Genomic DNA, 118,341 nt, shown 5'->3' on the forward strand with positions numbered 1-118,341 from the left:
TATAGAGTTAGGGGCTTGCTAGTGTTTGTTCAACTAAGAACTAATTATACTTAAAATAGGACAAAGCATTTTGATAAGTTACTGGAAGTTCCATCTACCTACCTGCTCTAGCCACTTATGGGTAAAACTGTTCTTTCTAGAGAGGCATCCCAATAAAAGCCATGCGCCACACACACTGCAGCCATAGTAATTTCAGTCCAGTGGTCATGGCTACATATTAGAAACATCTAAGGAGCTTTTAAAAATCCCTGGAGGCCGGGCACAGTGGCTCATGCCTGTAATCTCAGCACTTTGGGAGGCCAAGGCAGGTGGATCACGAAGTCAGGAGATCAAGACCAGCCTGCTAATATGGTGAAACCCCGTCTCTACTAAAAATACAAAAAATTAGCCAGGCATGGTGGCACACACCTGTAGTCCCAGCTACTCAGGAGGCCGAGGAAGGAGAATCACTTGAACCCGGGAGGTGGAGTTTGCAGTGAGCCGAGATCGTGCCACTGCACTCCAGCCTGGGTGACAGAGACTCCATCTCAAATAATAATAATAAATAAATAAAAAATCCCTGGAGACCCAGGCACATCCTAGAGTAATTAAGTCAGGATCTCTTCCCTGGCTTAAGTTGTTTTGTCTTATTTTGGTTTTGAACTTCTCAGGTAATTCCAATTTGCTACTAAATTTGAGAACAACTGCTCAAACTTTAATAAGCCCATGGTTCACCTGGGGATCTTGAATAAATATAAGCTCTATTTCTGTAAGGTCTTGAGTGGGTCCTAGGATGCTGCATTTCTAACAAGCTCCAAGGTGATGTAACAAAGATTTACTCTCATGCAAATGTCTATGGAGATTATGTATCAAAACATTCACTGCAGTGTGGTTTGCAATAAGAAAATATTGAAAACCACCTAAATGTCTATGGACAGAAGGATGAATTAATTGTGGCATATTCACACAATGGAACTCTGCATGGCATTTTAAATAAATTATGGCTTCCTGTATCATCATAAATAAATCTCATAAACAATGTACTGAGCAAGGTGTCATAGCCCCGGGAACAGAAAGTGGTTGACTTGTGGGTTGGTAAGAAGAATTTACCAATAACAGTGTATGTTTGAAAAGGAAAGTTTTATTAGATAGAAAGTACATTGCAGAAGAGCACAGCAGGGCACCTCAACAAGAAAAGACTGAGCGCACCACTGTGGATTTTTACTTAGTAGTATTTATGGACCTTAAAGCAGGAAATTAAGAAGGGTAATTCGGATCATATTACCCATGTAGCTCATGACAAATGATTACAATTTTGGGCATTTTGGTGCCTTAATGTCAGCAAGGGTTGCGAAATGACTTTCTTTATGCATGCATTCTGGAGACATATAGAAATTCTAGTTACTTATAAATTTTTGGAAAAGAAACCTGGAACCAGATGCCTGCTCTAGATAATAGGGAAGTCTAATTACTTCTGAGTTCCTGAGATCAGGAGTTTTGCCTCTGGCTGATCTGCTTCATGGCCACCAGGTGATCTTTGCTCTCTTCACAATGTTGAGTATAGAGATCCCATTTATATTAATTTTGAAAGCATAAGTAACAATACTGTGTATTGTTTATAGATACCTATGGTATTAATACCGATATGAACAGGAGACAGGAAATACCAGCGAGAAGATGGCAGTTCCCTGGCAAAGACCCCATCTTCAAGCCTGGATACTCATGGCCCTAAATGGGAATAGGCATTCCTGTTTTCACACCCAAAAAGTTGCCTTTTGGCCTCCCATGACCCTTATCCTGTACCCATAATAAACCCTGAACCCAAGGTTCCAGAAGATCAACAGATGAGCAGGCAAACAGCAGAACAGAGAAGGAGAGAAGAGAAGGATCATCTGAACACCAAAAGGAGTTTGGCTGGGGATGATCAGAGAGGGATCGGCCACTGGATGGCCAACCTCCAGGGGAAAATCATCTTCCCGCTTCACCCCTCTTCCAGTGCCCTATCCATCCCACTGACAGCCACCTCCACCACTCAATACAACTCCTACATTCTCTCTTCAAGTCCGTGTGTGACCCGATTCTTCCAGGATGCTGGACAAGAGCTCAGAATATGGAAAGCTGTCACATTGGCCCCCTGCCTTTGCAAAAAGGCAGAGGGCCCTCTGACCTGGTTAACACTTAAGCCATCTACAGACAGCAAGGCTAAAAGGGCACATTGTAACACATGCCCACTTGGGCTTTGGGAGTCGCCGACACCCACCCCTAGACGCTGCCATGAGGTTGGAACCCAAAAGCATTCACCCCAGTTCCTGCGCCTACCGTCTGTATGCTCCCCCTCCCGTAAGTGGTTTGAGCTCATGGTGGCAGAACAGAGGGCCATGCTTCTGTTGTACATCCTGTGAGGGGGCCCTCGGAACTCTCCCATTTCAATATAACAATATACATGGAAAAAATAAACAGAAACTCAAGATTAGGGGCTTATCTGGGAAGGTAGACAGGAGATTGATATTGGAGAGGGGTGTAAAATAGGCCTCAGCTAAATCTGTAATGTTTTGTTTATTTTAAAAATAGAATATGGTAAATGTAGAATAAAATATGACAGAATCTTAGATTTGATAGTGCTGGGGAGCTCAGTAGTGATATATGTATGTTGATTTGCTTATCCCCAATACTTTTAAAGAAAATCAAGAATATTTCACACCAAAATATACTTCTTTGACATATTTTGAGATGACTCTTCAGAGGCCCTACAAACCCAAGAATCAGCCTGCAAAGCTGTCTTTTGTGGAAGATATTTGCATCTGTAGAAGAAATAAAGTGAAGTAAACAATAGATTCAAACAGGATTTCTCTGAAGTCCCCATTGCCCAGATCTGGGAAAAATTAACTGAGAGCCAGATACCTCTAAAGGTTTTATAGAAACATCTACCACAGGCTCCCACCTCTTCTTCCTGAAGGCTGCTACCTGTGAGATCACCTGCATAACAAGACCACCTTTGCAGCACTCCTTGCCTCATCTCTCCTTCCCATAACCTCTCATGCCACCGTAGCCTGTCTTGACAAGCTTCAAGCCCCTATTCTTTCTGTACTCTCGAGATAGTATTAAAACCAACCATCTGGCCATTTGTTTGAGTTTCTCACACTTTGTATAACTTCCATCTGCTATGCACATAAATAAATTTGTATGCCCTTTTCTCCTGTTAATCTGTCCATTATCAGTTTGTTTTAGAGACTCAAATTAGTAAAATTTCACGGGAAAATTTTCAACTTCCCTACAGTCTTGGTGTTGTCAGCAGGATAACAAATCACTCTGTTCTGGAGCCTATGGATGAGATTTGGGAACAACTGATCACAGCCAGCAAAGAAAGGTAAGAAATTTTTTCCCAAGTCACTTTTATCAGATCTTTGCCTACAGCACTCAGATCAAATGAGGGAAGTAAGAATCTGTCTTGTTCCCTTTCCAGGTTGGATTAACAGGGGTAAAAAATGTATGGAAACTAGTTCACTTTTGGAATAAATAAATTGGCTATACTTAAAATAAACATTTTTAAAAACTTTTATCTTAAACAGCTATCTTATCAGTACCTATGAAAAGATACAAAAGGAATATAGCTTTAGAAACTCCCTTGGCAAGATGAAAAAAAAAAGGAAAGAAATCAGATTTAAACTTAAAATCTTTTCTATACTCAAACTGCCTGCTTTGGATCCCCTGTAAGATTTGCAAAGAAGGCCACTCCACCTAGTAGTCTGCTAGTTAAGATTCTGCACTTTCACCACTTCAGCCTAGGTCTGATCCCCATCAGGGAACCAGTGTCTTGGTAATGTAAGTCCTTTAACTCAGGAGGAAAAAAAAAAGAGAGAGAAACATGTATTAGGAAATTTAATTGGGTCAGGCACAGTGGCTCAAACCTGTAATCCCTGCCCCTTGTGAGGCCAACGGGGGAAGATTGCTTGAGGAGTTCAAGACCAGACTGGGCAACATAGCAAGATCGCCCCTCTACAAAAAAAAAAAAAAAAAAAAAAAAAATGCATGGTGGCTTGCACCTGTAGTCCTGTAGTCCTACAGCTACTCAGAAGGCTGAGGCAGGAGGATCCCCTGAGCCCACGAGTTCAAGGATACAGTGAGCTATGATTGTGCCACTGCACTAAACCTGGGCAATAGAGAAAGACTCTGTTTCTAAAAGTAAATAAATAAAAATTGGTGTAATATGTGTGTGATTCTTGACTTTTAGGGGTATCCATTTATTTTTTTATTTTTTTGAGATGGAATCTCACTCTGTTGCTCTCAGCATGGAGTGCAATGGCGCAATCTTGCCTCACTGCAACCTCTGCCTCCTGGGTTCAAGTGATTCTCCTGCCTCAGCCTCCTGAATAGCTGGGATTACAGGCACCTGCCACCACACCTGGCTAATTTTTGTATTTTTAGTAGAGACAGGGTTTCACCATGTTGGTCAGGCTGGACTCGATCTCCTGACCTCGTGATCTGCCCGCCTTGACCTCCCAGATCCTTTTCCCTTCCATGGACAGCTTCTGACCTTTCTTATTGACATTTTGTCTCTTTTAATCCTCCATCTATGGGGTATACAATTGTATGTACAATGTGTATGCTGATGGTCAGTTGAGAAGCTGACATCCTAGAGAATATTGCTGGACAGAAATGCAGATTGTATCCCATTTGTAGCTACTAAAACTTTCCTTTCTTTCACCTTTCTTGGGGGTGGTTTTGAGATGGTTGTGAGGATGCTTGCCTCTTAGAAGATGCCTCATGCGTCTTTAGTTAAGTCATAAAAGGCTTATTGGCTTTAGCTCTGAGTCACTTGGAAAATACCTTTGGTTTAAAATCTGATAGTAAAAGATTTGAAAATATTTTTAAGAGCTCTGTAGGCAAAAGTCAGCTTAATAAAAAGCTGATATTCTGGCTATATATATATATATATATATGTGTATATATATATATTTTTTAAAGGTCCATCTGCTTTTTTCTTTTGGATCTTGTTTCTGCCTAGAAGTTTTTCTGTTGAATGAAACCTTTTGCAAAAAAAGTTATATGTTCCATCCCTTTGTTCACTTTCTTTCTTGTTGGTATAATTTTTGCTGAGAAAACAATGTGAAACTTAATTGGTTTTTGGAAGGTTTAAAATCTTTCCAAATTGGTTGTTCTAAGACTTGTTTTCCCATTTACTTCTACTCCTTCCTTTATTGTGACATTCAATACCACATGAAGGGATCTAGAGGGGACTTCTCGTGGCCCTGAGACCACTTGAAGAACACAGAAAATGGCAGCGCATACCTCTTTATTAGTGAGAGTTTTCTGACCCCCTCGCAGACCATGTGACAGGGGTGTGGCTCATCCATCCAGTTGCCACTGCTGCCCAAACCCCTTATGGGATGGGGAGCATGTAGATGGACAGGCACAGAAGCTGAAGCACTGGGCTTCAGCCTCACAGCAGCATCCAGGAGTGGGAGTCTGTGACTCCCAGATCCCAAGTTGGCATGTGTTACAGTACACTCTTTTAGCCTTGCCATCCACAGACAGCTTAATTGTTAACCAGCTCAGTGGAACATCTGCCTTTTTGCAAGGGCAGAGGGCCAGTGTGACAGCTTTCTGTCTCCCGACAAAAGTCCAGCATCCCAGAAGAAGTGAGTGACACATGGGCTTGAGGGATGGTGAATGTGAGGTTTTATTGGGTGGTGGAGGTGGCTCTCAGCAGGATAGATGGGGAACTGGAAAGCGTATGGAGTGGGAAGTTGATCTTCCTCTAGAGTTATCCAGCCAATTCTCTGACCTTCCCCAGCTGAACTCCTCCTGACATTCCTTCTCTTCTCTCCTCTGCTGCTTTTCTGCTCTTGTTTGTCTGCTTATCTCCTGCTGGAGTCAGGGGTTTGGGGGTTATATGGGTACAGGGTAGGGGGTGTGGTGGGCCAAAAGGCAACTTTTGAGGCATGAAAACAGGAATGTCTGTTCCCATTTAGGACCACAGGTATCCAGGCTTGAGGGTGGGGTCTTTGCAGGGGAACTGCCCTCTTCTATCCAGTATTTTCTTGTCTCCTGTCCATATCATTAGGGTCTTCTGTATTCCTCATGGAACCCCAAGAGTCCTGGACAGGCTGCTGTCAGGTCTAGAGCCCTACTCCATTTTGCATTGAGTTTCCCAGTCTCCTTGGCTTTTAGGAATACCAGGGGTTACTTTTTACTTGAAAGAACACTTAACCTTTGGGGTGTTCAATGGTGATAGGTCCCTGCAGTTTTAGAGGTGGCTGACAGTTGTTCAGTGAATGGGTATTACTGAAGTGAGGCTAATTGTTTGAGTATTTAGATAAGAAAAGCACAGTTTGGACACTTGGAGGCTGTAGGAACACTTGCTACCAAGGTATAAAATTCCCGTGGAGGACAGGCTGATCAGGGAGTGGACTAATTGGCATTAGGTTTCCCAACAGCCTCAAAGAAAATGTCCTTGCAGTGAGGTGTACTGTAGAAGTGCTGCCCCGCCTAACCCCATGACATTTCCCTCTTGACCTTTTGCCTCAGCTCGTGGGCACCTGGGATTCAGTGTAAAAATGGGATCCTTGGTTTCTGGGGATCTAGGTGCTCCACCTTCCAGCTGCGCCTACTTTCCACATATAAAGTACTGGGCCCTGGAACCTACAAAAGCCTTGTCAGTCCTATTCACTGCCCTGAGCTCCATGGTCCGGTAAAAACACAGAAACTAAATTGGAAGTTACATATCCAACTAAAATTGGTCTCCTTATAAAGTATGTGATGAATTCCTATGATTTTGTGTTATCTTGATATCTATTTTTAAACTTCTTCTGTGTCTGTAACGCATACCCAAACTTTTTCTTGAAAAAGCTTAAATTCTCTCTGGTTTGACAGTAAATTTGCTACCCTGTTTCCTTTAAACTTAGTAGGGACTTAAACCATGTGGCACAGATAAATTTTAACTTGTTACATTTACAGAGGCACAGTTCAATCCAACAGTCCTTTTAAACTAGGGAGTTCTACCTGTCTCACGGCAAAATTTTAAAATCAAATCTATAAAATATGTGTTTGTCTGCATTTTTATGTATACATTTGTACATTTCTCTGTTTATATATTGTCTACATGGTACAAAATTGACATAAATGATCCCTCATAAATTCAGTAAATAAGCCCAAATGATTTTCAAGTTCACATGACTAGCAATCTTAGATAAATATAGCTAGTTTTTAAATTGTTGGTATAATAAAATAGAAATGTCTTCAGAATTTTAAGAATTTTTGCATGGGTCTACTGGTCAAACCAATTTATACTGTCTCTACTACATGTTTTAAAGTTATAAAACTTTTGCTTCTGTGATTTTTTTGACTTTTTTTTTTGTATTTGTACAAATTTACAGGGTACATGAGAAATTTTGTTATATGTACATATTAGCGATCAAGTCAGGGTATTTTGGGTATCTACTACCTGAGTATGATACCCTTTTGCTAATCATCATCCTACTCTGCTATCAAACATTATAGAATAGATTATACATATATATATCTCTTACTGTATGTTTGTATCCTTTAGCCCACTTCTCTCTATCCTCTCCAGTTTCCCTCACCCTACCATTCACCCTTCCCAGCCTCTGTTATATTTTTGTACTATACCTCCATGTATTCAAATTACTTAGCTCCCACATTTTGATACTTATTTGTCAGTGTGCTAAAGCTACGTGGGCTGGCTTCTGGGCTCCCCCAAACCCTTGCACACAACTTGCTGTGAGTTTATGTCCTTGATTTTGAGCCCTTAGATTCTAGAGTCTAGACAGGTGGCCATGGTGAGGCCTGGGGAAATATGAGTGTCCACAATGTCTGGGCTGCAGAACAGAGCTAAGCCCAATATGGCCCCATCTTCCCTGGCCCAGCTTGGTCTCCTGGGAAAGTTGGGAAATGTTGAATCCTTCAGGTGTTGTTATCACAGCTCTGTCTTCTGTCCTGGGCTTTCCATCTGGTACATAACAATTGAAATTTCTAACTTTCTTGGTATTTCACTGGAAATGAGGGTTACTCATTAGTAGTAGTTAAAATTATAGTTAATATATATACTTTAAAATACTAGATATGATAAAAACAATTCTGTATGGAAAATATACAAGATAGAATGTGTTTTTGGTAGGGAAGTTTATAAATAAGACATAAAGATGTGGATTTTGTTCATGGAAATGCAATTTTGTCTAGTTTAGAGGTTATTTAAAGGTTATTTCACATTGAAGGAATAAAAGAAGAATGACATAGATAAAACAGAATGAGGATTGGAGGCAGAGTAAGATGGCAAAATAGAAGGATTCACTGATCGTCCCCCCAACAGGAACACCAATTTAACAACTATCTACACACCAAAAGGCATCTTCATAAGAACCAAAAATCAGGTGAGCACTCAAAGTACCTGGTTTTAACTTCATATCACTGAAAGAGGCACCAAAGAGGTAGAAAAAGCAGCCTTGAGTTGCTGACACAAAACCCCTCCATCCTCCAGCAGTGGCGGCATAGTGCAGAGAGCATTTCTGTGTCCTAGGGAAAGGGAGAGCACAGCAATTGTGAGGCATTGAACTCAGTGCTACTTTTGTTACAGCAGAAAGGAAAACTGGACCAACCTCAACCAACACCCACCCACAGAGGGAGCATTTAAAACAGCCCTAGTCAGAGAGGTATCTGTGATCCCAGTGGTTGGAACTTGAGTTCCCACAAGCCTCACCACCATGGGCTAAAGTGCTCAGGAGATCTAAGTAAACTTGAAAGGCAGTCTAAGCCACAAGGACTGCAACTCATAGGAGAGTCCTACTGCTGAGCAGGGCCCAGAGACAGTGGACAATGGGAGTATGTGACCTACTGAAATGCCAACTGGGCCAGCTAAGGCAGTGCTGGCATCACCTCTCTCCTAAACCCAGGTTGAACAACTCATGGCTCCAAGAGAGATCCCTTCCTTCCACTTGAGGAGAGGTGAGGGAAGAGTGGGGAGGACTTTGTCTTGCATCTTGAATACTAGCTTAGCCACAGCAGAATAGGGCACCAGTCAAGGTCGTGAGATCCCCACTCCAGCCCTAGCTCCCAGATGACATTTCTAGGCACACCCCGGGCCACAGGGGAATCTGCTGTATTGAAGGAAAGGACCCAGACCTAGCGGCATACATCGCCTGCTAACTGAAGAGCCCTTGGGCCCTAAACAACCAGCAGTATCACTCACTTATTATGTTGAGGGCCGTGGGTGAGACTCTGAGACTTACTGGCTTCAGGTGAGACTCAGAACATTCCCACATCTGATGGCTACAGGTCAAAACTCCATCTGCTTGAGAAAGCAGAGGGAAAAGTAAAAGGGACTTTGTCTTACACCTCAGGTACCAGCTCAGCCACAGCTGGGTAGAGCACCAAATAGGCTCTTGGGATCCCGATTCCAGGACTTGGCTCTTGGATGGCATTTCTGGACCTGCCCTGGGCCAGAAGGGAGGTCACCACCCTGAAGGGTGAGTCCCAGGCCAGGAAGCATTCACCACAAGCCGACTAAAGAGCCACTGGGCCTTGAGGGAACATTGGCAGTAGTCTGGCAGAACCCCCCATGGGCCTGTGGTGGCAGTGGCCATACAGTGAGACTCCTCCACCTTTGAAAAGGGGAGGGAAGAGTGTTAAGGACTGTGTCTTGTAGTTTGAATGCCAGGTCAGCTGCAGTACAATAGAACAGCAGGTAGCCATCTAAGGTTTTTGACCTCTAATCCCTGGCACCTGGATGGCACCTCTGGACTCACCTGGGGACTGGGGAACTCACCACCATGAGAAGAAGACACAGGCCTGGCTGGCTTTGCCATTGGTTGATTGTAGAGCCCCAGGGCCTTAAGTGAACATAGGCAGTGGCCAGGGAGTGATTATAGCAGGCCTTGGGTGAGACCCAGTGCTGTGCTGGCTTCAGGTTTGACCCAGTGCGGTCATAGTGGTGGTAGCCATAACGGTGATTTTGTCACTCCACCACCAACTTTAGGTGGCTCAGAACAGACAGAAAGAGAGAGACTCCATTTGGCAGAAAGTAAGGGAAGAGTACAAGAGTCTCTGCTTGATAATACAGAGAATTCTCCCAGATCTTGTCCAAGACCATCAAGGCAGTACCTCTATGAGTCTGTAAGAATCACAGTGCTGCTGGGCTTGGAGTGCCCTCTCAATCAGGTACAGCTTAGATAATAACATCCAAGTCATTTCAAATACCTGAATGCCTTCACAAGAAGGATGGGTACAAACAAGCCCAGACTGAAAAGGCTATAATTAATACCTAAGTCTTCAATGCCCAGACACAGACAAACATCTGCAAGTATCAACACCATCCAGGAAAACATGACCTCACCAAATGAACTAAATAAGGCACCAAGGACCAACCTTGGAGAAACAGAGGTATGTGACCTTTCAGAAAGAGAATTCAGAATAGCTGTTTTGAGGAAACTCAACAAAATTCAAGATAACACAGAGAAGGAATTCAGAATTTTTTTTTTTTTGAGGCGGAGTCTTCACTCTGTCGCCCAGGCTGGAGTGCAGTGGCATTCAGATAAATTTAACAGAGATTGAAATAATTTTTAAAAATTAAGCAGAAACTTTAGAGTTGAAAAATGCAATTGGCATACCGAAGAATGCATCACAGTCTTTTAATAGCAGAATTAATCAATTAGAAGAAAGAACTGGTGAGCCTGAAGACAGGCCATTTGAATGTAACCCTTCAGAAGAGACTAAAGAATAAAACACAATGAATAATGCCTACAGGATATAGAAAATAGCTTCAAAACAGCAAATCTAAGAGTTGTTGGCCTTAAAGAAGAGGTAGAGAAATAAATGAGGTAGAAAGTTTATTCAAAGGAATAAAAACATAGAACTTCCCAAACCTAGAGAAAGATATCAATGTCACAGTACAAGAAGGTTATCAAACGCCAAGATTTAATCCAAAGAAGACTACTTCAAGGCATTTAATAATCAAACTTTCAAAGGTCAAGGATAAAAAAAAAGATCCTAAAAGCAGCAAAAGAAACAAATAACATGTGATGAAGCTCCAAAACATCTGGCAGCAGACTTTCCAGTGGAAAATTTACAGGTCATGAGAGTGTGGCATGACATATTTAAAGGGCTGAAGGACAAAAACACTTTATCCTGGAATAGTATATCCATGAAAATATTCTTCAAACATGAAGGAGAAATACTTTCACAGACAAACAAAAGCTGAGAGATTTCATCAACACCAGACCTGTTATGCAAGAAATGCTAAAGGGAGTACTTCAATCAAAAAGAAAAGGATGTTGATGAGGAGTAAGTGATCAACTGAAGGCATAAAACTAATTGGAAATAGTCAGTACACAGAAAAACAGAATATTCTAACACTGTATGGTAATGTAAACTACTCTTATCCTAAGAAGAAAGACTAAACAATGAACCAATCAAAAACAGTAACTACAACAACTTTTTAAGACATACACAGTACAATAAAATGTAAATATAAAAAACAAAGAGTTAAGAAGTGTGGAAACAAAGTTAAAGTGCAGAATTTTTATTAGTTTTCTTTTCGCTCATTGGTTTGTTTCTTTATGAAAAGAGTGTTAAATTTTTATCAGCTTAAAATAATGGGTTATAAGATGGTATTTGCAAGCCTCACTGTAACCTCAAACCAAAAAACATTAAAAATAGATACAGAAACTAAAAGCAAGAAACTAAGTAATATCACCAGAGAAAATCACCTTCAATAAAAGGAAGACAAGAAGGAAAGAAAGTTGGAAGAGAAGACCAGAAAACAAATAACAAACTGGCAGGTGTGAATCCTTACTTATCAATAATAACAGTAAATGTAAATGGACTAAACTCTCCAATCAAAACACACAGAGTGATTGAATGGATTTAAAAAAAAAAAAGAAAGAAAAATACCCATTGATCTGTCACCTACAAACACACATACACACACACACACACATTTACCTATAAAGATACACATAGACAGAAAAATAAAGGGATGAAAAAATCTATTCCATGCCATTAGAAACCAAAAATGAGCAGGAGTAGTCACACTTATTTCAGACAAAATAGATTTCAAGACAAAAACCATAAGAAGAGACAAAGTAGGTCATTATATAATAATGATAAAGGGGTCAATTCAGCAAGAGGACATAACAATAGTAAATATACATGCACCAAACACTGGAGCACCCAGATATATAAAGCAAATATTATTAGCGTTAAAGAGAGAGAGACTCCAATACAGTAATAGCCAGAGACATCAATGCCCCATTTTTAGCACTGGACAGAAAATCAACAAGGAAATATATTACTCAATCTGCCCCATAAAACAAATGGATCTAATAGATATTTATGGAATATGTCATCCAATGGCTGCAGAATACACATTCTTTTTCTCAGCACATGGATCATTCTAAAATATAGATCATACGTTAGGTCATAAAAAAAAGTCATAAAACATTCAAAAAAACTGAAATAATATCAAGGGTCTTCTCTAAAAACAATGGGATAAAACTACAAATCAGTGACAGGAGGAATTTTGGAAACTATACAAATGCATGGAAATTAAACAATATGATCTTGAATAACCAGTGGATCAATGAAGAAATTAAGAAGGGAATTGAAAAATTTCTTGAAACAAATGATAATGGAAACACAACATACTGAAAGTTTTGGGACACAGCAAAAGCGGTACAAAAAGGGAAATTTATAGCCAGAAACATCAAAAAAGTATAAAAATTCAAACAGACAACATAACAATGAATCTTAAAGAACTGGAAAAGCAAGAGCACACCAAACCCAAAATTAGTAGAAGAAATAATAAAGATCAGAGCAGAAATAAATGAAATTGAAATGAAGAAAACAAAAGATCTTTGAAGCAAAAAGTTGACTTTTTGAAAAGTTAAACAAAATTGACAAACCTTTAGCCTGACTAAGAAAAAAAGAGAGAAGATTCAAATAAATAAAATCAGAGATGAAAAAGGTGATATTAAAACTGATACCTCAGAAAGCAAAGGATAATTAGTGGCTAGTATGAGTAACTATATGGCAATTAATTGGAAAATATAGAAGAAATTGCCAAAATGCTAGACACATACAACCTACCAAAATTAAACCATGATGAAATCCAAAACCCAAACAGACCAAAAAAACAAAAAACAAAAAAAATCTCCCAATAAGGAAAGCTCAGGACCCAATGGCTTCACTGCTGAATTCTACCAAATGTTTAAAGGAGAACTGATACCAATTCTACTGAAACTATTATAGAGAACAGAATACTTCCAAATTCATTCTACAAAGCCAGTATTCCCTGATGTCAAAACCAGACAAAATTCATCAAAAAAAAAAAAAGAAAACTACAGGTCAATATCTCTGATAAATATTAATGCAAAAATATTCAACAAAATACTAGCAAACCGAATTCAATAATATATTAAAAAGATCATTCATTATAACCAAATGAGATTTATTCCAGGGATGCAAGAATGACTCAACATATAAAAAATCAATCAATGTGATACATCATATCATCAGAATGAAAGACAAAACTATATGATTATTTCAACTGAGGCTGAGCAAGCATTTGATAAAGTTCAACATTCCTTCATGATAAAAACTCACCAAAAAAAACTGGGAATAGGAGAAATATACCTCAACATAATAAAAGCCACATGTAACAGACCCACAGCTAGTATCATATGAATGGAAAAAAAATGAAATGAAAGCCTTTCCTCTAAGATCAGGAACACAAGAATGCCTACTTTCAGTACTATTCAACATAGTACTGAAAGTCTTAGCCAGAATGATCAGACAAGAGAAAAAAATAAAGGTTATCAAATTGAAATGGAAGAAGTGAAATTATCCTTGTTTGCAGATGATATGATCTTATATTTGGAAAAACCTAAAGACTCTACCAAAATACTATGAGAACTGATAAATAAATTCAGTAAAGTTGCAGGATATAAAATTAACATACAAAAATCAGTAACATTTCTTTATGCCAACAGTGAACAATCTGAAAAAGAAATTTAAAAAGTAATCCCATTTACAATAGCCAAACATAAAATTAAATACTTAGGAATTAACCAAAGAAGTGAAAGATCTGTATAATGAAAACTATAAAACATTGATGAAATGAATTGGACACCAAGAAATGGAAAGAAATCCCATGTTCATGGATTTGAAGAATCAATATTGTTCAAATGTCCACACTACCCAAAGCAATCTACAGATTTAATATAATCCCTATTCACATACCAATGACATTCTTCACAGAAATAGAAAAAACAATCCTAAAATTTTTATGAAACCACAAAAGACCCAGACGAGCCAAAGCTATCCTGAGCACAAGGAACAAAACTGTAGGAATCACACTAGCTAACTTCAAATTATACTACAGAGCTATGGTAACCACAACATGGTACTGGCATAAAAACAGACACATAGACCAATGGAACAGAATAGAAAACCCAGAAACAAATCCATACACCTACAGTGAATACATTTTCAACAAAGGTGCCAAAAGCATACATTACAGAAAAGACAGTCTCTTCAATAAATTGTGCTGGGAAAACTGGATAACCATATGCAGAAGAATGAATTGTATCTATATCTCTTGTGTTATATAAAAATCTAAGATTAAAGCTTAAATCTAAAACCTCAAACTATGAATGTACTACAGTAAAACACTGGGGAAATTCTCCAGGACGTTGTTCTGGGCAAAAATTTGAGTAATACCTCACAAGCACAGGCAATCAAAGCAAAAATGGATAAAGAGGATCACATCAAGTTTAAAAGTTTCTGTATATAGAAAAGGAAACAAGCAATAAAGTGAAGAGACAACCCACAGAATGAGAGGAAATATTTACAAACTACCCATCTGACAAGAGATTAATAACCAGAATATATAAGGAGCTCAAACAACTCTAGAGGAAAAAATTCTAATAATCTGATTAAAAATAGGCAAGAGATTTGAACAAACATTTCTCAAAAGACACAAATGGCAAACAGGCATATGAAAAGGTGTTCAATATCATTGATCATCAGAGAAATGCAAATCAAAACTTAACTAGGGTAAGATATCATCTTACCCCAGTTGGTGGGAATGTAAATTAGTAAAATCACTTTGGAAAACAGTTCTGAGATTCATCAAAAACCTGAAAATTGAGCTACCATGCAATCTCATTGCTAGGTACATATGCAAAAGAAAGGAAATCAGTCTATCAAGGAGATACCTGTATTCCCATATTTGTTGTAGCACTGTTCACCATAGCCAAAATGTGGAAGCAATCTAAGTGTCCATCAGTAGATGAATGCATAAAGAAAATGTGATACCTATACATAATGGAGCACTCTCCAGCCATAAAGAAAGAATGAGATTCTATTATTTGCAACAACATGGATGGAATTGGAGGTCAATATGTTAAGTGAAATAAGCCAGGCACAGAAAGATAAACATCACTTGTTCTCACTATTTGTGAAATCTAAAAATCAAAACAATTGAACTCATGGAGATAGAGAGTAGACTGGTGGTTACCAGAGGCTGGGAAGGGTAGTGAGGGGAGGGGAGGAAGTGGGGATGGTTAATGGGTACAAAAAAGTAGTTAGAATGAGTGAATAAGACCTAGTATTTGATAGCATACCAGGTTGACTATAGTCAATAATAATTTAACTGTACATTTTAAAATAACTGAAAGAGTATAATTGGATTGTTTGTAACACAAAGGATGAATGCTTGAGGTGATGGATAGCCAATTTTCTATGATGTGATTTTTACACATTGCATGGCTGTACCAAATATCTCATGTACCCCATGTATACACCTATGTACTCATAAAAACTAAAAAAAAAAAACAAAAACAAAACTACAACACAGGAAAATCTGCCAGATTGCCACTGCCTGTCTGTTTCAACTGAAGATGTTTCTAACCCAAATCTGGGCATCTTCTCAACTGACTGCCCTCCAGACTCTAAAGAAACTAATTTTTAGGCTGTTCCAAATGTTAACGTTATTTTTCCTCTGTTTTCATAGAAATGTCTCTTATCAAAGATGTTTGGCCTAACTTTGAGAGCCCAACTGCAATGCCACCTGTTGCAATGGGAAACAAGTTTAACTGATGTAGTATCACAACTAAGAGATGGATTCAAGAAGATATGCCATGACATACTTATATTTGTTCTTTTCTGCTTATCACAATTTGTTTTCCTCCCTCTTATCTCAAAACTTCTAACCCAAATCTCTCCATAGCTACTAATCCTACTTGAATAAGTGAAACTTTTTTTTTCCTGAGACAGGGTCTCTCTCTCTCTCTGTCACTCAGGATAGAGTGGCACAACCTCCGCTCACTGCAACCTCCCCTTCAAGGCTTAAGTGATCTTCCCACCTCAACCTCCTGAATAGCTGGGACTACAGGCACATGCCACCGTGCCTAGCTAATTATTATTATTTTTTCTGTAGAGATGGGCTTTTCCATATTTCCCAGGCTGATCTCAAACTCCTGGGCTCAAGTGATCCACCCGCCTCAGCCTCCTAAAGTGTTGGAATTACAGGCGTGAGCCACTGCACCCAAACATTAATAAGTGAAACTTTCTGAAGTTTCAAGTCGGGGACTAAAGGAAACCAAAAAATGTTTCACTCCAAAATATAATTCTTTGACATATTTTGAGATGACTACTCAGAGAGCCTGCAACACAAGAATCAGCCTGCAAAGCTGAGTCTTTTACGGGGATTTGCATATGTAGAGGAAATAAAGTGAAGTAAACAAAAGATGCAAACAGGCTTTTTCTGAAGCCCTACCTTGCCCAGAATAAGGAAAGATTGAGAGCCTGACACCTTCAAAGGTTTTATAGAAACATCTACCACAGGCTCCCATCTCTTTTTTTTTTTTTTGAGATAGAGTCTTGCTAGTCGCCCAGGCTAGAGTGCAGTGGCATGATCTCAGCTCACTGCAACCTCCGCCTCCCGGGTTCAAGCTATTCTGCTGCCTCAGCCTCCAAAGTAGCTGGGACTATGGGCACCCGCTACCACACCCAGCTAATTTTGTATTTTTAGTAGAGACGGGGTTTCACCATGTTGTCCAGGCTGGTCTCGAACTCCTGACCTCAGGTGATCCACTTGCCTTGGTCTCCCAAAGTGCTGGGACTACAGGTGTGAGCCGGCCTCCCATCTCTCCTTTCTGAGGGTTGCTACCTGTGAGATCGTCTGCATAACAAGACCACGTTTGCCGCACACCTTGCCTCTTCTCTCCCTCCCATAACCTCTCATGCCACCATAACCTGTCTTGACAAGCTTCAAGTCCCTATTCTTTCTGTAACATCAAGATAGTATGAAAAGAGTTGTGAATGGAAAATAAAATTTTGGGACCCCATATTCTCCATACCTAAGGGAAAAAGTCAAGCTTGAGAACTGAGTCACACAAAACTGCCTCCCATTTTGTTCCTCAACAGCTACAAAGATGAAAGACTACCTACATACCTCCCTCCCAATTTGCTCACAAGGAAATTTTTTGTGGGCCCCCAAGATCCTTACCCTAAAACAGTTCTGTTGAATTTCACCCTGACAATAACTAATAATTTATCTTCAGAGGAACGGGACAAAGGATAGAACCAGAAGTCATACCTCTGATCACTTAAGACAGATGCGTATTTGGCTGCTTCCTCTATTCTGTTTACTTATCTTATGTAAAAATGTAGATTCACTGAGCATGAGACAAATGCCTCTACCCTCTCCTTTCACATGTAAAGTTTGGATCCACTGAACGCTGATTAAACCTTGAGAAGATTGCAATTCCTTGCCTCTTTCATCTACCGTTCTTTTCTCTCCTGCCCATGTTTTCCCCTTTAAATACGGAAGCACTCAAAATCCTCTTTGGAAAAAGTGTGAGCCACAGATTCTATTGTGACTAGTGTCTTTTTTGCCTGGGTGTATCATCAACCTTGGTAAAATAACTCTAAATTGATTAAGACCTGTCTCAGATACTTTTTGGTTTACAGCATCAGCTGTCTGGACATTTCTTTGAGTTTTTCATATTTTGTATGACTCCCATACCCATATGCACAATATTAAATCTGTATGCCTTTTTTCCTGTTAATCTATGGTCAGTTTGTTTTACAGACTCAAATTATCAAAGCTTCAGTGAAAAATAATTAAACTTTTATACACTTTGCATATATAAAATAATTTATAATTTTCCAAGTCTTCAGCTATGTACACCTATGGTCACAGTAGCATTATTCACAATAGCTAAAGATGGAAGCAACGTAAGTGTCCATCAGCGGATGAACAAACAAAATGTCATCGATACGTGCAATGGGATATTATTCAGCCTTAACAAGGAAGGAAAGGTGATAAATGCTTGAGGCAATAAGATACCCAAATTACCCTGATTTGATCATTACACATTGAATGCTTGTATCAAAATATCACATGTACCCCATAAATATGTACAATATTATGTATCCATAATTAAAAATAATTTTTAAAAATGAAGGAAATTCTGATACATACAACAACATGGATGAACCTTGAGGACATTATGCCAAGTGAAATAAGCCAGGCACAAAAGGACAATTGTCGTATGATTCCACTTATATGAGGTACTTCAAATAGTCAAAATCATAGAAACGGAAAGTAGAATGGTGGTTGCCAGGGACTGGCGAGGAGAGAATGTGGAGTTATTGTTTAATGGGTCAAATTTCAGTTTGGGAAGATAAAAAATTTCTGGAGATGGAGAGTGATTATGATTGTACAACAAAGTGAATATACTTAATGCCACCGAACTGTACACTAAAAAATTGGTTAAAATGGTAAATTTTATATATTTTACAATTTTTAAGGGTTTAATTTTTTTAATTATTATTACATAAATGTCCATCAATAGCGGATCAATAACAGAAATTTTAGAACTCATACAACGAAACACCACAGAATGAAAAATAAGGAAATAGAAATCCACATGTGCTGGTATGGAATGCTTGCCAAGGTCACACACACACACACACACCCCACCCCAAGGTGATGAACAGAGGGGATGGAATGCCTCCATTCACGTTACATAGACTATATCTGGAAAAGACTCAAGGAACTGCTAACCGCGATCAATTGCCACTGGGCACGGGGACATGGAAGCATGGAGTTCAGCGGTGAGTTCGGGACTTATGCATTCCAAAAAAAAAAAAAATCAATTCTTTTTGAAAACATCAAGCTTCTAAATTATCCATAGTACTGAGAAAGGAATAAAGAAGAAATAACTAGATCCACCCCTAATGCCCCAATTATGGGGATCTGAATTTCAAGAGATCAAGTGACAAGCCAAGGAACACACTGGTGACAGAACTGAGACCAGTTACCCAGTATGTACTCTTTCTGAATGTTTGAAATATTTAATAAAAATACTTTTTTGAAAAAAAAGTCTCTTTCTTCATTGCTAGCTTATTAAAGCAGAAAATATTGTTTCCCCCCAAAATAAACTATGTTTGGGAAAACTTTAATATTTTATAGTTTAATTTTTATGTCAGCAAGATTTCCATGTTTGGTAACATCTGCTGCTGTATATAATTGTGTTTTAAACTTTTCAAGTCTTTGATGAAAGATTTTTCTAGTCCTTCACTTCCTGGTTGGGGCTTTCATTGACCATTATTTTAATTTCCATGTTTGCTGCTGTTCACATAACCAAATATGTAGAGAATAGATTTTTTTAAACAAAATAGACATTTTTAAATAATCACAAAAAATGAGACATTCACACATGCCAGTGCAAATGTATCTATACATACATATATATGGATCCTGATTTCCAATTCAACACTTTCCCACTCTGTCATCCTTTAGCAGCTTAAGCTGTAAAAACAGTCCTCAGTATCTCTTAAAGACATGACTTCTTTGTTTTATTTACAGATAAAAACTCATATCCTCCACAAGGTGGTTTTCAACCAAACATCCTGCTTTAAAGTTAGTTCACCAACCACAAACTGTTAACTGTAAAATCTAGAGAGTCCACAAGGTGGCACTAGATACCGTTGGTCAAAGTCCGTAACCTAGTAAGGTGTAAGGATTTCTAGAAAACAGGGTTAGAGAGGTGCCTCTGGCATCAGCAAAGATGAAAAATTGAAGCTAATATGAAAGACATCTTGTTCCTGTCTAGAGAGACAACTTCCAGCCAAAACACATTTGAAGTCCTAATTACATACTTTAAAGATTTATCCAAAATGCCAAGCCTAAGCTATAGACTGCCTGTGGTGGAGTGTATTTCTTCCAGTGGCAAATTTACATCTGTTCCTTTGGACACACTTCATTATTAGCATTTGATCATCTTAAAACGTATTTCCATTAACTCCCTCCTAGTATACATGCCCCCTAAATATACGTACACACATACACACACAGACTTGAAGATAAAAACAATGAAATGTATTTTTAGGGGATTTTTTTGGTAAGAACTCATAATCAGATCCCTTTAAAATAATATTCACATTACACAATAGCTATCTGTCTTCATCTTTTTGTAATTCTTAATTTTCAAGTTATGAAGATCCCACAATTAAGAATAAAACTTGGTGGTTTAAGCCTCAACTCAGATGATAAAAATCTTAAAACTCATCACAAAAAGATCTATTTCTGATCTTTATAATCTTCTATAAATTTATCATAGACTGGGAAACTTTATCACTAGCCTTTTAAGAAATTATAAAGGATAACACCCAGCATTTCATCTTGAATAGATTTTCAGCCAATGAATGAGCCTCAGAAATGCCTAAAAAGGCTGAAAATCTGAAATCATTTAAGACTTTTTTGGTGCATATTATCGTGGCTTTTTTTAAGCTAAGAATCTCCTGGAGATGATTTAATAAAATGAGCTGATGCCTTGAGTACTTTACAACACACGAATTCAATGTGATCTATTCACTTCATTCAGAAACATTATTTTTGTGCGCAGACCCAAGAATTTTTCCCACAACAGTAAGGGTATGTGTCTTGCATCCTGATGTATCAAAGCATAACAGCATCTTACAGCCTATAATCTACTTTTTTGAATGAGCATTGAAATTCAAAAGTACACTGTATACAGAAAACCAGGCTGTGTAAAGGACCACATCTCAATTATGTTGCATATATAAATTGATTATATTTGTAAGAGTATTTTATATGTGAAACACCCAAAACACTAATGGGTATATGCTTTTTAATAACGTGTTTATTTCCAGCAGTGTTTATGGTACTAAGGCCAACTTTCTTAAAATTTGAAGGGAAAATAAATATTAAAATCTATCAACAAAATTGAGAACTCACTCCAGTTCCAGGCTAACTCCAGTGATGGCGAGAACAGGCAGTGTGAGCAGCTAGGTTGATTCTACTGCCAACCTAAAAGCTTACTGTACTTTGCATGATTTCCAGAAGAACATGGCAGATCGTGAGGAGACTGATGAATGGGGAACCCGTAGTCATGGAGAATCGGCATCAAAATAGTGTCTCAGTGTCGACAATTTACCTTCTTCCCTTGATCTTCAACTCATAACCAAACAATTTTCAGACAAGACTCAGAAACCATTTTATTAAATTGGAACACAAAATGCCTGTTATAATAATGTCAAGCCTTTATCAGAAATCAGTACATAAGTCAGGATACACAGCCAAAATGAGCCATCAACAAAAGCAGTATAAATTTTAAATAAGTTTCAGATTTCTATACTCAATGTGCTAAAGAAAATAAAACCGAAAGAGCAATTTCAATTTCACAATTCACAGTTGATTGGTTTTAATCCCATGACACAGGTGTCATTCTGCAGCCCCAGAACACAGATTTCCAAAGCAGTGACTGGCATTCTGACCCAGCAGCACACACAGATCTTAAGTCCCTGGATGACATTTAGAGAAAATTTTAATCAACCACCCTAATTACACACAGTTTGGGCTGACATTTTTTAGCTATATCCTTTACCAAAGATAGTTCTAGTGAAATAGCAAAAGCAGTTTTAAAAGTTTGCCATGCCATTAAATGAAGGGTTCTAAAGTCTCCCTTGGTTTTACATTTTATTCTCTAATTTAAAACAATAAGTGCATTAAAATGCAACCTTAATGGAGAAAGCAAAATCAGTTTTGCTTCTGAATCTAGAGCACATATCCAAGGAGAGGCAACTTATTGTCCCAGCAGATAAATGGAATGCTTTAAAGCAGGATCTGACATACTCCAGTAAGGCATTTCAAAGCAGACACATCATACCCAAACTAAATCATTATGGTCAGTCAAGGATACCACAGGTGAACACCAAGTAACGCAGAGTTAACGTGAAATTCTTACAAATGACACACGATTTACAAAACCCCAGAAAGGTACTCAGGTACCAAAAGAGGGCAAAACAATGACCAGCCACTCCAAAAGAGTTTTGTTACTGTACATGCCATATTTGCAGAGTAGAAATAAACTGCTCTATATGCGCTCTGCCCTAGGATATCACTCATTCTGACATGTGGAATTACTTTTCCTTAAAAAAATATATCATGTAGAGAATACACCAATAATAAATGATATAGAACATTTATTATTTTCACTAGTGAGGGGGTCGCTTAAGCACTTACAAAGACTTATAAATGAATCATGAAGGTCATCAAAATGCAAAAACATCTGATAAATGCTGCATTATTAGTATTCAACAGTGCAGCAAGATTTTTAGTAACTGCATCAGGCTTAATTTGGAACTATAGCCATGAGAATATCTTTAAGTTCAAACAACTGCCAAATGTCCAAAAATAAAAGTGTAATTAGTAAAAATATGTATTTTCCCTCCAAGTGCCCAAAGGAAGTATTCAATTACTTTGGAAGCCATGAATTTTATCAAACACACACAAGAATATGAATCTGGAACACTTCAATTCTGATTCAATTCTACCCACTGAATCTTCATGACCTGAAGAAAGTCACTTAAATTCTTTAGATTTATTCACAAAAAGTGGGCATAAAAATAAAGGCATATGTAAAAAAAAATTTTCTAAACATGACTACAGTAAAGCTAAAGATGGTTACTAAGGCTTACAATTTCAACAACTCATTGTACAGTACAATCATTTTTAATTCTGCTAATTATAGTTGGAGGAAACATGGATAATTACAATTCTCAGAGAATTCAAACAGAATTCTTTAGAAAAATTAATAGCTTCAACTTACTAAGCTACTAAATCTGTTCTCCTAGAGTTGTTTAAAACAGCTAATTATATAGGGGTTTGACCCTTACTCCCCTCTACCTTCTGGTAGAGCAGCTCAAAGTAGTGAAAGGAGAAGTGACAAGAGGGAGAAAAGCAGCAACAGATTGAAATGAGGTATTCGCTGATTTCATAAACCCCAATCAGTAATTTACAGTTTTTTGAAGAAGCTGCATAGTTTGGCAAAAATACATCATCAGAAGTAGGGAAAAGAAAAATTATATTGAAATTTTAAAATTTATGACAAGCATTTAAAAATGACCAATTCTAAAATAAACTTGTATTTGAGAATTGTCCTCCCTCACCGTAAGCACACACAAGAAGAGAAACTGGAAGACAAAAGTCCACAGGAGGAAAAAAAAAGTGTATTAATTGGCTCAGGTTATCAACTTAATACATCGCTTTCAAAAAAAGATATTTAAATGAATGTTAAACCTTAATTAATGACACCCATGCTAAGAATTTAGGGCAGTGTATTGCCTAAAATTTACTTTGGAATGTTCTTTAAAAAAAAAAAAAAAAAAAAACCTGATGGATCAATGGATGAAAAGAGGGATGGAGATATGAACAGACAGGTGGCAATACAAGTATAGTCAAATGTTGATGGCAGAAACTAGCAGTGGTTATACTGAGAAGTTTTTCCAACTTTGATATACGTCTGAAAATTTTCTTGAGAAAATGTTGAGGAACATGTTAACATTTCTATAATAAAATTAGTCTAGCAATGTGTTTCAAAGATTCTAAGTACTCAGGCAATTTAGAATTTTAAATTAATTAAACTAGGGAAATTTTTGCTTTTAAGGCCTCAAACCTGATTCGTGAAGATACTTCATTTAATATAGAAATGAACTAACACAACTAATAATTATTGTGCCAGTCTCTTCATATGCTTTAGTTGCAAATACATAATTTTCCCCTCTCTACAGAAAAGACAAGTTTGAAAATGACCACTAGAATAAAGAATTTTTCCAAACATCAGTGTCAAGTTCTTCCAATCGACCACACTGCCATTCACCGAGTACAAATGCAACACAGATCAAGGTGAAAAATGATCTATGTCTGCTGCCAGCTTGGGACAACTGGATTCATTTTCAGAATGTATGGTTTCTGATAATAATGACAATAGTTTTACTTGATATCAAATTGAGATTGCATTAAGAAAGGGAAAAAAAAAGATATAGAACAGAATTCACACAGACCTTTGTTATTCCAAGCTCCTATTTATGAATGGTGATTAATAGCAATAATTCTGTCATCTCTTCTCTCGGTGAAATGCTAATACTTGCTAAAGGCACTCAGATTCTGGGCTTAACGGAGACAAGGTCACATGGGACCATTAGCCAGTACGTTTTTTGGTAGCTACCCAGAAAAGGAAGTTTACAAATGTTCCTCCCATTCGTAATGGGAAGAAAAAGTCAAACAGCTATCAGTAGAAATGGTTTATGAGAAGCTATTTACACAGCTATTTGTCCATTCAGCTAGAGTGACAGTAACAGCTCACAATGGTAGGGGTTCTCCCCTGCCAAGAAAGCAAAAACAACAACAAAACACTTTTTTATCATATATGAAACTCCTGTACAATGATTTGGCTAGAAGAAAAGAAATAGTTGGTAAGGTCAGATTTTTTTGAAACATCTGTTCAAAAACCTGCATTAAACTTTTATCTGTCCTGACAAAACATGTCTCAATTTCTTTCTAAAGCAGCTCTATTGGCCTAGAATATTCCTCACCAAGTTCTTTAGAGAGGATTTCCAACCTAAGTTCTGACAATGAGGACATAAAGTAGGTTAGGTTCCAAAACCACCCTTCCTAGTCCTCTCTGTAGAAAATACCATGTCACACAGTTACATGTGTCCCCTGACACAAACCAGACTCATTTTACGTAGGTCACTGAACCTCAAACTGTTGTTGCTTGCTGTCCCAGCCAATTTAGGAGTGAAGGAAGATGTAACCAGACATACATATCTCCCTTTCTCCCTGTCCTAACTGTCGATAGGTAGCTATAAGCAAGCATATAGTTCTGTAGAAAAGCTTTCTAAAAGGAGGCGGAAGATCTCATGCTTCTTGTTAGCTTTTTAAGTCAAGGGGACGTAAGGATAATGTCAAGTAGCCACTATTCTTCTTTTAAACTCAGAGCTTCAAAAATCCTAACTGGTTTTCTAAGTTTACCAACTAATTAAAAGGTGAATGGTGAGGAAGAGTTGGAGGAGGAACTTTTTCCAAATAAATGGTATAAAGAATTATTCACCTTGCAGAATTTAGTACAATAAGAGACAGGCAGACAAACATAAACAACATGCACATATTTACAAGTTGCAGGACATGATGTACAAAGTCAAGACCAACAAAGTATTTTCAAAGTATCTTCGGTGTACTCAAAAGGATTACAGGGCACACTCAGTTTGGTAACTGAACTTTTTTTACAAAAGCACTTCAAAGGTATATGCAATCCAATCTTTTAATTGAAACACTAATTCTCTTTCTTTACAACTTCTTACCCTCAATACCTAAGAAGAATTCTAATTGTCATCTTCTAACATCGATTTTTTATGACAACTTACACAAGATATTATTCACAGAGAAAAGAGACTGATGGTATGCGTTGCTATGGATGATTACTGAAATCTAAGTTTTCTGGGTTTTTTTTCCTAATTTTTTGTTGTTGTTGTTTAGGCCTCTGTCCATCCTTGAAGACAGCATAGATAAAGACACTAACATAATTCCTGGGGAGCACAAGGTGCAAATCCTAAAATATGTTACAGAGCCAGACTGAGCTTCACAAAATGAAACCAACAAAGATCACATATCACTGACTCAGAAGAAACAACAGTCTGCTTAGACAGAGAAAAAACACTGTCTAAGGAATACATGAATATGAGAAATTGTACCATGCAGAGATGTATCTATTTAGGCATTTCCTGTCTGATAACCTCTGTCACCCTTTGTTTTCACCTATGGAACAGAGAAGAATACTGCAAGGTAACAAGCTCAAAACACACACTACTGTCATAGAGATTTGTGATTTTTTTTCAGATGTGCATGTAACTTTTACAAGTGATCATGGAAGTTATTTATCAACTTCCCAGAGTTTGGAAATTAAGAAGCAAATTGAGTTATTGTAGGCAATACGGTACTAAAGTGTCATATAAAACAAATACATAGTTCTTTTATAGTGCAAAGAAATACAGCAAGTAAGAAATAACACTATAAATCTAACTTCTTTCTTTAAAAGAAAATGCGCTTATGCATTCATAATATCCATTAAGGGCACTGGGAAACTGGAAACCTGAATACACAAGGCCTGAAAAAACATCAAGCCCTTAAGTCCGCTGCTTTTTCTATGTATATAATGAAATTGTTAAGTGGAGAGAGCAAGGGGAACCCTTCTTTTAAAACTACTTCCAATGGAAAACAAAGTGGATGAATACTATTTTTACAAAATATAAATTCATGTTCGTATCTTCTACTGTTATTTGAAATAAGGGTTGAAATACCTCTCTATGGCAACATACATGTGCATGTGTGTGTGTGTGGGGGGGTGTGCATATACAATCTACCTACAGAGAAAAAAAACTAGATTTTTAGGTAATCATAGAACCAAGTGGCCAGCACTATAATGTTAAAATTAATCAAAAAATTACACTTAGCAGCAAAATGAATAACCCTACTGGCCAATAGGAAAAGCCCTAAATTGCTCAAAACTAAGCAACTCTACTTCATACATTACTGGAAAAAAATAAAAAATAAAAGGGTTGTTATACTAAGAGTCACAGGTCTAGATAGAATCCTAACAGAATAGTAGTTGATTCTTCTGTTTCTGGGAGAAAAAAATGTTACAAAATAATTCTACTTCTCAAAGAACCACCACTTCAATAGAAGACAGTAACTGGATACTATACAAGGGTTAATCATACAAAACTCATTTTTAAACATGGGTCTGATTTGTTTAAAAATTGTCCCAAAGTATTACAGAAAAAGAATGATTGTAATTTGCCTTCCCCATCTATTTGCCTACAGAATTCTCGAGAAAAAATAGAAGTTGTATCTCTAATTAGTAAAACAAGCAATCGTATGTGAACTGACCATTGTGCAAATATATTGCTTAAAATATAAACTTCCTGATCAAGAGGCCTTTCAAAAGAAATATGGATGACCACTAGTCTTACCCATATAAAATATAGTAAATAGATAAAATGTAGTTAATGAATATTCACAGAGCACTCCATTAGTTAATCTAGATACACATTATAGCTTTTTTTTTTTTTTTTTTTTTTTTTCTGATACGGAGTCTTGCTCTGTCGCCCAGGCTGGAGTGCAGTGGCATGATCTTGGCTCACTGCAACCTCCACCTCCTGGGTTCATACAGCTTCTTATTTTAAACACAAAAAAATGAAAATAATAATACTGATATAATTATCAGATGTCAAAGTGATCTATCATATACTTGTTAGTATCTTCAAGAAAGCTGAATTACAAAGAGTAAAACCATAGTTCGTATATATTTCTACTGGAAACGAAGACAGTGAAACTTTATTTGCTTTTTTAAAAATTCCTCTCTGTATATGAAACAGCAGGTGGTGATATTTTTCAGGATGGCCAACAGACTGGCAAGACAAAGGAAAATGTAAGTAAAGCGTAAGAGTCAGATTATCAAAAAAGAAAGTGGCAAAACAAAATGTCAAGCAATCTGAACTTATGGTTTAGATCATGATATAAGTGCATGTTACTATCAATGAAGAAGTAACTCTAAAATCGAAAAATCAAACATACCTTTGTTTCCTAAAATCCACTGGAAAATGTATTTTTTTTAAATCATATCCATCTTAAACTCATTGAATATTCAAATATGAGGTTTGGAAAACCCACAGCACAGCTGGGGCATGAAAATGAGCTTGTTAGACAAGCTGATTCAATGAGGGGGGAAAAAGAGGAGGGAAGAAGGCAGCAATTACATGTATGAAATCCACAACTGGAAATCAAGTTTAGCTGTTTGGAAGTATACAAGCTCAGTGGGAGTATTTGAATTCAACAAAACTTGCATTTCAATGATGGGGAGACATGATACAGAAAAAAAAAATGTCCTAGGAAAGACCCTAACAGTTTATAATAATGTATCCTACTGACAATGCATTGAGGTGGCGGTTCTGGTTAAGCCCTGGGAAACTGAAATCTCTGCTGACCTATTTTTACTTTGATCTAAAAAGAATTCAATACAATTCTTTAACAGTACATAAAACTACAACTGCAAAAGAAAATGGCAGAAAAAAAATGTCCCAGGAAAGACCTTAACAGTTTCTAATAATGTATTCTACTGACAATGCATTGAGGTGGTCGTTCTGGTTAAGCCCTGGGAAACTGAAATCTCTGCCAACCTATTTTTACTGTGATCTAAAAAGAATTCAATACTATTCTTTAACGGTACACAAAACTAAAATTGCAAAAGAAAATGAAACTTTTAAATAGTCAAATTCTAAGCAGTCAGGCTACCAGTTGATCAGAACTCGGGCAAGTTATTTCTGATGGGGTAGGTAGGTCACATGCTATGAGCAGCTCAACACAATTGACCCTGCAAAAGCGTTATGACCTAAGAGAAGCACGTTCTCCACACCCGCCTCCCCCTACCCCGCCCCTGGACCCCCAGGTTTTGACATCTTATGGTACCACCATGGGTTACATGTATTAACATTAAGCAGAGGAATGTACTCATATCAAAAGGACCACAAAGCAGGGCAAGTTGACAAAAGGCAAACAACAGGCAGAGCGAGCTGCTCTATCTTAATGTGATAATCACTATACATATCCCAGATTTTCCATCTCATTCCTGTACCGCTGTTCCGACACCTTGCTCTTATGTTGCTTGCTCTCTAAATGCTGCCGGAATTCCATCTCTTCGCCAGCCCCAACATTACACATTGAACAGTAAAACTGGCCACTTGGAGTAACACACATGGCCAGATCACGTGGAATTCTCTGCCGAGAGCGGGGATTGAAGTAAGGACCTGCTAAAGCAAGAGATAAAAATAATATATTCAAAATATTCATTAAGTGAATGACAACCTGACCAATTATCACTGTAATTTGTAATTCTAAGTTCAAATTACAAAATTCACAGATTCTTAGCCTTAAGTGAATGTGAAGTTAATGGATTTTTTAAATTACAATCTTACGCAGGTTTGATCTAAAAAGATAAAATGATTCCTCCAACTATTGTCAGAAAAATTGCTATAGAGTCAAACCCAAATTCCAAATGGCTGTGTCTCTAAAAAAGTGAATACACTTTTAAAAAATACTTTAATTTCCAAGCATTATATCAGAAGTCTTACGCTTATGTTACCCCATTAATCCAAAAATTCTACTTGTAAGAATTATCCTAAGAAAATATTAAGAATTTTCACACTGAGATTTAATAGCAATATGTTTACCTCAGCAATGATTATAAAAACAAAAATTTAGGGGGAAGGAGAGATTCAAAAATAGGATTAAAGAAAATATGATAATGAATGCAATGGAAAACTATGCAGTTGCTAAACATAATAATGCTATAGAAAACTCTTATGCTATTAAGTAAACTATGAATATCCCAAACTAGGATCCCATTTCTATTTTAAAGAAGTCATATATATGACGAGACTAGAATGAAATCTGCAAAAGCGTTGGTGACATTATTGATCATTTCATTTTCCTCTTTCTACATTACTGATCTCATACGCTGGACCCTTAGAGTTCATTAACTTTCTGCTTTTCACTTCCACTATAATAATATCTGTGTAATGCTTTTCTCGAAATACTGCTTTCACTGCATCCTACAAGTGTTAATATATGTTCATTGCTGTTTCATTGTAAGAATTTTTAATTTCCAGTATAACTGTTTCTTTGAACCATGAGTTATTTAGAAGTGTTTTTAAATTCCCAAACAAATGGAAATTGTGTTTGCTTTTCTATTTTTGTTGTTGACATCTCATTTCATTGTATTCATTGCACTGTCAGAGAACATAATCTATCCTAAAATTTATTTTTCTGATATTAATACAGCTATCCCAGCTTCTTTCATTTCAGATAGATTTCTTTCATCCAATTTAACATTTTTTGGACTTTGGTAATTTTACTTTTATTATAATTACTAATACATGTTTAGACTTTTATTAATCATAATGAATTGTGCTTTTCCTTTTTTTTTTTTTTTTTTTTTTTTTTTTGAGACAGAATCTTGCTCTGTCACCCAGACTGAGTGCAGTGGTGCAATCTCAGCTCACTGTAGCCTCCACCTCCCAGGTTCAAGCGATTCTCCTGCCTCAGCCTCCCAAATAACTGGGATTGCAGGCGCATGCCACCATGCCCAGCTAATTTTGTACTTTCAGTAGACACAGGGTTTCACCATGTTGGTCAGGCTGATCTCGAACTCTTGACCTCAGGTGATCTACCTACCTCAGCCTCCCAAAGTGCTGGGATTACAGGCATGAGCCACCGGCGCCTGGCCTGAATTGTGTTTGCTATATGTCCTTTTTATAGTAGGCCTCTCTGGTTTTTCAGTTAGCTCTGTTTTCTATTTCTTTCACTGTTCAAGTAAATGACCTCTGCGGGCATGTGCATGAATCAGACGCTGAAGTAGAGGGGAGGGTGAGGGACGACTCAGCCCACTCTCCCTACTGAAGACTATCAGAAAATGCAGAATTTATTCCTATAAATCAGTGTTTGTGAACTAAATGTGTATATCAGAAGCATCAAGTAAGCATTTTCAAAACACGCATATGTCTGGGTCCCACTCCAAATTTACTCGTTGAAAATCTCTAAGTCATGGTTCAGGCATTTTGTAAAGACTCCTCGGGTAATTCTGTTTCACTAGCCTGGTTAAAAACCACTGCTTTAGAATCTTTTTTTTTTTTTTTAACATGGTACAACTTTAAACCAAGTAGCCCATTTTTATCATGCCTTTTATATTTCTCAGCTGGCAAATATAAACAAACATAAAGGGACAATGTTAAGAGATCCTAAAACATAGACTATGGTGTAAAACCAAAATAAATAATATATTTAGTATTTATAAGAATAAATAAAATAAATGAGACCTGAAATACACACCAGCCTAGACTAATTCAATAAAACACAGACTTAACTCCAAATTCTCAGGGCTATCTATTATCATTAAAAGAAACAAAAACAAAGGAAACTATGTACAGAATGTCGCCAAGGCATGTGGAAACAGACAAGATACCTGAATTATTCTGTACTGTATACATATTTCTCCTGTTAGGCATCATCTTAAACTCATTCCCTTCTTTCCTGGCCCGCCGTTGACCCAGCTCTGAGGATTCCCTGGAGAAAAGAAGTTTAAAAAAGAGTGAGTCTTCTAAACAAGAATCCCTTTCTACTCTTTTTCTTTAAAGACAATCAATCTCACATAACACTTTGGCCTCAGAGAAAATGGCAATACCTACGAGAATGAGTTACTCTGAGCTTCTGCCAGCCGCAGCCTCTTGGCATGATTCTTCCCTTGATAGTGAGCCTGAGCCACAGCCGGGGAACTGAAGGAGGCGTCACAGAGCTTACAGTAATCATTCTCTGTGGCCAGGATCACTCGGCCTCCTGGCTTAAAGGAGCCCATCTGACATCAAAGACACAAAAAGAAACAAGGTTAAAAAAATATGGAGCTTCCTCCTTCTCCTCAAAGGTCTTTCTAAGAGCTGAAAAACAACCAAAGGATATGGCATGACCACAAGCATTAAGCTTCATCAGGAAAACAATTCATTCCAGGAAAACAAAAAGGCTGGGAGATACTTAATCATGGTTTTGCATTATAATCACACAGGTACCCAATTAGTGAATGGCTCATTGCTGTCGCCACTGAAGACATTTTTTAAAAGAGTTTTAAAACCTTAGATTTAGGACAGTAAGTCATGGGTAAATAGGTAAGGCCTAAAACCACATTTCGGGAAAGAGTAAAGTCTATGCAGAATCCATCAATAAGCATTTACTGACTTTTAACTATTTATTAGGATTGCTGTCTAGTCCAGAAGGGATATGTAGTCATATATTTTTTTGAAAAGAGCCCCTGTCCTCAAAGAGTCTACAAACAAGCTAGATATAATCAGGAAAAAACTAAAAATGAGTAGCAAATCCAGACAACTGTATTCAGGTTGAGGAATAACATGTTAAAGAGAGCCTAACAGAGGGCCCAGAAGGTAGTAGGCACTCAGTAAATATTAGGTTAACCAAAAAAAATGACACACTAGGTTTTGGCCAAAAGAGAATAATATACTACACGATAAAGATCTGGAAACCATATATATCAGGAACAGTTGCAGAAAATAGCATCATTTCACTTGGAAGGGAAGATTTTTCTGGGGTGTGCTATAAAGAAAGGCTTAGGCTGCCTGCCCAGGAGGGTGGAGCCCACTGAAAACAGCCCCCACTGCGGGGGGCAGCTATTCAATTCCAGAGCAGCCTTCAGAAACCAGTGACAGGAAAACTATGCAGCTTGAAGATCTCTCTGGGTATCTTCTTGTTCTCTGATTTGGTTTTTTATATATCTCGTTTTCCCCACAAATCCCGAACAGCCAGAATTGCTACCCACACTTTTAAGTACTAAAAACTAACACTCAGAAAAGTAAAATGATACAAGCTGGTTAGGAGTAAAGGTCTAAGATCAAAAGAAATTCTTGGGCCAGGTGCGGTAGCTCATGCCTGTAGTCCCAGCACCTTGGGAGGCCAAGGTAGGTGGATCACCTGGAGTCAGGAGTTCAAGACTAGCCTGGCCAACATGACGAAACCCTGCCTCTACTAAAAATAACAAAAATTAGCTGGGTGTGGTGGTGGGCACCTGGAATCCCAGCTACTCGGGAGGTTGAGGCAGGAGAATCCCTTGAATCCAGGAGATGGAGGTTGCAGTAAGCCAAGATCGCACCATTGCACTCCAGTCTGGGCAACAAGAGCAAAACTTCATCTCAAAAAAACAAAGAAAAAAAGAAAGAAATTCTTGTTCCACCACTTTAGAAAACATGTAACATCATGGAAAGTTACTTAGCTCATCTAAGCTTCTAATAAACTTCCAGTGAGGCTGATACTACCGGACCATGGACACCAATTTGAGTAATATGGCCAATACCTCTAAGTTGTTGAAAGCATTAAATGAGGTCAGGACCTGGGACTAAAATGAAGCAAGTGAGACACTTGTCTTGGGTTCAGAATTTAACAGAGCATCAAAAAAAACTCAGTAATTAAGACAAATAATACTTTAATGGAGTATTTTTTAAATTAAATTTTCTTTTTATTTTTTTGAGACAGTCTCGCTCTGTCGCCCAGACTGGAATGAAGTGGCACAATCTTGGCTCACTGCAACCTCCACCCCCCAGGTTCAAGTGATTCTTGTGCCTCAGCCTCCCAAGTAGCTGAGACTACCGGCATGCGCCACCACACCTGGCTTAAAAAATTAAATTTAATGCAAAAAAATTAATGATTAATAAAATACCAAAATTTTACATTCAGAATCAGTAACAGAGCCATGCCAAGTCATATTGCAGCCTGGGACAAAAGGAAAATCAGTAATACTTAAGTTTTTAATGTTTTGTTCACTACTATTTTACATCAGTTTTATATTTCTAAAATGTTACATTAAATATCTATCTTGATTACTGAGTTTTTTGGCTCCTTCTTAAATTGTATGCCCAAGTTTAGTGCATCCATCACCTCACTGAAGTCTCAGCCCTGAATGAAACAACGTATGAAACATTCTCAGCACAGTGTCTGGCACGATATGTACTCAGTTATAACTATTATTATTTATGACCACTGTATTGTTTTACAGATATATAACACTTCAAAGACAGATTAAGAAGTAGACTCTATGTTTCAGAGATAATTAAGGTACAGGAATATCTTGCCTAAATCACCTGTTCTATCTTCCAAAGAGCAAAAGAACTTGGTTTTCAAGTCTGTTTCATAATAGCAAGGTCCAAAACATGTTTATACAGGCTCTCTGCATAGAGGTAAGTAATAAGCAATCTCAAAAAACTAATTTTGCAACTGGAAGGCAAAATCTGAAATAAATGAGATGAACTGCAATAAAGGAACACATGTTTGAAAATCTCTTCATTTTGGGGTTAGCCTAGACATTCAGAATCATTTAGCCCAGAATTTTTTTTTTTTTTTTTTTTTTTTTTTTGAGATGGAGTCTTGCACCGTTGCCCAGGCTGGAGTGCAGTGGCGCGATCTTGGCTCACTGCAAGCTCCGCCTCCCAGGTTCACGCCATTCTCCTGCCTCAGCCTCCTGAGTAGCTGGGACTACAGGTGCCCGCCACCACGCCCGGCTAATTGTCTGTATTTTTAATAGAGACAGGGTTTCATCACGTTAGCCAGGATGGTCTTGATCTCTTGACCTTGTGATTCGCCCGTCTCGGCCTCCCAAAGTGCTGGGATTACAGGAATGAGCCACCGGGCTCGGCCCATTTAGCCCAGAATTTTAAGAAATGTATAAAGAATCATGTAACAATGGCCTGCATTAAATCCAGCACTGTAGTTCAAGGAGTTAAAAGTACCAAGCAGCATCTTTCAGGATTATTTTCCCAACTGTACCCTGATGGACACATGGACGACAAATGTCATCCATAATCATTTGTGCATACTACAGCTTCCACCCTAATGCTGCTTCACCCTGACATATGTGTCTCACCTGCGGAGGGACTGGAACAACTGGAGTAGCTGCAGGCTCGACCATATTGCTCATTCTAGCAGGAGGAGGACAGCTATTTGCTGCATAGTAATTTCGGAGTTTCTTACCATGATTTTTACCCTAGAAATAAAAATAAAATGAGTACAGCAGTCCCCCCTTATCTGCAGTTTCAGCAATTTCAGTTAGCTATGGTCAACTGCGGTCCAAAAATATTAAGATATTTTGAGAGAGAGACCACATTCACATAATTTCCATGACAGTATATTTTTATAATTGTTCTTTTTTCTAATTAGTTATTGTTGTTACTCTCTTACTGGCCCAATTTATAAATTAAACTTTATCATAGGTTATGTATGTACAGGAAAAAAAAATGCATATGGAAGGGTTCAGAAATATCACAGTTTTAGGCATCTACTAGGGGTCTTGATATCTCCTACGGAAAAAAAGAAAACTGTAATCACCATGAGAAAGGGTGTCAAACTGAGTTAATAAATGTATTTACTTAATCACTTAAAAAAAAAAGAAAAAAACACAAGTAATACTAACTACACTTTATTCCTTCATACATACACAATCCTGGGGGTAAAAAGACTACTAGCTAGATTTGATTGCTAGATCTCGAAGTAAAAGAGCCTACTCTTTGGCTCTAACAGAATGATTAAACTTATCTGGGAAAGATAAGAGAACAAAGGCAAAAGAAATTAATTTCCTATATGTTTCTTAAAAAGTATCACATTGGCTGGGTGCGGCGGCTCATGCCTGTAATCCCAGCACTCTGGGAGGCCGAGAAGGGTGGGTCACCTGAGATCAGGAGTTCAAGACCAGCCTGACCAACATGGTGAAATCCCGTCTCTACTAAAAATACAAAAATTAGCTGAGCGTGGTGGCACACGCCTGTAATCCCAGCTACTCGGGAGGCTGAGGCAGGAGAACCATTTGAACCTGGGAGGTGGAGGTTGCAGTGAGCTAAAATCACACCACTGCACTCCAGCCTAGGCGACAAAGTTAGACTCTGTCTCAAAAACAAACAAACAAAAAAAGTATCACATTTTCCAGTGACCTGCGTCCTCACCCAAGTTCTTGCAATTTATATGCCACAGTTAAATATGAATTTCATGACACTCTGATCTAATATACTTATAAGTTAGTAATGAAATGGATAATTCAATTATTCTTTAAAAATTGCACTTACAGAGTATCTTTTTACTTACAAAGGATGTTAATTGCATTTATTCATTTGCTGCTCACAAAAATCTTATAAGAGGAATTTGTTAATATTGTACATTTATGACAGCCAAGGAACTGCGATCCAGAGACTGTAAGGAACTTGCCCCCAGCTCCCTTCTCAGGGGCTAAATGGCACAGTCAAAGCCCGAGACAGGCCTTCCAAATCAAAGAATGGCCCTTTTCCACTACAGCATGATGGCTTCAAGTTGCACTAAAAAGCTCTGCTAACATGAATTTGCCTTTCTCATCACATTTTAAGTTATTAGTCACATGATTATATTCCTTGAACTGACACAAACTAGTGGCAAGGGCCAACACTAGGAAAGCATTCTACATAAGGGTAAAACAATAAATTATTCTTTAAACTGCATTGTAAAACTAAAACCTGCAGGCAAACATTTATTCACCATCTATTTATATGCTAAGCCTTAGAAATAAACTAAGGACTAGCACATAAAGGAGGAGACAGATACGTAAGCAGCTAAATAGAGTAATGAACTAAGATCCATCTTCTCCTCACTTGAATACCCTAAAGGTGCTTTTACCATGGTCACAGTGAACTCCAGAGTCAAATCCAGTGTTCACATATGTGCCTTCATCTTACTGGAACTCAAAGTAACATGATACAGTTCATTTCCTTCTTGAAATATTCCTCCTACTATCATCTATAGTCTTTCTTCCCGCCCCACCTCTCCTCCTCTATCAGACCTCTAAACTCTACAATGTCCAAGAACCCACCCTTGGCCCTCTTCTACTCTCTGACTCTAGGTTATTTTACCCAGACATATAGCTTTCAAATACCATGAGTAAGTTGGTGACTCCCCATATCAATCTCCATCCTTGACCTTTAGAACCATATATCCAACTTTCTCCTGGTCATCCACACTTTCATGTCTTAAGAGGCATATCCAACTTAAAATAACTTTTGATTCCTCCTCCATAGAACTTTCTCATCACCACCATTACCACCACCACTAGTCATCCACAGTAGGTAAATGGCACCACCATCCACAAAGTTACTCAAGAAAAGTCAAGGGGGCCTTTTCCTGATTCCATCCTTCCCTAAGCCCAACACATTCAACCCATCAGCAAGTCTTGTCATTCAAAATACATCCCACATCACTCCACTTCTCTCCATGGATACTACAAATACCACAGTAATCCAAGGTACCAACATTTTTCGTTTGCAGTAGGTAACAGTGGTAATCCAAGGTGCCAACAATTTTCATTTGCAGTAGATAACAACTCCTAATTGGTCTCTGCTGTTAATCTTGTCCTCCTAGAATTCTGCTCATTATAAACCAGGGTAATAATTCTTGACATGAATCAGTTCCATGTCACTCCCTCACATAAAACTCTTCCAATGGCTTCCTGCTATACTTAAAATTGACACATCTTACCTATAAGGCCCTACATGACCTGGCCCCGTCTACCTCTTGGGTCTTATGTCAGACAAAACTCCTTCCTTTCCCCTGCACATTATGCTCCTGGCTCACTAGGCTGCATCTGCTCCTTAAATATGCCAAGCTCACTCTAGCTCCAAGGTCTTTGTACTTAACTGTTCCTTTTGCCTAGAATGTACCTCTTGCAGATCTCTGTATGGCTGGCTCCTTCTAGAATCTTTCAAGTCTCAACTCAAACTGGACCTCACTCACTCTCAAGTGTCACAACCATTCCCCCTCCCCACACCACACACACACCATCATATTACCACACTGTCTGGTTTTATTTTATCTTAGTACCACTAATCACTGTCTAAAATAATAGTTGGTTTACTTGTTTTTTTTTTTTCCACTTTCCTCCGCTCTGTAATGTAGACTCCTTGAAAATAAGGACCTTATCTGTCTTGTTTACCATTCTAATCCCAATGCCTAGAATGGTTTCCAGAATATAGCAAGCAAGCAATAAATAACTGTTGGATAAATGAACCAAGTATTATAATGAAGCTAATAAACTGCTAGGAGAACACAGAGAAGGAATTGCTTACTCCAGCCTGAATGTATCAAGGAAGACTTCCCTGAAAAGGGGGCCACTGACTCATCTTTTTAAATGAGCAAATGTTTACAGGGGAGGTAAGAAGTAAGGGAAAAGAAAACTGTGCACCAAGAAAATAGCATGAGCAACAGCCCAGCCTTCTGTGTTGAGGGACCACAAGGAGAGATAACGGTCTTCTAGATCCTTTGGAGGAGAGGCACAAATGGAAACACACAGGGGGCTCATTCTTAATGCCTTTGCCCACGATAAAGAATTTGGACTTCAGAGGCAGCAGGGAGCCTCTGAGGAACTTTAAGCAAAGCAGTGCACGACTTGATTGCATTTGATAAAGATGAGCATCAGGGTAGCAGACCAAGCTGGAAGCTGGGAAGATACACAGAGGAGAGTAAAGGACAAAATCCTAGGACACTACAATATAGAGTCTAGTAGAGAATGAAGATCCAGAAAATAAGATTGAGAATGTGTAGTCAAAATGTAAGACAAAAATCAGATAGTGTGTTATCATAGAAGCCCACAACCAAACTGGAGTTCAAGAGTGTGGTCAGGATGAAGACAGACTCTCAGGAACGATCAGAATGTGGATGGTATTTAAAGCTATGGAGCCAAAAACCATTACCTAGACAGAGTGGAGACAGATAAGAGCTTGCAAAATAGGCCTGAAGCAAGAACATGGCTGGATAATGGAGAAAGACACAGGAACTATGAAGAAGGTAAGAACAAGTAATAACATATTGAATAAGAAGGCAGAAGGGAGGTGAACTGCAGGGTAGATGGAAATATTTATGAAAAATTTTTAAAGGTGTGGGGAAGAAAAAAGGCTTTGGGGAAGAAGATAGAGTCAACATACTGAGATTGAGACAACAGAAAGACATCTCGATGAATCCAAGAGACAGTGCAATGTGTGGATTAGTGACAGCAACTGGAGACAGACAAATTCCTAGGCAGACAGGGATGGGTCCCTGTGAAACCCAACCTTCAAACCAAAGACAGTTTATAGCCTGAAAACTGAGCTGCCAGTTCCAGGTAGAGTTCACAACCAGAGTGAGAACTTCCTCGATGCCTTTTACGCAATTAAATGGTGCTTTTTCCAAGCCCACTCGTGAACCAATCAGCACACACTCCCCCATTCTGAGCCCATAAAAATCCCAAACTCAGCCCCCACAGATGGCAAACCTCTTTTGGGTCCCCTCTTAAACAGAGGGCTAATCACTCTTGGGCCCCCTCTCCGTTGAGAGCTTTCCTTCTGTCGCTCAACAGAATTCTTCTCCACCCTACTCACTCTCCAGTGTCCATGTACCTTATTCCTCTTATTCCTCTTGGTCGTGGGACAAGAACCCAGGATACGCCGACCTGTAACGCACACCCGTTCACTGAACTGCAGGTGGTGGGACCAAATGAGCTGTAACATGCCCCTGTTCACCAAGCTGCAGGTGGCGGGAACAACAGAAAGCTGCAACATTTCTTGGGAGGTCAGATCTTGGGACTCCCTGGGTGACAGTTGTAACACCCCTTGGGACTCCGTCATTGCTGACATCTCTGAGTTTTCGGGCACCACCCACATTCCCCTCATCTAAATGACGACACCCAATGCAGAAGCTGCTGGCAACACACCCAGTGGAGCCACGGGCTGAGCATAGATCCCTCAGCGGGCACAAGATCCAGATCAAGGCACAAGCCAAGCACAGCCTGCCAGGCTGAGCGGGCGGAGTGAGCTCGGTGGAACGAGGCCCCAGGCAAAGGGCACAACAGCCACAGAGATCTCCAGCTGGTGAAACAGCACCAAAAGCATCCTTACACTGCAACCCTCCCTCCCGCTCACCGAGCAACCAGGGAGAAAAGGCCAGTGTGCCATTTCCTCCCACTTGCCGAACTACAAAAGCTGCAACATTAGCACTAAGGAAGTCAAGGCTAAGAAGGTTTAGGAATCTTCTAAAAACAGCTGAGAATTTGAATCTACAAATCTGGCGGAAGATAACGGGGTTAAATAGTTACTGACTACCCTCTATGTTCTGGCCACCATTCTAAGAAAAGGAGATAAAACAGTGAACAAAGGCAAAGTCTCTGCCCTCGAGAAACTTTTCTAGGGAACATAAACAGAATACATATATACATATATACATATATGTGTGTGTGTGTGTATGTACACACACACAACCAAAGAAAAAAGAGTGACTAACAACTGCTCTGCAAAAAATAAAACAGGATGATATAACAGATAATGGACAGGGAGAGGGTGAGGTGGGCAGATAAGGCTTCTCTGGGGAGATACACGTCAACTAAAACCTGAAGCATGAGATGGCTCCATGCAATGTAGAGAAAGGGGGGAAGCGCTGGGCATCAAGAGACCCACTTGGCTGTGTTAAGTCTGAGATCCTTTTAGATGTCCAAAGAGAGACCAACCTGGAGTTTATGAACGAGGTCAGGTTACAGATAGAATCTGAGGAGTTATTAGTATGTAGGTGGAATTTAAAACCATGGAACTAGGGCCAGGGACAGTGGCTCATGCCTATAATCCCAGCACTTTGGGAGGCTGAGGGAGAAGGAACACTTGAGTCCAAGACTTTGAGACCAAACTGGGCAAAATGACAAGACCCTATCTCTAAAAAAAAAAAAAAATAAGCCAGGCATGGTGGTGCAAACCTATGGTCCCAGCTACCAGGAGCACTGAGGTGGAAGGATTGGTTAAACCCAGAACGTTGAGGCTGCAGTGAGCCATGACTGCAACACTACACTCCAGCTGGGTGACAGAGTGAGACCCTGTCTCAAAAACTAAAATAAAATACAAGATGGCTGAATAGGAACAGCTCTGGTTTGCAGCTCCCAGCGTGATTGATGCAGAAGATGGGTAATATCCACATTTCCAACTGAGGTACCTGGTTCATCTCACTGGGACTGGTTGGACAGTGGGTGCAGCCCACAGAGAGCGAGCTGAAGGTGTCGCCTCACCCGGGAAGCCAAGGAGTCGGGGGATCTCCCTTTCCTAGCCAAGAGAAGCCGTGACAGACTGTACCTGGAAAAATGGGACACTCCCACCCGAATACTGTGCTTTTCCGAAGGTCTCAGCAACCGGCAAACAAGGAGATACTCTCCCGTGCCTGGCTTGGTGGGCCCCATGCCCACAGAGCCTTGCTCATTGCTAGTGCAGCAGTCTGAGATCAAACTTCAAGGCAGCAGCCTGGTTGGGGAAGGGGCGTTCGCCATTACTGAGGCTTGAGTAGGTAAACAAAGCAGCTGGGAAGCTCAAACTGGGCAAAGCCCACCACAGCTCAGCAAGGCCTACTGCCTCTAGACTCTGCCTCAGTGGCCAGGGCTTAGCTGAGAAAAAGGCAGCAGACAACTTTGGGAGAGTTAAACGTCCCTGTCTGACAGCTCTGAAGAGAGCAGTGGTTCTCCCAACATGGCATTTGAGCTCTGAGAATGGACAGACTGCCTCCTCAAGTAGGTCTCTGACCCCCGTGTAGCCTAACTGGGAGACACCTCACAGTAAGGGCCGACAGACACCTCATATAGGTGGATGCCCCTCTGGGACGAAGCTTCCAGAGGAAGGATCAGGCAGCAATATTTGCTGTTCTGCAGTATTTGCTGTTCTGCAGCCTCCGCTGGTGATACCCAGGCAAACAGGGTCTGGAGTGGACCTCCAGCAAACTCCTGCAGCTGAGGGACCTATTAGAAGGAAAACCAACAAACAGAAAGGAATAGCATCAACATCAACAAAAAGGACATCTACACCAAAACCCCATCTGTAGGTCACCAACATCAAAGACCAAAGGTAGATAAAACCAAAAAGATGGGGAGAAACCAAAGCAGAAAAGCTGAAAATTCTAAAAATCAGAGTGCCTCTTCTCCAAAGGGTCACAGCTCCTTGCCAGCAATGGAACAAAGCTGGAAGTAGAATGACTTTGACGAGCTGACAGAAGTAGACTTCATAAAGTGGGTAATAACAAACTTCTCTGAGCTAAAGGAGCATGTTCAAACCCATCGCAAGGAAGCTAAAAACCTTGAATAAAGGTTAGATGAATGGCTAACTAGAATAAACAGTGTAGAGAAGACCTTAAATGACCTGATGGAGCTAAAAACCATGGCATGAGTACTTCGTGACACATGCAGAGGCTTCAATAGCTGATTCGATCAAGTGGAAGAAAGGGCATCAGTGATTGAAGATCAAATTAATTAATGAAATAAAGCAAGAAGACATGGTTAGAGAAAAAAGAGTAAAAAGAAACGAACAAAGCCTCCAAGAAATATGGGACTATTGAAAACACCAAACCTACGTTTGATTGGTGTACTTGAAAGTGATGGGGAGAATGGAACCAAGTTGCAAAACACTCTGCAGGATATTGTCCAGCAGAACTTCCCCCACCTAGCAAGGCAGGCCAACATTCAAATTCAGGAAACACAGAGAACTCCACAAAGATACACCTTGAGAAGAGCAACCCCAAGACATGTAATTGTCAGATTCCCCAAAGTTGAAATGAAGGAAAAAATGTTAAGGGCAGCCAGAGAGAAAGGTCGAGTTACCCACAAAGGGAAGCCCATCAGACTAACAGCGGACCTCTTGGCAGAAACCCTACAAGCCAGAAAAGAGTAGAGGCCAATATTCAACATTCTTAAAGAATTTTCAACCCAGAATTTCATATCCAGCCAAACTACGCTTCATAAGTGAAAGAGAAATGAAATCCTTTACAGACAAGCAAATGCTGAGAGAGTTTTGCCACCACCAGGCCTGCCTTACAAGGGCTCCTTGAAGGAAGCACTAAACATGGAAAGAAACAACCTATATCAGCCACTGCAAAAACATGCCAAATTGTAAAGACCATCGATGCTATGAAGAAACTGCATCAATTAACGGGCAAAACAACCAGCAAACATCATAATGACAGGATCAAATTCACACATGACAATATTAACCTTAAATGTAAATTGGCTAAATGTCCCAATTAAAAGACACAGACTGGCAAAGTGGGTAAAGATCCGTCAGTGTGCTGTATTCAGGAGACCCATCTCATGTGCAAAGACAGACACAGGCTCAAAATAAAGGGATGGAGGAAGATCTACCAAGCAAATGGAAAGCAAAAAAAAAAGCAGGGATTGCAATCCTAGTCTCTGATAAAACAGACTTTAAACCAACAAAGATCAAAAAAGACAAAGAAGGCCATTACATAATGGTAAAAGGATCAATTCAATGAGAAAAGCTAACTATCCTAAATATATATGCACCCAATACACAAGCACCCAGATTTATAAAGCAAGCCCTTAGAGACCAACAAAGAGACTTAGACTCACACACAATAATAATGGGAGACTTTAACATCCCACTGTTGATATTACAGATTAACGAGACAGAAGGTTAACAAGGATATCCAGGAATTGAACTCAGCTCCGCACCAAGTGGACCTAATAGACATCTGCAGAACTCTCCACCCCAAATCAACAGAATATACATTCTTCTCAGCACCACATCGCACTTATTCTAAAATTGACCACATAACTGGAAGTAAAGCATTCCTCAGCAAATGTAAAATAACAGAAATCAAAACAAACTGTCTCTCAGACCACAGTGCAATTAAATTAGAACTCAGGATTAAGAAACTCACTCAAAACTGCACAACTATGTAGAAACTGAACAACTTGCTCCTGAATGACTACTGGGTAAATAACGAAATGAAGGCAGAAATAAAGATGTTCTCTGAAACAAATGAGAACAAAGACACAACATACCAGAGTCTCTGGGGCACATTTAAAGCAGTGCATAGAGGGAAATTTATAGCACTAAATGCCCACAAGACAAAGCAGGAAAGATCTAAAATCAACACCCTAACATCATAATTAAAAGAACTAGAGAAGCAAGAGCAAACAAATTCAAAGGCTAGCAGAAGGCAAGAAATAACTAAGATTAGAGCAGAACTGAAAGAGATAGAGACACAAAAATCCCTTCACAAAAAAAAAATCAATGAATCCAGGAGCTGCTTTTTTTAAAAAAAGATCAACAAAATTGAGAGATGGCTAGCAAGACTAATAAAGAAGAAAAGAGAGAAGAATCAAATAGATGCAGTAAAAAATGATAAAGGGGATGTCACCACCAATCCCACAGAAATACAAACTACCATCAGAAAATACTATAAACATTTCTAAGCAAATAAACTAGAAAACCTAGAAGAAATCGATAAATTCCTGAACACATATACCCTCCCAAGACTAAACCAGGAAGAAGTTGAATCTCTGAATAGACCAATAACAGGCTCTGAAATTGAGGCAATAATTAATAGCCTACCAATCAAAAAAAGTCCAGGGCCAGACAGATTCACAGCCGAAATCTACCAGAGGTACAAAGAGGAGCTTGTACCATTCCTTCTGAAACTATTCCAATCAATAAAAAGAGGGAATCCTCCCTAACTCATTTTATGAGGCCAACATCATCCTGACACCAAAGCCTGGCAGAGACACACACACACAAAAAAGAGAACTTTAGACCAATATCCCTGATAAACATCGATGCAAAAATTCTCAATAAAATACTGGCAAACCAAATACAGCAGCATATCAAAAAGCTTATCACCACAATCAGGTCAGCTTCATCCCTGGGATACAAGGCTGGTTCAACATACTCAAATCAATAAACATAATCCATCACATAAACAGAACCAACGACAAAAATCACGATTATATCAACAGATGCAGAAAAGGCCTTCGACAAAATTCAACAGCCCTTCATGCTAAAAACTCTAAATAAATTAGGTATTGAGGGAACGTATCTCAAAATAATAAGAGCTATTTATGACAAACCCACAGCCAATATCACACTGAATGGGCAAAAACTGGAAGCATTCCCTTTGAAAACCAGCACACGACAAGGATGCCCTCTCTCACCACTGCTATTCAACATAGAGATGGAAGTTCTGGCCAGGGCAATTAGGCAAGAGAAAGAAATAAAGGGTACTCAATTAGGAAAAGAGCAAGTCAAATTGTCCCTGTTTGCAGATGACATGATTGGATATTTCAAAAATCCCATCGTCTCAGCCCAAAATCTCCTTAAGCTGATAAGCAACTTCAGCAAAGTCTCAGGATACAAAATCAATGTGCAAAATTCACAAGCACTCCTATACACCAATAACAGAAAAACAGAGAGCCAAATTATGAGTGAACTCCCATTCACAATTGCTTCAAAGAGAATAAAATACCTAGGAATCCAACTTACAAGAAATGTGAAGGACCTCTGCAAGGAAAGCTACAAACCACTGCTCAAGGAAATAAAAGAGGACACAAACAAATGGAAGAACATACCATGCTCATGGATAGGAAGAATCAATATCATGAAAATAGCCATACTGCCCAAGGTAATTTACAGATTCAATGCCATCCCCATCAAGCTACCAATGATTTTCTTCACAGAATTGGAAAAAACTACTTTAAATTTCATATGGAACCAAAAAAGAGCCTGAATTACCAAGACAATCCTAAGCAAAAAGAACAAAGCTGGAGGCATCACACTACCTGACTTCAAACTATACCACAACACTACAGTAACCAAAACAGCATGGTACCAGCACCAAAACAGAGATATAGACCAATGGAACAGAACAGAGCCCTCAGAAATAACACCACACATCTACAACCATCTGATCTTTGACAAACATGACAAAAACAAGAAATGGGGAAAGGATTCCCTATTTAATAAATGGTGCTGGGAAAACTGGCTAGCCATATGTGTAGAAAGCTGAAACTGGATCCCTTCCTTACACCTTATACAAAAATTAATTCAAGATGGATTAAAGACTTAAATGTTAGACCTAAAACCATAAAAATCCTAGAAGAAAACCAGGCAAAGACTTCATGACTAAAATACCAAAAGCAACGGCAACAAAAGCCAAAAGTGACAAATGGGATCTAATCAAACTAAAGAGCTTCTGCGAGGCAAAAGAAACTACCATCAGAGCGAATGGGCAACCTACCGAATGGGAGAAAAATTCTGCAATCTACCCATCTGACAAAGGGATAATATCCAGAATCCACAAAGAACTCAAACACATTTACAAGGAAAAAACAAACAACCCCGTCAAAAAGCGGGCAAAGGATATGAACAGACACTTCACAAAGGAAGACATCTATGTAGCCAACAGACACATGGAAAAGTGCTCATCATCACTGGTCATCAGAGAAATGCAAATCAAAACCACAATGAAGATCCCATCTCACGCCAGTTAGAATGGCAATCATTAAAAAGTCAGGAAACAACAGATGCTGGAGAGGATGTGGAGAAATAGGAACACTTAACACTGCTGGTGGGAGTGTAAATTAGTTCAACCATTGTGGAAGACAGTGTGGAATCCCTTAAGAATCCAGAACTAGAAATACCATTTGACCCAGCAATCCCATTACTAGGTATATACCCAAAGGATTATAAATCATGCTACTATAAAGACACATGCACATGTATGTTTACTGTGGGAATATTCACAAAAGCAAACACTTGGAACCAACCCAAATGTCCATCAATGATAGACCAGATTAAGAAAATGTGGCACATATACACCATGGAATACTATGCAGCCATAAAAAAGGATGAGTTCATGTCCTTTGCAGGGACATGGATGAAGCTGGAAACCATCATTCTCAGGAAACTATCACAAGGACAGAAAATCAAACACCGCATATTCTCACTCATAGGTGGGAACTGAACAAGGATATCACTTGGACACAGGGTGGGGAATATCACACACTGGGGCCTGTCAGGGGGTGAGGGACTAGGGGAGGGATAGCATTAGGAGATATACCTAATGTAAATGACAAGTTGATGGGTGCAGGAAACCAATATGGCACATGTACACCTATGTATCAAGACTGCACGTTGTGCACATGTACCCCAGAACTTAAAGTATAATAAAAAATAATAATAAATAAAATTAAATAAAACCATGAAACTAGGTAAGTTATCGAGACAACTCAGTGATAGAGAGCAAAGGACAAACCTCTAAGACACTACAATATCGAGTGTGGTGAAGAATCCAAAAATAAGATTGAGAATGCCTGACCCACGAAATAAGATAAAAACCAGACAAGTGCAGTGTCATAGAAGTCTGGAACAAAGTGGCTCAAAAGAAGAGTCTAGTTAAATACATTATGACCCAGGAACTCTACTTTTAAGTATTACCAAACAGAAACACACATAGGAGACATCCATAAGGATGCTCCTAGAAGTACTGTTTGTAACAGCAAAAAAGGTGGAAACAATTTAAGTGACCACCTACAGGATAATAAATTGTAGATTATTCATACAGAGGAACATTACACAGCAGTGAAAGTAAACACTCTAGGGCCATGCATGGAAACACGAATGGGTCTCATAACAAAATACTGAATAAAAACAGTAAATTGCAAAAGAAGATATGTAAGAATAATTTTTAATATAGGGTCTCAAAATATAAAAAACAACACTACATACTTATATAGGGGAACACCTATGTAGCAAATATAAAAAACAATGTGTGATAACAATAAATATCAATCCAGTATAGTGGCTACATCTAGGGGCATAGGATAGGGATACAATTGGGAAGGGATATATGGGACTTCAGTTGCATTAATAATTTTTACTCTTTAAACTAAATGGCAAATACAAATGTTTATTATATTTTTGGTACCTTATATCTGAAGGATTTCATAATCATTCAACACAACAATAACCAAAAAAGGGAGTGGTTCACCAGGACAGAAGCTACTGTGGATAAAGTCAGGATAGAGAAGTGATACTTGGATTTGCAAAGACAGAAGTCACAATTGGCCTAAGTAAGAAACACTTCAGTAGAACAGTGAGAGAGAAAAGGTCATGTGAAGTGGTTTAACTAGGGAAACACCCAGTACAGGGAACTATGCAGAAGAGTTCTATGACAGCGAGCAGAGAAATCAGGCATACAGCTAGAAAGAGAAATGGGATCAATGGAAAACTCTTTGAAAGATGGGTTTTACAGGCTTGTTTGTATGATAACAGGAAGAAGTCACTAAAAGCAGAACAGCTGATATAGGAGCTGAAGAGCTGAAGAGCATGACTACAGGAACACAGTCCATGAAAAGGCAGAAGAGGTACCCAGTACTAGCGGAGGGGTCAAGGTTAGATAGTATCAGGTGTTTTATTTCCAAAGCAGCATCCCCAGTAGTATTCAAGCAGATATTGCATCCACAACATAGTAACAATAATGGCAACTAAGGAAAGGATGCAAATTTGCAGGGAAAATAGCAGACAAGAGGCAGGACTAACTAGTAGCTCAGTAACTGCCCACTCAGATGGACAGAGCAGTGTGTGGAGACCCACATCATGAACTTTGGCTCCAAAAACTACAGCAGGAACATACCAGGAAAGCCAAGGGTATCTGCGGACCCTTTGAAGGAGGCAGATTGCCACTGCAGGCTCTGTGGGACAGCTGAGGAACTAAGTCTGCTTGCTTTCTCAACTGGGAGGCTTATGGTCTGGGGCAAGTTCTCAGCCCTGCCCACTAGCTGCCTGGAAATGAACTCAGTGCCGCAGAGGGGGGCACAGTGGGAGGCAGACCAGCCTTTCAGGCTGTGGGATGCATGCAAGCTGGGTGAGGCCTGTAACAGCCAGCTGTCCCCCAATTCCCAGGTGACCTGTGTGACACAGCAGAGGCAGCCATAATCCCCCTGGGAACATAACTCCATTGGCCCGTTCACACCCCTAACCCCCACAGCAGCTGCAGCAAGCCCCACCCAAGGAGAGTCTGAGCTCAGACATGCCTAACCCTGCCCCCACCTGACGGTCTTCTCTATCCACCCTGGTAGCGGAAGACAAAGGACATAAGCTCTTGGGAGTTCTGGGGCCCCACGCACCGCGTGATTATCGCTATACTACCATAGCTGATGCACTCTTGAAAGTGCCACCTCCTGGCTGGAAAACAACCAACATAAAACCAGCACACTTAACAAAAACACAACCAAGGACCCTCACACTGAGTCCACTTCACTCCCCAGCTACCTCCACCAGAGTAGGTGCTGGTATCCACAGCTGACAGGCATGAAGATGAATCATATCACAGGACTCCCTGCACACACTCCCCAGTACCAACCCAGAGCCTGACAGATCCACTAGGTGGCTAGATCCAGAAGGAAAATAACAATTACTGCAATTCAGCTCTCAGTAAGCCCCATCCCTAGGGGAAAGGGGAGAGTGCCACATCAGGGGAGCACCCTGTGGGACAAAAGAATCTGAAGAGCAGTCTTTGAGTCCCAGATCTTCCCTCTGACATAGTCTACCCAAATGAGAAAGAACCAGAAAAACAATTCCTGTGATATGACAAAACAAGGTTAACACCCCCAAAAGATCACCCTAGCTCACCAGCAATGGATCCAAACCAAGGCGAAATCTCTGAATTGCCAGAAAAATAATTCAGAAGGTCAACTACTAATCCAATCAAGGAGGCACCAGGCCGAGCGCAGTGGCTCACGCCTGTAATCCCAGCATTTTGGGAGGCCGAGGCAGGCAGATCACCTGAGGTCAGGAGTTCAAGACCAGCCTGGCCAACATGGTGAAACCAATCTCTACTAAAATTACAAAAAAAAAAAAAAAAGCTGGATGTGATGGTGCTTGCCTATAGTCTCAGCTACTCGGGAGGCTAAGGCAGGAGAATCGCTTCAGTCCAGCAGGCAGAGGTTGCAGTGAGCTGAGATCATGTGACTGCACTCCAGCCTGGGCCAGAGTGACATTCAGTCTCAAAACAAAAAGGGCGGCAGGGCACAGTGGCTCAAGCCGGTAATCCTAGCACTTTGGGAGGCCGAGGTGGGCAGATCACGAGGTCAGGAGATCGAGACCATCCTGGTTAACACGGTGAAACCCCATCTCTATTAAAAACACAAAAAAATTAGCCGCGTGTGGTGGCGGGCACCTGTAGTCCCAGCTACTCGGGAGGCTGAGGCAGAAGAAAGGCATGAACCTGGGAGGCAGAGCTTGCAGTAAGCCAAGATCGTGCCCCACTGTACTCCAGCCTGGGCGACAAAGCGAGACTCCATCTCCAAAAAAAAAAAAACAGGGCTACCCTCTTTGGGTCCCCTCCCTTTGTATGGGAGCTCTGTCTTCACTCTATTAAATCTTGCAACTGCACTCTCTTTTGGTCCATGTTTGTTACGGCCCACGCTGAGCTTTCACTCCCCGTCCACCACTGCTATTTGCCACCGTTGCACACCCACCACTGACTTCCATCCCTCCAGATCCGGCAGGGTGTCTGCTGCACTCCTGATCCAGCGAGGCACCCACTGCCACTCCCGATCGGGCTAAAGGCTTGCCATCGTTCCTGCGTCTAAGTGCCCAGGTTTGTCCTAATCGAGCTGAACACTAGTCACTGGGTTCCAGGGTTCTCTTCCATGACCCACGGCTTCCAACAGAGCTATAACACTTACTGCATGGCCCAAGATTCCATTCCTTGGAATCCGTGAGGCCAAGAACCCCAGGTCAGAGAACACGAGGCTTGCCACCATCTTGGAAGCAGCCCACTGCCATTTTGGAAGCGGTCTGCCACTATCTTGGGAGCTCTGGGAGCAAGGGCCCCCCGGTAACATTTTGGTGACCACAAAGGGACCCCCAAAGTGGTAATATTGGACCACTTTGGCTTGCTAGTCTGTCCTATCCTTCCTTAGAATTGGAGGAAAATACCGGGCACCTGTAAGTCAGTTACAACTGATTATCGTGGCCGCCGGACTTAAGACTCAGGTGTGAGGCTATCTGGGGAAGGGCTTTCTAACAAACCCCAACCCTTCTAGGTTGGGGACATTGGTCTGCTGGAGCCAGCTTCCACTTTCAATTTTCTTGGGGAAGCCGGGGGCCGACTGGAGGCAGAAAGCTGTCGTCCCAAACTCCCAGCATTAGCCGGCTGAGATCATGGCGCAGCCAGAAGCCTCTACTCAACAGTCGCCCATGCATGTGCCCCTACCTTTCCTTCTGACCCATACCTCCTGAGTCCCGACCGCAACTTTCTTGAAAGTGTAGCCTCAAAATTCTCCTTACCTCTGAATTTAGTTCCTCTGATCCCTGCCTCCCAGGTACTGATGGTTCAGACTTTCATTTCCTCTAGCAAGCTGTATCTCCAAAGGGATCTAAGGAAGCTCTAGGCTGTGTCCTTAGGTATCCAGATGATAAACCCAGGGAGTCTTATCCCTGATGTCCCTCCCAATTTAGGTATACAGCTCTCAACATGGGCAGTTATGTGCGACCCATTCCCCACCACCCTTGCCAGGGCCCCAAGTTTGCAATGGCTAAGAGGAGAGAAAGAGACAGACAGAGGAGAGAGACAGAGACAGACAGAGGAGAGAGAGACAGAGGAGAGAGATGGAGGGGAGAGAGAGAGAGAGACGAAGGAGAGAGAGACGGAGGACAGAGAGAGAGACGGAGGAGAGAGAGAGACAAAGATGGAGACAAAGAGAAGAAAGAGAAAGAAATAGTGGGGGAAAAAAAACCACTGTGCCCTATTCCTTTAAAAGCCAGGGTAAATTTAAAACCTATAATTGATAATTGAAAGTCTTCTCTGTGACCCTATAATACTCTAATACTACCCTGTTGTCAGTGTAAACAAGGGTATAGCCTGAAAACACTGAGACCACTGACAGTAGCTTTCCTTTCAAAAATCCTTAACCCAGTAACCCACGGATACATTCAATCTGTAGCAGCAACTGCTTTGCTAACAGAAGAAAGCAGAAAATTAACTTTTAGAGGAAACCTCATTGTGAGCACACCTCACCAGTTCAGAATTATTCTAAGTCAAAAAAGCAAAAAGGTAGCTTACTAACTCAAAAATCTTAAAGTGTGGGGCTATTCTGTTAGAAAAATGTAATTTAACACCAACCACTGATAATTCCCTTAACCCAGCAGACTTCCTAAAAGGGGATTTAAATCTTAATTACCATACAAAGGTCCGACCAGACCTAGGAGGAACTCCCTTTAGGACAGGACAATAGATGGTTCCTCCCAGGTGACAGGAAAAAACCACAATGGGTATTCAGTAATTGACAGGGAGTCTCCTGTGGAAGCAGAGTTAGAAAAATTGCCTAATAATTGGTCTCAAACATGCCAGCTGTTTGCACTCCGCCAAGTCTTAAAGTACTTACAGAATCAAAAAAAGAGTATCTTAATACTGACTCAAAAGGTTACCTACACCCTCCCTGAAATGAATTTGCATAAGAACTGTTTATGGGAATGCATCTTGATGGGGCAGCTGGGTTGTTATGAAATACTCAGGAACCCAGCCCAGCTCTAGGACTCACCCCTGAGCACAAAGGCAATGTTGGGCACACTGGTAAAGGACCACTAGAATCCAGCAGCCAGGACCCCTTTCTTCGTGGTCAAGAAAGGCAGGAAAAGGGGTGCAGGACTGCTATATCGGTGAGCATAACTAATCCGATAAGCAGAGGTCCATGGGTGGTTACACACCCCAGAAAGGAATAAGCATTAGGACCACAGAGGACGCTCTAGGACTAATACTCATCGGAAAATGACTAGGGGTGCTGGCATCCCAACTTTGTTTTTTCAGATGGGAAACGTTCCCCCAAGGCAAAAACGCCCCTAAGATGTATTCTGGAGAACCGGGACCAATTTGACCCTCAGACGCTAAGAAAGAAACTACTTACATTCTTCTGCAATACCGCCTGGCCATGATATCCTCTTCAAGGGGAAGAAACCTGGCCTCCTGAGGGAAGTATAAATTATAACACCATCTTACAGCTAGACCTCTTTTGTAGAAAAAAGGTAAAGGAGTGAAGTGCCATACGTACAAACTTTCTTTTCATTAAGAGACAACTCGCAATTATGTAAAAAGTGTGATTTATGCCCTACAGGAAGCCTTCAGAGTTTACCTCCCTACCCCAGCGTCCCCCCCACCCCGACTCCTTCCCCAGCTAATAAGGACGCCTCTTCAACCCAAACGGTCCAAAAGGAGATAGACAAAGGGGTAAACAGTGAACCAAAGGCGCCAATATTCCCCAAGTATGCCCCCTCCAAGCAGTGGAAGGAGGAGAATTCGGCCCAGCCAGAGTGCACGTACCTTTTTCTCTCTCAGACTTAAAGCAAATTAAAACAGACCTAGGAAAATTCTCAGATAACCTGATGGCTATACTGATGTTTTACAAGGGTTAGGACAATCCTTTGATCTGACATGGAGAGATATAATGTTACTGCTAAATCAGACGCTAACCCCAAATGAGAGAAGTGCTGTCATAACTGCAGCCTGAGAGTTTGGCGATCTCTGGTATCTCAGTCAGGTCAATGATAGGATGACAACAGAGGAAAGAGGACGATTCCCCACAGGCCAGCAGAGAGCTCCCAGTGTAGACCCTCACTGGGACACAGAAATCAGAACATGGAGATCAGTGCCGCAATCACTTGCGTGTTACAAGGACTAAGGAAAACTAGGAAGAAGCCTATGAATTATTCAGTGATGTTCACTACAACACAGGGAAAGGAAGAAAATCCTACTGCCTTTCTGGAGAGACTAAGGGAGGCACTGAGGAAGCATACCTCCCTGTCACCTGACTCTATTGAAGGCCAACTAATCTAAAAGGATAAGTTTATCACTCAGTCAGCTGCAGACATTAAAAAAAAAACAAAAACAAAAACAAAAAACCTTCAGTAAGTCTGCCTTAGGCCCAGAGCAAAACTTAGAAACCCTACTGAACTTGGCAACCTTGGTGTTTTATAATAGAGATCAGGAGGAGCAGGTGGTACGGGACAAACGGGATTAAAAAAAAAAAAAAAAAAAAAAAAAAGGCCACTGCTTTAGTCATGGCCCTCAGGCAAGCAGACTTCAGAGGCTCTGGAAAAGGGAAAAGCTGGGCAAATGGAATGCCTAAGAGGGCCTGCTTCCAGTGTGGTCTACAAGGACACTTTAAAAAAGATTGTCCAAGTAAAAGTAAGCTGCCCCCTCGTCCATGCCCCTTATGTCAAGGGAATCACTGGAAGGCCCACTGCCCCAGGGGATGAAGGTCCTCTGAGTCAGAAGGCACTAACCAGATGATCCAGAAGCAGGACTGAGGGTGCCCGGGGCAAGCGCCAGCCCATGCCATCACCCTCACAGAGCCCCGGGTATGCTTGACCATTGTGGGCCAGGAGGGTAACTGTCTCCTGGACACTGACACGGCCTTCTCAGTCTTACTCTCCTGTCCGGGATAACTGTCGTCCAGATCTGCCACTATCCGAGGGGTCCTAGGGCAGCCAGTCACTAGATACTTCTCCCAGCCACTAAGCTGTGACTGGGGAACTTTACTCTTTTCACGTGCTTTTATAATTATGCCTGAAAGCCCCACTCCCTTGTTAGGGAGAGACATTCTGGCAAAAGCAGGGGCCATTATACACCTGAACATAGGAGAAGGAGCACCCGTTTGTTGTCCCCTGCTTAAGGAAATTAATCCTAAAGTCTGGGCAATAGAAGGACAATATGGATGAGCAATGAATGCCCATCCTGTTCAACTTAAACTAAAGGATTCCGCCTCCTTTTCCTACCAAAGGCAATACCCGCTTAGACCCGAGGCCCAACAAGGACTCCAAAAGATTGTTAAGGACCTAAAAGCCCAAAGCCTAGTAAAACCAAGCAATAGCCCCTGCAATACTCCAATTTTAGGAGTACAGAAACCCAATGGACAGTGGAGGTTAGTGTGAGATCTCAAGATTATCAGTGGGGCCGTTGTCCCTCTATACCCAGCTGTACCCAACCCTTATACTCTGCTTTCCCAAATACCAGAGGAAGCAGAGTGGTTTCCAGTCCTAGACCTTAAGGATGCCTTTTTCTGGATCCCTCTACATCCTGACTCTCAATTCTTGTTTGCCTCTGAAGATTCTTCAAACCCAACATCTCAACTCACCTGGACTGTTTTACCCCAAGGGTTCAGGGATAGCCCCCATCTATTTGGCCAGGCATTAGCCCAAGACTTGAGCCAATTCTCATACCTCATACCTGGACACTCTTGTCCTTCAGTACGTGGATGATTTACTTTTAGCCGCCCATTCAGAAACCTTGTGCCAGCAAGCCACCCAAGCGTTCTTAAATTTCTTCGCTACCTGTGGCTAGAAGGTTTCCAAACCAAAGGCTCAGCTCTGCTCACAGCAGGTTAAATACTTAGGGCTAAAATCATCCAAAGGCACCAGGGCCTCCTCAGTGAGGAATTTATCCAGCCTATACTGGCTTATCCTCATCCCAAAACCGTAAAGCAACTAAGAGGGTTCCTTGGCATAACAGGCTTCTGCCGAATATGGATTCCCAGGTACAGCGAAATAGCCAGACCATTATATACACTAATTAAGGAAACTCAAAGCCAATATCCATTTAGTAATATGGACACCTGAAGCAGAAGCGGCTTTCCAGCCCCTAAAGAAGTCCCTAACCCAAGCCCCAGTGTTAAGCTTGCCAACAGGGCAAGACTTTTCTTTATATGTCACAGAAAAAAATAGGAATAGCTCTAGGAGTCCTTACACAGGTCTGAGGGATGAGCTTGCAACCCATGGCATACCTGAGTAAGGAAACTGATGTAGTGGCAAAGGGTTGGCCTCATTGTTTACAGGTAGTGGCAGCAGTAGCAGTCTTAGTATCTGAAGTAGTTAAAATGATACAGGGAAGAGATCTTACTGTGTGGATATCTCATGATGTGAACAGCATACTCACTGCTAAAGGAGACTTGTGGCTGTCAGACAACCGTTTGCTTAAATATCAGGCTCTATTACTTGAAGGGCCAGTGCTGCGACTGTGCGCTTGTGCAACTCTTAACCCAGCCACATTTCTTCCAGACAGCGAAGAAAAGATAGAACATAACTGTCAACAAGTAATTGCTCAAACCTACGCTGCTCAAGGGGACCTTTTAGAGGTTCCCTTGGCTGATCCTGACCTCAACTTGCATACTGATGGAAGTTCCTTTGTAGAAAAAGGACTTTGAAAAGCGGGGTATGCAGTGGTCAGTGATAATGGAATACTTGAAAGAATCCCCTCACTCCAGGAACTACTGCTCAGCTGGCAGAACTAATAGCCCTCACTCGGGCACTAGAATTGGGAGAAGGAAAAAGGGTAAATCTATATACAGACTCTACGTATGCTTACCTAGTCCTCCATGCCCATGCAGCAATATGGAGAGAAAGGGAATTCCTAACTTCTGAGGGAACACCCATCAAACATCAGGAAGCCATTAGGAGATTATTATTGGCTGTACAGAAACCTGAAGAGGTGGCAGTCGTACACTGCCGGGGTCATCAGAAAGGAAAGGAAAGGGAAATAGGAGGGAACCGCCAAGCGGATATTGAAGCCGAAAGAACCTCAAGGCAGGACCCTCCATTAGAAATGCTTATAGAAAGACCCCTAGTATGGGGTAATCCGCTCTGGGAAACCAAGTCGCAGTACTCAGAAGAAGAAATAGAATGGGGAACCTCATGAGGACATAGTTTCCTCCCCTCAGGATGTCTAGCCACCAAAAAAGGCTTTTTCCTGCAGCTAACCAATGGAAATTACTTAAAACCCTTCACCAAACCTTTCACTTAGGCATTGATAACACCCATTGGATGGCCAAATCATTATTTACCAGACCAGGTCTTTTCAAAACCATCAAGCAGATAGTCAGGGCCTGTAAACTGTGCCAAAGAAATAATCCCCTGCACTGCAAGCCATACATTTTAATCCCTGTATCTTTAACCTCCTTGTTAAGTTTGTCTCTTCCAGAATCAAAGCTGTAAAACTACAAATAGTTCTTCAAATGGAACCCCAGATGCAGTCCATGACTAAGATCTACCATGGACCCCTGGACCGGCCTGCTAGCCCACTCTCCGATGTTAATGACATTGAAGGCACCCCTCCTGAGGAAATCTCAACTGCACAACCCCTACTATGCCCCAATTCAGCAGGAAGCAGTTAGAGCAGTCGTCAGCCAACCTCCCCAATAGCTCTTGGATTTTCCTGTTGAGAGGGGGGACTGACCTGTTGAGAGACAGGACTAGCTGGATTCCCTAGGCAGACAAAGAATCCCTAAGGCTAGCTGGGAAGGTGACCGCTTCCACCTTTAAACACGGGGCTTGCAACTTAGCTCAACATCCGACCAATCAGATAGTAAAGACAGCTCACTAAAATGCTAATTAGGCAAAAACAGGAGGTAAAGAAATAGCCAATCATCTATTGCTTGAGAGCACAGCAGGAGGGACAATGATCGGGATATAAGCCCAGGCATTTGAGCTGGCAACGGCTATCCTCTTTGGGTCCCCTCTCTTTGTATGGAAGCTCTGTTTTCATTCTATTAAAACTTGCAACTGAGAAAAAAAAAAAAAAAAAAAAAAAAAAGCAGGCACCACAGAAAGGTGAAGTCCAATTTAAAGAAATCAAAAAATAATACAGGTATGAATGGAAAATTTCCAGTGAAATACCATAAATAAAAAACAATCACAACTTCTGGAAATGAAGGACATGCTTAGAGAAATGCAAAACACACTGAAAAGTCTCAGCAATAGACTCGAACAAGTAGAAGGAAGAACTTCGGAGCTCAAAGATAAGGCTTTTGAATTAACCCAAACCGATAAAGACAAAGAAAAAAGAATTTTTAAAAAATGAACAAAGCCTCCAAGAAGTTTAAGATTATGATAAACAACCAAACCTAAGAATAACTGCTGTTCCTGAGGAAGAAGAGAAATCTGTAAGTTTGAAAAACATATTTGAGGGAATAATTGAGGAAAACTTCCCCAGCCTTGCTAGAGATCTAGACATCCGAATACAAGAAGCTCAAAGAACACCTAGGAAATTCACTGCAAAAAGATCATCACCTAGGCATACAGTCATCAGGTTACCCAAAGTCAAGATGAAAGAAAGAATCTTAAGAGCTGTGAGGCAAAAGCATAAGGTAACCTATAAAGGAAAACCTATCAGATTAACAGCAGATTTCTCAGCTGAAACCCTACAAGCTAGAAGGGACTGGGGTCCTATCTTTAGCCTCCTTAACCAATTATCAGCCAAGAACTTTGTATCCAGTGAAACTAAGCTGCATAAATGAAGGAAAGATACAGTCTTTGTCGGACAAAAAAAATTCTGAGATAATTTGCCACTTTATCAGCCAGCACTACAAGAACTACTAAAAGGAGTTCTAAATATTGAAACAAATCCTCAAAAGACACCAAAATAGGATAGCCTTAAAGCATAAATCTCACAGGACCTATAAAACAACACAATGGGGAAAAAAAAAAAAAAAAAAAACCCAGGTATTCAGGCAAAAAAAACAAAAAACAAAAAAAACACAGCACAAGGAACAAAATAGTACTTCACGTCTCAATATTAAAATTGAATGCAAATGGCCTAAATTCTCCACTTAAAAGATTCCAAATGGCAGAACGGATAAGAATTCACCAACCAAGTATCTGCTATCTTTAAGAGACTCATGTAAACTTAAGGTAAAGGGGTGAAAAAAGATATTCCATGCAAATGGACAACAAAAGTGAGCAGGAGTAGCTATTCTTATTTGAGACAAAACAAACTTTAAAGCAACAGCAGTTTAAAAAGACAAAGAGGGTCATTATACAATAATAAAAGGACTAGTACAAAAGGAAAATATCACAATCCTAAATATATATACACCTATCACTGGAGTTTCCAAACTTATAAAACAATTACTACTAGACCTAACAAACGAGATAGACAGCAATACAATAATTGTGGGGGACTTCGATACTCCACTGACAGCACTAGACAGGTCTTAAAGACAGAAAGTCAAAAAAGAATGGATTTAAACTATACATTAGAAGAAATGCACTTCACAGATATTTACAGACCATCCTACCCAAAAACTGCAGAATATACATTCTATTCATCGGCACATGAGACATTCTTCAAGATAGACCATATGATAGCCACAAAACAAGTCTCAACAAATTTAAGAAAATCAAACTTATAGCAAGTACTTTCTCAGACCACAGTGGAATAAAACTGGAAATCAACTCCAAAAGAAACCCTCAAAACCATGCAAATACATGGAAATTAAATAACCTGCTCCTGAATGATTGTTGGGTCAACAATAAAATCAAGATGGAAATTAAAAGATTTTTGAACTGAATGACAATAGTGACATAACCTATGAAAACCTCTGGGATACAGCAAAGGCAGTGCTAAGAGGAAAGTTCATAGTATTAACCGCCTACATCAAAAAGTCTCAAAGAACACAAATAGACAATGTAAGGTAACACCTCACAGAACTGGAGAAACAAGAACAATCCAGACCCAAACCCAGCGGAAAATCAGTCAAGATCCGAACAGAACTCAATGAAACAAAAAAAATACAAAAGATAAGTGAAACAAAAAGTAGGTTTTTTGACAAGATAAACAAAATTGATAGACCATTATTGAGCTTAGCCAAGAAAATAAGAGAGAAAATCCAAATAAGCTCAATTAGAAATGAAATGCGAGATATTACAACCCATACCACAGAAATACAAAAAAATCATTCAAGGCTACTATGAACACCTTTATGTGGATAAACTAGAAAACCTAAAGGAGATGGATAGAAATATACAACCCTCCTAGATTAAACCAAGAATACATAGAAACTGAACAGACCAATAACAAGCAGTGAGATTGCAATGGTAATTAAAAACTTACCAACAAAAAAGTCCAAGACCAGCAATATGCACAGCTGAATTCTATCAGACATTCAAAGAAGAACTGGTACCAATCCTACTGACACTACTCCAAAAGACAAAGAAAGAGGGAATCCTTCCTAAATCATTCTACGAAGTCAATATCACCCTAATACCAAAACCAGGAAAGGACGTTACAAAAAAAAGAAAACTACAGACCAATATCCCTGATGAACATAGACGCAAAATCCTCAACAAAATACTAGCTAACCAAATCCAACAGCATATCAAAAAGATAATCCACCATGATCAAGTGGTTTTCACACCAGGGATTCAAGGATGGTTTTACCTCTAGGGATAGTTTAACATCCTTGAGTCAATAAATGTGATACACCACATAAACAGAATTAAAAACAAAAATCATATGATCACCTCAATAGACAAAGAAAAAGCATTTGACAAAATCCAGCATCCCTTTATGGTTAAAACCCTCAGCAAAATCAGCATAGAAGGAACACACCTTAAGGTAATAAAAGCCATCTATGACAAACCCACAGACAACACTATATTGAATGCAGAAAAGCTGAAAGCATTCCCCCTGAGAACTGGAACAAGACAAGGATGCCCACTTTCACCACTTCTATTCAACCTAGTACTGGAAGTCCTAGCCACAGCAATCAGACAAGAGAAAGAAATAAATGGCATCCAAATCAGTAAAGAGAAAGTCAAACTGTCACTATTTGCTAATGAAATGATTGTGTATCTAGCAAATCCTAAAGACTTATCCAAAAAGCAACTGGTACTGGTAAATGAATTCAGCAAAGTTTTGGGATACAAAATTAATATACAACAAATCAGTAGCTCTGCTATACACCAACAGTGACCAACGACCAAGCAAAGAATCAAATCAAGAACTCAACCCCTTTTACAATAGCTGCAAAAAAAAAAAAAAAACGGGAATATACTTAACCAAAGAGCTGAAAGACCTCTACAAAGAAAAGCACAAAACACTGCTGAAGGAAATCATAGATGACACAAACAAACAGAAGCACATCCCATGCTCATGATGGGTAGAATCAACGTTGTGCAAATGACCACACTGCCAAAAGCAATCTACAAATTCAATGCAATTCCCATCAAAATACCATCATCAAATTCAATGCAATTCCCATCAAAATACCATCATCATTCTTCACAGAACTAGAAAAAAAAATGCTAAAATTCATATGGAACCAAAAAAGAGCCCTCATAGCTAAAGCAAGACTAAGCAAAAAGAACAAATCTAGAGGCCTTACATTACCTGACTTCAAACTATAGTATATGGCTACAGTCACCAAAACAGCATGGTACTGGCATAAAAACAGGCATTTAGACCAATAAAACAGAATAGAGAATGCAGAAATAAAGCCAAATACTTACGGTCAACTGAGCTTCAACAAAAGAAACAAAAACGTAAAGTGAGGAAAGGACACCCTATTGAACAAAAGGTGCTGGGATAATTGGCAAGCCACATGTAGAATAATGAAACTGGATCCTCATCTCTCACCTTATACAAACATCAACTAGAGATGGATCAAAGACTTAAATCTAAAACCTGAAACCATAAAAATTCTAGAACATTGGAAAAAGTTCTTCTAGACATTGACTTAAGCAAAGACTTCATGACCAAGAACCCAAAAGCAAACGCAACAAAAACAAAGATAAATAGATGGGACTTAATTAAACTAAAAAGCTTCTGTATAGCAAAAGAAATAATCAGCAGAGTAAACAGACAACCCACAGAGTAGGAGAAAATCCTTGCAATCTATACATCCAACAAAGGACTAATATCTGGTCTACAAAGGATTCAAACAAATCAGCAACAAAAAACAAACAATAGCATCAAAAAGTGGCCTAACGACATGAATAGACAATTCTCAAAAGAAGACATACAAATAGCCAACAAACATATGAAAAAAATGCTTAACATCACTAATTATCAGAGAAATGAAAATCAAAACCACCACGTGATACCACCTTACTCCTGCAAGAACAGCTGTAATCAAAAAATCAAAAAATAATAGATGTTGGTATGGATGTGGTGAAAAAGGGAACACTTTTACACTATTGTTAGGAATGTAAAATAGTACAACCACTATGGAAAACAGTGTGGCAATTCCCTCCTTAAAGAACTAAAAGTAGATCTACCATTTGATCCAGCAATCCCTCTCCTGGTTATCCACCCATAGGAAAAGAAGTCATTATATGAAAATGATACTTGTACACACGTTTATACGAGCACAATTCGCAGCTGAAAAAATATGCCCATCAATCCACGAGTGGATAAAGAAAATGTGGCACATATTAATATATACTATGGAATACTACTCAGCCATAAAAAGGAACGAAATAATGGCATTTGCAGCAACCTGGGCTGGGCGGGGTGGCTCACGCCTGCAATCCCAGCACTTTGAAAGGCTGAGGCGGGTAGATCACATGAGGTCAGGAATTCAAGACCAGCCTGGCCAACATGGTGAAACACTATCTCTACTAAACATACAAAAATTAGCCAGGCACAGTGGCGGGCGCCTGTAATCCCAGCTACTCCGGAGGCTAAGGCAGGAGAATCACTTGAGCCCAGGAGGCGGAGGTTGCAGTGAGCAGAGATTGCACCACTGCACTCCAGCCTGGGTGACAGAGGGAGACTCTGTCTCAAAAACAGTAAAATAAAATAAATCAAAATAAATAAAATTAGAATATAGGTACAGATATAGAATATATCTATAGAAATAAATATAGAATATATCTATAGATATAGAAGATACATAAAACAAAATTAGAATCCATAAATCCACAGTAATATAAATAACTGAATAAATAAATGCAAAAATAGGAAAGATCTTTCTTAAAGTAAAATTCCAAGTAACAAGTTTAGAAGGAATGATTAAAACAGAAAAATCACCAATTGGCAAATGCCACTCTAATAATTATTGGAGACAAGAATCATCACTGACCAAAACTATGATGAGAAATAAGATATTCACAGTCTTAAAGCACCTCCCCATATAACATTTGTTGAACACAAAAAGAAAAAGAATAACTTTGCAAAGGAGAACCATGGCAGGCACCAGCTTAAACGAGTGATCAGAATTAACAGCACCAGCAATAAAAGATATTCACAACACATCTTTGTTGATATGACACACTAGGAAGAACACAGTATCATTTCTGTGGTATTCTTGCTAAAAAACACATAACCTGAATTTAATCAAACATCAAACAAGCCCAAATTTGGGACATTCTACAAAACAACTCTTCAAAAATTGCAAGATGATAAAAAGCAAAGAAAAACCAAGGACCTAGCCAAATTAAAGGAGACACGAAAACTACCTGCAAAATTTCATCCTGGATTAAATAACTGGAATCAGGGAAAGGCCATTAGTACACAATTAATGTAATATAAACAGTATATAAACAATATTATTTGAATCTGTGTTAAATTCCTGATTTTGACAACTATACTGTAGTTATGTAAAATGTTCATGTTTGGGAAGCCTGAATAAGGCACATACAGGAATTATTTGTACTATTTTTGGAACTGTTTTGTAAGTCTAGAATAATTCAAACTAAAAAGTTGATAAAATAAAAATAAAACTTGTCAAATGCCACAATTGTCCAATGCAGAGCTGGGACAATCTGGTTCCACTGCACCTTGGGAACACTCAACACTATCAAGGACTATCTCAGGTACCAGGAACTCTTCTAAATGCCCTACACATGTTAACATGCAGGTATTATTAGTATCATCCTTCTCCTCATCATCTCCTTCTTCATGAAGCAGAGAAGGGTTAGGAAATGTTTCTGATATCATACATCTAGCGAGTGGTAAGACCACAAGATCAAATACTAGTCTCACCCCAAAGTCTGTGATTTCAGGTTCCTAATTAATATCCTATAAAACAGATGCTATGAAATGAGAATAAGAAATCCAGAAGTCTTATTTATTTAAATCAGTGTTAATTTCCTGATTTTGACAATTGTACTGTCATTATGTAAAATGTTAATGTTTGAATGTAACATTTAAATTTAAAAATTAAAAATACGACTGTCAAATTTAAAAATTCAATATGAGATTAGAAGTTAAGAACATGTCTCAAATCAAAAAAAAAAGAAGAATGATAAAAGATAGCAGAGACAAACAATATAATCAATCCATCAATTATACTTCAATAAAGCTAGAAAAATAAAAGAGAATCAATCCAGCAGAACCATGATAATGGCTAACAGGATTCCTAGAAGGAAAGACAAAAAATCTAGAGAATAGTAACTAAGAAAGAATATTTTTTTCTTTGGGAGGCCGAGGCAGGTGGGCCATCTGAGGTCAGGAGTTTGATACCAGCCTGGCCAACATGGTGAAACCCCGTCTCTACTAAAAATACAAAAAACTCAGCTGGACATGGTGGCAGGCACCTGTAATCCCAGGTACTTGGGTGGGTGAGGCAGGAGAATCACTTAAACACAGGAGGCAGAAGTTACAGTGAGCTGAGACCGTGTCACTGCCCTCTAACCTGAGGAACAGAGTGAGACGCTGTCTCAAAAAAAAAAAAAAAAAAAGAATATTTTTTAAATTTTCCAGAGCAAGAGAAACAGAAGTACACAAACTGAAATGATCTACTAGTGCTGACCAGGACAAATGAAAAAGTATCCAGGGGAAAACAAGACACAACCATCATTGTCAGATCTCAGACTACAAGGATAAAAAGGAGAGCCTAAAAGCTTCCCGGGGAAAAAAAAGAAAGATACAAAATTAAAACAGGTCACCAACAAAAGAATAAGAATTAGAAGATTTCTCTTCAGCAACATTAGATAAAAACAGAAAATAGAGGGCAGCTGTTAACATTCCAAAGAAAAATAATCTTCAACCTGGAACTGAATTGTCAAATATGAAGGCACAACGCAAATATTTTTTAGAAACACAGGGCTCAAAAAAATTTATTCCCCATTACTCCCTCATTTTATTTCAAGGAAAAAAATGTGTTATACATTTATATTCATTATTTCTTCCTTAAAGTAATGTGACAATATACTCCAACAAAGCAAGATTTAAAAAAGAAAACACATATATTTAGAAAATAGTGGTCCAACCTAAAGAGCAGTAAGTCCAAAGTTGACAAAGCTGTGCAGCAAACCAAAAAGACGCCAGCTGAAAATGGAGCAAGGAGATAGAGGAATCTAGGATAAAAGGAAAATTCCATACAATAAAAAGCGGAGTTGAGACTTAGGAGTGGAGAGGAGAATGGTGATATGAAAAATATAGCTAGAAAAAGAGGGGAGAAGAAAAGCAACTAAAAACTCCAGGAAATACAAAAACCTACACTCTGGGAAATACAAAAACCTACACAATGAAGTAGTGATTCAAATATAGAACAACTAATCCAAACTAGAAAAACTAGTCAAAATCAGAATCAGAAAACAGTAGGTTTCATGAAGATAAATGAAATGGGTTGTAAGCAATATAAAGAAAGATTGAGATGCTAACAGCTTTTTTGTAAGGCTTAAGATTCTTCTCTCTAGTTTTTTTTTAAAAAGTACCAGAAACTCAAGGAAAAACAAAGTTATTTCAAACTTATAATCCACATATGAAGCAAACTAAAATAGACACACTTTTGAGCAACTGGTAGCATTCAGGAAAGAGTTACCTATTTGAATATCTCTTGTGAGTAGCATGAGATCATGACACTGGAAATATAGGGAAGGAAACAGCTCTGCAGTGAACAGTATTTCCCCATTCATAATAATGCAAAATTCCCTATTCACAATAATGCAAATGCTGAATGTTAATTTTCAACAATTGGCATCAACCTGCAAATAGAGCATGGAAAACTTAATTTGATGACAGAATGGATAAAAATATGATCAATCTTGACAGTGTCAAAGTCAAACTATAGCCAGCTCAAGTTGGGAGTCAGAAAGGAGAAGAGAATGGAGAGGGGAAAAAAGGAAGGGAATGGGTGGAGAACAGGTAATTACTACTTTCCATTATAAACCCTTTGGTTCCTCAGGCATTATTTTAAATAAAAATATTTTTAAATTTTTTTAGGAGAAAGTTGTTACCATTGGCTAATACTACAAAGGGGTCAAGTGAGAAGGAATTAGATTTGGCCTGTAAGATCATGGTGACACTGGAAAGGACCATTTCAGTGGCCTATAGGAATGGAAATCAGCATACGGTGGGCTGGGGAATGAATGGGAAATGAAGACCTGAAGAGAACAATTATACCCAGCAGAATGCTAAGGACAGGAGAGAAGAGGAGAAAGGTTGCTGACAGCAGGGATTAAAAGTAATGGGAAGGTTGCTGCTGCTATTTTTATTTATATAGAAGAGACTTGAGCACAGTTTTTGATTGAGGTGAAAAGGTGATGAAATCCAGAAAACAGGATGAGGAATCAAACTTGGACAAAAGAAAGGGTATCTATCATTTTGAAATAAGAAGAAATGAGGTAGGGGTAGACTAGAGGAGGAGGCAGAAAACTGGCAAGATCACAGAGAGCTTCTGCCCTCTCAAGTGATCAAAGCAACAGCTAGAAAAGCCTACAGAGGTGGTGATTTCAGAGAGCAGAACAAGAAAACCAACAAGAATTGATTCTTGGGTAAATGGACTAAGCTGACAGACGAGTAGTATGGTTGAAATTTGAAAATCATTTTATTTGAACTTACATTTGAAAATCATTTTATTTTGCCTCATTTGTTGGTTGAATTATTCTTCATGAGACTCTTTTAAGGTAACCTGGTATCTGGATCTAAAAGAGTATCTCTGGAGAACGATCAAGAAAAACAAAGTTTTGCTTATTTACACAAGGTCCTACAGCAAGTTACTATCAAGGTAGTAACAACAGTAAGACAGCTGTGTACCATCTCATTCTGCTCATTTGAGACCCAAACACTTCTAAACAATAGCAACCTATTTCAACCAACCAGGATTTATTAAGATAACACATGCAATTCTCACAATACTGCACAGGAAGTACAATGACCCCTACTTTACAGATATTGAATAAAGAGAGATTCAGTGTCTTGCCTAAAGTAACTGAGCCAAGATTCCAGCCCAAAGCTGTTAGATTCCAAAGCATACATGCCACGTGTAAAGCACATGCATTAAAACCAAATCTGAAGTGTGTTTTAGCCATTCTCAGTCCACTGTAAGTCCATTTGGAAAAAAGTCAAATCGGAGAATTCTGAATACATGAAAATTAGCTGAGATTTAATTCACTGATCCAAACCTGGGTGATCAATATTAAGATGTAAGTGCCAAAATCAGTACTTTAAATTTTGGGAAAAATCTAACAGCATTCTCTTCATTATGAATTACGAATTAAGACCACTACACTCAGCATCCTAATTCTAAAGCTACTCTTTCACCTGTATTCTCTTTCTCTAATGAATCTAATTAACATAGTAGGTTATTATTTGACTACTAAATATTACAAATAGAAAGCCATGTTTATGACAAATTTTATAAATGTAATGTAAGTACATCTTGTCAAATATATACATGCAAATTAGCAAATAAACTGGTGACTTTAAACTGTGGATGCCTTAGCAAAATTCATCCATGTTTTTTGCTTTTTTTATTTCTGTTAATAACCTTCCATGCTAAAGCAATTCCTCCTCTGGGTATTTATGCTGATGAAACAGTGGTATGTTACCCCATGCCAGCCTTGCCCTAAGTAACCTGAAGCCTGCAGATAGACTTTAATAAAATGAAAGTATGTTTCTCCTCCAAAGATTGGATTTTAAATTAAGTTATACCCAAAGCCCTAATTTTAAGAATATAAAATTCGATGGCTTCATTAAAAATGAAACAACAGATCAGTCTTAAAAAGTACTTGGAATAAAACTAAATCTCTAATGACTACAGATACACATGGGTCACTGCTAAGGTAGCCCCAGCTTGGGAACACTGGGACGTCAGGAAAAAACGCTAGTGAGCTTAAAGGGAAGTATTTATTGGGTAGTTTCCACTGCATGTCCTGGATTACTGGAACATGATACAGTCCGGCTCCAATGTAACCACCGTTGTTTACAATACCTGAGGCAATTTGAAACTCCACGATTTCAACAATGGCATCAACTGACTAAAAAGTTTTGAGTAATGTAATCACAGTGATTTATCACTTCTCACAAATGCATTTCTAGCTCATAAACAGGCTACCCATGACCCATTTTATCTCACACATAACTGAAATAATGAAGATACAGTTTGGTAATGCTCTGTATTAAAAATTAGAAAGTAAGTTTTTAGTCTTGAAATAAAATTGTACAGCCATCATCTCATTTAACCCTAAACCACTTTGTTGTATTAATCTACAATCATTGGCATTCTACTTATTCCTGTGCTTGGTAAGCCTTACTCATTGGTCTTACCCTTCTCTTTTTTGTATGTTTTGTTGTTGTTGTTATTGTTGTTGTTGTTGTTGTCTTTCTTTGCTGGAGTACAGTGGCATGATCATAGCTCACTGCTGCCTCAATCTCCCAGGCTCAAGTGAGCCTCCTGTCTCAGCCTCACGAATAGCTGGGACTACAAGTGTCTGCCACTATGCCCACCTAATTTCCTTGTATTTTTGTAGAGATGGGGTCTTGTTATGCTGTCCAGGCTTGTCTTGGACTCCTGAATGCAAGCAATCTTCCCACCTCAGCCTCCCAAAGTGCTGGGATTACAAGTGTGAGGCACCACACCTGGCCTGGTCTTAGCCTTGTCTTCAGTAATCTTTCTTTTATTACTGCTTATTCATGTACACCCTCTGATGCATCTTTTTGGCTAACATTTCTATGCTCTCCTTCTTTGGTAGCTCACCCACTTCTAGAGTTATGTTCACACTCTGATTGTTTATTATCCTGAGCTACATTTTGGACTATACACTTTTATCTTGACCATTTCTATCTTATTAAAATCCAGATTTCACTTCTAAGATGACCTTTTTTCTATGTTCCCCTAATGTAATTGCTCTGTATTTTTACACATGAACTGCTTTGCCTTAGTTTAGTTCTCTGGTAAAAACTTCTGTCTTTAAGAGTTACCAATAACATCAGTCTCATTCGAATCTTTGCTTCTAAAGTCTTAGCAATATACTTTATTATACCCAAACTTTTCATTTTCTGTAAGCTTCTACTTTCTGATTACTAGCTTGCCTCTTTTCTTTCCCATCTTTACGCTGGTTTTTAGCTGCTTAAGTTGTCCCGTTACATCCTGTTCTCCTTTAACCTTTCCACTTAAAAATTCTGATTTTTGAGAAATTTACCTAAATTGTATTTCCCTTTTCTTATATTTTCTAATTTATTTATTCACTGTACCATTGAGGAAACTGAAATTAAGTATAATTACTAATCTTGCCAACTAAAAAGTTTAGAACAAACATATGCAAAAATGTAAAATAAAAGAAAAAAACAAATGTTGATTCCGTTTATCTAGTTTTAGCCTTATAATCCAATGACCTTGCATCAAACTCAATCTTCTCTATGTATCATCAGTAGCACCTTTCAAAGTCCATGAAGTCAAAAAGTTTTATTAGGAGAAAAAAGAAATAACGTATATGTATAATCAATGGACATGTTAAAATTACACACTGCCCAAGAGCTTTCCCTCATAAAAGTAAACAACTCTTCCTTAAAAGGGAATTACAGGCTGGGTGCGGTAGGTCACTCACGCCTATAATCCCAGCACTTTGGGAGGCTGAATCTAGCCAACATGGCTAACCTCCATCTCTACTAAAAATACAAAAATTAGCTGGGTGTGCTGGTGTGCGCCTGTAGTCCCAGCTACTCGAGAGGCTGAGGCATGAGAATCGCTTGAACCCAGGAGACAGGCGCTGCAGTGAGCCAAGATCGTACCACTGCACTCCAGCCTGGGCCACAGAGCAAGACTCTGTCTCAAAATAAATAAATAAATAAAGGTAATTATATATGTGTATAGCATACAAGTGGGTTTGCTCCCAAGTTAATGATTTGTTAGGGGCTTTATACGGCTAATAATTAAACCTTGAGAACTCTGGCTTCTTTTTTCAAAGTGAGTCTTAGGCTATAAAACTGAACATTCCGTAGGAATAAATGAAGAAAGCTAATACAGTCTTGGAGTTGAGATGAATCATCCTAACAGACTCTGCTTGAATGGTAAAGACAGGCAAAGGAAGACCCTGTAGCAAACAATTGTACTGCACAGCAAGGTGATGAGAGTAGATACTGGGGAAAGGGGGAAAACGTAAAAATAAAACCAGAAGAGGCCTTTAGGAACCAATGATGACACAGGTCAAGATCTGTGAGATACAATTAACTCAACTCTCTGCACCTGAGGGCAAAACAAAACCACATAATGGGAACTTAAAGAAGGCAACATATTATGTCTTCCCCTAAATACCAGAGAAAACAACTGACCATCAAAATACTTCCAACATACACTCAAAAAGCAACACAATAATCAGTCTTTTGGATCAAAGCAAAACAGAAGACTTAACACCCACAGTAAACAAAAACTTTAAGTTGGAGAAACTTATGGTGCACAAGAGAAGAAACACCTGTGTAACAGTCTTCTACCACACTCTCTTATTACTAGAGATTTTCATGCAGATAATAAATAATCAAATCAATGATGTCCCAGGAAGACATCATTCAGTGGGTTTTGTCCTTGATTATTTCCCAGGTCTCTTTTCTCCAAAAAAGGAAATTATTTAACTTTATACAGACGTCTAGAATAAAAAGAAATATTGTACCCTCTCTTTAGAACCAAAGTTTAATTTTCCATTTGTTCTTAGGTAATATTACCCTTTAAAATGGTCCTCTCCACTAGCTATTCAACATGGAGGTGAAAGCTTTAAATCTTAAAAACCAGTATTAGTTTACACTAACGGGCTAAAATAAATTAGAGTATGCTTATTATGAATGAAGGATAGGGCTTAATATTCCAATGTCATTTTATTCTCACTATAAAAAGATACCTGTGTTTTCCTTACCAGTGATAGGATATATAAGAGTTATAAGTCAAAAATGGAAAGCATGAGAGTCATGCACAGAGATCACCTTGAAATGATGCAAATTATATTAGCTTCTAAACAATTTTACACTGAATTGAGTTTGGTACATCATGGGTTTTTTTTGTTTGTTTGAGATAAGTCTTGCTCTGTCGTCCAGGCTGGTACATCATGTTTTAAATACTTGTTCTTCTTAAGACTACAGGTTCAAATGCCAGCATAGATAATTTACATTTGCCTACAAAGACTGGTAAGCTATCGAACGCCACACAGCTTAGTGTAAGAGGTTGAGATCCATTCTACAAAAAGTGATACTTATTTTTAAAGTAAAAACATAAGGCTTTTAATCAAACAAATTTATACTTAGTTGTTCTCTAAGCCATCTTGATATTCCACGCACGGTCATATCTAGAGAGACAACTGCTAAACAGGAAGAGCCCTGAAATGTTCACCCCACTAAATGCCTGGTTTTCTTTTCTCCCTTTACCTGATAATGAGCCTGGGCTTGCTGTGCAGAGTTCAAGGTGACATTGCAGAGTTTGCAGTACAGGGGCTTACATAGCTCCTCCAGGGCACAGTCTTGCTCCCCTTCCTTTGATAACTCTTCTTCCCCTGCAAGAGGCAAGGAAGCCTCCTGCCCAAAAGGCTTCTGTGGTGGAAGCTGCAAGGTTCCTGTAGACCTGGTGGCCAATGACATAGGAGGCGAGGGTGAGGGCTGCTTAGGTGGAGGAAGCACGGTGTGTTGCAAGAGGATCATTGGGTAGGAAAGCCTTGGGCATAATCCAGTGGGTGATGAGAAGCAAGGTCTTCGAATCTGAATCAACAGCAAAAAAAAAAAAACAGAAACAAAAAATTCACTTAAAAATGAGACTTCACAAGATAACATGTAAATGACAACATAATCTGACCCTTTGTTCTACTTCTCCAAACCCATCCTTGGGACTTCTTTCCTTTGGCCTCATTTAGCAGACTTCCCCTGCCTGTTAATTCATGTTAACGTGGTGCTCTTCCACTGAGAATGGCTTTATAGATTTGGCTTTATTTTGCTTGGCACCGTTCCAACTGCTATCCCTCTGGCCCATGAACATTAATAGCATTGCATCCAAGGCTAATTAAATCCAAAAGTCACATGGCTGAAATGGACATCAAAGGTCACCTAGTCCAGACCCCTTCCCTCAGGCACACTAACACTTAAACACTCTTAATGATAATCACGCACAGACAAAAACACCATGAGCTGTCCAGCATGGTGGCTCATGCCTGTAATCCCAGCATTTTGGGAGGCCAAGGTGGGTGGATCACCTGAGGTCAGGAGTTCGAGACCAGCCTGTTCGAGACAATGTGGTGAAACCCTGTCTCTACTAAAAACACAAACATTAGCTGGGTGAGGTGGCAGGTGCCTGTAATCCCAGCTACTCCGGAGACTGAGGCAGGAGAATCGCTTGAATAGGGGAGGCAGAGGTGGTAGTAAACTGAGATCATGCCACTGCACTCCAACCTGGGTGACAGAGCAAGACTGTGTCTCAAAAAAAAAAAAACAAAAAACCACCAGCTAAAAATCTTAGCAAATATCTCTTCCAACCAACCAATATCAAGAAGAGTGAATAAAAAAAAAATCACCTTGCAGAAATTTCAAGGAACTCTAGGAATAGCCTAGAGTTAAAGTATGACAGAAATAAATAAAATATGCTCCTTCTGATCAACTAGCAATATTTAAGTAGTTGAGCCAATGTATAGCAGAAGTGGCAAGCAGCCCGTGGGCCACATACAGCCACAGATGTGCTGTTTGGAATATACAGTTTTGTTTTCATTTTTTAAGTTGAATGAGTTGTTAACATTCAAAAATCAAGAGATTCGTGGCTTCTCTTGAAAAAGGATGATCTGGCATCACTTGGCCCACATTCCTATATGGGACGCAATTAACTAGTTAGTGCTCAGAGGCACAGTGCCCTCTAGCCAGGCCCGCCATCTCTGGGACACCTCAGTCCCCACTCAGTTGCTGCCTGTTCTTGATACTTGCCTGTCCTCTGTGGGCTCTTGAGTTTACCTCATACAGCCTTAGATTATATTCATCAGTCCCCTGTAAAATCCAAATTTTTCCTCCTTCTCTAGGTAAATTACCTACACAAAATAAGGTATCAAGGAAATGTCCAATGGAATAATGGATCACACCACCAAAAGCCACAGTATAATTCCAGTTCCTCAGTCTTGAGGCTATTTTCCTCCCCCTTCTTAATAAATAACTGATAGTCTCTATTATAATTCCCTCAGAAAAGACCCAAAATGTTCCTCTCCCTCTTCAATCTTTATCCATAATTTCTCCTGCCTCCCCCTACAGATGGCATCGTCTAACCTGAGTGTCTCAAAATGAACCACAGTACACCCTTTGGGTTCCCAAGATTCTAATTAACCCAAATTAGAATCCTTATTTCAAAATCCACAATTCCCTACACTCTCTCAATACAGTATTAAAACCTCTTCTCTTGGTCAATAGAATATAGCTATTTTAAGCTGCTGAAAATTTCCATCTGCAATGGAAATGTGTACATTATGGCAATAATAGAATTACTAAAATGTATCAAGTAAATTTTGAAAAGTTAAAGTCTGTATTACCACATTTGATAACTACACAGCACCTGAAAATCAAGTAACAACTTTCATACGAAATTTGGGGTGGGGAGGCAACAAAGGAAATCAGCGTGATGGGAAAATAATGTAGTTAAGGGTAAAATGCGTAAGTATTAGTCATAGAATTTAACAATACTTCTCATTAATCACAAAATTTAGAAAAATGATATTATTTCATTTTTAAGCAGAAGTGTACTGCCCATATCTTTGGGAACATAAAGAAAAGCAATATAGAGTTTGAACATTTAAAAAGTCAGGTTCTCTGTGATGGTATTATTTCTCTTAATCGAATCAAGTAAAGATATCCATAAAGCAAAAACAGATATGGTCATTTTAGAAAAGGGAACTAAGTAGACAAAGAACAGCCTTTTAAAAAGTTTAACTACCTAATTATAATAATTCATAATGTTAAGCTACTGACGTCAACTTGCCACAAACATGCTGCTAGTTCATTAGTGAAAAGGTGAATGGGGGTGTGAAAACATCTGGATAAAGGAAACCAATATAAACAGAAAATCAAATGCTACCAATTGCCTAGGCATGTCTGGACTTGTTTTATGAAAGCTCACTTTCACTTGAGGAAATTCTAGCATGTGTCTCCCCCAGTGTTATCTACAAGTTTCCCTCAAAATAAAGGTCCTTCTCAAAGCACAGAGGTACAAAAGGCCTCCTACCAGAGGGGATAAAGTTACCTGATTTAAAGAAAAAATTCTTGCCAAACACAGATTTACCCATTATCGCTTTGATCTTATAATTTTTAAAGAGTAGCTTGATATCCCAAATTTATTTCTTGTTATATTTAACAATCAACACAATGTCGACTCCTCAAAAAAATCTATGTATGACAACTGCATCAAATATTAGTACATTTGCAAACAAAAATTAGCATAAAATATAAATCTTAAAATGAATAAAACCAAGTCTTCAGTGAATGCATGAATGATGGAATCCATAGACCCAAAACATGCAACTCAGATCTGTTCAACTGTTGCATTGGTTTAAAAGGGACTAATTTGAAGACTGGCATACATATTCTTCAGATCTTAAAAACCACTCACTCTGATGCTTGCAATGGCATAAATGAAGGATTCATGCTGGTTAATGTCCTGGTTTGGAAAGGACCTAAGACGACATTAAAGAAAATCAAAGCTTCGCAATGTACCCTGTTTAAAGAAAATTAATTATCATAGCATACTTAGTTTTCATCACTGGACTGGGGCCTACTCTTCACATACTGTGTTAAAGACAATCTCTTTCTCATTTGGAGAAATCTACAGAGGAAAGAGAATAGAATAAAGGAACAGGTTAGCAGCACCTCCGCAAACTAGGTAAGTCTGTAATTGGGAATTCTGGAAATGCGGGAAAGGCGGCGAGCATTACTCAGAGGTCATCAGAACGCAGCAAGAAGGAATGAGAGGGAGAAAAGTTAAAAAAAAAAAAATCACTTGAGGCAAGGTATATCCTATAAAGAAGGCTCGAAAGAACGCAGAAACTGTGGAAGAGGCCTTGGCGAACTGGCGAATGTTTTTCAGTCTCCGCTGTGACGGTTCCTAATCCTAGGGAACTGTTTACAGATTTGAATCAAAGCTACAGACACTTCAGCGTCGCCCACATCCACCTTACATTCCTAAGATGTGCATGCATACACACGAACCCACACACGCACCTCAACCCGGTAAGGATGCCATCACGAAGGATGGAATCCCCAGACTCCCACCGGGCGGGGGCAACTGAGAGGGCCAAGGCAGCGGCACCCACAGATGATCCACCTGGTCCACGTGAAATGCCTGAAACGAGGTAACTAAACTGATAAATAGAAGCAGCGCAAGCCCTGTCACGTGGAAGGCAGATGGAAAGAGCATCGGAAAGGAACCGCTAGTCCCCGGCGCTCCGGTGCTTGTCCTGAAAGCCCCGCGGCTCCCAATCGCCTGCACTTACCGGAACCCCCGGGACGCGCCGGCAGTCTCGGCGCCGCGTCCGCCCGGGACGCCCGCGACGCCCGCCCTGCGTGCCCGGCTCGGCCCAGCTCGACCCAGCCTCTCCTCGAAGCAACTTTCTCCGCCGGCCGCCGCCGAGCCCCCTCCGCAGCCGAAGGCTGACTGTCAAAAGTCAGTCCAACCCGACCCACAGGGAAACAGCTGCAGGAAGTGACTGCGGAACCGGGAGGCGGTGGAGGAGGAGACTGAGGGCGCCGGCTCGGTGTCGCCACTGCGCATGTGCCTGGCGGAGCAGGCCAGGCAGCGGTAGCAGCGGCAGCCGCGGCGGCTCCAGCATCCCCGGCGGGCGGCGCGTGGGTCAGGTGCTGTGGCCGCCAGCGCAGGGGCGCGGGGTTGGGCCGGCGTGGGGAACAAAGGCACGAGTGAGAGGCGGGAGTCTCCCACCGCCAATCTCAGCAGACAGCCCCGAAGAGCTGTTCAGCAGATGCCCTGGAAAGTTCATCCTTGGTAGAAGCCTGGGCAGAGCTTTTGCAACTTTCATCTCCCGTCATTGGGATCCAAACATTGTTCATTCTATTCCTCCCTTCGCCTCCTGGTTGGCGGTTGAGGCGGCCGAGTGGATCCTTTAAACTGCTGCTCTCCCCACTTCCGCCCCAGGAGGGAGGAAGAAGAGCGTGGCTGCCTGCCCAGTAGTGGCCGCCTCCCTCACACAAAGTGCCGTTTCCCGCCCCCCCTCCCCCGCACACACCTTCCCTCTTCCTACACGAAAGTGAGCAGGAGATAGAGGAGACTTTCTCCTGACCCCCAGAGGCTCACCTACAAGACAGGAAGGACCAGGAAAAGAGTGGCCAACGCTAGGATGTCGCATCCTTCATAACCAACCTGGACATCTTCAGGGTTAACATTGAGTGATGAGCTGAGGAAATCCCGGCTCTAAACTTGCAGCGTAAATTAACCCTTATGAAGATCTGCTGGGGTATTATTTTTGTGTGTGGCAAACGATAACAAATTTACTACTTTAAGAGTACAGGGCGGACGCGGTGGCTCACGCCTGTAATCCCGACACTTTGGGAGGCCGAGGCGGGCAGATCACGAGGTCAGGAGATCAAGACCACCCTGGCTAACACGGTGAAACCCCGTCTCTACTAAAAATACAAAAAATTAGCCGGGCGTGGTGGCGGGCGCCTATAGTCCCAGCTACTCGGGAGGCTGAGGCGGGAGAATGGCGTGAACCCGGGAGTTGGAGATGGCAGTGAGCGGAGATCACACCACTGCACTCCAGCCTGGGTGACAGAGCGAGACTCCACTCCGTCTCAAAAAATAAAAATAAAAAAAGTACAGTTCAGTGGCATTAAGTACATTCACATTATTGTGTGGTTATTCTTTAAAACACGAATTAAAATGCCAAGGAGATCTAAGTATAGTAAGATGTGCCCTAGTAGTAGGGAAACAACTGCAGGAAATTAAGGCTGTTTCTTTGGCTGAAACATGCACCAATCCAATACCAACAACAACAAACCATGAAAGACTTCGTAAGTACAATGATTGTTTAACAAACGTATACACAGTGTATACCAGCCATTTGGGGAGAGTAATCCATCATCTGAATTGGTTTTCCAACTGTATATGTACATTTACTTTATGTGTCACTATTTTAAAGGGCTATATTATTTCTAAAATAATAAATACTGCTAAAATCCACTCTCCAGCCCCTTTTCTATATGGTCTTTAGCCAGTCTTAGAACTTCACAGTCCACACTCCTTAGCTAGGACCACAACTAGGCCTTAGGGAGCCTTTCCCATCTGACCTTCCACCAGTCCCTCTCCTCATTTCACTCACACCCCCATCCATGCCCCTTAATTTCCTGCCTCTGTAATTTAGCTCTATCTGCATCTTGAGTGCAAAATGCTTTCTCTCCCCTCCCCTTGCATTGTCAGATCCTACCTATCCTTCCAGGTCTCTTCTTTCATGAGCTCCCACAGCACTTTCTCTGCACACCTTGATGACACATTATTTGTTGTCCCACATTATAATTACTTAAGAGATATTTCCTCTGCCCTATAAATACCTTGAGTCCAGGAAGGATAAATGTCTTGGAGTTTTCAAGTTTTATGTTTGGTAGTTTGATGCATTCTTGTCCATCAGGATAAAAATCTGAACAATCCCATGTTCTCTGCTCACATACTCTTCTCAGACAGCTAGGGCATTTCCTTCCCTGCCTCGGGGAGAAAGAAAAGTCAAATCTGATGCTTGTGTAATAGACATTTGAAGCTCATGGCTGTGACAGTAGTCTCATAAGTCAGAGTTTGTAGTTTAGAATTAGCTGGACTTCATGAGTTGCAGCACATGAGGTGAAAGGAAAAAAAAAAAGCCACAAACAATATATTCATCACTTTTGCTGTTGAAAAAAAAAATCACAATGGCTGACAGCCACAAAGGTTTATTTCATATTTGTATTACATGGTGGGTCAGCTGAGGTTCTGCTCCATGGGTCTCCTCAATCCAGTGCCCAAGCTGAAGAAGCTGCCCCTATGTGGGACTTGGCAATTCTCAAGGGAGATGGGAAGAGCCGGAGAGCTGTTAGAAACTTGCAGTGCCTCTTAAAGCTGCTTCTCCAATGTCTCATGATATGTCTACTCAAATCCCATTGGCCAAAGCCTTTCATATGGCCAAACCCCAAGTAAGTGGAGAAGTCTACTTCTTTCATAGGCAAATCACATGGCAATGGGCATGGATTGTAATTTTTTTGGAGTGGGAGTTGTGTGGTTAATTGTAAACAATAATGCAATCTGCCACAAAGATGGGGGAACCAATTTTCTCTCCCCAGAGATATTGGTGTATGTCCCAAAGAAAGGCCTATAAATCCCCACCCACCCACCAGCCACACACACCCAGTCCTTGGGATTCGTTTAAAAGAAATTGTGGAGCTAGAAATAATACAGTTCCTGCACGTGTTTGAGGATCTAGAGATTGGGGGCATCTGAGCTCTAGTCCCAATGGGGATCAGAAAAGCAATCAAGATCTAGGGTTTCCCCTCAATAAGTCAAAAGAGAGTAGGATGTTAGCCTGAACTGTTTGAGCCAGAGGAATGCCCCAAAACTTTTTTTTTTTTTTTTTTTTTTTTTTTTTTTTTTTTTTAGTATTTATGATATTAGAAACTATTCAGAGGAACTGATAGAGTGCTGTAGGGAGCTGATGAGCCTACAGGTTGGAAAGAAGAAGGACAGAACTGAATGAACAGATCACTGATCTGATAGCGGAGAAAAAATAGACATCAACTATTGAGGCCAAAGCCAAGGGGTGTTTGCACTGATATCTACTTCCTCTTGCCACCTGCCTCCCCACTCCACCCAACCCCACCCCAAATTTTAAGGTTATTCTCAGAAAAATAAGGGGAAGCAGATCATTTTGAAGTGATTACACATTAACCAGAAATGACTTGGAGACAAGAGAGATTTGTGGGTAATAGAAGTACATGTAGAATTGACTAATTTTTTCTCTCTTTAAAAAGAACAAGATCTCAACATTGAGATGAATTTTAATGATTTTTTTAAAAGAAATGTTTTTATACGCTGAGTTTCATGACCTGATATAGTATAACCAGTACATTTGGATGACCATAGTTGATTGCATAAATGTGTGAATGAATGAGGAATTTATTTTCTCCATTCTGTAACAGGCATTATAGTGCCTGACAATGTACTTCACTGCAATGTTTCCTTTTTTAATGTAACTATTATGTGGGAAACTCTCTGAATTTATCAGAAAGGAACTCTCATATTAAAATAAGGATAATTATTTTTCATTTTGCTAGATCCTATATTGAGAAAATCTACATTTGTATTTATTTACCAAGGAGATGGTCCTAACACACTTACTTTTGGTGGCATGGCTTGAGTTTTTGGGAATCTATCCAGAAAGCTACATGATGATGTACTCACAAGCAGAAGGAGAGAAACACTCATCCCTCTCCATCGACTGATACAATTTGTCAGGTCAGATTCTCTCTTGTATGGGAATTTGTGTCATCCTTTGAGATTCCACATATCTTTTCTCTCATAACATATAATGTCTTCCAGACCAACTTCTTTCTTTAAATCATCAGAGTATGCTTCCAACATTCTTTGTCTCTCATAATAACCTCTGCCTTTCAACACAATCCTTCCTTACAATCAGAGTAAAGCAATATATCAAAAATCTCAAATCCAGCAAAATAGCCTCTTGTGCATTTTAATAATATTCTAACATTGTTTAACCTAAAAATAAAATATGAAGAAATAGTGGAAACACAGCAACAGCAGTCACAATTTTTTTCCCTGGATTCCTCTAGTTTTAAAAATGGACCTTGAAAAGAATGTGTATTCTGAAAAAAAAAGGTGGGGGGAGGGGCGCCAAATAGATAGCAAAACCAAAGGCCTATAGCCAACTATAACAAAATATAGTAGGGAGTGGGGACAAACCACCAATAGCTACAAGACCTGTGTGGCATCCACAGGAGAAAGTAGAGAGAAACAACAGGGCAACTGACGGACCTGAGAAAACCAAGGTGCTCTCAGCCCTCCATATCCACTGGGTTCTGCACCCACAACTGTGGATCAAAAATATTTTTCAAAAAAAATTTAAAAATAATATAACAATGATTTACAGAGCATTTACATTGTATTAGGTATTATAGCAATCTAGAGATGATTTAAAGTTTACTGGAGGATAAACATATGTTATCTACAAATACTATGACATTTTATATCAAGGCAGCTGCAGATTTGGGTATGCTGGGTCTGGAGGGTCCTGAAACCAATCCCCCACATACTGAGGGACAGCTGTAGCTAATGGGACTCACTGGAAAGCTCAGAGAGCCAATTTGAGAACAGTAACTGAAAGTGAGAGGAGCTTTGCACTTCTAAGAGTGGATTCATGCAATGGGTAAGAGGTGAGTTTTGACAGGACTTGTGGACCAAATGGTTATATAACAGGCACTATAGCTTAAATACATTTAAAGTTAGTTTCTGGGCCAAGTTTGAGGACTAATAACCCTGGAAACACAGACCTCAGAGCTAACTGAGAAGGTGTTCCTGAGTAGACTACACAAGACACAGTATTTATAGGTTTTGCTACATAGAAAATGGGAGAAGGGGAGTGGTGAAGCAAAGGTGATGTTCTACAGTTTTGATTGGTGCTCAGTGACATTATACGTAAAATAAAGCAAATATGTGGTTAACAAACATGTAGGCCTCAGGGTCTAGAGAGGAATGGTTGATTTTATCCTGCCTTTGTGTTTTATCTGATAGACAAGGCTGTAATCACTACAAGTCAGTGAAATATTTGACAGACTCCAGCCTAGCAGGTGTGAGCACAGCTTAGTTCATAAACCTCGTTTTTATTACGCATATCTCCAACCTGTAGCTATCTTGGGCCACTTTTAAACTTTATATTCTGATTTTCAGTTTTTCCACAGACTGAAGCAGTTTGGGGCCCATAAACTCTCGGAAGTAACTATCCCAAACTCCTTTCCCAAACAGAAGAGAAAATGCTGGGATTTGAATCCAAAGAGTATAGGTTAAAGAAATAGGAAAAAAAAAAAAAAAAAAAAAAAAAAATCCAGAAGAGAGGAAGGAACCAGATCTCAGAAAGTAAGTCATCACCTTTGGAAAATGACAGGAGGACAAGAGCAGAGGGAGCTCTAGAGTCTGAATTTAGAAATGTGTCCTAAACCACCCATTCGTCAGCTTCTGATCACATCTGTGATTCAACTGCCAGCTTGCAAGAAATACAGATGGCAAAGAAATACCTTAAACTATACTATGGGCCTGAGCTCAGCAAAATCTAGACTATAGGACAATGACCTGATTTATACAACAAGTGCATTACACAGAAAAAGCGGGGCAGGGAATGAAAGGGGAATGTGGAGATTTTTTTAAAGATACAGGCAAAACCAAATTACAATGTTTAAGAATGAATGCTTGGGTGATAAGCCATAATAAAAACCAAAGAATTGATTACAATAAAAATTGAAATAGTGGTTCTTTTTCCCAGGGGGTACGCAGATGGGGTGTGACTGGGAGAAGAAACATGGAAGGTTTCTGGAGAAGCTGGTGAATAGTGAGGCACCTTCACCATTCACCAGCTATTCCAGCGTCCGCACTGTTTGCTAGCTTACTACTTACTAAATACTAAGCTACTTACTAAATTACTAACTTACTAAATAATAACCACTATCCTTACTACTTACTAAACCTTACTACTGTTGGAACAGTAGTCCTCACCATTCACACAGGTGGTGGTCAAGAAATAGAACTTCTAATAATGCATTAAACTGTACTTTTTAATGCATTTTTCAATATCTATGTCATATTTTACAATACAGAAACTTTTAAAAACAGAAGAAAACTAATAATATCTCGTCATTATATAAAATGCAGAAGGATATAAAGCAGAAATAGACTTCTCATAGTCACACCATGCTTTTTTCTTTTAAGTTTGCACCATTTCCTTTCGGGTGTTTTTCTACCCATGTAAAGACATATTTTTAGTGAAATTGGAGTACACTATATATGTACCTTTTTTTTTTTTACTTATATCATAAGTGCTTTCAATAAATAATCCTGGAACATGGCACTTTTAATGGCTCCATAATATTCCATCCAATAGACATAGTAAAATTTAAACATTCAGCCAGGCACGGTGGCTCACACCTGTAATCCCCGCACTTTGGGAGGCCAAGGCGGGCGGATCACGAGGTCAAGAGATCGAGACCATCCTGGCCAACACGTGAAACCCCGTCTCTACTAAAAATACAAAAATTAGCTGAGCATGGTGGCGGGCGCCTGTAGTCCCAGCTACTCAGGAGGCTGAAGCAGGAGAATCGCTTGAACCTGGGAGGCAGAGGTTGTAGAGAGAGAATATCACGCCACTGCACTTCAGCCTGGTGACAGTGCAAAACTCCATCTCAAAAAAAAAAAATCTAAACGTTACCTCATTGTTGGGCATTAAGTTTCTTTCCACTTTCTCACTAAAATAAACAGCACCTCATCGTTGTTCATATATCCTGTTTGAATTTATAATAACTTTTATTAGATTAAATTATTATAATATGAAGTTACTAGATCAAAGGGAATGAATACCTTTAAGGCTTATAATACATTTTGCCAAATTGGCTTTCCAAAACAGTGGCCCACTCAACATTCCCACTAGGCCCTTTCTGAGTGTGATCCTCTCACTGTTCACACACAATATTGCTTATTGCAACTTTTTTCTTCTTTACAATTTGCTAAGCAACAAAATGGTGTATTGTCACTTTCATGTCTTTACTTATTTAACTTTTGCAGTAATTTTTTGAGAATTGTCTGATTTTGTCCTTTATTTTTCTTTTGGAGACTAATCTCATTAATTATGTAGTATACACTTTTGAGAATATCAACCCATTGTCTCTTTATGTTAAAAGTAGTTCTAGTTTTTTGTTTACTTGCTCTCTCTCTCTCTATATATATATGTGTGTATGTGTGTATATATATACACACATACATGTATATATGTGTATGTGTGTGTGTGTGTGTATATATATATATATTTTTTTTTTTTTTTTTTTGAGACAGAGTCTTGCTCTGTCACCTAGACTGGAGTGCAGTGGCACTATCTCGGCTCACTGCAACCTCCGCCCCCCCAGGTTCAAATGATTCTCCTGCCTCAACCTCCTGAGTAGCTGAGATTACAGGCACCCGCCACCACACACAGCTAATTTTTGTATTTTTAGTAGAGATGAGGTTTCACCATGTTGGCCAGGCTGGTCTCAAACTCCTGACCTCAGATGATCCACCTGTCCCGGCCTCCCAAAGTGCTGGGATTACAGGCATGAGCCACCGCACCCGGCCAATATTTTTTTACTTACAGAAGTTTTAGGCCAGGCATGGTGGCTTATGCCTATAGTCCCAGCACTTTGGAGGCTGAGGCAGGAGAAGGCCTTGAGCCCAGGAGTTTGAAACCAGCCTGGGCAATATTGTGACACCTCATCTCTACAAAAAATGAACAAAATTAGGCAGGCACGGTGGGATGCACCTGTAGACCCAGATACTCAGGAGGCTATGGAGAGAGGATTGCTTGCACCCAGGAGGTTGAGGCTGCAGTGAACTGAGATTGGGTCACTGCACTCCAGCCTGGATGACAGAGCAAGACAAGACAAGAAAGAGAGAGACAGGTAAGGAAAGGAAGTTTTACTCATCCTATAGGTCTCAGCTTCTATGACACCTCTTCTGTGAAGTCTATCCTAACCCTAAGTTGCAGTTACCAGTCCCTCCTGGGTGCATGTATGCCAAGTATCCCATACTTCCCTTCATGGATCTGAGAAATAAGCCAACATAATACCCTGCTCCTGTGCTAAACAATGTTAAAAGCAAACATAGTTTCCTGTCTTATGTTAAATGATTCTGAGACCAGTCATACTTTCCTGTACCTATGTTAAACAATTAACTATAATAAGCAGAACAAAATTTAGTTACTTGTTTCTGGAAATTTTTGCTCCTAAAAGATCAGAATGTGAACCTATTAAAAGAACTACTTATGAAGACGAACTGCTTGCTCTTTTTGAGACCCTTGCTCACTGAAATTGCCCTCTGGAGGGGCCCACATGGCATGTGACCTTACAAGTAGATCGTCCAAGTTCCAGTCAAACTTTTAGATGGCCGCCTCCTGACTTGACTGCAACCTCATGAGAGAGCCTGAATCAGAACCATCCAATTAAACCAGTCCCAGAGACCTAACCACAGAGACCATGTGAGGTAATGAATGTTGTTATAAACTGCTAAGCTTGGGGTAATTTGGGGGGATTTTTTTTTTTTTTGGTGGGGGGGTTGTTTCTTTTTTGAGATGGTGTCTCGCTTTGTCGCCCAGGCTGGAGTACAGTGGAGCGATCTCAGCTCACTGCAACCTCCACCTTCCTGGTTCAAGCAATTCCTCTGCCTCAGCCTCCTGAGTAGCTGGGATTACAGGCACCCGCCACCATACCCAGCTAATATTTTGTATTTTTATTAGAGACGGGGTTTTACCATGTTGGCCAGACTGGTCTTGAACTCCTGACCTCAGGCAATCCACCCACCTTGGCCTCCTAAAGTGCTGGGATTACAGGCATGAGCCACCGTGCCCAGCCAGCTTGGGGTAATTTTTTATGCAGTCCCCCAACCTTTTTGTGACTCTTTAAACTATGTATATAGATTACTTTGTTAAAAATGTATTTCTCTCATTCCTAGTTTTTTGTGTTTTATTTTTACTTTCCTTGCTTAGTATTTGTTGTTTATACTTCTTGATTAACTTTAGAATCACATTGTCAAATTCCTCAACTTCCATTGGGATTTCAATTGAATTTCATCAAATCTATACATATATTTTTGTAGATAAGTTAAAATTTTACGCTATTCTGTTTCCTACCACTGTACAATGATTCAAGACTTTCATGGTCTTCACTAACATTTTGTGATTTTCTTCATTGTACATGCAATATTTAATTAAAATGGGGAAAGTATGCTTTTTTCTTTAGTGAATGGAATCTATTTTCTTTTATGTAATATTTCTGGCATAGAGAAAAATTACCAAAGTCTTGAATTATATTCAAGTGTTTAAAATACTTTATTGTCTACTTGTACTATTGCTAAAATTCTACACTCTTCCTTGTGGACAGATCTATCAATATACAAGAGAGAAAAGGGATATTTTTAATACAATAGCAAACACATTTCTTTTCTGTATCCTGTGAGTTATATGATTATCCAATTTAGGTCTTATGATCTGAAAGCAGTAGAAATAATTAGCAACTTTCCTAAAAACTCTGTATTCCTTTTCTGATCCAATATTCTTTTCCCTCTCTCAACCTACACAACTTCTCTGCTACTTCTAAAATTACTGGAGTTAACTTTTGTTTTAATACTGTGTCTTATTCAAATTGGTTAGCTTTCATTGTTGCTTTGTCATTGACATCGCTAGTGTGAACTTAATTTTGCATGCCAATTACGACAAAGAAAATGAAACCATATTTCCCTTTGACCTTTTACCCTTGCAGTCACAATACTATTTTGAGGGAATGCCTGTTCATTATGCGTTCATACATTCTTATCTGCATCATTTTGTGTATGTGTTTATCAATGCTGTCCAACAACGGGAAGAATGATACATTTATTTAATGTTGGAATGGAAGGGTACTACAGTAAGAGCCTACTATGCCAGGCACTGTACCCTAGCTAGGTACCCTAGCTAGGGCTTTTATACCCTAGCTCATATCATCCTCATGTTGACCTAAAGAAAAAATGAGGCAAATTTAATATAAGTAGAGAGCTTAATTGGGGCAAGTTTGAGGATTGCAAACTGGGAACAGAGATTCATGTTGCCCTGAATATATGTTCCAATTAGCAGCAGTTACAAGTAGGTTTATAAAGGAGAAGAAGAGGCAGTTCCTAAGTTGTTTATCAAGAATTTATGTTACAAAACATGAGAGCCAGTGAAGTGGCTCACATCTATAATCTCAACTACTCGGGAGGCTGAAGTGGCAGAATCCCTTGAGGCCAGGAGCTTGAAGCCAGCCTGGGCAACATAGCAAGACACCATTTAAGCTGTTGATTGACTATACATTGTTCTTTGTAACACAAATTCCAGAACATTGAGATAGTGAGTGAGGCAGCTAGTCAGGAACAAATACCTTTAAATAACTGCCCCAGGCACGAGGGGGTTAGCGCATGAATAACTGAAGTCCCATATTCATGTTGTTCTCGGCCTAATAAATTTTGTACACCTTGCATAGCTCAGACTGCTCTGAGATATTTTTCTTTTCTCATTCACAATAATCCCAGTGAGGCAGATATTATTTTACTCATTTTAGAGATGATGCTGAAATGTTAGGTTATAGTTCAAAGTCATTCAGCTTACATCTCCGTGTACCTTGGTTTCTACTAGATCAGAGCTTCTCAGACTTGAACATGCATGCGAATCACCTGGCAATCTTTTTAAAGTGCAGATAATGTCTCAGTAGTCTGAGGTTGGGATTGTGATTCTGCATTTCTAACAAGCTTCCAGGTGATGTCAGACTTTGAGTAGCAAAGCATAGATCACAATGAATTTAAGACAATGTGACTCATTGGAAGGATTACAGACTTTGGAATTTGAGCATCTGAATTCAAATTCCGATGCAGGTACTTAATGCCTTCTGACTTAGCATGTATTCTTTCTGAACTTCACTTCCCTAATCTAAAATGCAGAGAATAAGGCCAGCTTCATAGGATTGTTAGGTTGAAAAAACAATGTATTTCCAGTACCTGACATGTAGTAGAAGCTCAGTATTGATTTGTCTTTCCTTGGGAGATTAGAATGTTGCTATAAATCTTCTAGGTATTCAATATGTATATTTTTTGTGACAACGACAGAAACACACTCAAATTGATTTGGTCCAAAGGAATGGAAAGACCCTGGAGATTCTCTAGTAGCCCTATAGGGAAGGCAGCTGGCAACCTGGAAGTGAGGACTCAGATGCTGCCTGGAGTCTCTTTTGCTCTTTAGGAGTTGTTTCTTTCTTAGGGCAAATGGAGTTCACTCTGCTTCACTGCAGCCTTGGTTCTCCCACAAGGAAGGAAACATGGGTGCCCAGAGTTTCCAAGGCTTTCAGCTCATGACTTCCACCATCAGGGAAGACTGAATCTCAGTGTCTATCATTCTATTCCAAACTTAACAACCTTGAAACAGAATTTGCTTGAATAAGAGTAGGTCAGATGTCCATGCCTGGATCCATCATCTCTGGTCAGAGGGATAGGCTCAGAGAAGGAGGTCTTGCTGTGAAGTACCAGCTACTTCAATTGGTCAGTTGGTGACTACTATACTGAATGACATTTAAGTGCTGGAAGGAAAAACTGAACTAGGTGTCAGGAACCTAGGTAGATGTGCTGATTATGCCACTCATTTCCTAAATGATTTTGGATAAATCAATAGCTGTGGGCCTCATCTTCTTTATTTGCATAATAAATTCCTTGGATTAGATTATATCTGAGTCATAGCCAAATATAAAATTTTATGAACCTATATATATATATATGATAGAAATGTAGGATTTCTTCAAGTTTAAATGTAAGCTGCTTTAAAAAATCTACAAAATGGCATCATTTCCCTTTAATATTTTCCAAGCTATTGAAGAATGACAGTCATACCTGACAAAGTCCTAGAGGTCCATACCAGTGCTGATGTTCTTCAAGGTGACTTACAAGTTGCATTTGAAAGAAGAGTGCACTTGAAGTTGGTAGAACTATTTATGATTTGTTATTACTCTGGCCTTTACTGTCAAATTAGTTTTTCTTCTCAAGCAAGGCAATCCCACCCTCCCTCTGCTTAACAAAACAAGGGCTTGGAACAACAACCACAGTTAATAGAGGCATGTCCACAGTTGAAGTTTCATCTAGAAACATATGAATAGAGAAAGGTTCATTGGTGTACAAAAAAGTTGCCATTACTTTAGGGGAATCTATCGCCTCATTCATATATGCATTCATTTAATAAATTCAGTCAAAGCCTGCTATGTGTCAGGTACTATTCTAGATGCTGGGGCTACAGTAAAGAACAAGACAAAGAAATCCCTAAGCTCTTTGTTCTTGCATGCTAATTAAGAAGATAAACAGGAAGTCCTAGCCAGAGCAGACAGGCAAAAGAAAGAAAGAAAAAGCATCCAAATAAAAAAAGAAGTGATCAAATTAGCTCTCTTCTTTGATGATATGATTCTATGCCTAGACAACCCTAAAGACTTCACCAAAAGGCTCCTGGAACTGATAAACAACTTCAGTAAAGTTTCAGGATACAAAATTAATAGCATTTATATACAACAGTAATGTTCAAGCTGAGAGTTAAATCAAGAAGAATACTATTTCACTTACAATAGCAACCAAAAAAGGAATAGGAATACATCTAACCAAGGAAGTAAAAGATCTCTACAAGGAGAACTATGAAACACTGCTGAAATAAATCATAGATGACACAAACTAATTGAAAAACATTCCATATTCATGGATTGAAAGAATCAATATTGTTAAAATGGCCATACTGTCCAAAGCAATCTATAGATTCAACACTGTTCCTATCAAACTACAAACATCATTTTCTACAGAATTAGAAAAAAACTATTCTAAAATTCAGAGCCCAAATAATCAAAGCAATCCTAAGCAAAAAGAAAACAGCTGGAGGAATCACTTACCCAACCTCAAACTATATCGTAAGGCCACAGTAACCAAAACAGCATGTTACTGGTACAAAAACATACACATAGACCAATGGAATAGAGTACCTGGAAATAACAGTCAGCTGATCTTTGGCAAACTTGACAAAAACAAGCAATGGGAAAAGGACTCCCCATTCAATACATGGTGCTGGCATAGCTGGCTAGCCATATGCAGAGGAATGAAACTGGACCCCTACCTATCACCATACACAAAAGTTAACTCAAGATGGATTCAGGATTAAATGTAAGACCTCCAACTATAAAAATCCTAGAAGAAGATGCTGGGGAGGTTGCGGAGAAAAAGGAACACTTTTACACTGTTGGTGGGAGTATAAATTAGTACAACCATTGTGCAAGACAATGTAGTAATTCCTCAAAGACCTAGCAGCAGAAATTTGACCCAGCAATCCCCTAGTCAAAGGCTATGCTGGCATGCTGGGTATTAGTAATTCGGGTAGTCAAAATATAGCGTTAATAAGGTTCCCTGACAGAAAAGACAACCCCAATTCCAAAGATTGGAGGTGTGTAGGAAGACCATCTCACTCTTTTGCAATTTCTTTTTTTTTTTTTTTTGAGACGGAGTCTTGCTCTGTCGCCCAGGCTGGAGTGCAGTGGCGCGATCTCGGCTCACTGCAAGCTCCGCCTCCCAGGTTCACACCATCCTCCTGCCTCAGCCTCCTGAGTAGCTGGGACTACAGGCGCCCACCACCAAGTCTGGCTACTTTTTTTTTTTTTTTTTTTTTGTATTTTTAGTAGAGATGGGGTTTCGCCATATTAGCCAGGATGGTCTCGGTCTTCTGACCTCATGATCCACCCGCCGCCTTGGCCTCCCAAAGTTCTGGGATTACTGGCGTGAGCCACCGCGCGCGGCCCTGTTTTGCAATTTCTCAGCATCCTGTGGAAAGCAAACAACTGGATTTACCAATGCATCCAGGTTGGTCAGACACTGGAGAAACAATAAAACTTTACTTTAGAAATGGAGAAGGAAGTTTGTATCTCAAGGAAAATCAAATTTCATCCTAAGCCTGATATTTGTCATCAAATGGGAAGAACTGCCTTCATAATAAGGCCTTTCAAATGATAAATGGAAAATCTTACAGTAAACTTTAATAAACATTCAATGTAGTCATGAAAGATTAAAGATTTTAGAAAAACACTTAGATATCCTAATTTGTATATCTTGGTCAGCTTCTCTTCAAGTTTATTTGATTGTTTCTATTGTTCAATTTCACTTTTCTTTCGGTTTCCATTTAGTAGGAGAAGATCCACCAGCAATTTAAGATCTTTCTGAAATGAGTTGAAGATCAGTGAAATAAATGACTATTATATGTTCTGGAGAATAACTGGGCAAATGAGCACATCCTATTCTAAACAGTATAAATGTACTGAGGCAAACAGGCAACTTTGTTTTATTGGGCCAGGGCAATAACTCAAAATATTATTATATTGCAATTTATTTTCAAAGAAATCATCAGAGACGATAAGATAAACAAAAACCAAAAGAACGAAATGAATATATCACAGTGAAAAGTGTTTGTCTAGAAAGGCAATTTATTAGGAGTCTGGATGTGATTTAAAAAAAAAAAAAAGTCTGTTTCTCGTATTCCTTTGTATTTTTATTACAATCATATATTGCAAACTATGTCAACCATCAATCTTCCCAAACATACTGAAGGTCTGAAAGCCTCAGCTTTTAGAATCATCCCCAAAGATTTACCTGATCAAGGCAATTTATATATTTAATAAGGTCTTTCTGTGCAAAGGGTATGTAACGTTGTAAAGATAAAGTCATAAATATAAATGTCATTCTACAAATAAAGACAACACAAAGAGAATAAAAAGCCATAAGCTGAAAAAAATCTTTGGCATATGTATAATCAATAAAGGATTAGAAATCAGGCTGGGCATGGTGGCACATGCCTATAATCCCAGTATATTAAGAGGCCTAGGCTGGTGGATCGCTTGAGCTCAGGAGTTACAGACTAGCCTGGGCAACATGGCAAAACCTCATCTCAACAAAAAATACAAAAATTAACCAGGCGTGGTGGTGTGCAACTGTAGTCTCAGCTACTCGAGCTGAGGTGAGAGGATTGCTAGAGCCCAGGAGGTTGAGGCTGCAGTGAGCTGTGATCATGCCACTGCACTGCAGTCCCAATGACAGAGTGAGACCCTGCCTAAAAAAAAAAAAGAAAAAGAAAGGGTTAGAAAACAACAAAATATTAAAATTATACATGTGTATACATACATACAATTCTTTATAAATATAGATATATCTATATTTATAAATATATATATTCTTGAGAATTAATTATATAAGGATAAAACCCAATGGAAAAATAGGCAAAAGTAATAAAAAAATTTCAAGGAAAATAAATCTCAAATGGCTAATAAACTTATATAAAGATGTTTAACATAATTATCAGGGGAATAAAGTTTTTAATTAAAATTACAACCCCAATGAGATATCATTTTACATCACCATATCAGAGAAAAAAACCTAAACGTTCAAATTCCCAGTTTTGATAATGATATGAAGCAATTCTCATTCTTTGGTGAAGTTAAATTGGCACAGACCCTTCGGAAAACAGTTTTTAATTACATAGTATAGTTGAACATGTGTATACTCTGCAGCTTAACAATTTCAGTCCTAGATATAAAATCCAGGAAAAACTTTTACCAATGTTCATTAGGAAACATGAACAAAAGTGTTTACAGCAGTACTGTTTATAATGGCAAAAAAAAAAAAAAAAGGAAAAAAGAAAGAAATAACCCAAATGCTCCTCAAGGTAGAATTTATTAATAAGTTATGGTACATTCATAAAATAGAATACTACAAAGCAATGAAAATTAAACTACAGCTACTTACATCCACATGGATAAATCACAAAAACAATGCTAAACTGAAAAAACAAGCCAAGGAAGAGCACATCAAGAGTAATTACCTTTATATAAAGATTAAAAACAGGCAAAACTAAGCTATGTATTATTTAGGGACATGTTCCTAGGTGGTAAAAACAATAAAGAAAACTGAGAGAGTTATTAACACAAATTATGAACAGTAACTCCTTCTGGAGAGGAATGATTGGCATGCAATCCAGCAAGAATATATCCAGGGATTCTGGGGTATTTAAAGTACAAACACTTGGTCCATTAGTGGATATATGAATATGAATTATTTTTCCTTAAATTATACATATAGGTTTTCATATACTTTTTTGTATGTATGCTATTATTTTTAAAATAAAAATAAAATCAAGACCTACAGAGTGTAATCATAGGATCAGGGAAGGGAGAGGGGGCCTCTGACAGAGACATTAGGTCAGTGGTAATGAAAATCACATCAGTGTATTTTTACCACATGAGACATTCAGAGAAAGAAAAGGTTTTTCATCATATTGTTTGGAAATAATTAAGTCAAACAATAAGTTTCACACACTATTAATAAACTATGTGGCCTTGAACAATTTACTTAATTTGGGTGAGCCAGATTCCTCATCTGCAAGATAATAGCACTGTGGCAAAGCATTTATTGCTATCAATAGGCTTTCCCCATGCTTTCCAATGTCTTTGCAGTTAGAGTGATCATATGCCTACTTATGGCCAATGAGCTTTGAGCAGAAGTGACATGGAACTTCCTGGACAAAAGGTTTAAGACTATATTTATCCTCCCTGTCGAGGTACTGCGGAAGCCACATGAGAAATAGAAACAGAGAATTGCTGCTTAGGGAGTTGCCCTCCCAGACCCATAGTAGACTTTGTGTGAGTGAGAAATAGAGTTCTATCTGTTAAGCTACTAAGATTTCTAGGTTCCTTTTTATCATAGCATAACCTAGCCTATACTAGCTGATATCAAAACCTTGTCTGGAAACCAGAAAACATGCTGTCCAAGTGGTCACTCACTACTCTCAAACTAGCTATTTTTGCAATTCTCCGGGTATCCTTCAATGAAATTAGCTGCATTATGTCTGACAATTTTTAACTTTGTTTTAATTTTAAATTTTGAAATAATTTTAGACTTACAAGAGTTATAAAATTAGTACAAATAATTCCAATATAACCATCACACAGGTTTCCCAAATATTAATGGATAGCCTATAGTATAATAATCAAAACCAGGAAATTCACATAGATAGAATATTTTTAAACTAGTCTATAGACCTTATTCAGATTTTACAAATTCTACCAATCCTGTCCTTTTTGGCAGACCAGGATCCCATTCAAAATTATATGTTGCCAGCACAGCAGTGTTTTGTAATTGTCCTTATAGAGATCTTTCATCTCTTTGTTGAGATGTATCCCTGGGTGGGTGTGTGTGTGTGTGTGTGTGTGTGTGTGTGTGTGTGTGTATGTGTCTATTCTAAATGGAATTGCATTCTTGATTTGATTCTCAGCTTGAACACTATTGGTGTATAGAAATGCTACCAATTTTTGTACAGTGATTTTGTGTCCTGAAACTTCACGGAAGTTGTTTATCAGTTCTAAGAGACTTTTGGCAGTCTCTAGGGTTTTCTAGGTCTAGAATCATATCATTAGCAAAGAGAGAGAGTTTGACTTCTTTTCCTATTTGGATACCTTTTATCTCTTTCTCTTGCCCGACTGCTCTGGCTAGGATTTCCAGTACTATGTTGAATAGGAGTGGTGAGAGTGGGTACCATTGTCTTGTTCCAGTTTTTAAGGGGAATGGTTCCAGCTTTTGCCCATTCAGTATGATGTTGGCTGTGGGTTTGTCATAGATGGCTCTTATTTTCAGGTATGTTCCTTTGATGCCTAGTTTGTTGAGTGTTTATCATGAAGGGATGTCTGATTTTATAAAAGTTTTTTCTGCATCTATTTAGATGATCATAGGACTTTGTTTTTAATTCAGTTTATGTGGTGAATCACATTTATTGATTTGCATATGTTGAACCAACTTTGCATCCCAGGAATAAAGCCTACAGAGGTGATACAAATGAATGAAAAAATATTCCATGATCATAAATTAGAAGACTCAATATTGTTAAAATGTCCATACTGTCCAAAGCAATGCACAGATTCAACAGTATTCCTATCAAACTACCAACATCATTTTTCACAGAATTTTTAAAAAAATGATTCTAAAATTTATATGGAATCAAAAAGGAGCCCAAATAGTCAAAGCAATCTTAAGCAAAAAAAGACATCGCATTATCCAACTTCAAACTATACTATAATGCAAGCTTGTCCAACCTGTGGCCCAGAATGGCTTTGAATGTGGTGAACACAAACTCATAAACCTCCTTAAAACATTATGAGATTTTTTGGGCAATATTTTTAGTTCATCAGCTATCATTAATGTTATCATATTTTATGTATAGCCCACAACAATTCTTCTTCCAATGTGGCCTAGGGAAACCAAATATTGGACACTGCTTCTAAGGCTACAGTAACCAAAACAGCATCATATTGATACTAAAACAGACACATAAACCAATGGAACAGACTAAAGAACCCAGAAAATAAAGCCACACACCTACAACCATCTGAACTTTGACAAACGCAACAAAAATAGGCAATGGGAAAAGAACTCCTCATTCAATAAATGGTGCTGGGATACCTGTCTAGCCATATGCAGAAGAATGAAACTGGACCCCTACCTATCACCATATACAAAAATTAACTCAAGGTGAAGACTTAAATGTAAGACTTGCGACTATAAAAATCCTAGAAGAAAATCTAGGAAATACCTTTCTCAATACCAGCCTTGGCAAAAAAAAAAAAAGAAAAAAAGAAAATGTATGGCTAAGTCCTCAAAAGGAATTGCAACACAAACCAAAATTGATTTGGAACCTAATTAAACTAAAGAGCTTCTGCACTGCAAGAGAACCTATCGAGGGAATAAACAGACAATCTACGGAATGGGAGAAAATATTCACAAACTACGCATCTGACCAAAGTCTAATATCCAGAATCTATACATAACTTAAATAATTCAACAAGCAAAAAACAAATAACCCCATTAAAAAGTAGGCAAAGGACATGAACAAACACTTCTCAAAAAAAGACATACACATTGCCAACAAACATGCAAAACTGCTTCATATCACTAATCGTAAGAGAAATGCAAACCAAAACCACAATGAGATACTATCTCATATCAGTCAGAATGGCATTTTTTAAAAAGCCAAAAAATAACAGATGTTGACAAGGCTGTGGAGAAAAGCAACCTTGTTGGTGGAAATGTAAAATTAGTCCAGCCACTGTGAAGAACAGTTTGGATATTTCTCAAAGAACTAAGAGTTGAACTACCATTCAACTCAGCAATCTTATTACTGGGTATATACCCAAAGGAAAATAAATTATTATACCAAAAAAACCCACGTAGCTGTATGTTCATTGCAGAGCTATTCAAAACAGCAAAAACATGGAATCAACCCAGTTGCCCATCAATGGGAGATTGGATAAAGAAAATGTGACACATATATACCATGAAATACTATGCAGCTATGAATGAAATAATATCCTTTGCAGCAACATGAGTACAGCTGGAGGTCATTATCCTAACTGAATCAATGCAGGAACAAAAAACCAAATACCACATATTCTCACTTATAAGTGAGAGCTAAATATTAGGTACACATGGACATAAAGAAGGGAACAATAGACACTGGGGACTACTGGGGAGAGAGAGGGAGAAGGGCAAGCACTGGAAACTACCTGTTGGTACTATGCTTACTACCTGGGTGATGGGTTCAATCACACCCCAAACCTCAGCATCACACATAGACTTTTGTAACAGATCTGCATATGTACCCCGATTCTAAAATAAAAGTTGGAAAGGAAAAAAAAAAAAACATGTGGCATTTGATTTCATATCACTTTTAGTGTGTAATAATTCCTTAGTCTTTGCTTTTCTTGACCTTGATATTTTTGAAGAGTACTGGTCAATTGTTTTGTAGAACATCGCTCAATTTGAGTTTGTCTAGTGTTTCCTCATGATTAAATTCAGGTTTTGTATTTTTGACAAGAATATCACAGAAGTGAGGCTATGTTCTTTTTTCTTTCTTTCTTTCTTTCTTTTTTTTTTTTTTTTGGAGACAGGGTCTCAGGGTCTCACTTTGTCGCCCAGGCTGGATTGTAGTGGTGCAATGTTGGCTCACTGCAACCTCCACCTCCTGGGTTCAAGCAATTCTCCTACCTCAGCCTCCCAAGTAGCTGGGATTACAGGCGCATGCCACCATGCCTGGCTAATTTTTGTATTTCTAGTAAAGACAAGGTTTCACCATGTTGGTCAGGCTGGTCTCAAACTCCTGACCTCAGATGATGCACACACCTCGGCCTCCCAAAGTGCTGGGATTACAGGTGTGAGCCACCATGCCCAGCTGAGACTATGTTCTTTAAAGTGCATTATAACAGAAGGCATATGATGTGAATATGTCTAATTACTGGTGGTGTTACCTTTGATAATTTAAGGAGGTATGTCCCAGGTTCTTCCATCATAAAGTTACTCTTTTTATCTTTATAATTAATAAGTGTCTTATGGGGGGATACTTTAACAGTTTGTGAATATTCTGTTTACAGGATCATCATACTTTCACTGATTTTAGCATTCATGGATGATTCTTGCCTGAAATAATTGTTACTATGCCAAATGGTAATAATCCATTTTCCATTATTATTCTACATGTATTAGTTAGAATTCAACTGTAAGAAAGAGCTTTCCATTCTTCCCCATTTATTTATATATTCAATTATTTATTTATATTGGTATGGACTCATGTGTATTTATTTTATTCTATGGGCTATAACCCATTATTGTCATCATTTAATTTGTTGCACATATTATCCTAGATTTGGCCAGTGGAAGGTCCTTAAAGTTGTCTCTTGTGTCCTTTGATATATTCCCATTTTATTTAAGCAGTTTCTTATTTTCTGGCACCACAAGATGTTCTAGGCTTCTCCTCCTACTTTCCCTGTCATAGTCCTGGAATCAACCATGTGTGCATAGAGCCCTAGGTCTTTTCACTGAAGAATGGTATTTAGAAACCAAGATGTAGGCACTAACACTGCCTGACAACTTTCTATGCCTTGGCATTTGGGAATTTCCCAAATCTCTGCCTGCACTGATTATTGTGATTTTCCTACATTATTAATTTACATCTTATTTTCTGTTTACTGTTGCAGCTCCTCTGTTTATATTAAAGCCCAATCAAGAAGTCCTAGCTGGCATTAAATTCAGTACACGGGCTTATTTTGTTTAGTCATTAACATTTTTTAAATTGGTAGATTTCACATGAAACAAATCCTAGCTTCTCTTGAAAATCAAGAATTTATCTGAGCATCATGCTTAAGAGCATGGACTCTGTATTTGAACCTGGGTTTGAATTCTAGCTATGCCTCTCACTAGCCACGTCACTTCAGACAAGTTACTTAATCTCTCTCATGCCTCAGTTTCTCATCTGCTAAGCGGGGCTAATAATAGCATGCGATCATAGGGTTGTTCTGGGATTAAATTAATTAATTCATATAAAGTATTTAAAGCAGGGTCTGGAACATGAAAATCAGATAAGTGTTAGGTTTTGTCATTATCTAGTAACACTAGGCCTGCAGTCCACATTGCCATAATCAGCTATAACTAAATAACAGCTGCTGAGTGTGTCAGAATGGCCAAGTGGTCTAAGGCACCAGACTCAAGCTTTCTCTTCCTGCACTTGGGACTTCTGGGCCCCACAGGGAGGCGTGGGTAAATAACAGCTGCTGCCTTCATATACGTCATGCATTCCCCACCACCCACAGTCTCCACTACTCCTTAGTGTATGACCTGTACTGAGGGAGAGTGTCATTTGGCATATATCATCTTACGATCCACCTTTTATCTTATGTACTTGGCCCTGGAAGTTATTTGAATATGTACCCTTGCTCTAATAGGAAAGGTCTATTATAAAGCACATCATACAATTCAATGAACTTGGCTCGGGTTTTTAAAACTATGACATTTTGAAGGTTTCCTTCCATTTCACCAACTACCTCCAAGTGCTGTTTGAGGTTAGCAGCAACTCAGAAAAGAGTTATGCATGTTTCTCTTTTGATTATTCTAAATCAAGAGCTAAAAAAACTTACCCGAATGTATTTCATGCCCTACAGATCTTAACTCCCTTTTTCTTGATGAAACTAGACCCCTTCCAAAGCTGTCCCACTTCCAGGGTGTGAAACATCATGCCAAAGCAGATTAACTTAATCTAGTATGTTTCTTTTTTCTTTTTCTTTTTCTTTTCAGATAGAGTCTCGCTCTGTCGCCCAGACTGAGTGCAGTGGCACAATCTCGGCTCACTGCAACCTCCACCTCCTGGATTCAAGCAATTCCCCTGCCTTAGCCTCCTGAGTAGCTGGAACTACAAGGGCATGCCAACATGCCCGGCTAATTTTTTGTATTTTTAGTAGAGATGGGGTTTCACTGTGTTAGCCAGGATGGTCTTGATCTCCTGACCTCGCGATCTGCCTGCCTCAGCCTCCCAAAGTGCTGGGATTACAGGCGTGAGCCACCACACCCAGCCATCATCTAGTACCTGTTCCTAAAAAAGCACATATCTTCCCATTCCTCTCCATTTCTTTTTTTCTAAGATGGAGTCTTGCTCTGTTGCCCTGGCTGAACTGCAGTGGAGTGATCTTGGATCACTGCAACCTCTGTCTCCTGGGTTCAAGCAATTTTCCCACCTCAGCCTCCTGAGTAGCTGGGATTACAGGTATGTGTTACAGTGCCCAGCTAATTTTTGTATTTTTAGTAGAGATGGGGTTTCACCCTGTTGGCCAGGCTGATCTCAAGCTTCTGACCTCAAGTGATCTGCCTGCCTCAGCCTCCCAACGTGCTGGGATTACAGGTGTGCACCACTGCGCTGGGCCACTCTCCATTTTCATAGCTCCCAAACAGCATACTCAATCTGTCTCTCTCTCTTTTCTTCTCTTCTCTTTCTCAGTACACAAAACACACATACATGTACACATGTGTGTGCACACTTTATTATAGAGACAGATGACATCCTGTTCACTTAAGAAAAAATAGAGTTTGAATTGTTGAAAGCTAGTGGATATGCAGAACTCAGATAAATATAACCTCTTCAGAAGCAGAGAGTGGGATGTTAGAATAAAACTAAACTAATTCCTATTTTTTCCTACTACCAAGTATTTCTACCTGCATTTCTTGACACTGCTGGTAACGTTACCCAATAGTAGAGATTATCAGCCTCTGCAATCATTTTGGAACAGTGCTCTGATTTTCCCTTAGAGAACTATTTCTACCCTGGTACACAGAGTATAAAATGACTGTCAGTCAGGGTGTCACCCTCTCCTAGCCAGGGAGTGAGGACATGATCCAAGCTAAGTCCAATCAGTGACCTCTCCTAGGAATCAGAAGTTTGAATCAAGTGAAAAGGGATGGAAACAGTTTCAGACAATTCATTTTGGTAATGGCACCTTGAAGAGAATTCCATGACATCTGGACCATGGATTCATTAATATTAGCAATTTAACCTCTCTAAGCTTTAAGGTGCTTATCTGCAAAATAAGCATAATAATAAAAATTGACAGAAAGGATATTGAGATTAAATTAGATAAAACATGTAAGCAAAATATCCATCACTGTGTCTCAACAGGGAGCTATAGCTCAATAAAGCAGAGGAATAATAATTAACTGTTACTGTTTAGAATGAGCACTATGATTCCAGGCTAGATTTCATATTGAATATAATAAAAATAGCTGACTATATTTTCCTTCAGAATTGCCAGAAAGGAGAAATGACAACTTTTCCTGGCACAAAGCCCAGGAAATCACAAGTCTTTTCTTTCTCCTTTCTTTCTTTCTCTTTCTTTCTTTCTTTCTTTCTTTCTTTCTTTCTTTCTTTCTTTCTTTCTTTCTTTCTTTCTTTCTTTCTTTCTTTCTTTCTTTCTTTCTTTCTTTTTCTTTCTTTCTTTTCTTTCTTTTTTTTTCTTTTTCTTTCTTTCTTTCTTTTTCTTTCTTTCTTTCTTTTCTTTCTTTCTTTCTTTTTCTTTCTTTCTTTTCTTTCTTTCTTTCTTTTTCTTTCCTTTCTTTCTTTCCTTCCTTCCTTCCTTCCTTCCTTCCTTCCTTCCTTCCTTCCTTCCTTCCTTCCTTCCTTCCTTCCTTCCTTCCTTCCTTCCTTCCTTCTTTCTTTCCTTTCTTTCTTTTCTCTCTCTCTCTCTTTCTTTCCCCCCTCTCTCTCTCTCTTTCTTTCTTCTTCTTCTCTTTTTTTTTTTTGAGATGGAGTCTCTCTCTGTCACCCAGGCTGGAGTGCAGTGGCGCAATCTCAGATCACTGCAAGTTCTGCCTCCCAGGTTCACGCCATTCTCCTGCCTCAGCCTCCCAAGTAGCTGGGACTACAGGTGCCCACCACCAAGCCCGGCTAATTTTTTGTATTTTTAGTAGAGACAGGGTTTCACCGTGTTAGCCAGGATGGTCTCGATCTCCTGACTTCGTGATCCACCTGTCTCGGCCTCCCAAAGTGCTGGGATTACAGGCGTGAACCACCACGTCCAGCCCACAGCTTTTCTTTCTATAAGCAAGATCTTATATCCCTGTTGCAATGACAAGATAGGAATATAGGCATTTCAATTTCATTCAGCCTGGGCCGTCACTTTTTCCAAGCTTCTAAGAGCCTCTCTAGCAATGAGTCTGCACCATCCTCTGGGGTCCTTGTCGGGAAATCTCACATCCCAAGAGAATGGCCCCAAGTCAACACACTCTTCTTTATCCAGTTGTTAATTTCAGACTTTGGCCAAGAACTTTCCCTAGCTCCTTTCAGTGCAGGTAGACGAATTCTTGCAGCTTCTTTGGGACATGGTCTTTTTCTTTCCATGTCAAGTCTAGCTTATTCCTGCATGGGCTACACTGTGACTTAGTCTTAGTTATCAGCCTGGCAGCCAGGAAAGGTAATGCAGATCCTGAGGGAGCCTGTGTTGCTTTACACAGCAGAGGCCTCTGTAGTGTCTTCCCATACTGGGAATAGGAGATGAGAGTGCTAACTCAGAGAGAGATGGGTGCCTCTGAAGCTTCTGAGGGTACAGATCTACAACTCAATGGGTAGCTCCAGAATACAAATTGCCTATTAGAACTCTTACAATCTACTTTTATGTTTGAATATAGAAACAATATTTTAAACTAGTTACTACCAGGAAAAAAATGAATCAAAAAGCATGTGGTAAATGAATAAGATGCTTTTGCAATGAATGTATCAATATTGCAAAATCAGATTGAAGCAAGCTACTACCAAGTATCAGTTTCAGTTTCTTGTCAATTTTCTCTTCTCTCTTGGAGTAACAATATTTTGAAAATCCCGGAGTCTCAAAAAATATGTGAACAGAGATGACAAGAAGTTTGTATGTATGTATGCTTGTTTGTTTTTACTACCTTGTAAGCTATGAAGAGAAATAATGAAGGAAAGACTTAGAATGCAGCTACAAAGATAGAAAGCAAGCAGAAATTTCAAGTTACTATTGGACATTCTGTAAGAACAAGTCACTAATGACATAAGGAAGACTGATAGGTTCCCTAGTCTGGGGTCAATCTTGGGATTACCTGTCCAAAAACATTTTCAGTGAAGAAAGTGACATTTTACCATTGAAGCTGTAATTTTTTTTTATCACATTTAAATAGTTTGCAGTCTTCAAGATCAACTTTCTGCACACAATGCTCAAACTTCACTTTTGATTGAAGCAATGCTATTGTTTTCAGTGAAAACATTCACAATTTATCACGTACCATCCTTTTAAACACACCAAGTAAAGAGAAATGGTTTTGAGATGAGATGTTCTAAAAATGAAGCAGGCTGATCTGAAGGTAGTGAGTTATATCAATTGTTTGTTCATAGTCAGTTAAAAATGGAACTCCTGTTTCTACTTCCCAACTTCTCGCCATTGCATTTGACTAGTCTAAATACATAATGGAAACAGTGTTTACTAATAAATTCAAGAGATAAGCACTCCCAAAGTTTTACATGTGATTACTTTGGCCCCATTTATTAATTTTTTTAAGTTGCTACTCTGTTCACTAACAACTCATGTATCTTATTGAAATATTTTTGTTTGCACTTTGCAAATAAACATAATTTCACAAGTATTCTCATTGCAAACAGTAGTAAACAAAAGTCAGTGAAAAACTAGATCAATATTTGTCTTCAATGTAACATGTTTGGATACACTTTGAGCATATGAAAATATGTCCTTCAATAATAGAGTTCAAAAAGGTCCATTGTTTCAGTTCGAATACCAATTTTTGAGGCAAAACATGTTTTGGCCAAATCTGCAGTTCCAAATCTTCATCAAATCTCCTCCTGGTCAGTAGCTTCGTTACCCTCAAGGATTCTGAAACAGATTTTATAGGTGGCTTTAATTATATCATTTTTTGTTTAAATTATTGTATGGGTTTTTTTCTTTTTCAGTTTGAAAATTTTTAGTGACTTTCTTCATTTGTGTGGTTGGTTTTTAAACACCACTGAAAGAGAGGTTGTTTTATATAGTTACTCAGAGTTTGTCCCCATAAATCATACTAAGGTTTAAGCTATTTTGTACACCCCCAATAAGATTCGTGCTTACAGAAATATCCACAGAAGAGGCATCTCCTGCCCACCAAATATCTATATGCTTCTCCACATTTTCTTACACACTTGCAGCCAGATAAACACAATGTTAGTATTCTGGGCTGGGAAAGAAAATATGTAAGCAATTTCTAAGTCAAAGCATTTAACAGCCAGTACATGATCTTCCAAATACGGAAGCTGTGTTTTGCAATGAGTCACAATATGAAAGCAGACTAGATACCTGAGTATCTGTTTGGAAGGGAGCTGCCCTGGAGAGTCTATCGGATCTATAATCAACTAGGCAAGTGAGAAATAAGCCATTGCATTAAGCCACTAAGATTTTAATGTTAATATGCTACCACTCATAACCTAGAATCTGAGTACATTCTCCCTTTTTTCATTTACTGCTGCCTCCTACTGCTCATTCTACTGTAGTTGGAGTAATGCTAACTTTTTTTCTGGGAAGTTTAATGAGGAAATCTTCAGGGACTCTTCCACTTGTTCACAACCTTTGATCATTTTGGTTATTTTATTTTAGTATGAACATTTTATATATTCATGGGTTTTAAGCTTATGCATCAAAATTTTTATTTTCCACCATCAATGGGTTGTCATAATCGAAGACGTAATTTAAAATGTGTAATATTTTAAGATAACAAAAAGAATCATTACAATAGCTCTTGAAATGGAATTTCAGGTATATTTGTATTACAAGAAAACCCACTAGCATAGGAAGTAAAACTAAGCAGAGCTTCATATATGTAAATGAAAGATTTGTTTATGGGAAATTATGTTAGTAAGTTACACTGATTTGTGAGAACGAAATGTTTTCTATAATCAAAACTATAAGTAAACACATAAATACATACAGGAATTTGAAAAGATGCAACCTTATTCTTCAAAATAATGAATATGTAAGCCTCTACAGGGTAACTGAGAAATCACATGGTCTGGGTGCATGCACTACTTTGGAGGGAGTGGACAATGAGAAGGAAATTGCATTTACATAATCTAGACTTATAGTAATAATGTACCCAACTGTGTACGGGTGGGGAGGGGAGCAAATAACCAATGATATAAAAGTCAAAATTTCTTAGCAATTCTTGGTTTGTAACAATATAAAAACATGTAAAAATTGAACAAATATAAAATGTGAAATTTGTATAAATGCAAACGATAACTGCTGCTTTTGCTTATGGATTTATATGACAAATGTTTTAAGAAAAAAAAAAATCCAGCCAGGCGCAGTGACTAATGCCTGAAATCCCAGCACTTTGGGATGCCAAAGAAGGCAGATCACTTCAGCTCAGGAGTTCAAGACCAACCTGGGCAACATGGTGAAACCCCATCTTTACAAAAAAATACAAAAATTGGCCAGGAGTGGTGGCACGCACCTGTGGTCCCAGCTACTCGGGAGGCTGAGGTGGGAGGATCACCTCAGCCAGAGAGTCCAGGGAGGTTAAGACTGCAGTGGGCAGAGATCGCGCCACTGCATTCCAGCCTGAGCAATGAAGTGAGACTGTCTCCTCCACAAAAAAAAAAAAAAAAAAAAAAAATTCCACGACTTTCCTCCAAAATCTTAACATAGATTTCAGAAAGATGAGACTTGTGAATTCTTTGGTTTTAATTACCCCCAGCACACTAATATGTATAATCCCAGGGGTAAAATTACCACAATTTGAAAAGCATCACTTCTATTTCCCTGAAGATTATGCTTGGATCATACTAGGACACCTGAACACTTTGAATTTTGATTGTGTAGATTTCTCATCAGTGCTTTCACTGAGTGATATTTCATTTTTATGCCATCAATTTACATTAAAGGAGTAACAGAAAAACCTATATAACTCACTACTAGAGCTATTTTTGGTATATTGTTGAGAGCATTGTACACAATTTCATATAATGTCCCCTTTATGCAATTCAAAGAAATAAATGTCTTTCCTACCTCAGTCTAGAAAAAAAAAAAATCAACTTTCCTTTTCCTAAGAGTTTTTTTTTTTAAGCTAATAACACTGTATCTTATAGTTTGATCCCTGTGGTGGATATCCTGCCAAGATGGCCCCCAGTGATCCCAGCCTTCTGATATTCACATTCTTGTTTAATTGATTTCCACAATGTACCGGAGATGGTCTCTGTGACCAAAAGAATACTACAGAAATGTTAATATGCCATTTCCCAGACTAGATCATAAAAGGCAATATAGTTCCCTCTCTATCTTTCTTAAATCACTCACTTTGGGTAAATCTAGCTGCCATGTTATACAGACAGCCAGGCAGCCTTGTTCAGAAGCATGGTAAGGAACTGGTGTCTCCTAGCAATAGCCAGCCCAGCAAGGAGCAAAGGTCAGTAGCCTTGGCCAACAGCCATGTGATGAGTTATCTTGGAAGTGGATCCTTCAACCCCAGTCAAGCCTACAGATAACTGCAGCCCTGTTGACATTTTAACTGCAACCTCATGAAAAATTCTGAGCCAGAACCACCCGGCTAAGCCACTCCTAGGTTCCTGATCCTAAGAGATAATGTTTGTTGTTTTAAGCAGCTAAGTTTTGAGGTAATTTGTTATATGGTAATAGATAATTTATCAATCATCTTTGCTCTTTTTTTTTGGCTGTTATGGATCCTAGATTCAAATATGAAACTCACCTCTAAAATCTACACAGGACTCCCATCATTTATTTTTTTACCCTAGCATTGTTTTTTTGCTTTATTTCCTTTTTTTAATTTTAATTCCATTTTCTGTTTATTTAACTGTACTACAATAGGCCATAAGCCACCTCGAATAGTTTTGGGGAATGAGGCAAAGTAATTTTTATGACAAAATATAACCCGAGGAAGATAATAGAATAGAAGCAAAGAAATAAACATTGCATGTTACACCTAAGTTTGAAGCTTTCTTCAACATGGAGGAAACCACAGTTTTATTTGAAACTTTTAAAAAAGATTTAAACGTAAGTTCTAGATGGAAAAAAAATAAAAATATTCAACAAAATTATAAGTGATTAGAAATGGAGATTATATTTTTATCTTCTAAGTAGTGATTCCCAATCACAGTCCATAAATATATTTATACCAGTCTGCCAGAAAACAAGAAAAAGAACAATGCATTCAATTTTTTATTACATTAAATTTATTCAACTTAAATTTGACTGTTTATGTTGAGATTTACCTTCTTTCTAATTTTTATGTGTCTTCGTTTATAGTATGACTATAACGGTCAGTGGTGGTTGTTTGATGTTCTTAATCATACAATTTCCCCATTCCCTCTCCCCAGCATTTATGTGTTTTGTTTGGTTTTGTCTTATTAAGTGTTCACTGTGCATGAAACTACTAAGTGCAGGAATCCCTGCTCCTAGAGAAGTACTGAAGGATGGTGGGGACGTGGCAGGATAATGTTTGAAGGGGAAGAAACACATCTTCAATATACCCTCTGTTTTCATAACACTAACTATAGGAGCAAAAGCTCAACACCTTGTATCTCAGGTCTTCCTCTCCCCGATCTGGTTGAGTGTCATTATTCTAGAGCAGTCAGGTACCTATCTTTGGACCTTGGGTCATGCGGAGATATATGAGATCATCCAATCCTTTGGCACACAAAAATTATCTGTAGTCTGAAAGAGTATCACCAGATAATATATACACTATGTTTGAAACAGGTAGAGATGCTGGGTACAGTTAATCGAAAGTGGTCTAACTTCAGGGAGATTTTTATATATTGTGTCTTCTCCCAATTACTAAACACAAAAATATAATTACTAAAAGTAGGCATTTTCTTAAAATTTTTCATGCTTTTAAAAAGAGGCCTTTGAGATAGTGGGGAACAATTGGTGCTATATACAAGCTTTTAAATTGATTATAGGAGCCTTAAAGAAGAAAATTGAAAATAAAGCATAACTAAATGGTTGAATATTTTTCCCCACAATACAAGCGCCTGGAAAGGTTTTCAGCAGTGATGAATTCACAATCTGACACATAACTCTTTAATTTTCTTTATCAGGTTAAGTGGTTCCTTGCTGCCATCTCCAAATGAAATTAAGTTGCCTCACTTTTAAAGGGGAAATTCTTTTTCAGATTCTCCAAATAATTTGTTCATTATTTCTAATATCCTATTTATGAGACAATAAAACCAATTTCCATAAACCACTCTAGAGAATTGGTAATTACTTCATATAGTAGAGCTCCAGTTTCCACAAGTAAGGTAAGAAGATGGTCACAGTCTACAACTTCTCAGTGAGGAGCCAGTATATTCTTTATCTCCTGTGGTGTTTTGAATATTTAAACATGCCTGCAGTACTGTACTTTCCATTTCATTTTATCTCATCTGTGCTTTGCATTTCCCTGTGATAAACTATCTATTGTAAACTTACATCTTTCCCAATACTGGGTATTGGATCCTTTGAGTAACAGAAACACATGTTCAGAATGAATCTAACCAGTTTTTAATTAGGGGAGGATGAGAGATACACCTGAAATTATTCTGCTACCTTTTAGCAGAGCAGATAGACCTAAAAAAAAGAAGGCAAGGAGTTAACCTTTCTTGCTTCTCCAACAACTTTTCCCCACATTGTCTTCGCTTTTCAGGGATTGTTTTCTAATCTAGGTTTGCTTTCCCCTCAAATCTGGAGGAAAAATAAAGCTCTGCAAAGTAAATGGCATGGGGAAAAAAAGCTACATCTTAGAGATGGAAAGGAAAACAAAAACAAAAACACACCTAAACCCAATGCTTGAATGTATAAAACAGGAAAATGAGGCCTGAGTGGCCTATATGTCTGGACTAAGGTCATACCACCACTTACAACAAACAGCCAGGATTAGAATTCAGGCTCCCCAGTGCCAGCCTAGAATTCAGTGGTATAATAAGAGCTCACTGTAGCCTCAAACTCCTGGGCTCAAGCAATCCTCCTGTCTCAGCCTCCCTAGTAGCTATGACTATAGGCATGCACCAGCAAACCTGGTTAATTTAAAAATACATATATTTTTTGTAGAGACAGGGTCTCACTATGTTACCCGAGCTGGTCTCAAACTCTGGCCTCAAGAGATCTTCTCGCCTTGGCCTCCCAAAGCACGGAGATAACAGGCCTGAGCCACCATGCCCAACCAAGATAAAATATTCTAATAAGGCATTCCATTTCTAATTTGATGACTCTCAGAGGAAATTCTAAGAGGCCCTATGTCTAGAACGGAAGGAAGTCCTTCATCTGGAGTCTCTTCCATCACAGCAAATGCTGGTTTCAAAAACAATTTAATTTTATATTTGCTTTGAAAAGTCTAGTAATGTTGTCATGGCAGGCCTACCCAGCCAACATTTTATTTAAAGCCACAAGTTTTCTAAAAGTGAAATAAAAATAAAAAATAAAAACATTTCCCATTTCACAGAATGCAAAAAGAAAGGGGAATGGGGAGGGAGAGAGAGAAAATGACACTATAATAGGTATATGACAATTGTCTTGGTCCATCCAGGCTGCTATAACAAAATACCTTAGACTTAGTAATTTATCAGCAAAAACAATTTATTGATCACAGTTCTGGAGGTTGGGAAGTCTAAGATCAAGGTGCCAGCAGATTTGGTGTCTGGTGATGGCTTGTTCCTCATAAATGGTGCCTTTTATGTGTCCTCATGTGGTAGCAGGAGGAAACAAGCTCCCTGGGGCCTCTTTTATAATGGCACCAATCACATTCATGACGGTGAGGATTTTGCCCTCCTGACCTAATCACCTCCTAAAGGCCCCAACCTTAACACTCTTGCATTGGGGATTACGTTTCAACATACGAATCTGAGGGGAACACAAATATTCAGACCATAGGAACAGTGAAAGCCAGTGAACAAATTACATATTTTCTGACCTTAATTTACTTACAGTTGTTTTAATTATCAAGAAATAATATTATCTACCTCATTTTTACATTTTAAAAATCATTGCCAGCCGGCCACGGTGGCTCACGCCTATAATCCCAGCACTTTGGGAGGCCGAGGTGGGTGGATCACGAGGTCAGGAGATCGAGACCATCCTGGCTAAAACGGTGAAACCCCGTCTCTACTAAAAATACAAAAAATTAGCCGCGCATGGTGGTGGGCACCCGTAGTCCCAGTTACTCGGGAGGCTGAGGCAGAAGAATGGCGTGAACCCAGGAGGTGGAGCTTGCAATGAGCTGAGATAGCGCCACTGCACTCCAGCATGAGCCACAGAGCGAGATATCGTCTCAAAAAAAAAAAAAAAAATCATTGTCAGCAAAAGATGAATGAACTTTGAGCAGATGAAGTACAGGAATTCAGGACACAGTGATATTGAACAGAAGGTGTTTCAAATTGCACCCCATCCTATTTCATTACCTCAGAGTGTATTTAGTTTTTAAAATTATATTAATTACCATTACTGGACCTGCTGTCTCTCAAATTTTATACAGGTTCTTTTACTTAGCTGAAATGCATAGAATCTAATCTCCAAAATTATCATTATACACTACTGAATAATACCATCATAATGATGGCACTCTCCCACCTTTTATTGAAATTTTGATTATGGCTTAAGTTTTTAAATGAATTATGAAGGGCAGTACTCTTCAAAAACCAACAGAATATCATTTTAGTTAACAAAACATTACAACATCAATTTCATTACACTAGATGGCAGCAAACAATGAGAAGGGCCAAATACATAAAAGGAAACACATGAGTATCACATAAATGTTGAAACACTGGAGGCAATAGTAGTATCTGGGAAAGAGAAATAAAGCTTCATCTTGACTGACTCCTGAACATTTTTCAAGATTTGTCATTAATTATTTCTTTATCCAATAAACACTGATAGATTATTAAACAAATGCATTGACAGATGAACTAACAAATACATTGATAAATAAATGAAACATTGATAGATTATCAAACAAAGACTATAACGAAGTGCTATGAGAGTATTTCCCCTGCTGATTTTATAATTCTCCGATAGTAAGTACAGACTTAATTTGTTGCTTTTGTACAGGCAAAAACTATATTTTTGTCTTTGAAGACTCAGTGTTTACCACACAGCTTTGATACATAGCAGGTCCTCAGATTTTACACTCCACTACTTACTAGTCTCCAGTAATAATAATGCACTCTCATACCTCTGTAGTTTGCATACATTATTTCTTACATGTGGTATGATGCCTAACCCTATACACATACACACACACACACACACACACACATATACAACCACAAACACACACACCATCTCTTTCAAGTTCTTTCTTTTTTGCCAAGCCTTCAGCGACCATCATAAGTATATCAGGGCTCCCATAACATTCTGAAAATGCCTATATTAGTGATAGTTCCATGTTATATCAAATTTGACTGCCTCCTCCAATAGACTTTCAGCAGTATGTCATATTTTGGTATAGCCACCACCCAGCAATTTTTCTTACAGAGTAGGCTTTCTGGAAAATATTGTTCAGTGATTTAGGTGTGTTATAGAAAGTCAAGCTTCTGTGTTTGAGGTCTGATTATGACTCATAAATGTAGGTACCAATATCTTTGGGTGTGGTAGCATCAATAAGACTTATGAAACTGGCCAATAAAGGCTGGGTACAGTGGCTCATGCCTGTTATCCCAGCACTTTAGAAGACCAAGGCAGGATGATCACTTGAACCCAGCAGGTCAAGGCTGCAGTAGCTGTAATCACACCAGTGCACTCCAGCCTGGGTGACAGAGCAAGAACCTGTCAAGAAAGAAAAGAAAAGAAAACTTGTCAGTAAGTCAGAAGCCCTTCCAAGACAGATCCAAAGTTCATGATAACTCATTGTTATGTAATACTAATACTACGGAGAAGTATAAAGTAGAGAAGCAAAACAAACAAACAAAAAAAAAACAGAGAGAGAGAGTATAAGGAAGAGAATAGTGGGGAAAAGAGAAGTTAGAAGGAGAAGACAAAAAAAAAGAAGGCTAACAATTTTCCATGCACTATGCTAAGTACTTTATATTATTAAATTGTTATAACAACCTTATGGTAGATACTATAAAAAACCCCATTTTACAAAAGAGGCTCTTAAAGTTTCAGAAACTTACTCAAGGACACAGTCAGTAGGTGATGGGGTTTACAAAGATTCTACTGACCTTTATCTTTGTCTGAAAACTACTCTTTAACTAATTCCACATTCAGTCCACTTGTTAGATAAATAATGTGTAGGTTTTCTAAATACAGTCTTGTAACTTCTTGGTTTATCCATCACACAGCTTTAGGACAGGAGAATTCAAGTAAAACAGTATATAATCACTACTGAGTACTTCTAACTTACCTTATATTAGAAATATTTGTCAAAGATGATGTGAATTAAGAAATTTGAGGCTGGGCGCGGTGGCTCACGCCTGTAATCCCAGCACTTTGGGAGACTGAGGCGGGCAGATCACTTGAGACCAGGAGTTCGAGACCTGCCTGGCCAACATGGTGAGACTCTGTCTCTACTAAAAATATAAAAAATTAGCCAGGCATGGTGGCACATGCCTGTAATCCCAGCTACTGAGGGGGCTGAGGTGGGAGAATCGCTTGAGTCTGGGAAGTGGAGGTTGCAGCGAGCTGAGATCATGCTACTGCACTCCAGCCTGGGCGACAGAGCGAGACTCCATCTCAAGAAAAAAAAAAAAAAAAAAAAAGAAAGAAAGAAATGTGAGTGCCAATGATAGTTGATGAAATCAGATTGACAGACTATGTTTAATGCTTCCCATGATTTATAAGTGAGCAAAGCAAACCTCTAGAACAGCAGTTCCCAACCTTTTTGGCACCAGGGACAGGTTTTGTGGAAGACAATTTTTCCACAGACTAGGGTAGGGGGTTATTTTGGAGTGATTCAAGCGTATTACATTTATTGTGCACTTTATTTCTATTACTATTTCATTGTAATATATAATGAAATAATTATACAACTCACCATAATGTAGAATCAGTGGGAACCCTGAGCTTACCTTCCTGCAACTAGACAGTCCCATCTGGGGGTGATGGGAGACAGTGACAGATCATCAGGCATTAGATTCTCATAAGGGCAGTGCAGCCTAGATCCCTTGCATGCAGAATTCACAGTAGGGTTTGTACTCATGATAATCTACCACCACCACTGAGCTGACAGAAGGCAGAGGTCAGGTGTTAATATGAGCAATAGGGAGTAGCTGTAAATACACATGAAGCTTTACTTGCTTACTCACCACTTGCCTCCTTCTGTGTGGCTTGGTTCTTAACAGGCCATGGACTGGTACCAGGGGTTGAGGGCCCCTGCTCTGGAATATATACATAATTCTCTCTTTTATAGGATATTTATCATTTACTCCACTTTATTTTTCTTGATTTTTGTAGCTGACTTTGACATTTGTTTGCCTCCTCTCCCTACACCTCACTCCCAGAATCTGTATCCCTTTCCATCTTTTTGGCTTTTTGTCAACTATACAAAAAAAAGTGAAATCCAAAAGAATTAGACAATGCAGTGAGCAAATGAAAACTTAAAATACACAAATAATGACTATTCATGTCCTGTGAAATAACAGACAATAGGATATCTATGAAACAAAAGCAGGATGCTATAAGAACATTCAGAGGCAAAGCACACTAGTTATCTATTGCTGCATGACAAATCACTTCAAAATCTAGCAGCTTACAACAAATATTATCTCACATAGTTTCTGCGAGTCAAGAATCTGGGAGCAACTTAGCTACATAGTTTGGAATCAGAGTCTCTCATAAAATTGCAGTCAAGCTGTCATCTGGGGCTGCAGTTTTCTAAAGATTTGGAGGACCCTCTTTAAGATAGTTCATTATATGGCTGCTGGTAAGATACCTCAGTTTATCTACACAGACCTCTCCATAAGATTCTGGTGGGTTCTCATGACATAGTTACTGGCTTCTTCCAGAGGAAGTAATCTAGAGAAAAAGCAATCAGAAAGCCACAAGGTCCTTTATAACCTAGTATCCAAAGTCACACACCATCACTTGCTCTTTTTTAAAAATTCATTAGAAGCAAGTTACTAATCTAGCCCATATGCAAGAAGAGGGTTATCAGGCTACAGTTTTTTGATAGGAGCATCAAAAAATTTGTGGACATACTAAACCACCACACAAGACAAAAAAAAAATAATAATAAAGCTCTAGGAAATGATTATATATGTGATCAAAGCACAACCATGAAGATAAAAATTCGGTAGAAGTACTAACAGGTAAATTTGAAAAAAGTTGTCCAAAAGTCAGAGATGATTAATATGAGAAAAATGGCTTAAAAAAAATAGAGCTTTAATCCAGAAGTTCAACACCCAAATTATTGGAATTTCAAGAAGAAAGAACTAAGAATATAAAAGTGGGACATAATTGATTAGTTTGTTCTTGCATTGCTATAAAGAAATACCCAAGGTTGGATAATTTATAAAATAAAGAGGTTTAATTGGCTTACCGTTCTTCAGGAAGTACAGGAAGCATGGAGCTGGCATCTGCTCAGCTTCAGAGGAGGCCTCAGGAAGCTTACAATCATAATCATGGCAGAAGGCAAAGGAGGAGCAGATGTGTCACATGGCAAGAGCAGGAGCAAGAGAGACAGTGGGTTGGGGGAGAGGCCACACACGTTTAAACAACCAGATCTCATGAGGACTCACTATTGCAAGGACAGCACCAAGCCATGAGAAATCCATGTCCCAAACACCTCCCATCAGGCTCCACCTCCAACGCTTGAGATTTTCATTTCAATGTGAGATTCAGGTGAGACAAATACCCAAATTATATCAATAATTAAAAGATTTTCCCAGAATTGAAGGACATAAATCTCCAACTTCATTAAAGGATTCCCTATTGCTGAGCACAGTGTATTAAAAAATGAGCCAGACCAAAACACAAAAACATCAGGAATAAAAAGGAGATACTAAAAGCTTCCAGAATAGAAAGAGAAATATATACAAAAAACCAGGACAAGAATGATATGAAACTTCTCAACAACATTGCATCTAGAAAACAATGAGGCAATGTCTTGAAAATTCTGGGTGAATACAACCTCTATTTTTAATTTTAAGTTTTATTTTTTGAGATGGAGTTTCACTCTTGTTGCCCAGGCTGGAATGCAATGGCATGATCTCGGCTCAATGCAACCCCCACCTCCTGGGTTCAAGTGATTCTTCTGCCTCAGCCTCCCAAGTAGCTGAGATTACAGGTACGTGCCACCATGCCTGGCTAATTTTCTGTTTTTATAGAGATGGGGTTTCTCCATGTTGGTCAGGCTGGTCTCGAACTCCCAGCCTCAGGTCATCTGCCTGCCTCAGCCTCGCAAAGTACTGGGATTACAGTGAGGTACCACACCCAGCCCACTTCTATCTTAATTCTATAATCAACTAAATGATTTGCTATGGACTGAATTATGACCCCCCAAAATGTATATATTGAAGCCCCAACCCCCAGTGTGATGGTATAGATGGATGGTGTATTTGGGAGATAATTACATTTAGAGGCCATGTGGGGGCCAGTGGCAGTGGCTTACACCTGTAATCCCAAAGCTTTGGAAGGCCAAGATGGGAGGAACACTTGAGGCCAGGAGTTAGAGACCAGTCTGGACAACACAGCAAGACTCCATCTCTAAAAAAAAAAAAAATAAGAGTTGGGCATGGTGGCATGGGCCTGTAGTCCTAGTTACTTGAGAGGCTGAGAGGCAGGGATTGCTTGAACCCAGGAGTTTGAGGTTACCTTGAGCTATCATCATGCCACTGTATTTCAGCTTGGGTGACAGAACAAGACTCTAATAACAATAACAAAAAAAGAGGTCATGAGAATGTAAATCCCCATTATGGGATTTGTGTCCCTAGAAGAGATGTCATAAAATTTACTGTTATTCTCCTCACCACATGAGGACACAGTAAGAAGGCGGCACTCTGTAAGCTAGAAAGAGGGCCATCACCAGAAACTTCCCATATTGGCACTTGGACTTTCAGCCTCCAGAACTGTGAGAAATACATTTATATTGTTTAAGTTACCCAGTTATGGTATTTCGTTATCATAGCCCAAACAAAGACAGTATTAATTACTTGTGAGGGGTAAACAAAGAATGTTCAGATGTGTAAGGTCTCAGAAACATATGCCTCATGCTCTCTTAGGATGTTGTAGCTAATATGTGTATTAAAATGAGGTAATAAAGAAAGAAGGAAAATGACATGACATAAAATAAGCAGATTTGACACAGAAAATCCATAAAATCTCAATATAGGAACCATGCACTTGTGTTGTTTTAGACTGAAAATAGTCAAAATTGGAGGAGAATATAAGGCTTTGGGGAAAAAATGCATATGACATAAATTATCTAACAGGTTTCATCCTATATAGTCGACCGAGTGTGGAAAGAATTAGCAATATATACACAAAAAATGAAACAAATGAAAATACAGGATTATTTTAACTCCAAGAAATATTAAAAGGTATATGAAACTGGGGGCAGTGGCTCATGCCTATAATCCCAGCACTTTGGGAGGCCAAGGTGGGAGGATTCCTTGAGTCCAGGAGTTCAAAGCCAGCCTGGACAACATAGCAAGACCCCATCTCTTAAAAAATGAATAAAAGAAAAGGTATATGAAAAATAAAATAACAATAATACACTCCATGGCTCAAAGTAAATAATATTTACATAATTTAAATCAAGTTCTGACTATAAGAAACTTTAACACAGTAAACCTGGCCATTCACCTGGAAAATTATTATGAGTTTTTTGTTTTTATTACAATTTTCTAAACAACATTTATCTAGGATCCAAATTCAACATATCTGGGGTGAGGACTAAAAATATTTATATTTTACTACATTCCTCAGGTATTTAAAAAATGTAGCCAAGTTTGGAAACCATTTTCCAAAGAATTCTGAGGAGAGGGAGATAAACATCTTCATGTTTAAGTATCACTTTTCCTTCATATTTAAATACCACCCTTCTCTAAAATTGTTAGACATGGTTTTCTAATACTTTTCAATGAATAAATCTTCTTTTCCCCCTAGGTCCCAGAATTACCCTCATTTTACAGAATCACAGTTGAGGAAAGAGGAAAGAATTTCTAAAGCAAATCTTTAAATTTTGAGTTCCATGTAATGCTCTTCTCATATTCATACACATTGACTAGTAACCTGCTCTCTAGGAGTACTAAAGAAAATGAAAGGAAATGCTTAGGCTACAGCAAAATAGCCTGAAAGTAAAGAAGTTTCCTGACATTGAAATTTGTTAAACTCTAAGTTCAATGTGGGTGTCCAGAGATGTTATGAAATATTCACTTTGGAGAGTTTTTGGAAAACGGCCCGTCTGTAGGGGTTTAGCGAATGAAGCCTGAGGAAAATGACTGGGAAGATTGAAAACATTTACTCATTCATTTAGTAAGTACTTGTTGAGCTACTATTAAGTACCTGGCACTGTGTTAGGTGTTGAGTATTTTGAGATAGGATTTTTCAAATTTATTTGATGATGGAATACTCAAATGAAAGTGTGTAATAAATCTCCATCAGAGGAATTTCTAATATATCATGTATATTTGGATAAAAAGAAATAGAAAAAAGTCTCACAAATTGCCACAAGAAAATAAAATATATTAACAAAATATATCAAGCTTAGAAAAACAGCTTTAATCTCATGCTTTTGTTATAAAAATATGATATACATTTGCAAATTATGTTTATACACATTTTATATGTATATAAAATCAACTAAATTTTTTCAGAACTTGTGGGATTTCACCAAGGTGATCAGATATAAGATAAATATACAAATCAGTTTTATTTTCTATAATTAGCTATAAAATGTAATGGAAATGTTGGAATAGGGATCTGTTCCCTACAGCAGCCAAGACAATGAAATATCTATAGATAAGATTATAAGAAACATATAAGCTCTCTTTAAAGGACCTGGTAGTAATTTACTGAAATACATATCAAAGCACACTTAAAAAATGGAGAATTCCTAGAATGGAAAACTCAGTGTTGTTAAAATGTCAGTTCCCTGCAAATTAACCTATAGATTTAATGCAATTCTAAATAAATTCCCATATGTTGATGGGTAGATAAGCTGATATAACATGGAAAATGGATTATAAAGTTCATTAGGAGAATAAAATACATTAAAATAACCAGAAATAGATGCTACATTGACTACAGAAGTTTAATTCCTCTCCCTTTAGTCCCATCTAAAAATGGCATTAAATGTATTTTTGAAAAGGATAAATTCACAAGGAAAATAAGGAAAATCGGGAACACCAGCTTACAAAAGATACCAACAGATTTTTGGAAGATGAAAAACAGATGGAGAAATGACAACAGAGAAGAGGAGGATGCCATAAGTTAACTACCAAAAAGAAGCATATTGAATCACCTCACTTAACCCTTGGGAGGCTTAAAATATGGTTGAACCAGGTGTCCTAGTTCCGCAGATCCTAACAGCTGATCGCCCTTCAATGAAGCCTACTAGTCAGAGTACTACCCAGCTTTTTTGGCGCCTCATTATAAAGTAAAAATTGATAGCCTGGGTCACGGAGCATTTGAGGAAAGCCCCTAACAAAACAATACTCAAATAAACAAAACAGGAGGGAAAATGGAAATCCAACCTAGATGAGAGAAAATGAACAAAACATCCAGACATTTTGTTATGCATATATGTAAAGAACACATTGCATAAATGATATACAAGATGTGATTTTTAAAAAAGTAACATTAAGAGAAAACATAGCTCTATAAAATTAAAAGCATGGTCATAAAAATTAAAAATTCAATAGAGGTATTGGACTAATAAGTTCTAGATAGTACGGTAAAGAGAAGATTAAAGAGACAGGCTGTAATACAGATAATATTAACAAAAATAAAAACGAATGACACAGGAGGTATAATATCTGACCAACGAGAATTCCAGAAAAAAGAAAATGGGGAAAAAATAATAAAAATAAAACTTTCCAAAGGAGAAGAATCTCCATTTAAAAAAATCAACTGAGCACTCAGTAGTATGAATAAAAACAGAATACACTGGTATCATTAAATTCCAGCATCAGAATCATGAAATTATGGTACACCTAGAATAGAGTCTAGATGCTTCCAGAGGAAAACAGATCATTCTAAAATGATGACAATTGATTAAGCAAGAATCATCAAAGGATCCTAAAACTAGTAGGTGAAAGTAATCTAGGAACAGAATAATCACATAGTCAAGTATTTCCCCCATATATAATTTATTAATCACAAAAGGAAAAATAGTAACCTATAGTGGAAAAATTTGCCAAAAGCACCTAAACCAAGTGATCAAAGTTAATATCACAAATACTAGAGCAAACTGACATCGTGTGCCTCTCAATGTGATGTATTAAGAACAGATCAGCATTTATGTAGTATTCCTGCCAAAAGTATGCAACCTGAATCCAAGCATGAGGAAATATCTGACAACTCCAAACTGAGGGATATTCTATACAATAAATGGTCTGTGGTTTTCAAAAATGTCAATATCATGAAAGACAGAAAGTCTGAAGGACTGTTCTAGATTAAAGAAACAAACATTTGGAAACTAAATGCAATATATGACCTTAGATTGGGTCCCGGATCATGATTTTTTTTTTTTGATGTTTTAAATGACATTATTAGAATAACTGGTAGAATTTTAATAAAGTTTGTAGAAAAAAGTACTATATCAATGTTAAATTTCCAGATTTTCATAATTGCACTGTTGTTACGTAAATGAATATCTTTGTTGTTAGAAAATACATACTTTAATGGCTCAAAAAAAAGGACATTAAAATGGCATCTAATTTCATAATAGCAGGCTGGGCATGGTGGTTCACACCTGTAATCCTAACACTGTGAGGCCAAGGCTGGTGCATCACTTGAGGTCAGGAGTTCGAGACCAGCCTGGCCAACATGACAAAACCCCATCTCTACTAAAAATACAAAAATTAGCCAGGTTTGGTGACATGAGCCAGTAGTCCCAGCTACTCAGGAGGCTGAGGCATGAGAATCTCTTGAACCTGGAAGACAGAGGTTGCAGCGAGCCAAGATTATGCCACTGCACTCCAGCCTGGGCAACAGAGCAAGACTCTGTCTCAAAAAACAAAAAACAATAACAAAAAATACCAGATTAAGCAGTAGCTTCATGTTATTATAGTTCAGGTCATGCTGTGCCACTAAATGAGTGCAGGTCACATAAGGTTTTGCCAATACATGATTCATGAAAAGAAAAAAACCGTAGTTTTTGGAGCACTTGAGGTTTCTAAATTGTTGGTAAGAGACTGTTGACCTGTAATACACATGAGGAGGATTACCTGGCACAAACGCAGGTTAGGCCAGGCGCAATGGTTCATGCCTGTAATCCCAGCAGTTTGGGAGGCTGAGGTAGGCAGACTGCTTGAGGCCAGGAGTTTAAGACCAGCCTGGACAAC

At 38.9% G+C, this 118,341-nt stretch overlaps 1 protein-coding gene across 4 annotated transcripts; it reads right to left on the reverse strand.

Moving 5' to 3' along the window:
* Window positions 1-21,493: 21,493 nt before the first annotated feature.
* On the reverse strand, window positions 21,494-75,852 carry ZMAT3 (zinc finger matrin-type 3). Of its 4 annotated transcripts, XM_050778321.1 has the most exons (6): window positions 75,196-75,852; window positions 71,117-71,443; window positions 34,833-34,952; window positions 31,603-31,769; window positions 31,380-31,480; window positions 21,494-29,169 (listed from the first exon to the last, which is right to left on the reverse strand). In XM_050778321.1, exons 2-6 carry the CDS (start codon window positions 71,384-71,386, stop codon window positions 28,958-28,960), a joined length of 870 nt encoding a protein of 289 aa, XP_050634278.1. In that variant the 5' UTR covers window positions 71,387-71,443; window positions 75,196-75,852; the 3' UTR covers window positions 21,494-28,957. The 4 variants fall into 4 exon arrangements, with proteins under 4 accessions (XP_050634278.1, XP_050634275.1, XP_050634276.1 ...); XM_050778318.1 differs by lacking the exon at window positions 75,196-75,852 and having other exon boundaries at window positions 71,117-72,143; XM_050778319.1 differs by lacking the exon at window positions 75,196-75,852 and having other exon boundaries at window positions 21,494-29,166; window positions 71,117-72,142.
* Window positions 75,853-118,341: the final 42,489 nt, after the last annotated feature.

The sequence above is a fragment of the Macaca thibetana genome, chromosome 2 (genome assembly GCF_024542745.1).
Source record: "Macaca thibetana thibetana isolate TM-01 chromosome 2, ASM2454274v1, whole genome shotgun sequence".
NCBI classification, from domain to species: Eukaryota; Metazoa; Chordata; class Mammalia; order Primates; family Cercopithecidae; genus Macaca; species Macaca thibetana.

What these genes read in the sequence shown, in the direction of transcription:
- ZMAT3 (XM_050778318.1), bottom strand. Translation starts at nt 71,515, where the DNA reads ATGTTATCTTGTGAAGTCTCATTTTTAAGTGAATTTTTTGTTTCTGTT. An exon ending in GCTCAGAGTAACTCATTCTC is followed by an intron (nt 31,481 to 31,602) that starts GTAGGTATTGCC and finishes TCTTTTCTCCAG; the next exon opens with GGAATCCTCAGAGCTGGGTC. An exon ending in TACAGTACAGAATAATTCAG is followed by an intron (nt 29,170 to 31,379) that starts GTATCTTGTCTG and finishes CTCTTGCTTTAG; the next exon opens with CAGGTCCTTACTTCAATCCC.